At 44.0% G+C, this 144,179-nt stretch overlaps 1 protein-coding gene across 3 annotated transcripts; it reads left to right on the top strand.

Annotated features, from left to right (window-relative positions):
- Window positions 1-30,478: 30,478 nt before the first annotated feature.
- Window positions 30,479-100,093, top strand: LOC128821375 (splicing regulatory glutamine/lysine-rich protein 1-like). Of its 3 annotated transcripts, none has more exons than XM_054002361.1 (12): window positions 30,479-30,746; window positions 41,131-41,264; window positions 48,195-48,310; window positions 56,464-56,628; window positions 57,627-57,805; window positions 58,445-58,575; window positions 60,606-60,720; window positions 71,889-72,008; window positions 76,208-76,714; window positions 97,122-97,208; window positions 97,856-97,985; window positions 99,391-100,093. In XM_054002361.1, the coding sequence occupies exons 1-12, from the start codon at window positions 30,586-30,588 to the stop codon at window positions 99,541-99,543; spliced, it is 1,998 nt and encodes a 665-aa protein (XP_053858336.1). In that variant the 5' UTR covers window positions 30,479-30,585; the 3' UTR covers window positions 99,544-100,093. The 3 variants fall into 3 exon arrangements, with proteins under 3 accessions (XP_053858336.1, XP_053858338.1, XP_053858337.1); XM_054002363.1 differs by lacking the exons at window positions 30,479-30,746; window positions 41,131-41,264 and adding exons at window positions 43,350-46,765; window positions 47,780-47,903; XM_054002362.1 differs by lacking the exons at window positions 30,479-30,746; window positions 41,131-41,264 and adding an exon at window positions 47,400-47,903.
- Window positions 100,094-144,179: the final 44,086 nt, after the last annotated feature.

Genomic DNA, 144,179 nt, shown 5'->3' with positions numbered 1-144,179 from the left:
GATACAGACCTACCCGATTCCACCCCTCCACCCTACATACCTCCTCCCCCTCCACCCCTACCTCCACATTCACCACAACATCCCTCTGCCCCGGTTCGGAGGGGGATGAGGTGAGAATGAGGTGAATGTTGAGCTCCAGGGGAATAACCAGCGGGTAACTAGAAGCCAGACTAGGAAAAGGCGGGAGGACCTCCCCAGCTGATAGCGCGGCTCGGGGAGGGAGAAATCGCGATTTGAGTGTGTTGTGTGTTGTGTCTCAATTGCAGTGTGGTGTGCCCCAGTTTCGGTGTGGTGTGTCTGTTACATCCGGACGTTCGTGCTTGTTTGTGTGTGTGTGTGTGAAGCGCGGTGCGGCGTTACTAAGATACAGAGACGCGGCACGGCGGTGCCGGAGAGCGCATGCGCGGGGCAGTCAGCGACACTACCTGATGGAGCGGGTGGTGCGCATGCGTAGTACGGGCTGTCCCTGGCGAGCGGGGAGCGCGGTGCGGGGCTTAAGTCGGGGCTTGCAAAGGTGCTTTAGGCACAGCCTAGCTGATAGCGCAGCGGGCGCGCAGGCACAAGCCGCGGTTTGAGGAGCTGCTTTGAACGCCGCTAGCTGATAGTGCAGCTAGTGGGAGCGTATTACAAGCTGGGAGTTACAAGCACCGCTTAAAAGCATCGCTGGTTAGTAAAGGGCTTGCAAAAGTAGCCAGCGAACCCGGCTGGGCTAAGAGTTAAGTGTTTGTTATACAATAGCACTGCCCTTTAGTGTTAAAAGCTGTCACTGGGAGATCCTTTGCATTACAAGGCAGAAAAAGGGGGGATGAATGTGTGTAAATGAGAGGCGGGCTGGTTACCCCAGACCTGCTAAGCGAGAGCGGTAGTCTCCCATGCTGCGTTTCCGTCTTTTTCGCGAGAAAAGCGGCCAGTAAAGAGACGAAGCGAGTGATAAAAAGAGTGAGAGAACCCCCCCCGGGTCTGGGTCTCAGAGAAAGAGTGGGACCCCTTGGTGAGGGGGGGGGAATAAAAGGTAATTAATTAGAAAAAAAAAATAATTAAAAGGTAAAAAAGAGGGTTTTCTTGGCATAATATATTGGGGAAAAATAAAAGGAAATATGTGTAGGAGGGGCCCCTAAAAATTCTGCTGGATTGAGGGATAAGAATGCCCAAGAACATCCAGGGTTGATTAAACCTGCTGGATTGAGGGATTAATATTCCAAGAGCATCCAGGGTTGATTAAACCTGCTGGATTGAGGGACTAATATTCCAAGAGCATCCAGGGTTGATTCAAACCTGCTGGGTTGAGGAATCAATGTTCCAAGAGCATCCAGAATTAAGTTTTGCTGGGTTGAGATATTAATATTCGAGAGCACCCAGAAATGAATAAAAATTTTGCCGGTTTGAAGATAAATCTGAGAAGATCTGGAGTTGGGAACAACACAGCTGGATTGAGGGGTATCCAAGAACACTGGGACTGGCCAGGGAAACCTAAAAGTGTAATAAGTGTGTTGAAAAATAAAAGGTACCTTGTTGTTGTAATTGTTTTGTTGTGCGTGAGAGTAAGTGAAAAATAAAGTTAAGTGAATGTGGACGAATGAAAGTATATGTATGCATCCTGCCCTGTTAGGCAGCCTCACTGTACTCCCCTAGTGTGACCCACAGACGCAGGTTATGATCCAATAGACAAAAGGACTACAGCTGACCATTAGAGAGTAACAAGCCAACACAGAATCCTGAAGGTCTCCTTGAAGAAAAACTGACAGACTCAGTGTGGGTAATCCAGATAGACCAAGAAGGGGAACAGAAAAGATACACTTACCCCTTGGCTGATGATTTATAGAGTAGTGTGTAAAGAAATACATTGTGATTGTTATCCTTTTGTGTGCTTTGTTTGTAAAACTTGCCAAGAACGGTGGTGGGTCCATTGCCGCAAAGGAAAGCCACCTACTGGGATTTGCTCCAGCTGCTACAAGCTAGAGCGAGGATTAACAAGAAACATATTAGAGTTAGGGGAATTAGAGAATAAGTGGGTAAGGTTCAAATCAGAAGAGTAGTGGGAGGTTTACAGAAAAGGGGTTAACCCTGAGAATTTTTGTTTCCACCTGAATGAACCTGCCCCCCTTGTTGCCCATATTGTAAACCGGTGTTGTCAGAAAGAACTGAGAGAAGTCCCATGTGACTTATCCCTGGTCAAGGATAAGAACTGGGAGCAGTATAAGGCTAGAAGGGGAAAAGGGAATGGATGCGCTGGAGAGTACTGCTGCTGCCGAGAAGATGGTAATCCCCGCGGCTCAAAGCACCCAAGTCGGCGGGCGAGGCAGAGGGGAAAGAACCAGGCTCTTCCCAATCCCAAGTGGAATAATGCAGAGATACTCCAAATATTACCAACTGGGTATTGATAATCTCCCCAAAGGTACCGACTCAACCACTCCGGGTAGACAAAAAGGGCAACAAGCTAAAAGGGAAATGGTAGGAAATTATAAGTTAAGTGCAAAACCAAGACTCCATCCTCCTTGGCAAGTTATCGTTATTGTAATTCTGATTATGTTATTGCCAGGAAGATATTCTCAATTTTCACATCAACCCTTTAAATAGATATTAACCCGAGTAGATAGGAAGGAAATTCAAACTCAGATATTGTCCAGATCTCCTAGTTTTACATCGTCATTATGCACATTGGCCCCCATCGATGTGTCCAGCATCAAATCCAGGAAAGGGATATTGCAATTACCCCGGGGAATACTTCTGTGGGTATTGGGGCTGTGAAACAATAGCATCAGATTGGTCAGTAGAAGGAGATCAATGGCTTACTGTTTCTTGGGGACCCCACGGCTGTAAAGGTCCACAGAAGGACTGGTCGGGCGGCATAGTCAGTCAGGGGAATTATCAATTTGTGTATCTGAATGTAACTAAACCATCAGATCCAAGATAGACAGTAAGACGAACATGGGGTTTTCAGTACATAGAACCCAGTAAGAAGGAGCCTATCCCACCAGATACCCGGCCTGTAGGCCCTAACCTGGTAATAGCCAAAGATAGAGAGCCAGGTTATGTTGAAATAATCAGTAATCAAAGTAACTCAGGAATAGAAAATTCAACTAGTGATAACCACACAATAATACCCACTAGCGAAGATTCTCGATTTAACACCCTTTAGAAGCTAGTAGAGAGAGCGTACCTAACCCCCAGATTACAGAACATTGTTAGCTTTGTTTTGATATTAAACCCCCATTTTATAACACTGTTAAAATAACTAAATGTCCTGGTTTTGGACAAATTAGGGGAAAACACCTCCAAAGGAGCCCCCTATAGGAAACCAAACCCCCCGCAACCTCCCCCCACCACCGGGTTCGGGAGGAATTCCTTCAGAGGGGAAAGTGGAAAAAACTTGTTTATTAAGGCACAACAAAAAAACACTCCCCAGCACAAGAGAAATAGCCCAAGATGACCACAGATGTTTTCACCAGTCTAAGAGGGTTGAGCTGTATCTCTCTTCGCCGCAGAGGGTACGCAGCTTCTTTCGCAGACCCCGGGGGAGCTCCTGCCCGGAGTAGGTCCGATGTCTTCGGGGGGGGGGGGGGGGGAAGGGAACAACGGAAACCGGGAAAAAGGAAAAAAAAATGGCAAAAAAGCAAGCCAGCGAAAAGCAGAGAAAAAAGAGAGGAAAGCAGAGCCAGCAAAGCATGCAGCCAGCAGCCAGCCAAAGCAGCAAGCAAGCTAAGCAGCAAGCCAGCAGCCAGCCGGGGGGGGGGAAGGAAGACAAAACAAACTGAGGACAGGGAACAGAAACCACGATTGGGATAATGAGCATGAAAATGTCCTGTCCCCACGACACTAAAAAAAAGTTTGATGAACAAAATAAAGAAAAAGAAAAGGGGGGATTGTGATAAGTTAGAGAAGACTCTTTGTTCATCAAGACAGAAAGGAGAAGCCTTGTGTAGATAACAGAAAATCAAAGGAGAAGCCTTGTGTAAGATAACAGAGAGCCAAAGGAGAAGCCTTGTGTAGATAACAGAAAACCGCCAGACAGAAACTAGTTAGTATGTTGATTACTTAAGCTGGGTGTGTAATTAGAACTTAGGTGCATATAACATATAACCTTATATGGAAAAGACCATTACAGGGCCGTGGACTTCCATCAAGGAAGAAGAGAGGAGCCTTCGTCAAACGACCACCAGAGAGTGGAAGACGACCCCCTAGCAACAGAGGGCGCAAGCGCAGAGTACACCCAGAGATACCGCGGCCCCAGAGAAAGAGAGTATAAAAAGACTGCGGAAAGGGGGAAATGGGGTGAGTCGTAGGCGGAGCGGGGACTCCCCGGCTGCACCCAGCGCTGTTTGCTTGCCATCGCTTGCTGTAATCAATAAATTTCTGATTGACTCTTGAAAGGCTGAACAAATTATTCGCCTCAATTTATAACAATTGGGGCAGAAAGAATCTGCCTGTTAAATATTCCAAAAGGTTATAGTTTGAGCAAAAATACTGTAAAAGCAATAAAAGCAAAAGGAGAGAGTTTCACAGTTCCTGTCATTAAAGATGAAGTAATTAAAGGAGAAAACTAAAATTTAGATAGAAGATGTCTTATTGGTTCCTGGGGCACCTAGCAACTTATTAAGAAGAAACTTACAAGTAAAACTAGGAATAGGGGTTATACCAGAAAAAGAGAAAATGACAGCTAAAGTTTTAAAACTTAGCCAAGAAGATGAAAAAAAAAAAAAAAACAACCAACAAAAACCAAAAAAATCTGGGCTGGGGAAAGAAATAGGGGAGGATTAGATATAGACCCTATAAGGGTCACAGTTGAGAGAGAAGATTATGCCATATGTGTCCTATATCCTTTAAAAGGACGGGAAGTTTTGAAGCCAATAATAGAAAAACTAATAAAAGATGAGACATTAGAACCTTGTATGTCTCCTCATAATACCCCTACTCTCCCAGTAAAGAAGCCCAAGGGGAACTATCTATTATCCAAGGAAGCTGAAGTTAAGGTTAGAGATACTATTATAAAACTTTTAAATTTTCTGCAGGAAAAAAGATTAAAGGTATCAAAAGGAAAACCGCAACTTTTAGAACCAGAGGTAAAATATCTTAGACGCTTAATAAGTAAAGATAACTGGAAACTCAACTATTAGAGAATTTCAAGTATTTTATCTCTTCAAAGAGGGAAATCAGAAGACTACTCCGATTATTAAGATTATACAGATTATAGATTAATAAGTACACACAAGCAATAACATTTTTATATAGAAAATGAACAAAAGAAAATAATACTAAAACTAGCCTAAGTACCAGCTTTAAGCTTACCCTCATTAGAAAAACCCTTTGCATTTGCACATAAATGTAGAAAATAGAGTAACTCAGATTTTAATTCGAGTAAAGAAGAGTAAAGAAACCAGTAACTTGTTTTTCAAAGGTGTTAGACCCAATAAGCCACAGCTAGCTAGTATGTATTCAAGTTATAGCAATGTGAAAAACACCAATCACTTGGTTTTTAAAATTTTACAAGTTTAATAACAATAAAATGGTTATAAAAATAGTAATACAATTAGAGTAATAAAAATTTAGAGTTAGGACAATTACAAGACAATAAAAAGCAAATAATTACAGACGTCCAGATGTTTTTGGGCACTAAGCTGCCAAAAACATGCCTTGTGAACAAAGGAATAACCCTTAAAAGCAATAGCCTGTTGCATATTCATATATCTCATACATGATGCATAAATTCCTTGCAAATTAAGAATTTTTCTGGTTTTTGTCAACTTCTTCCCCTTAATCCTGGTGGTTCCATAAAGATGGAGAGAAGGTGGAAGCATGTCTTTTCCGATAAGGAGGCAGTAACTCTTTATGTGCCCTTTTGCTGTTATCTCTGTGCGAAGAATTTCTTGATTATCTCATCTCTTTCTTGAGCTAGTTAAAAAGTATCTTACATCACAGAGTTTCTATTTTAACATTATGTTATAACCTAAAACTATATTTAACACACCACTCAAGAGAATTAATACAGCATAACTTTCTAACATTACACATATAATATTCATTTTAATATTTGCAAAAAGCCAATCATAAAATATGCATTTTTCACAAGCAGCTACTGTGATCCTAGTAAAAAAAGGTCGCAAGCTTACTTTTAGAAGTAAACTAGTTGTGTGTACACCTCATGCGGTCCGAAGTGTGTTGAATCAGAAAAGGGAAAGAAGAAAGAAGTTAAAAAAAGGGGGAGGGGTGATTGGCAAACTCCAAAATGTTAGAATGTGGAGTAATGATGTCTTAACGCTAGAAGAGGACAAGGGTTTAAATGCAGTCTCTTCATAAAGGGCAAAGAAGTGTCTTAACACATGGTTGTTAGAAAGCTGTTCAATGCCGAACTGGGGTCTGGAAAAAGTTTAGCAGAATGGGCCCTCCTTAAAGGGAAAAGAGGCTATGTAGACTAAAGAAAGAGAATGTCAAGAGCACCTGGGGATGACCAAGTTAAAGATTGTCAAAGTTAAGAAGTGTTTAGCTGCTCTCGTGTGAGCAGCAAGGTCTCAGGGGCTGCGGCAGGGACCAATTCATGGGGGCGACCCAGAGAAGCCACTGCCAGTGTTTTCCCACGCAGTAGAAGCAGAACAAGGCATAAGTTGCATGAGGTACAGCTGGGGGTTGGGAGCTGGCTTCGTTGTGCCAGGGTCCCGGAAAGTGCGGTGCGGCGTGGGTTTTCGCTCTCCCCGGCTGCACGTGGCTCTTGGGAGCCCGGCTGTGGCATAGCTTCCACGTGCTGCCGGGGTTTGCTGCCGCGGGTTCCCGGACACGGCTCCGTGTCTCGGGCGCGTGGGCTGGCCAGCCGCTGTTGCCGTGTGCTAGGGATCCGGCAAAGAGGTAAGGAATTTGTCCATTTACTCCGTGCTTGGCAGGAACGGTTTATTGGTCACACATGGCGCGGTTAGATGGAAAGACGCGACCGCTCCCAGCACTCGCATGGGAGAAAATGGCGCCTGGGTGCCGGCGGGATAGGGTTTTATGGAGGGGCGTGGCGAGAGGATCCACGGCCTGCCGGCCAATAGGGGCGGCTGCCGTGGCGGTGATGCCAGCAACAGCGACCAACCAGAGAACCCCGCAGGGGCGGGCACCGAGCCTTGGGCTGAGCGGGATCGTGTGGCTTGAGGTGGCCAGCACGGGGTTTCCCGGGGCCGGACGGCAGGGTGGTTACAGGAGCGGCAGAGGGGTAAGAATCCGGCAGCGGGCAGCATGGGGCCAGAAACCGCGGGGGGGACAACACGGGGGAAACGCAGGATTACAGAACTTGACTTATTTTAACATAAATTAAAAACCCTAATCTAAACCCAAACTCCGGGATGCAACAGTGCGGGGTTGCCAAATGCACTAGCCACCCCGGCGGCAGTGCTAGGTGCAGATCGTGTAAGTTTGCCGCTAAGGAGCGGGCTGACTCCGTAGCAGAACTACGAGGGGTGGTTCCCAGCCTACCAAGGTCCCAAGTCCAGGGGGGTAGCCCCAGCAAGTGAGTAAAAAAAGAGGGAGAGAGGGAGAAGGTGAAAAAGAGACAAAGTATACCCCCAGGGCCCCCATGACCGTCTGTAAGTTCTGTCCCCGCCCTCTCGGCCCCGCTCCTGCTAAGCAAAGTGGCAGCAGCGAGGTAAGGGCGAAAGACAGAGTTAAACGCAAAGCTGTAAAAAAGTGGGAGAGAGGGACGACCGCTAGACATAAGATCAAGGCAGAGATAGCTGACTCTCACAAAATAGTTTATTTTTTTAAGCAAAATTTCTTTTTTCTTTCTGTTTTTATGTTGTTAGGAAGAAAAAGCTTTTGTTCTGAAGAATGGGTCTGTCAAGCTAAAACAGTTAAATGTTGTCCAAAAAGTAAAAAGCAAGAGATGTAATACATCTCGTGTTAAAATTAGCCCAGTCTTTCTTATTTAACTAATTATAGCTCACAAGAAAAAGAATTTGCCCCTGCAGTATTGTAAAATGCAGGCAAACCCAGTGGGAAGAAATGATGATGTTTGACTCCGGTTCAGAAGGCTGAATGATTTCTTTATTATAACTATGCTATAATACATTAATATATTATATAAAGGAAGATACTAAAACTACAAACCTACTTTCTCTAACTACCATATCTAACTACTAACAACTTGTGACCTTCTCTTGATAGTCCAGACACAGGTGGATTTGATTTGCCATCAGGATCAAACAATCCTCACCAGAATCCAATCAAGCAATCACACCAGGTAAACAATTCTCCAAACACATTCCACATAGGAAAAACAAGGAGCAGAAATAGAAATTGTTTTCTCTTTCTTTCTCTCTGTGCACCTCTAAGAAAAATCCTGAGAGAGAAATGTGCTTGCCACATCTGCAGCTATTAACACAGCTAGATCCAAGAAGAAGAAGAAGCTGGCGAATGGGGAGTCTACAACAACAAGTTTCTTCATGTTGTCTTTCAGTTGCATTAGCTGTTTATAAATTGATTGAGAGTGGTCAGATAAATTCATGCAACACATGCCTTCAAATTCTTCACACCCATGTCCTTGCACTAAAAGAAGGAAGTCAATGGTGGCTCTGTTTTGCAGAACCGCATGATGAATGCTATCTACATCTGTGGCAAGCTCACTTAACATTTTAGATGTAATATTAATTTGTTTTCCTGTCCAGCAGGCTAGGGTTTTCAATTGTGTGAGAGCTTGCGCTGAAGCAACTCCTGGGGAGAAGATGGAGGCTAGTATTACAGATGTGCACCCCCATAATGATACTTGGTCTTGACAATTGGGGTCCAGTTGGAGAACACTCCGTTTGGCTCATTGAGGCTTCTGAGGCAATCCTAGAACTTGATGAATGGTGGGAGCAAACTGTTAATTTACTAATGTAACATGGGCCTCCCATAGCTTTCTGAGGCACTGCAGACCAGGCTCGATCCCCACAAATGAGGAAAATTCCTGGTGGCAGTTTTCTTGTGACACTTTTTGATGGTATCATGGATTGTGTCCAATTGTTACAATATTCTGAGTAGTTATAATACAATGAAGATCTGGGAGACAACCAAGTGTTGTCATCAGTTGGCTGTTTTTCTTTTTGTGTTGGTTTAGTAGCATGAGGTCCAAATATCAAACAGTAATTTCCTGGGACAGAACCCAAGAGATCGAATTCTTGAGGTTTAACACTAATAACTTTAAGATTTTGCACAACAGCAACAGCTTGCGCTCACAGAATACTTTTTGGATTTATTTTGGCCTGAGTCCAGGCTTTAAACTCTGCCATGGAACTCAGTGGAACTCCAATTAAACAAGTACGAAAAGGATTGGACGGTGTGGTCAACGACAGGCAGAACGAATCTTGCTTAGTTTGTTTGGCCCAAGTGATCCACGTATTTTGTCTCCTGTCAATGTCAAGAATTCCAAATACTTTAGTTACTAAAACACTACTTAATAAAACCACTTTGACCCACCACATCTTCCTCATGTTCTTGATTGCCCCAAAAAACAAACTTAATTCTAAATACAAACTATAACTTATGATAAGGTTATGCTTATGATTATTTAACTTATTTTCTGCTATTCTACTAAATTCATTTTCATCAGAATTAGATTTGTCATGGGATGTTCCAGGTAAATTGTTGTCGTCAACGTTGTTATCACTGTTGGCGGGTATCTCTGCCTGTGGACACGCACAAGTAAATCTGTTCGGCACCCAAACTGGACCAGTACCTGTTGAAACACACATATAACCTCTACCAGTAAACGACACAGGACTTGGCCCTTGCCATTCACCGGTTTGCATGTCCTTGTGATAAACATAGAGTTCTGGAATTGCTTGTGGTCTTCCTTCTTTCACTGCTTGGTGATGTATTACCACTGCAGGTTCTTCTCTACCTTCTGCCAAACACAAATAATTCAGGGTAAACAGTACTTTTGACAATCGATTAAAAACATCAGTCTCATAATTTTGCTTTTGTTTTGCTAGATATTCTTTCAGGGTACGATTGGCTCTTTCTACAATAGCTTGACCTGTAGATGAGTGAGGCATCCCTGTGGTATGTTTCACCCCCCACTTCTGCATAAATGTAGCAATTTGTTGACCAACATAAGAAGGAGCATTGTCAGTCTTAATTTCTACAGGTACACCCATTACTGCAAAGCAGGCAAATAAATGCCTTTTTACATGCAGAGCCCTTTCTCCTGTCTGTGCTGTTGCCCAAATGAACTTTGAGTAGGTATCTACAGTGACATGGACATATTTCAGCCTACCAAACTCTGGAACATGAGTTACATCCATCTGCCACAACTCTAAAGCCTTCATTCCCCTTGGATTTGTGCCAAGTTGTTGCTGGACAAAGCAGCTGCAATGATGTGTCCTTGTTGTTGCATTGCGTCTTGGATGGCTGCTGTGAATGCTGCAATTTGATTGCTTTGTTCTGCTTGTGTGGCTCTGACAAGCATCTCTTCGACTGGACAGCCTTGAGGAAGGGTGGCTAGAATAGTTCTTGTATGTGAGTTAGCATTTTCAAAGGCAAGTGAGTGAAACAAGTGGTCTTGCACGTCTGCTGGCACATCAGGAGCATCTTTCAAAGTGGCTGACAACCTGTGAATAAATTGTCCATATGGTTCTGTGGTTCCTTGTTTTATGGTTGTATAAGGCCCTGGTTTCTTCTTATCTGGTACTGAAATCAAAGCTTGATGAGCTAACTGTTGCAACAATTGATGTATTTTGATTGGGTGAGTTGTACCCTGGTTGTTGCATAAGGTCCATGCCCAGTCAGCATATCTGGCTGGACTCCATAAAAAGGATCTCCTACTGAAATGAACAGGGCTAATGCCTTTATTAATGTTCAGCTCTTTATTAAAAAGATCAGCTGGGCAGGGGGCTCGACGCAGAGCTCGCCCCCGCAGTCGTAGCTTTCCCAGGCAGCCAGAAGGAAGGCAGCGTGCAGAGTCGGTCACTGGAATCCCGAGCAGCAGCTGTCCTTTCTCCTTTCCTTGTGGCACACCGGTGGCCCGAGGATGAGGAGGCGTGGTGTGCAGAGTCTGTTGCTGAAGTCCAGAACAACAGCTGTCCCCGCCCCTTCCTTGGTGGCAGCACCAGGGCTCTCTGTCTCTCTATCACCCTACTTCTCAGAGCCTAATCTAGTCTGTTCCTTCTTAGGTGATGGCGACAGTTAAAAGTCAATCAGGGGATGTGTTTCCCTCTTCCTCAGCTAGGGCATTTGCCTGGATTTCTCTACTGTGTTCAGTTTCTGATTTATATTCTTTTTTCCCTCCTAAAAATACTCCCATGATCCTAAGGGGTTTCTATTTGCATGTTAGTCTCAGAGTGGCAGCGTGGAGGGGTGGGGGGCCGGTTGTTCCCAGGTAGTTTAAAGAAAACAAACAGAGCAATTAGCTAATTAGCATTTCAATATCGGTCTTTTAGTGTTGCCATGGGAACTAGGAAAGCCCTGACCACGTTTCTGGGGAATACCTGGAAACTGTTCATAACAAATCCCTCCTCTATTTCTTTGATCGGGCTTAAGCCCGCATCAACTTACAGTCTTTGGCTTTTGAGGGCTAACTTCTTTTGACATTTGTATGCTTTCACTCAGGCCTGAGGGTAATTCTATTGTTCTTTAGGAACCAAGTTGTAACTCCTTTTGCTAAAGGACACTTAGTCTTATTAAACAATTACCAAGTACTTAAACCTTTTCTATGGTACTTTAACTCAGAAACAGTTCTTAACACCTTACTGTATATCAGTCTCTAGCAAGTCTTCCTTAAAGTTAATTTTAGGTCCTCTGGTTTCTTAATTACTGTCCATGCACAAGAGGAGGCAGGTGGCACTGTTGGGTCTGGTCCGGCGTCCGGGGGTGGCACTGGTCCTTTGACTCTGGTGACGTGGGTCCAGCCTTTTTCTTGGGTCCGCACTGCAGTGTGTGTGGTGAGTAGTACCTGGAAAGGTCCCTCGAATTTGGGGGTTAATGGAGTAGTAGTGTTCCAGGACTTTATCAACACCCAATCCCCAGGACTGATGTTGTGCGCATTGGTGTCTAGAGGGGAAGTTTGGGGAAGATACCCCTTCTTTCGGAGGCCTTCTAGGGATTTTCCTATGACCTCTAAATATTTCTGGGTTGCTGCCTCCCCTTCCAGATAATCTGCTGTACTGAAAGGGGTGATTAAAAAAGGGAGTCCAAACATCATTTCATATGGAGAGACCCCCATGTCGGACCGAGGTCTGGTTCTGATGCGCAAGAGAGCGAGAGGTAAACACCTGAGCCAATTCATTTTTGTTTCTTCAATTAATTTAGTTAACACATTTTTAAGGGTTCTATTCATCCTTTCTACTCTTCCAGAGCTCTGAGGATGCCATGGGGTGTGTAATCTCCACCTTATCCCCAGGGCTTTTGTTACTTGATGCAAAGTTTGAGCAACAAAATGTGGGCCTCGGTCCGAGTCAATGTTATTGACCAGGCCGTATCGTGGTATGATGTTTTCTAGGATTATTCTTGCCACTTCCTGTGCAGTTTCTTTTCTGGTTGGGAAGGCCTCCACCCAGTGAGTGAGATGATCTACGATCACTAGTAAATGTTTGTACCCCTGCACAGAGGGCATTTCAGTGAAATCTACTTGTATGTTTTGAAAAGGTCTCAAAGCAATTTTTCCTCCCCCATACGCAATTTTTCTCATTACCTTTTGGTCAGTTTTCAGGCAAATCGCACACCCTCTTGTGACTGCTTTCGCCAGATCATAAACTCCAAGGCATAAATTTTCCCGTAAGAAGTGGTCGCACAAACCTTGGATTCCCCAGTGGGTCAATTCGTGTAACTCTACTAGCACTCTTTGAGCTAGGGCTTTATTTAGGAACCTACGCCCATCAGGAGTTAACCATTCTCCTTGTTTCCCTTGATGTAATTCTAGTTCTTCTATTGTTTTTAATTCTTTTTCACTGAACCTCGGCTCTTCCTTTTTTCTTTCTCTACTTGGTCCTACTTCTATTTTAAAAGCTTTTACTGGGTTTCTTGGGTCTAAGGCTGCTTCTTTAGCTATCTGATCTGCTAATCGGTTTCCCTTTTCTTCACGTGTGTGTCCTTTCTGATGTCCCTTTATATGCACCACAGCTATCTCTGCGGGCTTTTGTAAGGATTCTAATACTAGTTTTATCAGTTTCTCATGTACTAGGTTCTTCCCTTTGGAGTTTAAGTAGCCACGTTCCTCCCAAATTTTTCCAAAGGTATGGATGATCCCAAACGCATATTGCGAGTCTGTGTAAATAGTTCCTTGATCTCCCTTTAACAGATCTAATCCTCTTTTCAAAGCATAGACTTCACAACACTGGGCTGACCAGTTCGAGGGCAGTTTCCCTTTTTCCATGACTTTCATGTCTTCCCCATCTATGACAGCATATCCTGAGGCTCTTTTCCCTTCTACTACTCTTGAGGACCCATCTATAAAAAGGGATTTCCCGTATGGCAAGGGTACATCTTCTAAATCCTCTCTCACTTTGGTCTGTAGATTTATGAGTTCAACACAATCATGTTCTAGATCTGCTAGGGGTTCTCCGGTAAGAAATTGTGCAGGGTTTAGACATTTGGAGGTGACTAACTCTAAGTCCCCTGTGTTCATTAAGATGATCTCATACCTCAATATTCTGGAGTCAGTCAACCACTGCTGAGCTTTTTGGCTTAGCACTGTTTTGAGATCGTGGGGGGTGTGGACTTTAATTTTCCCTTGCAGAGTCAATTTTTGGGCTTCTTCTATCAGGATAGCTGCAGCTGCAATTACTTGTAGGCAAGTTGGCCATCCTCTGGCTACTGGGTCTAATAGTTTTGAGAGGTAGGCAATTGGTTTTTTTTGTCTTCCCCATTCCTGGGTTAATACCCCATATGCAATTCCCCCTTCTGTACTCACAAACAGATTAAACTCTTTCTTAAGGTCAGGTAGGCTTAGAACGGGTGCTGAGGATAGTTTATCTTTCAAGCCTCGTAGCTGTTCCTCATCCTCTTCTGTCCACTTTACAGGCTCAGAGTCTACTAATTTATCATAAAGGAACTTCACGCTTTTGGTGTATTGATCTAACCACAGTTTACAATAACCAACCAGGCCTAGTAGCTTCCTTACATCTCTCTTAGTTTTGGGAGCTGGGATAGATAGGATACCTGAGATTCTCTCGGGACTTAGTTTCTTATACCCTCCTCCAATTATGTGACCTAGGTAAGTCACTTCAGATTCTACAAATTGTAGTTTTTCTTGGGATACTTTTAGACCGTTTTCTCCCAGGAAATTTAGGAGTCGAACACTAGTGGTTTTTACCCGGTCTCGCTCATTTCCAGATACTAATAAGTCATCTACATACTGTAAGATCTGAGTGTTTTCTTCAGGGGTGAACTGCCCTAGTAGTTCCTCTAGTGCTTGCCCAAAGAGGTTTGGGGATTCTGTAAACCCCTGTGGGAGGCGTGTCCATCTTAGCTGTTGCTTTCTCCTTCTGTCAGGATCTTCCCACTCAAATGCAAACCAGTCACGACATTCCTCTGCCAGCGGGCATGCCCAGAAGGCATCTTTCAAATCTATAACTGTGAACCAGGCATGTTCCCTTGGAATTTGGCTTAAAAGGGTGTAGGGGTTGGATACTACAGGGTGTCTGGTAATAGTCTTCTTGTTTACTTCCCTTAAGTCTTGAACTAGCCTGTATTTCCCTTCTGCTTTTCTTACGGCTAGTATAGGGGTGTTATGGGGGGACATGCAGGATTCTAGAATACCTTGCTCTAATAGTCGTTCGATCACTGGGGCTAATCCTCTCCTGCCCTCGGGGGATATTGGGTATTGCTTGACTCGGATAGGGGGTGTATCTTTTTGCATTTCTATTTTTATTGGCGTGATGTTCAAGTATCCACACTTACTCTCTTCTGCCCATACTCTGGGGTCTATTTCCTCTATGTCTCTCTGGGTCAGCCTCATGACCTGGACTACCATCCTCCCATCCCTCGGGATGATCCCTACCCCCAGTTGAACTTGCAAGTCTCTTCCCAAGAGGTTACTCCCTAAATTGGGCAGATAGATAAAGTCTGCCAAGCATTGTCTTGAATTCCCCTTGATTTCTATATTCTCAACTATAGATGCTTTAAATGGTCTTCCCTCTGCCCCTAAAACCTCACAGACCTTCTTCCCAATGGTGATTCCTACTGGTAACTTGTTTATACTGGACTTATCTGCCCCTGTGTCAACTAAGAACTCAAATTCTTCATAGTGGGGACCCACCTCAAAGTTTACCAAGGGCTCTTCTTGATGGTTCATTGGGTCCCTTAACTTATAGAGCCCCTGACACCCCTAGTCATCTCCCCTTGAAATCTCTTCTAAGACTTCTTGTTCTCTATGCATTACCTCATCAAACTGAAACTTCTTACAATTCCTTTTAAGGTGTCCTATCTCACCACAGTAATAGCACCTCCTGTTGCTTTGTGAGGCCTCAGGTTTCCTGAACTCATTAAAGTTCTTATTTGTTCCATATGATGGTGTTGGTTGGTCTCTAATTTTTGGTAATGGCCCTGGTCTATTCTCACTTGACTTAGACGGCAGTGCTGGTGATCTGTCTGCTCTTATACTTTCTCGAGCAACTGCAACCATAATTCTAGCCTTAGTTTTGGCCTTCTCCTCTTCCCTCCTTAGATAAACTCTCAGGGCTTCTTTGAGCAGCTCATTCATATTCTTTTCTTGCCAGTCCTCCATCTTTTCTAGCTTCCGTCTAATATCGGGCCAGGATTTGGTGACAAACTGGACCTTCAAGAGGACTTGACCCTCTGGGCTATCTGGGTCTATATTTGAATATAACTGGAAATTTCGTTTTAGTCGGTTAAGCCACATTGCTGGCGTCTCATCCTTCTCCTGCGTACTATCAAAGGCCAATTTCGTGTTGCTTCCCCTAGGGATGGACTCTTTGATCCCTCTTATCATGAGTGACCTATAGTCTCTCATGTTTTGCCTTCCTTCTTCCTGGTTGGGATTCCAGTTGGGGTCTACTAAGGGTATCTTTTGGTCCCCTGGGGGCCCCAATCTATTTTCTCTTTCCCATATCTTCACCCCTGCCGTTCGGATTATCCGGACCTCTTCTGGAGAGAACAGAATGCTTAGAATAGAGTTAAGCTCTCCCCAGGTATAAATATTTGGCCCTAGAAATTGGTCTAACTGGTTAGATATTCCAACGGGGTCTTCTACTAAATTTCCTAGCTCTTTCTTAAATCCCCGGACTTCGGAAGCTGTCAGAGGTGCATCTACAAATCCAACTCCTCCAGCTACTCCACCCATGGGGACTTCCCTAAGGGGAAAGAGCCTTTTTACCTGTGGTGCTTTGGATCGGGTGTTACAATATGGCCCTTCTTCTAAGGCCCCATGTAGGGAGGTAGTAGTTGAGGCAGGCGCACTAGGCAAGGGCGCTCCCGTTGGAGAAGGGGAGGAGGGAACTGGGGAGGTGGTTGGAATAGAGGGGGGAAACCCGGGGAAAGGAATAATAGGAGGGGCCAAAGGATTAACTGGGGAAACTGTTGGGGAAGTAACAGGAGCAGAAGGGGGTAGGTAATCAAGGGGGTCCCATCTTTTTCTTTTTCTAGTCTCTTCTTCTCCATTCTCTTTGTCTTCTTCTCTATTTCTTTGTAACTTGCATATTCTCACAGTCTCATTATTTATAGAATTCTCCAGCCAGCAAGCTGCATAAGATAGTTGTTCTATATCAAGGTCCTCTCGGGTTTTTAGGTGTTGGTTTAGCTGATTACACATCCACTGATCTTGGGTTCCATACCATGGCCATTCTCCCTGTAATTCTAACTTCGGCCATACTTCTATACTGTAATGTATCATCTTACTCTTGTTTAGACCCTTCGTGGCTTCCAGAGAATCCCATTGGTCTAACAATTGCCCTAAGGGGCTGTTAGGGGGAATCCTCTTGGCTTTTTCTTTGGAAGGATCTGCTCCTTTACTATAACCTCTTCCCATTTTCAGGCCTCAGAAAGAAAGGGAAAGAAAATACTTTAAATGGTGTATCTATGTAAAATGGAATATACTAACAGGCAATTACAGCTCCATTCCCACAACTTAGCATTTTGAATCCCTTGCCTGAATTTTAGTCTCTTAACTAAACCACGACTACCTTCTGGACACTTTACATTGTTTCTTGGTTAGGAAAATCATAGTCACATTCACATCTATTGTCCTCTGTTCTCTTGCTCTTCAGCCTAAGTTTTGGACTTCTTGTTGGACTTTCTAGGCTTGTACCCCTGCTAAGCCTCTCCCCCAACTCCTACTTGGTCCGTTGCCTAACATTCTTACTAGTCTTAGGAAGCTTGGTCTCCCTGCCGAGGTAAGGTCGAACGTCCTGCCGAGCCTTACACTCGAACTCCGGCCAAGCCCCCTTGCCTGACTCTCCTACTAGGCTTGGGAAGCTTGGTCTCCCTGCCGAGGTAAGGTCGAACGTCCTGCCGAGCCTTACACTCGAACTCCGGCCAAGCCCCCTTGCCTGACTCTCCTACTAGGCTTGGGAAGCTTGGTCTCCCTGCCGAGGTAAGGTCGAACGTCCTGCCGAGCCTTACACTCGAACTCCGGCCAAGCCCCCTTGCCTGACTCTCCTACTAGGCTTGGGAAGCTTGGTCTCCCTGCCGAGGTAAGGTCGAACGTCCTGCCGAGCCTTACACTCGAACTCCGGCCAAGCCCCCTTGCCTGACTCTCCTACTAGGCTTGGGAAGCTTGGTCTCCCTGCCGAGGTAAGGTCGAACGTCCTGCCGAGCCTTACACTCGAACTCCGGCCAAGCCCCCTTGCCTGACTCTCCTACTAGGCTTGGGAAGCTTGGTCTCCCTGCCGAGGTAAGGTCGAACGTCCTGCCGAGCCTTACACTCGAACTCCGGCCAAGCTCCCTTGCCTGACTCTCCTACTAGGCTTGGGAAGCTTGGTCTCCCTGCCGAGGTAAGGTCGAACGTCCTGCCGAGCCTTACACTCGAACTCCGGCCAAGCCCCCTTGCCTGACTCTCCTACTAGGCTTGGGAAGCTTGGTCTCCCTGCCGAGGTAAGGTCGAACGTCCTGCCGAGCCTTACACTCGAACTCCGGCCAAGCCCCCTTGCCTGACTCTCCTACTAGGCTTGGGAAGCTTGGTCTCCCTGCCGAGGTAAGGTCGAACGTCCTGCCGAGCCTTACACTCGAACTCCGGCCAAGCCCCCTTGCCTGATTCTCCTACTAGGCTTGGGAAGCTTGGTCTCCCTGCCGAGGTAAGGTCGAACGTCCTGCCGAGCCTTACACTCGAACTCCGGCCAAGCCCCCTTGCCTGACTCTCCTACTAGGCTTGGGAAGCTTGGTCTCCCTGCCGAGGTAAGGTCGAACGTCCTGCCGAGCCTTACACTCGAACTCCGGCCAAGCCCCCTTGCCTGATTCTCCTACTAGGCTTGGGAAGCTTGGTCTCCCTGCCGAGGTAAGGTCGAACATCCTGCCGAGCCTTACACTCGAACTCCGGCCAAGCCCCCTTGCCTGACTCTCCTACTAGGCTTGGGAAGCTTGGTCTCCCTGCCGAGGTAAGGTCGAACGTCCTGCCGAGCCTTACACTCGAACTCCGGCCAAGCCCCCTTGCCTGACTCTCCTACTAGGCTTGGGAAGCTTGGTCTCCCTGCCGAGGTCGAACGTCCTGCCGAGCCTTACACTCGAACTCCGGCCAAGCCCCCTTGCCTGACTCTCCTACTAGGCTTGGGAAGCTTGGTCTCCCTGCCGAGGTAAGGTCGAACGTCCTGCCGAGCCTTACACTCGAACTCCGGCCAAGCCCCCCTTGCCTGACTCTCCTACTAGGCTTGGGAAGCTTGGTCTCCCTGCCGAGGTAAGGTCGAACGTCCTGCCGAGCCTTACACTCGAACTCCGGCCAAGCCCCCTTGCCTGACTCTCCTACTAGGCTTGGGAAGCTTGGTCTCCCTGCCGAGGTAAGGTCGAACATCCTGCCGAGCCTTACACTCGAACTCCGGCCAAGCCCCCTTGCCTGACTCTCCTACTAGGCTTGGGAAGCTTGGTCTCCCTGCCAAGGTAAGGTCGAACGTCCTGCCGAGCCTTACACTCGAACTCCGGCCAAGCCCCCTTGCCTGACTCTCCTACTAGGCTTGGGAAGCTTGGTCTCCCTGCCGAGGTAAGGTCGAACATCCTGCCGAGCCTTACACTCGAACTCCGGCCAAGCCCCCTTGCCTGACTCTCCTACTAGGCTTGGGAAGCTTGGTCTCCCTGCCAAGGTAAGGTCGAACGTCCTGCCGAGCCTTACACTCGAACTCCGGCCAAGCCCCCTTGCCTGACTCTCCTACTAGGCTTGGGAAGCTTGGTCTCCCTGCCGAGGTAAGGTCGAACGTCCTGCCGAGCCTTACACTCGAACTCCGGCCAAGCCCCCTTGCCTGACTCTCCTACTAGGCTTGGGAAGCTTGGTCTCCCTGCCGAGGTAAGGTCGAACGTCCTGCCGAGCCTTACACTCGAACTCCGGCCAAGCCCCCTTGCCTGACTCTCCTACTAGGCTTGGGAAGCTTGGTCTCCCTGCCGAGGTAAGGTCGAACGTCCTGCCGAGCCTTACACTCGAACTCCGGCCAAGCCCCCTTGCCTGACCCTACTAGGCTTGGGAAGCTTGGTCTCCCTGCCGAGGTAAGGTCGAACGTCCTGCCGAGCCTTACACTCGAACTCCGGCCAAGCCCCCTTGCCTGACTCTCCTACTAGGCTTGGGAAGCTTGGTCTCCCTGCCGAGGTAAGGTCGAACGTCCTGCCGAGCCTTACACTCGAACTCCGGCCAAGCCCCCTTGCCTGACCTTACTAGGTTTAGCTTGCTTGCCTTCCTGCCTTTCTGCTTACTCGAGTTAGTGCCTGCTCTGACGGGGACATCCTGCCCTGCCTTCCATGGCCATTCCCCTATCTGCTCTGACGGGGACCTCCATCCATGCCTGCCATGGACATCCTACCTGCCCTGTTATCCTCTCCTGCCTGGTGGGGACATGCCTTTTGCCTGTTGGGGATATGCTCTCTGTCTGCCAGGTACATGTCACTCCTGCCTGCTAGGACACCCCGCCCTACCTGCCAGGGACATCCCACCTGCCGTCCTATCCCATCCTGCCGGGGCCGGGGACATGTCCTCTAGGACCTCCACATCCCACCTACCCGTCTGGAGGTATTCCCCTTGCCCTGATTGCCAGGGACTTACTTTGCCCATAGGGCACCTCCACACGCTCGGAGGAGGGCCTGCTTTACTTCTAAGGAGACGCCTCAGTCGCTCCTCTGTTCCACTCGCTTCCCCCCGTTCCCGGCCGGCCCCTTCGCAGGAGTCCGGAAACGCGGTACTAGCGGGTCCCTCTCACTTCGGGGGTCCGAGCTGCCGGCCCCCGTCTCATTCACTCACTCATTCGCTCGTCTCCCGGTTTTTCTTACCAATCCGACGCTCCTCTGTGTTGCTCGTCTCACGCTGATCCCAGGGTCCGAAGGTAGCCAGCAACTCCCGAGGGTCCCTCGAAGCAGGTGGTCCAGCTGTCCAGCTGTCCGGGGGTCCTCTTCGGGCGTGGCTCTCTCGGACGAGCCCCCAAATTGAAATGAACAGGGCTAATGCCTTTATTAATGTTCAGCTCTTTATTAAAAAGATCAGCTGGGCAGGGGGCTCGACGCAGAGCTCGCCCCCGCAGTCGTAGCTTTCCCAGGCAGCCAGAAGGAAGGCAGCGTGCAGAGTCGGTCACTGGAATCCCGAGCAGCAGCTGTCCTTTCTCCTTTCCTTGTGGCACACCGGTGGCCCGAGGATGAGGAGGCGTGGTGTGCAGAGTCTGTTGCTGAAGTCCAGAACAACAGCTGTCCCCGCCCCTTCCTTGGTGGCAGCACCAGGGCTCTCTGTCTCTCTATCACCCTACTTCTCAGAGCCTAATCTAGTCTGTTCCTTCTTAGGTGATGGCGACAGTTAAAAGTCAATCAGGGGATGTGTTTCCCTCTTCCTCAGCTAGGGCATTTGCCTGGATTTCTCTACTGTGTTCAGTTTCTGATTTATATTCTTTTTTCCCTCCTAAAAATACTCCCATGATCCTAAGGGGTTTCTATTTGCATGTTAGTCTCAGAGTGGCAGCGTGGAGGGGTGGGGGGCCGGTTGTTCCCAGGTAGTTTAAAGAAAACAAACAGAGCAATTAGCTAATTAGCATTTCAATATCGGTCTTTTAGTGTTGCCATGGGAACTAGGAAAGCCCTGACCACGTTTCTGGGGAATACCTGGAAACTGTTCATAACACTACCACTGCATGTTTGTTGGCTGCTTCAACTGCAAGACGTCTCCACTCCCTATCAAACATGAGGAACTGTGAAGGTGTCAGCAACAAGGATGCAGTGCTAGATGAATCAGACGGACAAAGCACATCTGCTGTAAATATATACTGAATGATGTTCCTGGCTGCCTCTGATCTGATCCCATAATCTGTGACTGTCCGTTTGGCTGATTGGAGAATTTTCCATTCATGAGGTTCCCAGGCTGCATTATTATTTCTTACGATGACAGGGCAGGCAAAAGATTTGGCAGTTTTCCAGTCCCCATCTAAAATAGCATTCTTCACCACTGAAGCCCACCGGGACTGAATTGGATTTTTTAAAACAACTGGCATTGTCAATTGCTGCTCAGAGGAAGGTTCCTCTAATTGAACCTGTTCATTTGAAAGGTTGGCGAGCTGGGCTATCTGTTGCTGTAAGGTATTTTTTCTTGGTATCTTATTCTGTGATCGCTTCTTTTTGCGATAATTAAAATTGGGAAGATCTGATTCTGATTCATCCGAATCAGAGTTTGATGGAAGGGGACATTGCAGCACTGCAGCGGTGTGACATGAATTGACTGCTGCAGGCTGTATCGCTATTGTCTGTGTTGTCGCTTCTGCCGTTCCGCCACCGCGGCCGTGTTCGACTCAGCCCCCCCATGCATGGGTTTCTGCTGTTGTCTCCGAGCAACGCAGGGTGGCCCCCCCTCGCTCACGTGCAGCCGCCCCTCCACCCCCGGGGAGAGCGGGAGCGGCGGCTGCGCCTCGCTCCCGTCTCCACCTTGGTCCCTGCCCCTGTGTTCAGTCCCCTGAGCCAGCCCTGTTTCATCATCATCCCCGCCTGTCTCCTCGGGTTTCACCCCACCCCAAGAGTCGGGCGGCTGGCCCACTTCCTGATGCCCTTCATTCTGCTTGGCAACCGGCCGAGTCACTTCCGCTGCCTGCACGCGACTTTCAGTGCGGGCTACTACCTCTTGCACTGACGAGCTAACTGAAGTTTTTTGTCCCCGCATCGGATGCGTATTACTAACACCAAAAAACTTTTCAAACCGAGATGGCTCCTGCCCTTCTGTTTTCTCCACCACGGACTTTTCAAACGCCTGAATCGCAGCTTCTGCTGCCTTTTTCTCCGCGGACATACCTTGCAAGGTACGTATAATTTTCTTCCAAACGGCTCCGAATTCTAATATTGTTTTCTTATCTTTCCCGCCTTCAACAGCTGAATCCCAAAGTAACTGCCCTAGTTCTTGCCACTCGGTCTCGCTAAAAATGAGTGAGGGCTTCTGTAATTTGCCCTTATTTTTGGCCCATAGGACCAATTGCTCTAAATCAGATTCTTTTACTTTTTCTCCTCTCTTAGAGAGAATATGCAAAAGGAGCCGCACTGCTGCCTGTAGATCACTATCCATTTTTCTTTCACTCGCTTTGCATGCGGCTTACCTTCCAACCACTGCGAGGCGCCCCGTATCCTCCCACGACACAGCGGCGACACTCGCTCCAGCTCCCTGCTCTGTCTCGTTCACCTCCGCCGCGCTCCCGCCCATGCAGGCAATCCGTGAACCACGGAGTCTTCCTTGTTTCCCATCTAAGGAGGCTTTAACAATACTCTGGCATCCCAATCCCCATCGCCATAAAGCGCCGTGGGATCCCAATTCCTGTCGCTATAAAAGCACGGTGGAATCGAGATCCCTGCCGCGATAAGAATGATTCGGGATCTGAGCCTCTCTTCGCGCCCTCCTTCACGCGCACCAGAGGCCGTCTTCCGCCATCACAGAGGCGGTCTAGAGACTCATTGGAGACTTCTTCGTCCCTTTTCACGGGCACCACATGAACTAGGGATTCATAAATTCCGGGAAGGCTGGACAGGACAAACGCAGATCCAAACCAATGTGGTTAATCATATGTTCTCCGTTTATTGTTTATAAGATGGCAGTTTATATACACTTCAATATAGTTTACAATTGTGAGCACACTCTCATTGGCAAGCAAACATTGTTTGTCTTTGTCTTAAGGTGGTTCACACTGGAAACCTATAGTAATTCACACCCAAGAAAGCCCATTACACTGTGGTTATCTTAACATAATTTCTAACTGCGCCACAGACTAATTTCTCACTGTGTCATAGGCTTCAAGGCCTCACCAAGGCCTGTAGCTGAGGCCTAGGCTGGCGTTGCTCAACCTTCTAAACATGAATCGTGCCCTCTTTCTCTCAGAAATTCTGCTACAAGAAGCAGCTGTAGAAAAAGATTTTTCTTAAACTCAGAAAGTTTTAAAGAATAGTAATGGTAAAAGTTAATGCAGTATTGTCTTTCTTTTAACACTGTGTTATTAAGAAGTCCTTTCCAAGTACTACTAAAGCAGCAATGTGAACCACGGAAAGAGGGTGAATTCATGCCAGCAAAATCAAAGGACTTGTAAAGAAACTTAAAGAATAGACTATCATATTAAAACCGGGTGATACTGTTATGAACAGTTTCCAGGTGTTCCCCAGAGACACGGGCAGGGCTTTCCTAGTTCCCATAGCAACACTAAAAGAAAACTACTAACTCTAGCTAAGTACCGATATTGAAATGCTAATTAGCTAATTGCTCTGTTTGTTTTCTCTAAACTACCTGGCCTCCCACTCCTCCACGCTGCCATTCTGGGACTAACATGCAAATAAAAACCCCTTAGGATCATGGGAGTATTTTTAGGAGATAAAAATGAATATAAATCAAAAACTGAACACAATAGAGGAGTCTAGATAAATGCCCTAGCTGAGGAAGAGGGAAACACATCCCCTGACTGGCTTTTAACCGTCGCCATCACCTAAGAGAGAACAGACTATATTAGGCTCTGAGAAGCAGGGAGATAGAGACAGAGAGCCCTGGTGCTGCCACCACGGAAGGAGCGGGGACAGCTGTTGTTCTGGACTTCAGCAACAGACTCTGCACACCACGCCTCCTCATCCTCGGGCCACCGGTGTGCCACAAGGAAAGGAGAAAGGACAGCTGCTGCTCGGGACTCCAGTGACCGACTCTGCACGCCGCCTTCCTTCTGGCTGCCTGGGAAAGCTACGACTGCGGGGGCGAGCTCTGCGTCGAGCCCCCTGCCCAGCTGATCTTTTTAATAAAGAGCTGAACATTAATAAAGGCATTAGCCCTGTTCATTTCAATACCAAATTAACTTTCAATTGTGACTGGGTGGTAATGGTTTAGGAAAACCCAAATGATCCAAGGAATGTACAAAGAATAACACCTAACTGAGAAATAAGGCAAAGCTTACATCACTAGTTTTAAGCACTGCCTGAATAAGCCCTGAAATGCCTCTGACACCTCCTTGGGAGAGGAATACTGCCACTTCAAACAGGAAGATCAGGACTGTTTTAGTCAAAGAGTTCTTTTATTCTGGCCTTAGCCTGGGACTTGTACAGGGAAGAAGGGAAATTGCGATTAGTACTATACTGTATACTTTATTTGATTCATCCCAATACTAGACACGCTAGCTAGGTTATAAGTAAATGTTTAAATTACGGGAATAATTACTATTGTAGTTCACAAAATCTATGTTTTCGATGCAAAAAAAATATCAAGTACTGGATCTATCCTCTATACAAATAGAACTCAAAACAACTAAAGTAAAAACTTTGTTTTGTGGATGGGAAATATTAGTGCCTGTTGACTGAGAAATACCTGAGGAACGGTGGGAAACCACAGTCAAGGAGTGCCAAAACCAATTTGCCTAGAAAAACAGAAAGTGACAAGGAAATAGAGGGCAAGACCAGACAGGCCTCTGTATTCGCCACCGAGAAGATCAAATACACCTACTGTGAGTCACAACCCCATAGGCATGGGAAGTGAGAGTATAAGCAATACTAGACCTCTGTCATTCCTTCTTCTATCACTCATTTTTTTGTCTGTTCCCTATTGGGATATCAACAAAGCCATGCTACAAGTGTTACCATGTGGTAGATGTCGGCAAACCCAATGGGAAGAATGATGATGTCTAACTCCATTTCAGAAGGCTGAATGATTTCTTTATTATAATTATGTTATAATACATTAATATGCTATATAAAAGAGGATACTAAATACTACATGCTACTTTCTCTAACTATCATATCTCACAACTCGTGACCCTCTTCTCCAGAGTCCAGACACAGGTGGATCCGATTGACCATCAGGCCCAAACAATCCACCATGATCCAACCAAGCTCTCACTCTGGGTAAACAATTCTCCAAACACATTCCACAAGAGAAAAACAAGGAGCAGAAATAGAAATTGTTTTCTCTTTCATTTCTCTCTGTGCACCTCAATAAAAAATCCTGAGAGAGAGAGAAATGTGCTTGCCACATATCATCGTTTTAGTATAAATTAAAAAAAAATAAAATAAAAAAACTGCATCTGCAATTCTTCTGCAGGGTCCTGCAAAAGAGAGCAAACACATCTCAAGAGGTCCCCTTATCAATTTGCTAGTTATCAATCAAAAGCCAAATCAAATGCTGATGTGGAATGTTCAACGAGATCCTTTACCTGCAAACTATCTATCAAATCTCTAAAACAAAACTTACAACATAAAAACCCAAACAACAATTAAAAGAATGCTCAAATTTCAAGTCCAAACAACTCATTCTCGGGAGAAGGTGTCCATTGATTGGAAACGTTGATCTTGACATCCTCAAAAGTCCTTCTCAATGCTGAAACAGAGAACTGCTGAATCCTGAAACAAAACAACTGAAGAAAGTCCAAACAGCAATTAAAAACCCATAAACAAAAACCAAATGTGACATCATATAATTATTTAATACCAAAACACTGAATGTCATCCCAGAGACTGCAACAACTGATAAAACCAACTCTGGGCTGATTGTCAACCATGCAAACATACCTTTCTTGTGCAAAAAACCATCACCAAATTAAAAAAAACTGAAAAAAATCTCTGAAATGCCATGGCCAAAACTCTTAAATCAACCACTTTTTTGCTGGTTTTTTGTCTTTTCAATCACCTCTATTTAATTAATCTTAAATCTAATTTATTGGGGTTTTTTTTGTTGTTGTTTTGGTTTTTTAAATCTCGGAATCAGAATGCCCAGCAAGTAGCAGGCTTTAAGACCCTGCGCAGCTGGCGGCCCCGGTCCATGCGGGCAGAGCCAAGATCCCAAACCCGGCCGTGGAGGGCACACACGGGGCCCTCCGGCCGGGGGCTGGACCAATCGGTCCCAGCCCGACCGGCGGGGCGGGATCTTCATCTTCACAGCCCGCCCCCACCATGCGGCCAGTGTCACGGCAAGTCTTCTAGCATTGTGTTCATCCCGCACCGCGCCTGGCCGTGGCCGCAGCCACAGCCTCTCAGGACGCGGTTGGCCCCGCCCCTCAAACGAGGGCATGACACAAAAACTGCCCCAGGGCTCAGCAGAGAAGGTGTTTTTCCCAGAGAAATGCTGATTCTCAGGACCTGCGGCACGGTTGGGCCGGCACGCAGCTCTCTGACCCCTGGCGGCAGCACCCCCACGCTCTCCGGGCACAAGACCAGCGGCAGCGTTCCCAGAACTCATCCCCCCCGCCCCCCAAACGTGAGCGGGAGGGGCGAGGGGCCTCGAGCTCCGGCGAGAATCCCCCACCCAAGCAAGAATTGGACCAAGAAAAACACTGTTCCCCAGAAAGGCACTAAACTTCATAACTTTCACTTTCGCGGCAGCTGCAAGGAGCTGCCGAGGAGCGCCAGCAGCAGAGAACAGGCTGGGAGGGGACCCCGGGCTGATTTGAGACGGCGGGGTCCGCTCCAACGCGGCCCCGGGCTGCTGCTGCTCGCTGCTGTTGCTGTTGGCAGCGCCTGGCGACCCGGCGAAAGCCGCGGGAGGCGGCGGGGCAGCCGGGACCAGCGGGGCCGGCGCGGGGGCCGGTGCGGGCGGCGAGGCGCGCATCACAGCCGATGTCGGCGGCGGAGCCGGCGCGGGGAGGTCCTCGGCCGGCGCCGCAGGCTGGGGGTCTTCTATATCATCACAGCTCGCATCGGGAACAGGCTCCGAGCCGGCGGGCGGGACCACCGGCGCGGCGGAACCGACTGCTGTGGAGGGATCGGCCGCTGGTGCAGGGGGCGCAGCCGCCGCCGCGGGAGCGATGACGGGCGGTGCCGGAGGCGTGGCTGACAACTCCGAGGCAGGGGCTGGCGCGGGAGCCGGCGCAGGCGGCGTCTCCGCCCCTGCCGAGGTGGCTTCAGGCTGGCTCTCAGCGGCGGGTGTCTCCCAGCTCCGAATGGGCAGGAGGAGGAAGAGGCACGGCTGCAGGCGGGGAAGCCGGCGGGCGGAGCGGCGTCTCCGCCTCCGCCGGGAGTGGCCCCGCACCCTCCGAAGGGACGTGGAGGCGGGGCTCACACGCTCCAGGAGGAGGAGGAGGTGGAGGAGGCTCCCTCTGCGCAGAAGCAGAAGAAAACTTCTGAGCCACGGACAAAAGCTCTGCTCCCCCCCTTTTCGCGGGGGGGGGGGGGGGGGGGGGGGGGGGGCACCTGCAGCAAAGACTGGATTATTGGAAAAGGGGTCCATTTCTGGACTATCGGAAGAAGCTCTAAATAAACTTGCATATATCGAAACGCCCAGAGATCTCGCACGATGCTTTGCCTGATGAGGAAATACAGGGATCTCCAAGCCTCTGTATTCAGGGAAAAAGCCAGATCCCCGAAAAAAACACGACTGTCTGCATATTCAAGAAACTCCAAAAAATCTTCATCAGGGATAGAAATTCCATTGACCCGAGCCAAATCTCTCCAGAGGGCAAGTATAGGGCCATGTACACAAGAAAAACCAATGTCGAAATCTGCAGACATCTCTTCCCAAGGTTAAAGTCCACCCCAGATCAGGGTAGTACTATTATCAGAAAATCAGTACCTTTGAAAGGAAGGCAGAGGCGTCCAGTTACTGCAAACTGCTCGGGGCTGCACCTGGTCCTACAGAGAGGGTTCCCACGGCATCTTACCTCCCCTATCCCTCGCAAGGACGTCGGACATGCCTTTTCAAGAGGGTTCACCTCCTTTCCCGTGTTAAATCACGGATGTGGACCGATCCAGGTCCTGGTTCTTCATCCAACGTTCGGGGTCACCACTTGTTGTAGATGTCAGTGAACCCAATGGGAAGAATGATGATGTCTAACTCCATTTCAGAAGGCTGAATGATTTCTTTATTATAATTATGTTATAATACATTAATATGCTATATAAAAGAGGATACTAAATACTACATGCTACTTTCTCTAACTATCATATCTCCCAACTCACAACTCATGACCCTGTTCGCCGGAGTCCAGACACAGGTGGATCCAATTGGCCATCAGGCCCAAACAATCCACCATGATCCAACCAAGCTCTCACTCTGGGTAAACAATTCTCCAAACACATTCCACAAGAGAAAAACAAGGAGCAGAAATAGAAATTGTTTTCTCTTTCATTTCTCTCTGTGCACCTCAATAAAAAATCCTGAGAGAGAAAGTTCCTTTTTTTGTTACACACACCCATGTCAACAGCCACTGTTGTGACCCATCCAAATTAAGTACCTGCAGGCAAAATAGAGAAAAATATTAGATTACAAAGAACTTAAGAAAAAGAAGCAATAAATAAAGCATTGAATGTCCAAAAGGAGAGACATGGATTTTACATTTAATCTTAGAAATATAGTCCAAAATTCCGTAAAAAGGCAATTAGTAAACAAAAAGGTAAAACCAGCACAACAATCTAACTCTGTATTGACCCCAAATTATATACTGTATCGTATTATAAGACTCCAAGCAGTTTTAGAGAAAATAACAAAAAAAACCTGCTCAGGCATTAAAATTAATGTTGAATCAGCAAAGCCAAACAAAAACTGTAGTGTATGAAAATAAGTTAGCTTTAAACTATTTATTAGCTAAAGAAGGGGGTGTTTGTAAAAACTTTAATATATCAGATTGTTAAAAATAAATAACAAAAAAGAAGTCATCCTAGAAAAAACAAAATATATTAAAAAAAAACCCCAGGTACCAGTCAAAAAAAAAATTAAAAAACAATGTTAAAAACTAACTAGTAATGTATTGAAGATAAGATAATGTTTAATTTAATTACCAACAGAGTCCAAAGAATGCAAGTGGATAAAAAAATATTGCTCAAGCCAAATGATTTATAAAGAATAAGAGGGGGGATTGTGAAAAATGCATATTTTATGATTGGCTCTTCGCAAATATTAAATTGAATAGTATATGTATTATGGAGGGTTATTTTGTAATACTGTATTAATTCTTTTGAAGTAGTGTGTTAAATATTGTTTTAGGTTATAACATAATGTTAAAATAGAAACTCTGCGATGTAAGCTATGTTTTTACTAGCTCAAGAAAAGGGATAAGATAAACAAGAAACTCTTTGCACAGAGATAACAGCGGCGAAACCTGAACAGTTACAGCCTCCTTATCAGAAAAGACAAACATTCTTCCACCTTCTCTCCATCTTTATGGAACCACCAGGATTAAGGGGAAGAAGTTGACAAAAACAGAAAAATTGTTAATTTGCAAGGAATTTATGCATCATGTATGAGATATATGAATATGAAACAGGCTATTGCTTTTAAGGGTTATTCCTTTGTTCACAAGGCATGTTTTTGGCAGCTTAGTGCCCAAAAACATCCAGACGTCCGTAATTCTTTGCTTTTTATTGTCTCGTAGTGTCCTAATCCTTATTGTCCAAATTTTTATTACTCTAATTTTATTACTATTTTTATAACTATTTTATTACTAATAAACTTTTAAGATTTTAAAAAACAAGTAATTAGTGTTTTTCACATTCCAGTTTTAAAATAATAAGCCTTTTGCTTTGCTAAAGGACACGGAAAGCAGTTAACAAGGTAGTCAGGCCCTGTTCGTGCAAGAATTAGTCACGCGCTCGCAGCTGCGCCTTCCCCACGTATGATGGAACTATTTAACCATTCTGCGTGCAGCGTCTGGGCCGTCGTGCTTGCTTCCTCCGTTATGCGATCTCCCCATCGCAGGATCTATGATCCAGTCCCCTGGCAGCCTGGGGCGGGTAGTGCGTGTGAAGGAAGGCCGGGGGAGGAGGTGGACGCGGTCCCGTCCTGGTAGTGGCGGCCTGTGTAGCTCCTTGGGAAACCGGAGGGAAGAGAGGTTTTTTTTCCCCTCCCTTCTTTTGCAGGGGAACTCGGAGTCCCGTCGGCGCGGAGCGAGGGCGCCCGCTCCACCGCGAGCCGCAGCTAGCACGGGAAGAAAGGCTGCCCGCCCAGAAACACCTCCAGGGAGCAGTCGAGTCCGCCGCTAGAGCGCCCGCACGCTAGGACGCTCTGGCAGGCGCCAAGCGCTTCTCTCTGTCGTCCGGCCCGCCTCTCCGACTGTGTGGCACTGTCGCAAGCGGAGCAGTCGTGCAGGCTCCGCCATGATGAGCAGTGGAGGGATCGGGGTGCCGCTAGGCTTCCCCTTGGCCCCCACGTCTGTCATCCAGATCACGAACCTCTCCTCGGCTGTGACCAGTGAGCAGATGTGGACTCTCTTCAGCTTCCTGGGAGATATCGAGGAGCTGCGCCTCTATCCCCCGGAGTAAGCAGGGTCTGCGTCGGCCCTCAGAGCAACAGAGATTTAGGATGAGGAAGAGGCTTAGAGGGGTCTAGGGGATGGAGGGAAAGGAAGAGGCAGAAGGTCCTATGTGCTATCTTGAGTGTGGGCATCAGTCTCCCGCACGTGGGTGTGTGTCTGTCACGTGGTCCCACCCCTTTTTATGGGGCAGGAACGTTAGGAGAAAGGGGCTACGCCTGGACCTAAGATGGTTGCCTCGGTCCGGAGGAGGGGAGCAGTCGCGGTATCTCTGGAGCGGCCTGTAGAAACACGGCGAGTTTTGTGTTCTCGTGGTGGCGGTCAGAGCCGCGGTCACCCGGTGGCGGCTGTCGGCACTGAGTCACGGCCTGACAAGACGCGTGCTCCAAGGTTGCCACGAAGCGCTTCCTAGGTGCAGGTCTCGTTTCCCCTGTTTTCCTGAAAGCCTGTTTTCTGTGCCCCACCTTTCTCTTCGCTCGGATTCATCCCAGGGGGAGGGGGCGAGGGCGGGCGGGAGCGCCCCAGGCCTGACCTCCGCCCGGCTATCTGGTCTCGCCGGCACTCATCGCCCGAGTGGCGCGGCCGGCGAGACCAGCTCTTTTTGTTCGAACGGCTGTTTTATCCCGCGAGAAAGGGTCACTCGAACAGAAGTCAGCGTAGCTGTTAACAGAGGAACGGTGCCTGGCCTGTGCTTAGAAATGTTTCCAATAGGACGTTTGCAGTACGTGAAAGTTAATAACGGACATTACACGTTTCTCTAAATTGTAGCTGTCTTCATTATGTCAACTGCATACAAGGGATCTGCTCTAATGAGAGATAATATTGTTATTTTGCAAACCTCAATGTTTCTTCCAAGCAGATGGAACAGAAGAGGAAAATAAATATTTTTTCTTAACACATCTGTTGTATTAGGAAGTGAATGGCAGACTGGCCCTTTCAAACCAATTTTATATACATATATATATATAAATGAAATAGGAATATCAGGGGCAGGGGGAGTCATTCACATTCAGACTTCAATTTTAATACAAAGAAGACAGGAATAAAATTTCATTATAAAAAAACTAGCAAAAGAAGATGGTTTTTGTACATTTTAATGTGTTACTAGATTATACATAGCTAGGTTTGGATGAGGAATGTTCAGAAAAATGTGAAAAACGCCAATCACTTGGTTTTTAAAATGTTTAAAGTTTAATAATAATAAAATGGTTATAAAAATAGTAATACAATTAGAGTAATAAAAATTTAGAGTTAGGACAATTACAAGACAATAAAAAGCAAAGAGTTACGGACGTCCGGATGCTCTCGGGCACTTAAGCCACGACAAGCATGCCTTGTGAACAAAGGAATAACCTTAAAAGCAATAGCCTGTTGCATATACAAAACACTTCATGACTATGCATATATTTTATTTAAAACAAGAAATTCGTCTGGTACTTGTCAAAAAGTTTCTGTTAATTCCCAGGCGCCTTTGAGTCTAAGTCAGGCTTGAAGAAGTTCGTTTCTGTTGATAAGGAAAGCCATAAATTCCTCTCCTCTGGAAAATTTAGGGGTTTCTGTAATTGTTATCCTTGTGCGAAGAATTCCTTGATTATCTCATCTCTTTCTTGAGATAGTTAAAAAGTATCTTACATAGTATAGTTTCTATTTTAACATTGTGTTATAACCTAAAAATACATTCAACACACTACTTGATAGAATTAATACAGCATAACTTTCCAACATTACACATATAGTATTCATTGTAACTATTGTGTAAAGCCAATAATAAAATATGCATTTTTCACAAAAATTAAATGTGATTTAACATATATAAAGTATGTATAGTAGGCATCCATTCATGTCAAGATAAAACAGCTTTACCTAAGTTTTAAACAGTCTAATAGATTTATTGTGATTTTTGCATGGTTTTCTAGGTTATTATTTTTTTATTGTTCCACAATACACTTAATACACTTATCAGAGAATAGAATCATAGAATGGCTTGGGTTGGAAGGAACCTTAAAGATCATGCAGTTCCAACCCCCCTGCCATGGGCAGGGACACCTTCTGCTAGACCAGGTTGCTCAGGGCCTCATCTGGTTTGCCTTGAACACTTCCAGGGATGGGGCATCTACAACTTCTCTGGGCAACCTGTTTCAGTGCCTCACCATCCTCACAGTAAAGAATGTCTTCCTAATATCTAATCGAAACCTATACTTTTTCAGTTTGAACCTATACCCCCTTGTCCTGTCACTATATGCTCTTATAAAAAGTCCAGCCTTCTTGTAGACCCCCTTTAGGTACTGAAAGGTTGCTATAAGGTCTCCACGATGTCTTCTTTTCTCCAGGCTGAACAGCCCCAGCTCTCTCAGCCTGTCTTCATAAGAGAGGTGTTCCAGCCCTCTGATCACCTTCATGGTCCTCCTCTGGACTCTCTCCAACAGGCCTATGTCCTTCCTGTGCTGGGGACCCCAGAGCTGGATGCAGTGTTCCAAGTGGGGTCTCACAAGAGCAGAGTAGAGGGGGAGAATCACCTCCCTCACCCTGCTGGCCACACTCCTTTTGATGCAGCCCAGGATATAGTTGGCTTTCTGGGCTGCGAGCACTCATTGCCAGGTAAAACAATGTGATGAAACAAAGTTGTATGTTGCATTGTGTAGAATTGTAGCCTGTTTTATCTCTTATTCTGTATTGCAAATATTCAGCATACACACAAAATATTTTTACTTAGTCAAGCATGAGTTTGCAGAGTACAATGAAGTTGTGCTCTCTTCTGTATGCATAATTTTGTTTATTAAAAAAAAGGGCATTCAAGTTTAAAGATTTACTGCAATATTTGTAATCCCATTGCCTTTGCTGGGCATGTTTCTTTCTGATAGATATGAACTTGTAGCTCTGTTGATGTTCAATATTAAACAGAATATATAGACATTATATGTATATGTGTATATACACTTGATAAATCATATAAACTCTCCTTTTTCTAATTCAGCATTATGATCTTTCAAAAAAAAAAAAATTCCTTCACCTCTTCAAAATCAGTCATGTTTGTCAGCCTTCTACTTTTTCCCTTAATCTGCTGAAGTCTAATACATAAAATCTTATATTAAATACTCAGTAGTGTTGTTATTAAGTTGTTTTTTTTTTTTTTTTTTGATTGAAAGGAAATAGATCTCATTCTGGTATTTGTGAATTAACTTGGTCAAGGACATGGACCATTTTGAAGTATTGATCTTGGTAATTTAATTTATTTTTGAAATATTTTTCCCCATTCTTGAAAGATGCAGCATTACATGTTTAACTTTGGATTATCTTTTTCTTCCTAATTCTCTGATATTTTACTCTGTCAGAGCAATCCAAGAGATTTATAGAAGTGGTGAATTTGATCAGGTGATCATTCCAACTTTATAGGAAATTCCTTTCATAACACTGTTCCACTATAGTTAATTGTGCAGCACCCTACTGCTGACTTGAATGAAAAAAAAAAGAGAGAAGATTTATGACTTACTGGGGAGTGAGGATGATGTATCTTGTACCTATAGGCTCTTCAGTGATTCTAGAACAAAGTATAGGGCTGTGCTATGAACTAGCATCATGAGAGAGAAGTTGCTTTTCAGCAATTTTCTACATTTTCCCAGTCTCCTTTTATTGTCTCTAAAAGTGGGATTTGTCATTTGGTGTGCATTAAGACAATCTCACACACAGAGACAAGGTATTTGGTTAGTTCATATTTGCACAAAGGTGGGTGCTGGGTGGTAAATCCACAAAGCTAGCACACAGAGCAGAGAACTTGATCATTATTTATACAATGTTAATCTAATATATTCCACCTATCTACTACATATTCAATGTTTGCTACTCTACTATTGGTTACTCATAAAAGGGCTGATTGCATAAGGTATTTTGTAATTCATTATTCGCTACTGCACATTCTCAGGGCTCTTTCATTTGAATTGAGGGTCGTTTTGTGGTCGTGATCTCCCCCTGAAGAAATTACCTTTTACCCAGTTGGACCTGCTTTCAGTACAGTTGATTAGTTGTCTTTGTTAGTTTCTTCTTATCTTGGGCAAATGTCCTTTTGGTCTGTAAATTCTGCATTCTTCTTGTCCATTATCAGTAACCTCTCCCTAGGTCTGTGGCCCCCAAACCATGTCAAGCCCCAAACCCCAACAAGGCAATTCTATTGACAAGCAACCCATCAAAGACATCACTGACATTAACATATCCCTTGGTTTTATAGGGTGCAACGGAGAATTTATTTTAAAAACTATCAGCTAGTCTAAATTGTTGAATATAATTACTTTAAAGAGAAAATATGAATGTTGGATTAGTTCACTTAAAGTTCTTGTAAGGATGCACAATGCGGAGAAGAGAGAGAAACCACCTCAGTTTTTTAATGCATTAAATAAAAGGCAGGTTCTTTAAGATGACTCTTCAGTATTTCTAGTGAGCTTCCTGCACCCAGTGACTTTTCCTGGCAATTAATATCTTAAGACTGGGGTTTTAAAGTAGCAGTTTCTGACAAAGTCCTATATTTTGTATACTGAAATGATTGGGATGACTTTTATGAATGTTGAGCTAAATCACACTATGCTCTTTGGTAGTTTGTCACTTCATGTTTTATCTTCATTCATCAAAGCCCTTCAGTTTCTTCAGTCACTGTTAATCAGACATCCCATTAAGAAGGATGGATTTCATATCTGTCATTTTCCTGAAAGCCTAGTTCTCTGTGAGGAAGTGTCTCTCTCGTGTATGAGAGGTTTTTGCACTTTAAGCAGTTGCCAGTAAATGCTATTTTATTATTATTGTTATTTTCTGAAGAGGTCTGTGTGAACTGTGAATAAGCTGCTTTCAGATTCAGCATTGAGGGCATAGGAAACTCTTGGTACTGAAGAAGTTTCCATATGGTCATCATTCTGATTTTAGCTACTTGTCAGTGAGACTTCATTGACACTGAAAACAATATTTCTTTTTATTGAAAAGCTATGAATATGTATCATATTTCAGTAGGTCATAATGCTTGGTACTGGTGGCTGTTTGTATTTACCTGTTTTCTTACAAGAAAAATTTAAATTTGACTTGACTACAACTATATACTGTTCTGCTCTCTGGAAGGCTTTCCATTGAAATTTTAATCTAAAAATTGAAAGCACCTATTTGAGGAACATCAGTAAACAAGTTATGTGGAGGTGGGAAGAGGGTTGTTTTTTTTTTTTTTGAAATCTACTCATTTTACTCTTAAGTAATTTGTATTTGATTATCAAATCTCAAAGAGACCAGCTGAGTTTATATTTTATCTTGTTGCAATTGTCTGCTGTATTGCTTTAAAATTGGTGTCATAAACTTGCCCAAGAAACTTTGACTTCATGAGATTTTTAACCATTTCCTCATAAGACCTGTCTCTTATAGACTGCTGTAAGTAGCTTTCAGTGCTCAAAGACCTCTTTTATTCCATTTCATTACTATTGCAAATCATTTTGGTCACCTCTTCTTCCCTGTCCCACAAACAGAGCTTTAGCCTCGAGAAGTATGTTCAGAGAATTTCTGTTTTTTTTTTTTCTTTTCCTAACTGCTCAGAAATGAAAGTAAGGGATGCTTGTAAAATCCTTTCAGAAAATAGGATTTCTATGTTGTTGGCTTTTTTATTTACTTGTACACATTTTTCCCTTTTTCTTACATCTTGAGGAAAATAGGACTTGTATTGCAGGTTTCTAATTTTACCAAATGAGATCTGTTTTTTTTTTCTGAAGATAAAGATTTAAATATCATAAAGAAAAGTTAAAGATGTACATGAAAATCACTTGGAAAATTGTTGTTAGATAGGGTGAAGCAGTTAACAAGAACATAAGATAATATTACAGTCACAGCCTTGGTAAGAGAATTTATGTCCTACGAGTTGTTACTACATCAGGGCCTTGGTGTGGATTTGCCACTTGTGTGTAGAAGAGGGTGGCTTTAGTGGGGCTTCTGTCATCTTCAGTGATGTTTTGTCATCAAAGTCTGAGGAAAAACTCCTGACATTTTGAATATCTGTGTATGGTCCTGATTTAGGTAGAGATCTAAATTCTCATGTTGAGAATGGAGAATTGCTGTCATTGTTTAACAAGTGCTCCTCAGTTTGCCATTTGCAAAACCATGCTTTTGCGTTAGGTTTGTCACCCAGTTGAAATCCATGTTTCAGAGAAGCCTTTAAAATTACATTTGTAGTGATAAACCTTCAAATGTGGCTGTAAGAGGATTTTTGATTAGTTAAGTATTGAAAAGCTTTATGGAAATTGAACTTTTGCAGAATGAATTGTTCGAAAGCAGGGAGGCACAAAATGTCTGCATTAGGTATTGAAAGCCTTGCTATAATACTGTTTGCTTATGGATGTTCTGGAGTTGTCTTGGAAGCTAATACATATGAGTGTTTCTTAGATATTGTTATATCCTGCAGTGGCTGCAGTATAGGTAAGGCCTTTGAGATAAAATACACAGAGCTTTATTTAAATGTGATCTGCACAATTATTCCAGAACATCTTATTTTGACAAGTTATTACTTTCTGTTGTTTTCTCCACCATCAGCACCCTGAGAAAATTTGGACCCATAGAGAGATATTTTGTAGCCTTTTATTTGATTTTTTACTATAGGTTTCTGAATAGGTCATTCTTAAGTTTTTGGTTGGTTTTTGTTCTGTTGGGGGATGGATGTTTTACTGTCTCACTACAAAGGAAAAGAAAAATGGTAGAAACATCTGAATACTATTTATATCTTTATTTCCTTTTTGAGTTTTCTTGCATTTCTAAAGAAACTGGATTATAGTAACCTTAAATCAGAGATGTAGGACTTGCTTTTTTGCAACGATGCTTTGTAACTGTAGGAAGAAGGCTATGAGACTACCTCAATTCAGCCTTGAAAAGGTTTGGCAAAAAAAAAAAAAATCAAAAAAAGGGATTAAGACAGAATAGGATTTTTCTGCTTTAAGAAAGACTTCTTATGATGCCGCGTCTCGTCCCCACTTTGCAAGAGCAGATCTCTTGCCAGCCCCGGCTAGCTCTCCACGGGGCGATAGGGCAGCGAGAGGCACTCTTTGCTGAACCCGGCAGGGCTTCAGAGAGTGCCTCTGTGGGTCCAAGGACACTGCTGATCCCACCGGCAAGGAAGGAGGCGACACTCTTCTGGGGATAGGTCCAAGATTTATTGTGACTCCGAGGAGAGCCCCAGAGCCCAACAGCACTCGAAGAGGTCCCAGAAGAGAGTGAGCTCTGAGCCTCGAACAGGCCCTGATATAGGGAGGGCGGGGAAACCCGATCAGCCAATGGGAGAAGACATGGGAGTGGCCCTCCGAGGGAAGGACAACCGGGGTATCCACTTAGGAGGGAGGAGGGGAGGGACCCCAGGCCATTGTCCAGTCACCCAGAGACCCCGGCAGAAGCCTCCAGACAAAGGGGAAGGATGGACAAGTCACCTGGGAGGCATCAGGGGCATGAGTCAGGGTTTTTGGGATTGATGGACACACAGGTGCTGATGGGAAAACCTGGGATGAACCAAAAGGGCACAAGGGGGGGTACAGAGGGATAAAACATTTTGAACATACATATAGTGGAACCTAAAAACACAACTCCACATTACGAAGACTACCAGGGAAGTTTAGGAGGTCTGCTTTGCAAAAAAAGAGGACTCAATCACTGTGAAACTTTTTAGAATTTCAGAACTTTTGGATCTTAATCATCTCCCTCAATGTAGATGCAGCATTGATGTGTTTTCAGCAGAGGTGGTCTCCTTATTAGAGAATTTTTCCTTTTCATCACTTCTCCAGTGAATCTCATGATTAGCTTAACTTTCAGAAAACACTTTGTAGCAAGGCTTTCTTTTAGAGCCTTGTTGCAGTAGTATTCTTATGTTAATATTTTTAACCTACTTCTCAGATAGCTTTTGTGATTGAAATCCAGGAAATACAGAGAGGGAAATATAGAAATGACACTTGTCATAACTGGCTCTGTAGTTGTTGGAATTTATAAGGTTTATTTATGGAGCCTGTAACTGCCTGGAACAGAATTATGTTTTTGAGTTACCAGTGAAAACAATAAAGAAAAAAAGCTAAGAGATGTTAGAAGTTTGAACCAGAGAATCTTCAATGGAGGCTTCAACCATTTGGGTTGTAACACTGGCATATGTATTTAATAACAAAGAAACCCCAAACAACAAGAAAAAAACCGAAAAGACCCTCCCCCTCAAACTTACCCACACAGGCCTCTGTCCCCCCAACCCAAAACAAACAAAAAATCCTGTGGCCATTAAAAAAAAAATCTTTGCGATGAGCAAAGTCTGTCTTTTCAGAATATGTAATATTCTAAGTTGCATGCAAACATTTCTGCTGAGTACTGAGATAGTCATAGCTCTTTGTCAGCTCTGATGGAAAGTGTCCTGAATCAAGACTTTACAGATGGCTCAAAAGCCATTTTTATACATTTATTTCCTTCCTGAATATGAAAGCTTGAAACTGGGAAAGCATTGTCCACTACAGACAGACTAATGGACAGAAGAAATGTAGTAATCTTGCAATGTTTTTATAAATTGCATAAGGTTGACTTTCATATTTATGTTTCTCCCCTTCTCTGCTTATTTTTCTCCCTCAATGTTTCTGTTTATACAGAATTTTCCATCATAAATGTTTCTGATTGCCATTCTGAAGTTGACCAGCTCTCTAGATATTTTATCTAGATGTTACCTTTCTGGTAATCAGAAACATATCAATCTGCCTGCCTCAGACTAAGTTCTGGGTTCATTTATGCAATTAATATGATGAAATAATGTGCCTAAAACTTGTGAGGTTTTATTTAAATACTAAAGCTTAATTAATTCCATCCAACAACTTTGGGAGTACCTGATTGGAATTTGAGGGACTACAAGATGGATTGGACTAAACTTGAACTCCTGGTACTTCTGAAAGCTGACAAGTGTTATAGTTGAGAGGGTCAAGATTAAACAGTTCAGGCAGTGTATTTTCTATGATTTACTACTTTTCTAGAAGGTAGATTTTTTTTTATGGAACTTGCTGATGATTCAGCAATATCCTTTTGTATTCTATCTTTGAAGGTTTTACCTGTACTTACTTCATATGAAGAAATAAACTAATTGTGTAGAGTATAAATCTTGACTAGGGAATACATCTTTTAAAGCAAACTTTGTTTTTGATCAAGATTACAAAGTTTGCATATTGTGCTTTCTGATCAATCTGTTGGTGTACTTTCTAATGGAAAAGCAAGTTACCCAACATACGTATTTTTCATTTCCTTTCTTTATTCTAGTCTAATAGTAAATTCTTCCTACCTCCTCCAGTGTTATCCTGTACCACACTAGGCCAAACTAAGATAAGATGATAAAAAGGATTTTTGTTACATTAGTGAACTAAGATGTAACAATTGTAAGAATTCTCAAGAATGTGTTTTTATCTTAATATGATTTAACAACATTTCTTTTGTCAAGGCCTAAGAAAGAATATCAGTTAATATGGGATAATATCCAAACGATACACTAAAAATGACTGGGCTTATTATCTTAGAATTATAGAATACCCTGAGTTGGAAGGGACCCACAAGGTTCATCAAAGTCCAACTCCCAGCTCTGCACAGCACCATCCCAAGAATCACACCATGTACCTGGGAGTATTGTTCAAATGCTTCTTGAACTCAGTCAGGCTTGGGGCTGTGACCAATTCCCTGGGGACCCTGTTCCAGTGCCCAACCACCCTCTGGGTGAAGAACCTTCTCTTAATATACAGCCTAAACCTCCCTTGGCACAACTTTAAGCCATTCCCTCAGGTCCTGTCACTGGTCACCACAGAGGAGAGAGCAGTGTCTGCTCCTCCTCCTCACAAGGAAGTTGTAGACTGTGATGAGATCCCCCTCAGTCTTCTTTAGGCTGAACAGACCAAGTGACTTCAGCTGTTCCTTATACGGCTTCCCTTCAAGGCCCTTCACCATCCTCTTGGCTCTCCGTTGGACACTTTGATGTTTTTAAACAAGGTTTATTTGGAGGATAAAAGATAAACTATACATTATTTACTCGACAAAAGTGTCCTGTAAATATGCTATTTACAATAGCAGTGTAATTTTGTTTAGCAAGATTTGTAAAGAAAATCAGCCTTGTTAATTTGGGCTTTTGGCTTCTGTAAGTTTCCATTAAAAAGAAGGAGGGGCTATACTATGAGTTTTTAAGTGACAAGGCAAATTAGTAAATTTGTAAATGCTGTAAAAATTAGTAAATTTTTAAGTAGGCAAATTAGTAAATTTCTATACTTGTCTTTTGGGTAACTTTTCCAGGAAATCTAACTTTTTTTTTTTTAATTAAGAAATAATAGTTGAAAATATATGCATACATTTATTTAATATTTCTAATTGTTGTTTTTTTCCTTTTATCTTGCAGCAACACACCTCTTACTTTTTCCTCCAAAGTATGTTATATTAAGTTTCGTGAAGCATCAAGTGTTGGTGTGGCCCAGCATCTAACTAACACGGTTTTTATTGACAGAGCTTTGATAGTTGTGCCCTGTGCAGAAGGTTGGTATTTTAGACATTCTTCTGTAATGTTGGTCTTTGTCCTGTCTGCTAATTGTTTTAAGCTTTCTATCTAAAGAGGCGGTGCTCTGTTATTTTATTTTATTTCTGTAAAAAAAAGCCTTGAAACAAAATTGAAAATCAAATGAAGAAACCAAATTATCATTATCTAGATTAAAGTGAAATCCAGCATTAGAAAAAAAATAGTTGATTTAAATTAGAATAGTTCAATTTTCCACAGTTATTACATATTTTGTGTGAAAATAATGTAAACTAATACTCTTCATTATGGTTTGTATTGGCAAGCTTATTCCCACACAAAGTTCCCTCTGAAGTCAATGGAGCACTGCAAAGATAAAACAATTTCCTGGCACTGTGATAACACTGCAGTTTGGATCTTAATGTGTTGCCCTTGGTGTGGTGTTTTGGTTTGGGTTTTTTTTTTTAAGATAGTAATTATTTTTCAATTTTTTAGACCAAATTCCAATTTTGTCTTGTAGATGTTATATATGCATTTAACTATTTTAGATTAATCTGACCTTATGTATTTTGCATTTGTGATGATAATTGCTATTTGAATATAAATATTTACTTTCCAATTTAATAAAAAATGTTTCAATTTTTCTTTCTTGTTCCTGTGGAAAATATTACTTTGTGTGCAATAAAAAGGCTTTCTTATGCATACTGGTACTCTTCTTTGATTTTAGATATCTTTAAAAATGCAATCAACTGTACAGAATGCTTCTAGTGTAAAATATTTTTATAACTCTTAGTGCTTGGTGAATGCTAAATTTACAAGTGTTTCTTTAACTAGCTTCGAGATCCTGCTTTTACATGTGTTGAATACAAGGTAGTTCTTATTGTTAGTATACTATCCCAGATTTAAATGCAGTTCTATGAAGCATGACTCTACCTACTGTAGGCAGATCACTGGAGTTAGGCAGAGCCCCATTGACTTCATTGTGATAATTGTGGGAATTGAGCATTTGCCCATTTGGATCTGGATTGCCTCTTTGGAGTGGAGTATTCCAGTTGATGGAGTAAAGATAACTTCACATGATAGCTGTTTTTCCATGAACAAAAATATTTAGAAAGATTGATCCATAAACTGCAGCAAGTTCAGAAATATCTGATATTAACAGGACTTTTCTAACTTCAGTAGTCAGGTTTTGGTTCAAAAAATACTGTTGACTTTTTGGAGTTTGTTAACAGTGGTCCCAGAGTGCCATTTTTTGGCATGTTTGCCAAAGGAGAATAAAATCAAAGTTCTGAGAAATCTTGTTCCAACCCTGTTTGTAGCTGACTTATTAGGCATTTTTCAGAAAATGTGTTACAGAAAAACTGTCACTGTTCCAGACCATTCTGGACCCCACAGAGATTTATATATAATTAGGTGAACAAGTGATTGGGTTGTAAGGTCAATTTCTATTTTCAAGTCAGAATACTGTTTCCATGTAACTTTCTAGCAGAATAACTAATTTTAATTTGCAAAGATGTGAATTCATATAGGTTTAACTTTCTGAGACCATAGTGCAACATTTTTTATTCACTATGCATTATTGTTAATGGAATCAGTAGAGTGTACAATGGGCTTTAAAAATAACAATGGCTATATTCTACTAAAAGGTTAAATTATATCGGTAGCCAACAGTGCCAGCAATAAAATGTTTCATGTGCTGAATCAAACATATAGAAGGGGTAAAATGAAACTCTGAAAACTTGGTTTTAGAAAACAGAATAAAATCTGAAATTTGTAGTGTATTTAAACAGTGGTAAATGAAGAGTATGAGGAAGGAATCACTACACAATGAAAACTGTTCATTTTGTGACATTTAATAAGCAATTTAACAAAAATATAATTTTAAATTAATTAACATTATCAAGTTGTCAAAATATAACTTTCTTTTGTGTGTATCATTAGGTCTTTCTTTAAACATTATAGTTTGAGAACACAAAAGTTGAAAGATAAACAAAGATACCACCCTAATAATTCTAAATTTTATGTCCACATTGTCTAGTAGATGGATTTTGACTATTAATTTGGTTTTGTATGTTTTCTCTGTGTGATATTTGTGCATTATTAGATGACTAGACTGGCCAAGGCAGACCTGTTACACTTGCCTGAGTTAGGCATTGTTTGCCATGCCACTAAACCTGCCGCCAAGTGAAATCTTCATGGGGGAAATGAGATTGAAGTCTGGCCTGCTGAAGATGGACGCCCTGTCTCTGTTTTCATTTTATTTTGCTTTCCTTCCTTTGTTTCTTTTATTTTCACTTTTTAATTTTTTTCCTTTTTGTTTTGTTCTGTTAAATCCCTTACCCTTGTACTTGTGAACTGGTAATTCAGCTCTGAAAAAAATTATGCTTTGTAAAGGATTCATATTGTTTTATTTTGAAGTTGACCTGAAGCTACTTGTGGATGGTATACAGAGAATTTAGGATATGTTTATGCTATGAATTATGGATAAATTTTGTTTGGAATACATTTAAGCATCTAAATTCAACAGATGAACACATTGTGTCAGACTGGAATGGTGAAAACTATAAATTTTAGGATGCATTCTTTCATATGTTATACTTTGTGAGCTTATCTTGAAAGAAAAGTTAAAACTTTCTGGAGAAATTAACTTTACAAAGTAAAATCATTATTTTTCTCTGCTATTTTTCCTTTTCTCAGCAGAGTACTTTTAGGCTGCATGATCTGTTTAAAAGAAGTCTTTCTATTTATATCTAATAAGAAGAGTTTAAAATAATTATTTCTGATATTGAACTTTCATGAGTATTGAATGTCATGAAATATTTGTTTGCTTCTGATGAAACCTTGCTCCGGTGAGGTCAGTAGCAGTAAGATTTCATCCTTTTGTTTTTGTAATTTTTAGAAAAAACTGTTTACCACTCATAAGTACAAATGCAGCCTGAGATTTTTGTTGGAATGTGTTGTGAGGCACATTGTCTTTCAACACTGTTATTCATGGGAAGATTGAAAAATTTTGTGTGCATGTATGTGTGTATGTGTGTATTGCACTTTTACATGCTGCAGTGGTCATTATTTCAAGAAGAGGTTAAAAACAAAGTATCATCTCACAATCTCAGAAGCCCTGGCAGTTCATGCTGGAGTGATTGAGAAAGTTCTTATCCCTAAATGATGTTTGTTCTTGTGAAACAGAAGCCCTAAAACAGAAGTGCTGGACCAGGTAATGTGTCTAGTCCTCAAGCATTACTCTTCCCAGCCAGCTGCATTGGGACCAATTGGCTTGATTCTCATAATGCACCAAGCTGAGAACTGTAGCTGGGAAGAGCTTTGTGATCTCTGTTGGATTTAGCTGTGCCAGTTGAGGTAATTACAAGTAGTTGTGATCTCTTTAATCTCTGCTGCTAAATCCAATAAGAATCATGAACTGAATCACACAGAAATTATTTTATTTGTAAGTGTGCATTTCCCATTGATTTAAAATAGAAAAATAACAATTCCTTTAAAAGTCTTTCAAGTAAATGTAAAAAGAAAGTATTTAAAAAAGAAATGTACTTAGTTATTTTTGAAGCTGTTTTGGGGTGATGGGAGGATTAACCATGTAGTTTCAGTATAAAGAGTAAGAAATTAATTTCTGAGCACATGGACAGTGATAAAAATACTGTGATTAGTACCTGCTTAACACAGATATTTCTGTTCAGCATTTAACAAAATGGATTCTGGTACAGACTAGGTTGACTAGGGCTCTTAAGCGACTAGGGCTCTTAAGCACTTAGGAAAACTGTACATTTCTGAAGAAGCATAAGGTATCTCTAGTTAATACAGAGCTAATCTACATTTGCTTCCAGATTCCTTTGAAAAGTGAAGAATAAATAAATAAATGATCATAGAATCTAATTTACTAAACACTCATGCATTCAAATAAATATTTCTAAGGATGCGGTATAGATGTGGCAAATTTATTTTGCTTGTTTCCCTTATTAGAAAATAAATATATTTGCCTCATTTCCATTCAGCTTTTAAATACCATGAGTTTAAAAACCAAAACAGTTATTCTTAAAGTGTCCTAATTTGTTATGTCATTACTGACATATTTTGTTGTATTTTTGTGGGCTTGTATCCCTTTTTAAAATAAATTAATGGAGGCTGTAACTTCTGAGGTTATTTGGCCTTACATATTAATTTGTTTTTCAAAACTGTCTAAAAACCAGGGAAATAAATTTGCAATATATTTCAGGCTTTTGGGTTTTTTTTTTTACCCTCAGCAGTTTATTTTCTATAGGATTGTTTAAAAGTTTAACCTGATTTTAAAAACTTAAAACCTAGAAGGGGATATCTTTTCAAAAGACAGTATCTGAAAATACAAATTTTCAGGGTTCTGTCTGTAGAGGTAGACCTTTCTTCATTCTTGAATAAAATAAATGAACAGATCTTTGTGGCATGGACCTGATCAACTAGATTTTGTATTTAACTTTAAACGTTATGTTGTTGAGGGACCAAAGTATTCTGGAAATAATGCTGCTAACTTTATATATGTATGTAATTCATTTTTTTGAACTGTAATAGTTTATTTAACTGAAATTGTTCAATTGATTCCTTAAGCAATGTTTGAGCAAATGAATAATTACAATTATTTCAGTAAGGTGAACCATATGCTTAAAGTTTAGAATTGTATTTAAGTACATTTCTGAACTTGACTCCCTGCCAGTTTAGTTATATGCATATGCATAACTCATTTCCTATCTAAAAGGGCTAAATGTCTTAAGCATCTCTTAAGTTTATCTGGTTAAGTGTGTATTGAATTGGCTGTATGTAAGTGCATACTTAAATTAGGCATATACTTATGTATATTATTGACCAAGGATCTAAATTGCAATGCAGATGTACCACTTTAGGAGCCATTAAATTTACTTGAGCCATGTCTGTTGATCCTGTAGAAACCTCTATGAGTATCCAGTTAATTGCAAGATGCTGGCTCAGCAATCATTTGAAAACGCTTAAGTATTTTGTTTTTCAGAAGAACTGGTATATAATTGTACGCCTAATTTGCACACACAGTTGTTGGAACTGTATATTTGGAAGCCTGTTAGCTACATAGTAGGCAGGATGTGAGGCAAGGTACCTGATTCTCATGAGCAGTCTGGCAAATCAAGTACACCTCTCATTGCATGCCTGACTTCAAAATGAGACCTGTTAAGAGTGCTCAGCATTGTGATGATGACTCAGATTTATGCATGTTTTTCTAAAAGCCCTGGAAGACATAATAGCACAGTTAATTCTTAATTGTTAATAATTTTCCTATTTTTCTTCTTTAGATAGCAAAATAAAGTGGTTTGTTACATGTTAAGGAGCAAGGTGCCTCAAAACTTAAATAAAATAACTCTAAATAGAAGGTGTGAGAAAAAAGAAGAGTACTGTTATTTTATCTTTTCCAATCCACTCATGCTATATATAAATTAATTTTCATTTATATTTGTTTTGTCCTTTGTATCTCCAACTCTAACCAAGTCCTTGCTGCAGATCTGTAGAACAGGTTTGCAACTTTTGTCTTTTTATTTTTTTTAAGTAGTATGATTCCTGTGCAGTTTATTTTCACAAATATAGCTAAAATTGCACAGTGTTTTGAAAATAATATAATAATTTGGGTTTTGAAAACAATATTTATAATAATTTTAAAATTCTGAAGTTAATGGCTTTATAGTTAAAACACATAAAGTTTGAACCAAAGCAGTAAAAGCCACTGGCACAGTATTTGTATATACCTTAACTTTTAAAACAATGTTTAAATAAAAGCATTTACATTATTAAAGTGCATGGGATAATGTCAAAGGGCTCAGATGGGTAGCATATATACAGTTACTCCAGTAATTTTGAATAAATCATAGATAACTAATGTAATTAGCATTTCTTTTCTTTATTTTTTCAGTTCAGTGTTTAATATTTGTACCAGTTTAAATGCCTTTGCATTTCAAATTTAAAACATATGTTTAATTACATTCGTAATTAACTATTGCATCTTTTGTTTTTTGAAGATTTTTATGATTTATTTAGCAGTCTAATTTTAACTAACTTTGAATGAAACCTATGTTTAGTTCAGATTAGATATTGCTTAAACTTTTTTCATGACAGGGAAAATATAATATGGTTGAAATAGTAGGAAATACAGGAAAATATAGCTTGCTTAGCTGATCAGTTATGATTCTCTTCAATTTCAGTAAATTTAAAGCTAATTTATCAAAATTTTAGATAAACTGAGGTGACCTAGAATGTAAGACAGTACAAATATGAATTTTTCAGCCCTCCCTCCACTCCCAACTTCATTTGTAGTATGTCTTGTGTGGAGTCACAGTAGGTTGTTTTTTTTTAATTTTATTTATTTTTACATCAAAAATAGATAACACCAGAGAGTGAAAAAGCTCATGAATTTCAGTTAACACATACTTTGTTTCTTTCTTTTTTTAACTGATTTGGTTACTTGCCATTTCTGGGGATTAAACTTTAAAAAAATGTTCTTCTTTTCTGTATCTGATGTTCTGTGTGCTATTAGTGATGCAGCCAACACGAACGGTTGTCATGTGTAAAACAGCTTTCGATCACCGTGAAAACACCGCCCCGGGAAAGCGTCCATGCTTGATATCGTTTGGTTCATGAACATTAAGTTTCCAGTACAGGTGACCCATAGCTCCAAGTGTTAAATAATTGTGTACATTATTCAGTTTTTAAAATAATAATCCATTAATGACATTGCTAGTCTTTGAAGTTCTGCTCACTTTTGTTTTTCCTAGTAGACACAGGGTAAAAGGAAATACTTAAGTTCATATCTCTTTCTTTGTAAGGATCTGGTAAATAGATTCATTCTTATTTATTACTTTTTTAAATGCAGGGGTAATTGTAAAATCATAGAAAGAGTAACATCTGTGTAGTGTTCTAACTCTGTGTAACGCTTTCCTTTGCTTCTTCAGGTAAAATCCCAGATGAAGCCAAAGCCCTTTCTCTACTGGCACCTGCTCCTACTATGACAAGTCTGATGCCCGGTACAGGGTTACTTCCTATACCTACACCAACCCCTTTAACTACAGTAAGTAAAATTCAATCTCTATTTGATTTCTGGTATTCCTTTATACTCAGTAGCCTTTCTCTGTTCAGAGAACAAGAACTATCTGATCTGTGGATGTTGTCTTCTTATATGCTAAATCAGTGAGGATTTAGCTGTGGTGCCAAGAGGGTAGATCACAAGATGTCCATGCACTACCTTTCCTGGGTGTTTCTTTCAGATTCTCGGTTTGCAAAATAGTGGGTAAATACTGGGTTTGGTTGTGTTCATTTTAGTTGTTGTCCCTTCACTATACCCATTAATTTGATCCACTAGCAATGCCATCCACCTCCTAATAAATTATTAAAAGATCATAGTTAAATTGAAAGAGTTCTTCATAATATTAAAATGCTGCAATAGGATACTTTGACCCTGGTGGAAGCTGAGGTGAGCCTGACTGGAAATGAGTGGAAGAAACATTCCATTGTGACTGGCCCAGAGGCCCCATGCATTTTGGGCATAGACTTAATCCAAAGTGGGTATTTCAAAGACCCAGAGGGACTCAGGTGGGCATTTGAGATAGCTGCTGTGGAGACAGAGGGCATTAAGCCATTGAACACCTTGCCTGGACTATCAGAGAACCCATCTACAGTAAGCCTTCTGAAGGGGGAAGAGCAACGAGTACCAATTGCCACCATGACAGTGCACCACCAGCAGTACCGGACAACTCAAGATGCTGTGATTCCCATCCACAAGATGATCCGTGAGCTGGAGAAAAAGGGGTAGTCAGCAAGGCCCACTCACCCTTCAACAGTCCCATTTGGCCTGTACACAAATCTGAAGGAGAATGGAAATTGACTGTGGACTATCGTGCCTTGAATGAAGTGACTCCACCATTGAGCGCTGCTGTGCCAGACGTGTTAGAGCTCCAGTACAAGCTGGAGTCCAAGGCAGTGAAGTGGTATGCCACTATTGACACTGACAATGTGTTTTTCTCCATTCCTCTGGCAGCAGAGTGCAGGCCTCAGTTTGCCTTCACCTGGAGGGCCATGCAATACACCTGGAACCAACTGTCCTAGGAGTGGAAGCACAGTCCAACCATCTGCCATGGACTGATCCAGACTGCACTAGAAAAGGGTGAGGCTCCAGAACATCTGCAGTACATTGATGACATCATTGGGGGAACATGGCAGCAGAAGTGTTTGAGAAAGGAGAGAAAATCATCCGGATTCTCCTGAAAGCCAGTTCTGCCATCAAGAAGAGTTAAAGTTAAGGGACCAGTTCGTGAGATCCAGTTCCTGGGAGTAAAGTGGCAAGATGGATGGCATCAGATTCCCACCAATGTCATCAATAAGATCACAGCAATGTTTCCACTGCCCAACAAGAAGGAAACACAAGCTTTTTAGGTGCCATAGGCTTTTGGAGAATGCATATTCCTGAGTACAGCCAGACTGTGAGCCCTCTCTACCTAGTCACCTGCAAAAAGAACAATTTCCACTGGGGCCCTGAATGGCAACAAGCATTCTCCCAGATCAAGCAGGAAATCGCTCATGCAGTAGCCCTTGGCCCGGTCAGGACAGGACCAGAGGTGAAGAATGTGCTCTACTCCACAGCCGGGAGCCATGGTTTGTCCTGGAGCCTTTGGCAGAAGGTGCCTAGTGAGACTTGGAGTTGACCACTGGGATTCTGGAGCTGAAGTTACAGAGGGTCTGAAGCCAACTACATTCCCACAGAGAAGGAAATCTTGGCCACCTATGAAGGCGTCCAAGCTGCCTCAGAGGTAATAGGCACTGAAGTACAACTCCTCCTAGCACCCCAACTACTGGTGCTGGGGTGGATGTTCAAAGCAAAGATTCCCTCTACTCACCACGCCACCAATGCCACATGGAGCAAGTGGATTGCTCTCATCACACAGTGCACCCGTATCAGAAAACTGAAGCGCCCTGGGATCTTGAAAATAATTACAAATTGGCCTGAAGGTGAAAACTTTGGTCTCACTGATGAAGAGGAGCAAGAACAAGTGACACGTGCTGTGGAAGCTCCACCATACAACCAACTGCCAGCACAAGAAACATGCTACGCTCTTTTCACTGACATTCCTGTCACGTTGTAGGGATGAAACAAAGGTGGAAAGCAGCCGTATGGAGCCCCACACAACAGGTTGAAGAAGTTACTGAAGGAGAAGGTGGATTGAGCCAACTTGCTGGACTCAAAGACGTTCAGCTGGCCCTCAGGCGGGCTTTTGGGATTGCTGTAGAGACAGAATACATTAGACAATTGAACACCTTGCCTGGTCTCTCAGAGGACCCTTCTGTGGTAAGACTCCTGAGCGTTGGGGCAACGCAGCAGAGGAATTTTTTGAGAAAGGGGAGAAAATAATCCAAATCCTCCTGAAGTCCAGTTTTGCCATAAAGCACAGTAAGGTCAAGGGACCTGCCCAGGAAATTAAGTTCCTGGGGGTAAAATGGGAAGACAGGTGCAGACAGATTCCAGCTGAGGTGATCAATAAGATAGCTGCTATGTCTCCACCGACCAGCAAGAAGCAAACATAGGCTTTCCTAGGCATCGTGGGTTCTTGGAGGATGCATGTCCCAGAGTTCAACAAGATTTTAAGCCCTCTCTATCTTGTGACATGAAAGAAAAATTATTTCAGGTGGGACCCTGAACAACAGTAAGCCTTTGAACAAATTGAATAGTAGATTCCTCATGCAGTGGTCTTTGGGCCAATCAGGACAGGACAGGATGTGAAAAATGAGCTCTACACCACAGTCAGGGAGAATGGTCCTTCCTGAAGCCTCTGGCAGAATGTACCTGGAGAGACTTGAGGACGATCTCTCAGGTTCTGGAGTCAGGGATTCAAAGGATCTGAGCCCAGCTACACCCCAATTGAAAAAGAGGTTCTTGTAGCCTATGAAGGGGTTCGAGCTGCCTCAGAAGTGATTGGCACCGAAGCACAGCTTCTGGCACCCCAGCTACCAGTGCTAGGCTGTTTAAAGTGAAATTCCCTGCAAAACATCATGCCACTTATATGACGTGGAGTAAGTGGATTGCTCTCATCCCACAGCAAGCTTGTATAGGAAATCTGAATCGCCCTGGGATCTTGGAAGACATCATGAACTGTCCTACATGTGAGAATTTTGGGTTATCATCTGAAGAGGAAGAAGAGCAGATGACATATGCAGAGGAGGCACCACCATATAACCAACTACTGGAGAGTGAGAGATGATACTCTCTCTTCACTGATGGATCTTGCCATATCATAGGGACCAGTAGGAAATGGAAAGCAGCTGTATGGAGCCCTACGCAGTGAGTCACGGAAGCTACTGAGGTGGATGGCGTCACATTGCAGAGCTGAAAGCTGTCCAGTTGGCTTTGGACATTGCTAAATGAGAGAAGTGTCCAACATTCTACCTCTGTACTGACTTGTGGATGGTAGCAAATACTTTATGGGGGTGGCTGGAAAGATGGAAAAAGGCCAACTGGCAGCACAGAGGGAAAGCCCTTTGTCTGCCAGAGTGTCGCAAGACATTGCTACCCAGGTGACCATGAAAGTCTGTCATGTGGATGCACATGCACCTAAGAGTCAGGCTCATGAGGAGCACCACAACGATGAACAGGTGGATCAGGCTGCCAAAATCAAGGTGTCACAGGTAGATCTGGACTGGCAACATATGGGTGAGTTATTTCTAGCTCAGTGGGTCCATGATGCCTCATGTCATCAGAGAAGAGATGCAACGTACAGGTGGGCTCATGACTGAGGGGTGGATTTAAACACAGACACTATATTCCAGGTTATCCATGATTGTGAAACATGTGCTGTGATCAAGCAGGCCAAGCTGGTAAAGCCCCTGTGGTATTTAGGGCAGTGGTCTAAATAGAAGTATAGGGAGGCCTGGCAGATCAATTACATCACACTGCTGCAAACCCGCCAAGGCAAGAGTTACATGCTTACAGTGGTAGAAGCAACCACTGGATGGCTGGAGACAACCCCATGTCTCACGCCACTGCCCAGAACATTTTTTTGGGCTTTGAAAAGCAAGTCCTGTGGTGACATGGCACCCCTGAAAGAATTGAGGAAGACAGTGTGACTCATTTCACAAATAGCCATATAAACATCTGGGCTAGACAGCACAATATTGAGTGGGTGCATTATATACCGTCATGCACCAGCCACTGGGAATGTCAAATGGTATAATGGACTGATAAAAACAACATTGAAGGCACTGGGTTGTTGAACTTTCAAGCAGTGAGATCTGCACTTAGCAAAGGCTACGTGGCTAGTCAACACCAGATGTTCCACTAACTGAGCTGGCCCTGCACAATCAGGATCCCTGCATACAGCAGATGGAGATAAAGTCCCCGTGGTGCATATGAGAGGCATGTGAGGAAAGACAGTTTGGATTAATCCTGCCTTGAGGAAAGGCAAACCCATCCATGGGATTAATTTTGCTCAAGGACCTGGTTACACTTGGTGGGCAATGCAGAGGGACGGGGAAACACATTGTATACCTCAGGGGGATTTGACTTTGGGTGGGAACAGCCTGTAATGTTGAATTGCATATGTAACACTGGTTGCTGAATGTCATTGTCACTGCATGTCGTAACTACCATGGACAATGAGAATGGACTGCTCCAGTTATATCAGTCATGGATCAAATGAATTCAATCCATATCCTGGAGGATAGTCAGTGGCTACTGAAATAATAATTGTATTTGTAAATATTTATATGTATACATGTGTACAGGTGAGAGGTATTCATTTGGGCAGGAGTAGATGATATGGAATAAGAACTGGATGATGTCCTGGGTAACAAAAAATGTTATTATATTACACATCTATCTGTGCCCAAAATTGTTACTGTCTCTTTAAGACCTGGCAGCTGAAAAATGGAATGGTAGGGCAGGGGCTGGGGGGTGCCCCAGGATTTTTAGAAGTCAGCGGTCTCTCTTGTCTCTTGCCTCTCTTGCCTCTTGGCTTTTGCCATAGAGCTGAGGCAGCATGGGTGGAGGCTCCCCTTTGGGTTTCTTTTGGTCTTTTTTCTTTGAGGGGGGTGCTACGGGTGGTTTTTTTTTTTTTCAAAAGGCTTTGTTTTGCAGTCCTGGACTGCCTCAAGGTAAATTCTGCGAGTGCCTGACTACAGCTGCAGCATCACACCGAGAAGAACATAACAGCCCTGCTCCATATGGTTGCCCCAGCACACCAGCAGTGCCCGGTCAAAATGGGAAGGCATGGAGTCTGAGTTACCCCAGCCGACTGCTTGCCATCTTCTGCCAAGAAGGCAGCAAAGTCCCTTCACAAGTTTTAGACATTGACCAAACTCCAGCCACTGGAGTGTGCCAGCTGCTTTTTGCCAATAGAGCTGCCACTACTGGTAGAGACATAAGAGGGGATGGGCTACTGCCATCTTTGTCTCTCCACATGTGGTCATCTGCAGAGGGCATCATCTTGGGAGGGGGGTGGGGGTGGTGTTACTCCTCCATTTTGAGTTTCTCTTTGTTCCTGGGCAGTCTGTGAGATTTCAGCAAGTTTGTAAGTAGTGACTATTACTGTTATTTTCTGCCTGTTGCTATTTTGGGTTTTTTTAATAAACTGTTATTTTTTCACTTGTATCTACTCATAATCTTTTCTTATTGGTGGAAAGGGATTGGCTAAAACACTTAAGAGGAGGTAACTCATTTTGAAGTGTCCACCTCTTAAATTGTCTTAAATCAAGACATCATACTTAAATGATTCCTCATCTGTCTCCATGACCAGAAACATTATTCCCACTCTCATATTCTTAGCTGATACTGATCATCATCCTAAAAGAAATTCCTTCCTTCCTTCCTGCCTTCCTGCCTTCCGAACTGCCTCCCTTCCTTCCTCCCTTCCTTCCTCCCTCCCTCCCACAGAGATCACTATCCATTGTAAAGGTTGTGGTCCAAGAGCTGTTTTAAAGTGTGCAACTTTTATAATGAAACAGTGTATCCAATGTTGCCAGTCAGAGGTTTAGGCTACTTCTGTTTATGGTTCATAACTGTCATTGTATGAGAGACATTGGATGACTTTGAAAATAATTTTTAGTTCACAAGAATGTTGGCATTTTTTTGTCTTAAAATATGTGAAGTAATAGTTTAGGTATTTCATTAAAAAACTGTGCTTACTCAAGTTTCCACTGCATAATTGTTGGTAATGAACCCTAAATAATAATGGAATAATTTAGGTTAGAAAAGACCTCTAAGATCATCAAGTTCAACTGTAATACTAACACTGCCGAGTCTACCACTAAACCATGTTCCCAAGTGCCATGTTTACACATCTTTTAAATAGCTCCACAGATGGTGACTCAACTGCTTCCCTGGGCAGCCTGTTCCATTGTTTGACAAGCATTTGCTGAATAAATGTTTTGTAATATCCAATCTAAACCTCCCCTGGTACAACTTGAGGCCATTTCCTCTCATCACTTGTTACTTGAGAGAAATGACTGACACCCACTTCACTACAACCTCCCTTCAGGTAGTTGTAGAGAGCGATAAGGGCTCCCCTGAGCCTCCTTTTCTCCTGGCTAAATAAACCCAGTTCCTTCAGCTGCTCCTCATAAAGACTTGTACTCCAGCCCCTTCACCAGCTCTGTTGCTCTTCTTTGGATGTACTCCAGCATCTTGTCATGAGGGTCATGAACCTGAACACAGTATTAGAGGTGTGGCCTCACCAGTGCCGAGTACAGGGGAAGAATCACTTCCTAGTCCTTCTGGTCACACTATTGCTGATACAAGCCAAGATGCCATTGGCTTTCTTGACCACCTGGGCATAGGCTGGCTCATGTTCAGCCAGCTGTTGACCAACATCCCCAGGTCCTTTTTTTGCCAGGCAGCTTTCCAGCCACCCTTCCTCAAGGCAGTAGTGTTTCATGTGGTTGTTGTGACCCAAGTGCAGTACTCAGCACTTCACCTTGATGAATCTCATACAGTTGGCCTTGGCCCATCAATCCAGCCTATCCATATCCCTCTGTAGTACATTCCTACCCTCCAGCAGATCAACACTCCCACCCATCTTGGTGTCGTCAAATTTGCTAAGGATGCACTTGATCCCCTCATCCAGAGCATTGATGAAGATTGATATATTAAACAGGACTGGTGTAATTGTGGTGTTTAGAGACATTTGTTTCTAAACTAACCATCTGTAGTGGTTTTGGAAAACCATGACACTATCTAAGGTAAATTCACTTTGTTTTTAATATGCATATTTAATGAATTATCTGTGAATTTTAGAATATCAAAGAGGAAGTCAAGCTGTATAACTTTAATGGGTTGACCTTGGCCGGGCACCAGGTGCCCACCAAGCTACTCTACCACTCCCCTTCCCAGCTGGACAGGGGAGAGAAAATACGAACTCGTAGGTTTAGATAAGGCAGTTTACTAAAGCAAAAGTGAAAGTTTGCATGTAAACAAGCAAAGAGAAAAAAAAAGTTTATTCTCTACTTCCCATCAGTGAGCGATGTTCAGCTGCTTCCCAGAAAGCAGGGCTCCAGCATGTGTAGTGGTTGCTCTGGAAGGCAAACATTATAAATAATGAATACACCCCCTTCCTCCTCCTTTTCTTAGCTTTATATCTGAGCTGACATCATATGGTATGGAATATCCCTTTGGTTAATTTGGGTCAGCTAGCCTGGTTGTGTCCTCTCACAAGATCTTGCCCACTCCCAGCCCCTTAATGGGGGGAATGTTGAGAGACAGCGTTGATGCTGTGCCAGTGCTGCTCAGCAGTAGCCAAAACACTGGTGTGTTATCAACACCTTTCTAGCTACCAATGCGAAGCACAACACTCTGAGAGCTGCTATGGGAACATGAACTCCAGCTCAGCCACACCCAGTTTAATAATAAAAGGATGATTTCAAATAAAGAGAGTAATTTTGTTACATAACAAACTACTGGTGGCTAGAAACTTCATTTGCTGGAAAGGAAGTTGATTTTTGGATGGAGAAAAAGTTCAAACCAGGAACTCAGCAGACCAATTTAGTAATCATTTTAAAGTGATTTTTTTTTATAACATTCCCCAGGAGAAATTTCAGTTCCCAATTCTGGGACCTTACAGTTTAAAGTCTTACCTATATTAATTCGGTTTATTTTTACAGAAATGCACAAAGAAGGCAAGTATTAAAAGGTGAAGTGTCTCCTGTGCTTGGTTGCGAAGCATATACTATTTTTCTATTTTCCAGCTTGGTGTTTCACTTGGCACTTTGGGGGCTATACCAGCATCAGCATTGGACCCTAACATTACAACACTGGGAGAAATACCACAGCCACCAATTATGGGGAATGTGGACCCATCCAAGATTGATGAAATTAGAAGAACAGTCTATGTTGGAAACTTGAATTCACAGGTAGTTTTTTTTGTTTTTGTCGGTAATAATAATGGAAGATACAGAATTGTTAATTTGTGAATTACAATCTTACATTTTAAGAGTTTTCATTAGGTGATGCCAATAGAAGTTTACTAGAGATATTTCAAATTCTTGAATGCTCTTTTGCCAATCAGATTAGACCAGACTGTTGGAATTCATTCTAGCAGGAAAACAGAGAAATCACACTAACTGCATTCAAGAAACATTTATGATTGTGGGTGTTGATCAGATGTCCAGCTGGATTATATTAGCTGAACAATGCCTCAGAATTTGTGAGAGCATGGTAGCTGTCCCCCACAACACTGTGCAGTTGCATAAGTACAGTAAGAAGAAATTATTGGTCCCAGTAGAAGTTGAAAAATTAGCATAAATATATTTGAGTTGCTCTGACAGAAAAGTTGGGTCTGTCAGAAATTTCTTTTTCAGCAATTGATTGAATTGATTGAATTGATTGAAAAACAATTTGATTTTGACTGATGGAAATATAAGTATTTGATTTTTGTGGTTTTTGACTGCCAAAGTAGCTACTAGAGTATAAAACTATTATTGATCACAATAAAATAAAACAAGCTTGAAACTAGTAGAAAAACAGATAAAAGTGAAGTCTTGTAATACTGCTTGGATTTTTTTTTAGTTGATCAGAACTCACAATCAGTATCTTGGACATAGATGTATCATCAGTTATTTCAAATAAGTTGTCTGAAAACTACAAAATCCTGTACAAGTGCTTTTTTTAACCTAGATGTAGGACTTCAGGGCTCGTGGTTGCACTATTTTAACTTGTAATATATTTTTTAGATTAATGGAAGAAAAAAATACCTTTCTCTCTTAAAGTGTAACATCACCAAATTCATGTCACCTGTGTAATGATGATGAGATGTCTTTCTAAAATCTGTAGCTGTTAGATTATCTGATATGTTGAATAAGTGGTTTTCATTATATATTTTACTTCAGCTGATCTCTTTGACTCTTTCTAGACTACAACAGCAGATCAGCTGCTTGAATTTTTTAAGCAAGTTGGGGAAGTCAAATTTGTACGAATGGCAGGTGATGAGACGCAACCAACACGATTTGCTTTTGTGGAATTTGCAGACCAAAATTCTGTACCTCGAGCTATTGCCTTTAATGGAGTTATGTTTGGAGACAGGCCACTGAAGTAAGAAATTAATTATCCATATGAATATTGAATGAGAGATGTCTTAGTATCCTTATACATTAATGACTCATGTGCAGGAAACTGCTGTGATTAATATTTTATATTTTTATTATATTATTTAAAATATTAATATAGTATCAATGTAAAGACTTATTGTTAGTAAACTGGAATGCTTTTATGAACTCAAATTTCAAGGTTGGACATAACTTTTTTTCCAAGAAGAATATGGTTGGCATTGAATAAGATATTTCTACATCCAATCTTGAATTGGTGAAAGCCATAACAGTGAGAGAATCTGCAAAGTCCTTTGTACTAATTAAACTTTATGTATGATGTGTATGTAATTAGTAGGTACTAATGTAGAAATTTGATCTGAAATAGATTTATAGACTTGTACTAGAAAAAAATTTAACACAGAAATATTGTGCCACAATTGTTTAAAAGCCATAAGATTTGAAAGCAATAAAAACCAGACATTTCATATACTTAGAAAAGATGAGTGTTAGAGGAAAAATTTGTAGTTTTGCTGAACTTTGACCTTTTTAGTCATACATGGAAGTTTAGGTGCTTTCTTTTTTTTTTTCATTTTTCCTTTTCAAGAGTTTGGAAGTTAAAGTTTTTATTTTTGTCTTAATTTAGAATAAATCACTCCAATAATGCAATAGTGAAGCCTCCTGAAATGACACCACAAGCTGCTGCCAAGGAACTGGAAGAAGTGATGAAGAGAGTAAGGGAAGCCCAATCTTTCATATCTGCTGCTATTGAGCCAGGTAGGTATATTATGTTCATTACCTAACAGACGTGTTCTGTGTGTACATTGACGCATGCTTTTAAGAACACTTTCAAACACAGGAAAAGGGTATTCAGAGGTGAGCAACATGTATGTGGGAAAACAAAAGAAAAGAATCAAAATTGTTTTCATGCAACAAAGCAGTGGAATGAAGCGGACTTTATTTCATCATGCCTTATTTTCATATAGATGCTCACTGAATGTTTTCAAAAATGCTAAGTCAGTACTAAATATTTAATGTTGGTGCTTTTAAAGTTCAAAGTACTTACAAACTTAAAAAATGCTTTATATTTTGTTTTCTCTTCTAGCACCCATTAATACCATAGTTTCATGATCAGAGTGAGCTAGTGTGCTGCTGAAAGCAGCAATATTATGCTTTTCTTTGGCAGGTTAATTTTATCACTGTGCTGTGCTCTTTTTCATACTGCCTCAAGACTATATGCATCCTCATAGCAAATGGAATCAGAGAATGAATCTGGGATAAAACTTAACATATTGTAACAGACTTTCATTCAAATTGGTTCCCTGATCCCTGTTAACCCTGAAATGCCAGGTCAAGGAGGAAGGTGTCAGTGGCTCAAGTGGTTAAGCAGACACTTCAGTGCTGATTTATGCTGACTTAAAGTGATTACAACACCTCAATGTAAAGCTTGTTACACTTGCAGTTGAAATCCTCCCTCTTTTTTTATCAGCAAGATTTTGTCTTTCTTCTTACAAAAAGACACAGACATTAGCTTATGTGGGTTAGATAGCTGTTCTGGTTTGAAAGCAAAACCAGTGAGAGACTCCAAGTCAAACATACAATATTTTAGGAAAAGAAAAAAAAAAAACCAAAATACATGCAATAACACAAAAGAAAAACCACTGACAGAGTCAGAATACAACCTGACCCCCTTTTGGTCAGGGTGGTGGTAGCAGTCCAAATTGGAATGGCTGCAGTCCTCCTGGAGTGGCAGATGTGGTTCTGTCAGAGCAGTGATCCTGTAGAAGGGTGTAGTCTTCCTCTGAAGGTCCATTCGAAAGACCCAGCTGTTCCTCTGGGAATCCAGTGGAAAGGCTGAGTCTGGTGCCCCAGAAACTCAGATTATATCCAGTTAGGAATGCTTGGCTCCTCCCTCTGGGCGGAGCATCTCACAAGGGGATGCTGTAACTTTTATCAGTCATGCAGTGACATTCAATAGGCCATTAACAGCAGATGTCTCCCCGGGGGGGAGGATTGGTTTGTGCAAGAGATAAAGAAAACTGTCCAATTAAGAGAAGATAACTGCCACACCTCTAACAGATGGCAAGTAGAATACATCTTGCCTTGCAATCTAGGACAATAGTGGAGGGTCTTGAGGATTTTTTTTTGGGGGGGGGGTGGGGTACTTTCTGTCTTTTTTTAGAGTTGTGAGAAAAATAGTTCTAACATTTCCTCAGTGTTAAGCAGCAGAATGATAATCTTTTAAAGTCTGAACCAAAGTCTGCAGAGGTCACTGATAAGTTTTCTGTTGACTTCCTGGCTTTCGGAACAAACTTTTTACTCCCTTCTCTCCATCCCTTCCTCCCTCAAAACAGTGTTTGAGGAATAGAACTTCAGTATTTGTACAGTGGTTGGAATATTTAAAAGTATAAAAAGTGCTAATTATTATTTTCATTTTATGCTTGTTTTCAAAGCTCTGCCCTCTAAATTTATTCTTCTGAGGTTATTTTAAAAACTTTATTAAATTAAATTATATACCAGAGGAGAACCTGTTGTAATCTTGTGCATTGTGGCAGCAACATAAATCCCATTCCTAACAGAGCTGGCTGTTTATAATTGTTTGGTTTATGTGTACTGTTGCAGGGTGACTGCACTCAATGAGTATATACAATGACTTTATTGGATGTTTCTCAAGGATATTAACAAAGAAGGAAGATGTGCAAAGCATGGGCCCCTTGCAGTATATGTGTGATACATTACACTTGTTCCAGATTAACTGGGATCTTTCAATATCCTGAGCTTACATTGCAGTGTTTTCTTCCTCTCAGAGTCTGGAAAGAGCAGTGAAAGAAAAGGTGGTCGATCTCGTTCCCATTCTCGTTCAGAATCCAGGTCTAGCTCAAAATCCCAATCTAGAAGGAAAAGGTCTCACTCAAAACACAGGTAAATATATTTATTATTTTGGACTAAGAATTCATACTGGGGGTTTTTTGAGTGGTGGTGGTTGCTGAAATTTCTTACTGAGTTGTGAGACAAGTTTCCCTGTAGAGAAAATTAGTAACTTAAACTGACCTAGATAGAGTAACTAGGAAGTTTGTCTCTGAACAAATACTCTTTCCCTCTAAATGCTGCCTGTTTTCTTTATTATTTCCAGGTAAAACACACTAGAAGGTACTTTTTGTGCCATGTAGCATAACCATTTTTATGGTTTCATGGTACATTTTGTGCCATGTAGCATAATTTCATTTTGTAACCTTTGTCTTTTAAAAAGAAATAGTTATCTCTGTTTTGTGGATGGAACATTTAGTTTACTGTTAATGCCTTAAACAGACAGGCTGGATGGTTTTGCTAGTAGAAAATTGCTGTTGTCCTGAACTTCTAAACATCTAGTTAAAAAATGCTGTATTTTTATTAACTGTACTGTAAATGTAAAGTTGTATTTTTTAAGAGCCAGAAGAAAAAAGGCTTTAAGGGTAGTTTTTCATTCTTCAGATTTTTTTTGCTTTGCTAATTTCTTAAGTTGTAAAACAGGCTTTGAAATATAGGACAAATAAAATTACTAGATCGTCCATAAAGTTTACCCATTAAGATTTTTTTTCCATGAATGAGACAGTCTTTCTATGTAAGACTTATGAACACTTCCTGAAATGGTACAATGTCAGGAATGTCTTTTGATCATTTACATAATCAATCTAAAGATATTTGACTCCATTAAGTATAAAAAACCCCAATAAAACCTCAGTGTATTTGATAGCTTGCACTTTAAAAAGGTGAATGTTTTCAGTGTTGCAGCAACATTCTTTCATCCACTGTTTTTTCAACAGGGCAGCTAGAGTTCTTTCACATACAGAAAAGCTGGCCAGAGGGAATATACCACATCAGTTATACTACCAAACAAGCTATAAGTGTGCAGACTTCAGATTTCATAAAATCATAGAATAGTTTGGGTTGGAAGGGACCTTAGAGATCATCCAGTTCCGACTCTCCTGCCATTGGCCGGGACACCTTACATTAGACCAGGTTCCTCAAAGCCCCATCCAACCTGGCCTTGAACACTTCCAGGGATGGGGCATCCACAACTTCTCTGGGCATCCTGTTTCACCCTCACCACCCACACAGTAAAGAATTTCTTCCTAATATCTAATCTAAACCTACCTTCTTTCATTTTAAAGCCATTCCTCCTTGTTCTATCACCACATGCCCTTGTAAAAAATTCCTCCCCAGCTTTCTTGTAGGCCCCCTTTAGGTACCAGAAGGCTGCTATAAGGTCACCCTGTGTATCTGCGCGCTGCGGTCACAGGGAAGATGTTCTCCAGCCAGCTCACTCCCCGAGACCGATGGCCAGTCACGAGAGAGGCCGCCCCCGGATCTCTACTGAGTTCCCCCCGGGTGGCGGCGCTTACAGGGGCTCACAGCTCCCTGCAGCAGGCGGCTGTGGCGGGGGTAACACAGCAGCAACCCAGTATGAGAAACCAAGGCAAAGGAATAGAGAGGGATCACTTGTTTGAGTTCCAAGGAAGTTTTATTCCCCAGAGGATTCAGGGACAAATGACAATAACTGAGGGCAAAAAAACTGCTTTTAAGGAGAGGCGGGAATAAGGGGAGGACACAACCTTTTACCAATAGGAAGGCATTAGGGGAGGAGTGCAGGGTAAGGGCTATCCAATAGAAGCCAGCAAGGGGAAGGAGCAAACCCTGAACACCAATCTTGCTTTGAGGAGGGGATGAAGGACAGGGAACATTCCAGAAGGGAACAAAGGAGGTACAAGGAGACTGACAGGGGGATTGACATACACTTGGCGGGAAAATCCTGGGGTAAACAACTCAGGACTGAACCATTAGGGAAGCCAAATGGGGTACATGGAATGAACCATTACAAACTTATAACAAGGAATATTTAAAACCTACTACAGAAGAGCAAACTGTAAAATAACAGACTACCACAACCCTGGAGACTTCTCTTTTCCAGGCTGAACAGCCCAGCCTCAACTCTTTCAGTCTGTCTTCATAGGAGAGGTGTTCCAGCCCTCTAATCACCTTCATGGTCCTCCTCTGGACTCTCTCCAACAGGCCTATGTCCTTCCTGTGCTGGGGACCCCAGAGCTGGATGCAGTGCTCCAAGTGGGGTCTCACAAGAGCAGAGTAGAGGGGAAGAATTACCTCCCTCGACCTGTTGGCTATGCTCCTTTTGATGCAGCCTTTGATGCAGATTATTTTTGATATGGTTTGCTGTCTGTGCTGCAAGCACACATTGCTGAGACATTGTCATGGTTTGACGCTGGCCCAATGCCAGGCATCCATGTGAGTTGCTCACTCACCCTCCCCTGCCACAGCTGGGTAGAGGGAAAAAAAATTATCTAACTTCATGAGGGAGATAGGGACTGGGAGAAATATTTCAAGGGCAAAACAGGATCAACTTAAGGTTGCAAAGTGAATTTTATTACTAACAGAATCAGAGGAGGATAATGAGAAGTAAAATAAGCCTTTAAAACACCTCTTTGCCCCCCTGCTCCTCCCTCCTTCACACCAACAGCGCAGGGAGACAGGGCATGGGGGTTTTGGTTAGTTCATCACTGAGATTTTCTTCTTCTGCTCTAGGAGAGGAGTCCTTCCCCTGTGAGACCATGGGGTCCCTCCCACGGGAGACAGTTCTTCGTGAACTTCTCCGGCGTGGGTCCACTCTCACAAGCAGCAGCCATACCACACCTGCTGCAACGTGAACTCCCCCCACGGGAACACAGTCCTCCTAAAACTGCTGTGACATGGCTCTCTTTCCATGGGGTGCAGTCCTCCAAGGACAGGCTGCTCCAGCCTGGAAGCAGGGGCCCCCTCTCTCCACCGGGTCTCCCACTGGATCACAGCCTCCAGGCATCTACCTGCTCTGGCACGGGCACCTCCCCCACGGGCTGCGGGTGGATCTCTCTGCATCCCCTGTGGACCCATGGACTGCAGGGGGACAACCTGCTTCACCATGGTCTTCACCACAGCCTGCAGAGGAATCTCATCTCCAGCGCCTGGAGCACCTCCTCCCCCTCCTTCTCCACTGACCTTGGTGTCGCCATGTTGTTTTCCCTCACATATTCTCACCTCCTCCTCTTCTCTAACTGCAAGCAAAAACTTGTGACTTTTGTTTTGATTTTCTTCCTAAATATGTAATCACAGAGGCTTTACCAACCTCTCTCATTGGCCCAGTTTTGGCCAGCAGCATGTCCATCTTCAGAGCCATCAGCCATTGCCTCTGTTGGACATGGTGGGAAGCTTCTAGCAGCTTCTCACAGGAGCCACCTTTGTGGCCCCCCTGCTGCTAAAAACCACGCCATGCTAAACCAATACATACATATCAAGCTTCTTGTCCACCAATACCCCCAAGTCCTTCTCCCCATAGCTGCTCACAATCCGTTCTTCACTCAGCCTTTACTTGTGCTTGGGATTGCCCCGACCCAGGTGCAGGACCTTGCACTTGGCCTTGTTGAACTTCATGAAGTTTTTACAGGCCCACCTCTCAAGCCTGTCAGGGCCCCTTTGGTTGGCATCCGTTCCATCCAATGTGTTGACTGCACCATATAGTTTGATGTCGTCAGCAAACTTGCTAAGAGTGCACTCAATCTCACTGTCCATGTCACCAACAAAGATGTTAAACAGTGCCAGTCCCAATACTGACTCCTGAGGATCACCACTGGTCACTGCTCTCCACTTGGACATTGAGCTGTTGACTGCAACTCTTTGAGTGTGATCATCCAGCCAATTCCTTATCCATCAAATGGTCCATTGTCACATCATAGAATCAGAGAATCAAAGAATCACAGAATCACAGAATATGCTGAGTTGGAAATGACCCACAAGGATCACTGAGTCCAACTCCAGGCCCTGCTCAGCACCATCCCAAAGAACCACACCATGTGCCTGAGAGTATTGTCCAAAAGCTTCTTCTCCAAACTCTGTCAGGCTTGGGGCTGTGACCACTTCCCTGGGGAGCCTGTTCCAGGGTCCAACCACCCTCTAGGTAAAGAACCTTTCTCTAATATCCAACCTAAACCTGCCCTGACAAAACTTCAGGCTATTTCCTCGGGTCCTGTCACTGGTCACCACAGAGAAGTGATCAGTGTCTGTCCCTCCTCTTCCCCTCACAAGGAAGTTGTAGACTGTGATGAGATCTCCCCTCAGTCTCCTCCAGGCTGAACAGACCAAGTGACCTCAGCCACTCCTCACAGAGCTTCCCCTCAAGGCCCTTCACCATTTTTTTTGCCCTCCTTTGGATGCTCTCTAATAGCTTCATATCTTTCTTGTATTGTGGTGCCCAAAGCTGCATACAATATTCAAGATGAGGTCACACCAGTACTAAGCAGAGCGGGACAATCACCTCCCTTGACTGGCTGGTGATGCTTTGCCTGATGCACCCCAGGACACGATTGGCTCTCCTGGCTGGCAGGGCACACTGCTGACTCATATTCAACTTTCTGTTGACCAGAACCCCCAGGTCCCTATCCTTTGCACTGCTTTCCAGCATCTCATTCCCCAGTCTGTACATAAATCCAGGGTTGCCCCATCCCAGGTGCAGAATCTGTCACTTTCCCTTGTTAAACTTCATGCATCTGGTGATTGCCCAGTCCTCTAATTTGTCAAGGTCTCTCTGCAGGGCCTCCCCACCTTTGAGGGAGTCAACGGCTCCTCCCAGTTTTGTATTATCTGCAAACTTGCTTAGTATCCTTTTGAGTCCTGCTTTCAAGTAATTTATGGAGATATTGAAGAGCATAGGGCTAAGATGGAGCCCTGAGGAATCCCACTAGTGACAGGTTGCCAGTCTGATGTCACCCTATTCATTATAACTCTCTGTACTCGACCTGTGAGCCAGTTGCTCACCCATCACACGACGTGTTTATCCAGCTGTGTGCTGGACATTTTGTCCAGAAGGATTCTGTGAGAGACAGTATTAAAAGCTCTACTGAAATCCAAAAAGATGACATCAACTGTCTTCTCTTGATCAATGAGGTGGGTTACCTTGTCAAAAAAGGAAATCAAGTTTGATAAGCAGGACTTTCCTGTCATGAAGCCATGCTGGCTGTGACCGATGACTGCATTGTCTTTTGGGTGTTTTTCAATACCTCCCAGAATAATCTTCATAACTTTACCAGGCACTGAAGTGAGACTAACAGGCCTGTAGTTTTTGTGGTCCTTCTTCCTGCCCTTGATAATCAGGACAATGTTCGGCAGCTTTCAGTCAGCTGAGACCTTTCCAGATTCCCAAGACCACTCAAAAATCATCGAGAGAGTTTTTGTGATGACATCAGCCAGTTCCTTGAGGATTCTTGGATGAATCCCATCAGGCCCCATAGATTTGTAGGGATCTAGCTGGAGCAGCAGATCCCACACAATTTCAGGGTTGACTAGGAGTAGATCATTCTCACAGTCATGGTCCTCCAGCTCAGGACATGGAGACCCCCTTGGTCCATCATCTGTGTTGATGACATAGGCAGAGAATGTGTTAAACACCTCTGCCTTGTCCATGTCCCTGTTTGTGAGGTGACCATCCTCATCCTGTAACAGGCCGATGTTATTTTTACACTGCCTATTGCTATTATTATATTTGAAAAAACTCCTTTTATCATCCCCCACAGTTCTGGCAGCTTCAACTCCAGTTGGGCTTTACCATACAGATTTTCTCCTTACAGTGTTGAGCAGCATCTCTGTATTCTTCCCATGTTACCTGACCTTGCTTCCACCCAGCATACACCTTCCTGTTTTGCCTTATTTTTAAGAGAAGATTCCTGTTCACCCAAGTTGGCCTTCTGCCTGGCCTGATTGACTTCTTACATTTAGGAATTGCCTGCTCCTGGTGACCTTAGGAGGTGATGCTTAAAAAGTGACCAGCACTGATGGACCCCAGCACCTACAAAAACATTTTTTCCAAGGGACCTTTGTACAAGTCCAGGTAGATGACATCAGTCACTCTTCCTTCATCCACCACTGCTGTATCCCCATTGTAGAAGGCCACTAAATTTGTCAGGCACAATCTGCTCTGGCTGTCAGCAATCATCTCCTTATTTTCCAGTGCCTGTGTTTTGTAATAATGTTACACAGTAAGTGTTATATAATGGCATCAAAACACTGGGTACCTTTTTAATGCAAGAACAATAATTTGTTCAATTATTTATTGCTTATCTTCTCTAACTCAGGAGATAACAAAAACAGTCTTTGTTTTGTGTAACTGCAGTAATCAGTGCTATTTTGTACTGACGCAAATCTAACTGATTTTTAGGAGATAAATTTGGATTTATTTGTCTTGCAGAAAATCTGTGGTTTAAACAATTGCTGATAGCTATATATATATATATATTTATTTAAGTGATTTTACCTATATATTTAAGTGATTTTACCACTGTTACTGTCAGTTTTGAGAATGTGCTGTGTTGTGGTTTAACCCCAGGCAGGAACTAAGTACCATGCAACCACTTGTTCACTTCCACCCCTCCTTCCCTGGTGGGATGGGGAGGAGAATCAGAAAAATATAAAATCCATGGCTGAGATAAAAAAAGTAAAATGTAAAAATAATGCTAACAAAACCAACAATAATTTTAAAATGTAATTACAATAAGAGGGAGACAGAGGAATAAAACCCAAGTGAAACAAGTGATGCACGATACAATTGCTCACCATCTGCTGACCCATGCCCAGCCTGTCCCCAAGCACTGACTGGTGGCTTATGGCCAACTCCCCCCAGTTTGTATACTGAACATGATGTTCCATGGTATGGAAAATCCCTTTGGCCAGTTCAGGTCAGCTGTCCTGGCTATGCTCCCTCATGGTTTATTGTGCACCTCTTCACTGGCAGAGCATGAGACACTGAAGAAGCCCTTGTCTTAGAGTAAGCATTACTTAGCAACAACTAAACATCAGTGTGTTATCAACATTATTCTCATACTGAATACAAACCACAGCACTGTACCAGCTACTGAGAAGAAAATGAACTCTGTCTCACCTGAAACCAGAACTGTATACACCCCTTATTCCACACTATGTCATGCCAGGTCCCTGTTACAAATGGAGATGAGAGTTTAGACAAGTCCTGTCTTTGACTCAGATTTCTGGTAGTAGCTCTTTTTGAGGTGGCCTGCACCCCAAATGGTTCTCGCTCCCAAGTTCTTAAGAATGGACAATTAAGTATATTTTTAAATGAATTATTTATTAACAGACATAAGTCTTTAAACAGACTACTTACTACACAGGATAAAACAAAAAGAACTACTAGTAGATAAAATACAGTGCATGATAAAAGGTACCTATATTAAAGCTAGTGAAGAAATAGTATAGGTTAGGAGTCAATGTAGCTTACCACCAAATTGATGATGGAGTACACATAGAATGCTTTCACTCAATTCCTGGGAAAGTAACCACAAAGTTTGCATCCAAACTTCGAAGAGAAGTCCTACATGTTTCCAGGGTGTGTGTAGGAGACTTATGACTTCATGAAAGTTTGTGTAGTTTTTATAGTTTGTAAAGTGAATTGTCTGTCAGTCAGAAATTCCAGCTTATCTCCCTACATCCTGCTCTCAAGGCAAGATGTTTATTGTATCCCATCTGGTGTCAGAGGTAACTCCTTACTGGACAAGCCTTTGTTATCTCACCAATTCATGTGAGGGGGAGAATGCCTGGAGCTATTGCACCAGCTGATGGATAGAACAGATAAGCTCTTCTGTGGTAGGGGGGAAGACTTATGTACATTCAGGTTCCTCAGGTGGTCATGGACTTGATCTTCTCTTACAGTGGGAAGGACTTTGCTCCCCCAGTCCCCATTCTGCTGTCCATCCACTCAAGAGGTGTGGGAAGAGAGGTTGCCATTGAAGACTGAGGCAAAGGAGTTGTCAAGCACCTCAGCCTTCTCTTCATCCATTGTTACCAGTTTACCAGTGTTGTTTATTGGGGGGTTACACATTCTTTGACCTTCCCTTTCTGGTTGACATAACTGTAGAAGCCCTCTCTGTTGTTCTTTGTGTCCTTTGCCAGGTTCAGTTCCAGCTTCACCTTGGTCTTCCTCACCCTATCCCTACACAACTGTACTTTGTCTCTATATTCTTCCCAGGTCACCTGTCCTAACTTCAACTGTCTATGCATTTGCTTATTTCCCTTTAGTTTGACCAACCATGCTGGTCTCTTGCCTTCCTTGCCTGATTTCTTTTTCCCGGGGATCACTAGCTCTTGCACTCTATGGATGGTTTCTTTAAATGTCTGCCAGGTCTGTTCCACTCCCTTGTGCCTGAGGACAGTCTCCCAGGAGATCCCACTGACTCTCTCCCTGAAGAGCTGTAAGTTTGCTTTCCTAAAGTTCAGGGGCCTAACTGCTCCTTACCTAACCCATATCCCTCAGGACTATGAACTCCACCAGAGCATGATCACTGCAGCCCTGGCTACCTCTAATGTTGATGTCCCCAATTAGCTCAGTTACGTTAGTGACCAACAGATCCAGTATTGCATCCCCTCTGGTAGGGCTATTACCTGGCTCAAGAAGTTATCCTCCATGCATTCCAGGAGTCTCTTGGATTGCCTACAGCTTGCTGTGCTACTTTCCCATCAGATATTAGTGTCACAGGTGGAGTGGGAGCTTCAGACAAAGTTTATTAGAGAAGTCTTCCCACTGAGTCACAAGGTGCAGAAACGACTGCCTTGCTTTCTAAACTCCTTCTCAGAGAGGAGCCTGAGTGTGGCTGGATCCAATCTTAGCCCCAGACTTTGTCAACGGTTTAAGTCTAAAAAGTTATAAAGGTGTAATTGAACCTATGTGCAACTTTGTCCTGTGGGATTAAGGATGGCAAACCAGATATATAGATATAGATATATATAAATGAATGATTTATTATGATAAATTATTAGACAAAAAGATCTAAACCAGAATTATTTACTACAGAGTATAGAAGCTAAAACTACTAGTATAATATAGTGTACTATATTGAAGCAATTATATTAAAGCTACCAAACCCACCCAATTTTTAAGTAGAGATTGATGTTACTGACCCATACCAACAACTCTGGGCTCTTTCTTTCAGCCTCAAGGAGTAACCTTGAGGGGAGCCCTCACCCAAGGGAGGAATCTTCATACACTCTCCAAGAAAGGGTGTGTTAGAAGAACCTGCCATTTGAAAGTGGGACTGAACTTTTATAGTATAAAGTGATTGACTGTCAGTTATATGTCTCCAGGTCAACTGTGCCAGCTTAGCATTTTTAGCTAAGGATACTTTACCATATCTGCTACATCTTCACCTCCATATCAGGATGCTTAACTTTGGGATTGATGAGTCAGACTGACTGTAGCATAATTCAACACCAAAAGCAGCATGATATCCCCCTCTTAGTTCACCACTGATAGCTTTGAAAAATAGGGCATTGTTCGAGATGTTTTACCTGCTCATGGCTGTTCTTCAGAGACAGCTCTTCACACTCAATCTGCTTCTTGATGTAGAAGGCAACCCATCTGCCTCTCCTTCCTCCCCCGTTTCTTATGAACAGCTTTTAGCCATAGATAGCCACACTCCAGTCATGGGATTCATCCTACCAAGTTTCAGTAATGGCAACAAGGTCGTAGCTTTCTAGCAGCATGGTGGCTTCTAATGCCTCCTGTTTGTTGCCCATGCTGTGTACATTGGTGTAGAGGCACCTCAGCTGGGCTTTTAGGTGTGTTGCCTTCCTAGAAGAAGACCCCTTAATTCAAGATAATTTTCTGGTGTTTCCCTGTTGGCTTTTATTAGCTTAGGAGTCCATGGCTTGTCCCTGTAAGACTGCAAGTGTGTTCCAGTGTGGCCAGCACACTTCAGAGCCAGCGAGGTCTAGATGCACTACAGCTGGGCTATTGATTTCACCCCCAGCACTGTCATGCTGCCCCTTAACTCATCTCTGCCAAGCCTGGTCTTTTCCCCTCTCTCCTTCAAACCTAGTTTAAAGCCCTCTCAATCAGCCCTGCCAACTCACAGACTAGATTCCTTTTGCCCTTGCTAGACAGGTGAACCCCATCTGTTTCCAGCAGGCCTGGTGTTGTATAAACCACCTCATGATCAAAAAAGACGAAATTCCACTGATGGCACTGATCTTTGAGACACGTGTTGACTAGGTGGGTTCTCCTGTTCTTTTTGGCATTCTTCCCTGCTACTGAAGGAATTGAGGAAAACACCACCTCTGCTCCTGTCCCTTCAACCAGTTGCCCCAATGCTTTGAAGTCCGTTTTGATTGCCCTAGGACTTTTCTCAGCAACCTCGTCACTGCCAACCTGGGCACCCAGCAATGGGGAATAATCAGAGGGCTGAATCAGTCCAAGGAGTCTTCTGGTAATATTCGTTACCCAGGCCCCAGGGAGGCAGCAGACTTCCCTGTGGGATGGGTCCAGTTGGCATACCAGGTCCTCGGTTCCCACTACAATTACCCTTCTTTCTTTCTTAACACCCGTAGTTGGGATCTGTCTGGTTGACTGACTTGTTCTGGTCAGCCCCCTAGATAGATCTTCATCTCCACTATTATCTGCCTGATCCTCGAGTTCTAGAGCTTCATACATATTCTGTAAGGGCACCTGGGAATGCAAGGGAGGCTGGAAGGGGATTCTCCTACCTCCCAAGCAGGGACCTGTTTCCATTCCCCTCCCCCCCATTTTTTAGGTCTCCTTCTGTCTGATGGTGAGAGGGTCAGGGCTTCTCCGACTCTTGCTGAGCTTCCATCCACTGCATTTTTTTCAGGGATGGAAGGGTGTGACTCCACCAATCTATTTCTCTCTCACACTCCCTGATACTCTTCAGCCTCTCCACTTCCTCTTTAAGCTCTGCCACCAGGCAGAGCAGATCATCCACCTGGTCACACAGCACGTAGGTGTTGTCTCTGCTGTCATCCGATGTTACCAGGAGTACATGAGTATTACTTAAATGGTGCATTGTTTCAAAGGAGAGCATATGCACCTGGTGAAGCTTAAAGTATCCATTTTTACAAAAATGTTGATAGGCAGTATATTACTGAGGTGTAACTATATAATTTTATGTAGTGAGGCAAGATTTATATGCATTTTTTTTTCCTTCTTGGTTGACCTAATTTTTATGAAGTTTCAATATTAAAGTATTTTTCTTCTGGTATTATTCATATAGAAGTAGGTCTGGCAACAGATCACTTTCAAGACAAAAGGACAGACGAAGATCCAGAAGTCCCCTGAAAAAACGGTCTAGATCTAGGGAAAGGTGGAGATCAAGAAGTCGCTCTCATTCTCGGTGAGTTCCATTCCTTAGAAATTATACTGTTCATCTTAGCACATAGTACAAAGTTTTTGAAAACAATCTAACAAACCTTTTAGGTGATGGCAAATGAAGGAATCGCTAAATGCTTTAGCCTGTCCTAAGGCTTTGTTTGTGGAACAAAAGAATAGAAAGAAAGGGTTTTTTGTGCTCAGTGTACAGGTTTTGTCTGTGATATAGTTAATTTTTTTCATAGTAGTTCATGTGGTGCCTTCAGGGGTTAAACCACAACCCTGAGGTACCTAAACTTTGATACCAGTCTAGTCTGCATTTATACCAACATCAAGCTGATTGAAAGTAGGTAACTTAATTGTCAGACTTTAACCAATGAATTAGGTATGTTCTGTGTAGCCTGTGATACAAAAATGTGGATGATGCTTCTTCAGCCTTGTCAGCAGTTATACTTTGGATTCAAGCTGAACTTGATCCTGCATTCTGAGAACATGTATAAAGCTTTTGTGCACGAGATTGTCATGCTGGCACATGTGACCCCGGGACCGGGTCAGCCGGGAGCGTGGCAATAAATAAAAGGACGGGTGCAATGGATTTGCCTGGAAAATAAGAACCTTTAATAATGCACGTAAATAACAAACATGGAGAAGCCATGCACAGTACAAGAGGCAGGATCCAAAGACCTAACAATGGGGCGCACAGAACCTTATATAACTTTATCTGAGGGGCAGGGCTGAGGGGACAGGATCCAACCAGGGTAGAGAACAAAACATGACTAAATAAGGAAACTGTAGTAAACCAATCAGAGGGTAGGGTTCAGGACATGGCCTTATATGGAATGGCTTACTTTGCATAAGTATTCCCATCATTCCATGCTCATTCCATGCTACTCACCCTAACTTAACAAGATGTTTTCCATGGCCTAAGGTTAATGCTTTCTGAGTAAGCCAGTGGGGCCATTCTGCTGTTCATCCCAACCAGACCCACTCCAACACGAGATTATTTTTTTGGTCTTTGGCTATTTCATATTGGCCATACACTACTGTAAGCACAAATGTATATGTCTATTATGTAACATATTTACATTTCAGCATCTAATACACCTATATTTTGCCTAGTCCATTAATTTTTAAGTCTGATTATCTAATTATTGAACTGTGAAATTCCAACAAAATAATTCCTTTATCTCCTTGGATGATAATGTAACTTTCTGAGGGGTAAAATAGTGAATATTCACAAAAGTGACTGTAAAAGTAGCTTAATGAATAGAACCCTTGGTACTTTTCTTTCTGTTTCATCTCTTTAATCCCCCTGACTCATTTAAAGGGAGCTTCATACTTAGGTTGTCCAGTTGTTTTCTGAGGAAAAAAGTTTTGTGGTAAATAGAACTGCAGATCTGTGGACCTCAGTGGGAACAGTTAGGAGGTAGGCTACATAGCTGGGCTTCATTGATGGATCCTTTTGACTCTGTTGCTGTCTGGAGCTTCTTGAGATATCTGCTCACTGGAAGGGCCAAATCCAATCTCTGTGATAAATTGCTAGAAGGTGCTTCTTGGGTCATTGTGAGACCCCTTGCTATTGCTGGGACTGTGTGCTGTTTCATCTTAATGATCTTACAATTCGTATGTGAGACATCCAAAGAGGTATTTGCCAAAACCTGATGGGAACCAAAGTCTTCAGGTCACAGACTGTGAAACAAGCCTACTATTTATTAGTAGCTAAACACTTGTTCCAATGAAAAAAGGTGGGGGTTGTGTTTATAAATATCCTAGAGGCAGGTCTAGGAGTCATGTGTCTCCTTTGTTAGAAAGATGGTTTGGGGTCTCATGCTTCCAAATAATCCTTTACCAAAATGTAATCTTTCAGTGTCTTGGTTTGAAAGACAGGTGTCTGCCAAGGAGGGTGGGAAGCTCCCTTGGAATGGAAAAGTTGACCCCCTTCCCTCCAAATTATTATAACTTTGAAATTAAGGGGCTTTCAGGCAAAGATATGGGAAAAGGAATAACAGTTCTTTACTAGTATGTATATGTATAACAAGGCAAACAAACAACAATAACTATGGCAGCAACAACAAACAAAACCAGAAACCCAGTAACAGCCTTCTTTCAGCTGTCAAGCACTTTCCCCTTTGGTGTAGTTATGGTCACAGCCAGCAGGGATGCTGTTGGCTCCCGGCTGGGCAGGGCAGGTGCGAGGATTCCCTCACAGTTGCAGGGGGGCGCTGTGGCATGAGTTCAGCTGCATCTCTCATGTGGTGATGGCAGGCGTGCAGATGGTGAAATGGACTGTAGTAGGAACCTCAGAGCAGTGGCTGGGACGGCAGGGCCTGCCTCACTTGGGGGTAGCAAGCAAAATGTAGCAGACACTCCGGGGCCGTGCCCAAAACTGTGGGGTGTTCAGGTGTTGGGTTACAGTGTAGCAAGAAGTCCTGAAGCAGCAGCAGAGAGCAGCAGGGCTGGGTGAGGGATTGCTCCCTGTGGTAGCTCACTGGCCATGGCTGGTCCCTGGGTCAGGCTGCGTGGGGCAGGGGGCAGCCCCCGGAGGGGAACGGGGTGGTCCCGGGTCCCAGCATGGCACACACTGGCTCTGGGCTCCCAAACAGCAGAGAAGCAGAGAAGCAAGCCAGTAAGCTCCAGTCACAGTGCCAAAGGGAAAGGGAAAAAAAAAAAATGGGCAAAAGCCAAACGGCAACTGTATCTCTCAGAGAGATCCCACCACGTGGCAGTGGAGACCAAATTGCCCCACCAGAAGAGGAAGCAACCACTCCTTGCCCCCCAACTCTCACAGGAAATCTTGGGCTGGCTCCCACCCATCGCGATACTCCCAGAGCTGAGGGGAGGGGGTGGGGGAGTCAGTGACCACCCCGGGATGCAAAACAAAAAAACAAAACCAAAAGAACCATCCCCGAGACATCCAGCCAAAGCTGTGATCTAACTGTGTGCACTTCTGGGCTCCATAATGTAAAAAAGATATAAACCTATTGGAGAACATCCAAAGGAGGGCTATGAAGATGATGAAGGCTCTAGAGGGGAAGCCATACAAGGAGCAGCTGAGGTCACTTGGCTTGTTCAGCCAGGAGAAGAGGAGACTGAGGGAAGACTTCATCATCATCTACGGTTTGCTCACAAAGCAGAGGGGCAGGCACTGATCTTTTCTGTCTGGTGGCCAGTGACAGGACCCAAGGGAACATCATGAAGCGGTGTCAGGGGAGGTTTAGGTTAGATATTAGAAAAAGGTTCTTCACCCAGAGGGTGGTTGGGCACTGGAACAGGGTTCCCAGGGAAGTGGTCACAGCACTAAGCCTGTCAGAGTTCAAGCATTTGGACAATGCTCTCAGGCACATGGTGTGATTCTTGGGGATGGTGCTGTGCAGGGCCAGGAGCTGGATTTTGATAATCCTTGAGGATCTCTTCCAACTCAGCATATTCTATAATTTTATGATTAATTAATTTTTATTTGGCTTGTCTACTAGAACATCCAGTGGATTTTTTTCTCACTGTTTTTATGAACATGTATCATTCTCCCTATCACAAAGAAGCTGACTTGTTCTCTTACCTTGCTTCTGCTTTTATGGTCTTACTTATTTTTCAATAATTTTCTAATTCATAATGGCATTACAGATAGTTGAATTGTCTTGGTTGAGTTTTTGCCTTACATTTACCTTTTGAGGGAATGTGGTGAAATTTTATCCCAGTTTTTTTGTTTCTGTGTATTAAATGATGTTGGATTTCCAAGCAGTTAAAATATATTTATGTGAGACAACACCGTAGATAAAGACTTCAGTCCAGTCAGCGGTCATTATTCACATGGAGGTGGTTAATCTGCAGTCCATTTTACATGTACACCTATTTAGTAAAGAATGGATTTACAAATTGTAGAGTTTGTCTCACTCCTGATAAAATGTAGAAAATTTATGTATGTATGGTAACGTAGCTGTGAGGTGAAAAGACATTCTTTCAAAGTGTAATGATGTCACTTTGACAATCACAGTTTAATTTGATTTTTGCCCCCTCTTCCTCAATTTGGTTTCCAATTTTTTCCTATCTATATAGCTTCTCCCACATGGTGAACAGGGGTGACAAATGAAAATTTTGAATCATTCCTATTTTTCAACAGAAACATATATTTTATCTTGAACAATTAATGTATGCTAAAGAGTTAGTTGTAATTTTTATTGGAAAGATCAAATATTAATTAATGGATTTGTGTTTGGCTTTTCACAGGGACAAAAAAAGAGACAAAGAAAAGGTCAAGGAAAAAGAAAAGGCCAAAGAAAAGGAGAGAGACCAAGACAAAGAGAAGGAGAGAAACTGGGACAAAGAAAAGGAAAGAGAGCAAGATAAAGAGAGACACAGGGATAAGGACAAGGAGAAGGACCAGGAGAAAGAACAGCATAAAGATCGAGAAAGAGTTAGAGACAAGGATAGGGATAGAGACAGGGACAAGGACAGGGAAAAAAACAAGGAGAAGGAAAAAGACAGAGAAGAGGTAGACCAGAACAAGGAAAAATATGATGTTACGAAAGAGGGGGAAAAGGATAGAGAGAAGATTAAGGACAAGGAGGGAGATAAGGACAGAAGGGAAAAAGGAGACAAAGAAAAGGAGAAAGATGAGAAGAAAGAGAAGGAGCAAGAAAGAGAAAAAGAGAGACATGATAAAAAAAAGAAAGAGAAGAGATCCAGAACACCCCCAAGAATCTATAGCTCTTCAAGATCTCATAGCTCCAGCAGGTTTGTTTAGAATTTTTTTATGCTTTTTTGAACTTGTCAGTACAGTGATGCACCATGTAAAATGCACATCCTAATTTTTATGTATTGGTATCACCATTCCACTTACTAATTCAATTTGTATTCTTGTGTTTTTTAGATTTCCCCATTAAATAAAATCCATTCCAAAGAGCTCTATATGATGCTTGATAGAAAAGAGTTTATTGTTGGGCAACTGATACTTGCCTTTCACATTACTGCATAGTATAGTCCTTGAGGACAGTAAGTAGATGGTTCTTATGCCATTTCACTGTGTTGGAGCCATCCAAAACTTATGGTAGAGGGACATTAAACACCATCTTTGTCCTAATGAAAGTTTGAGTCACTGGTACATAGTTTCTTCATTACTTACATACTGTACAATGTTGGTCTGTAACAGAATTTGTTGGGCTTATGAACAGTTGGGTGGTATTATTTGCCACTTGGCAACCTTAAGGATGGCGAGCAATACATTTTCTTGGCTGGATGGCTGAAGAGCAGGAAGCAAGCATGTTATTTGGCTGACTAACCATTCAGAAAGGGAATGTATGTATCTCAGTTGAAAAATAAGGATGTGTTCTGGTTTGAAAGCAAAACCAGTGAGTAACTCCAAGTCAGAAATACAATTTATTAGGAAAAGGGAAAAAAAAAAAACCAACAACAAAATGCATGCAATAATACAAAAGAAAAACCACTGACAGAGTCAGAATACAACCTGGCACCCTGCTAGTTAGGGTGGTGGTAGCAGTCCAGATGAAATGGTCTTGTTGAAGTGGTGGTTCTGTGGAAACAATCTGGTAGCTCTTGTCCTCTGGAAACCAGTGGGTAAGGGTTGCCATTCCTACGGGAATCCAGTGGAAAGAACTGACTGCTCTGTCCCAAAACCCAGATTATATCTAGGTGGGGATGCTTAGCTCCTTCCCCCTGGGTGGAGCATCTCACAATGGACTGATGTCATTCTGAGTCATGCGCTGGGTCCTTGATTACCCGTTAAACAGAAATGGCTCCCGGAGAGAGTTATCACTGAGTCATGTGGCAAGACATTGATGGGCCCATTAACAGGAGATAAAGGAAAAAAACAATGCCCCTCCTGGTTTCAACAGCTCTTAAGGATGGGAATAGAATGCATTTTTATATTGTAACCTAGGACAGGATGCCTTGATTAGTTGATTAAATGTCCAAATACAAGTAAAAATTTACACTTCTTAACCATGTTGATAGTAAACAGGAAAGCAGTCAAGGTTAATTAGCTGTTGTTTTTGCCTGTGAGGGAGGGTAAACTGGGTGGAAGTCTGGGTAAATTCAATCTAGCAAAAGGAGACTGTGAGATTGATTTTAAGCTCTGTAACTGGACTAACTCAAGCATATTCAAAAGCATAGCAGCTAACACTAAGTTCAGAAGCTTTCAAAATACTTCAGCAATTATGGAGTTCAATAACATCATGTGACAAATTTAGATAGAAAATTTTATGTTACCTTGAGAGAATGAAATGCTGCATGAATTGGAAGAAGTTCTACATATAATAATCACTTCCCTGGACAAAAGCAAAATTTTCATAGCCCTCAAAATTCAGGAGTTTATGGTTCATATAATGCAGAAAAAGCTGTAATGGCTTCTGAACATTCTGTTTGGGTTATATGAAATGTCCATGCCTTTCTGGAGGTTTATGGGCAAAATATTGTGGCTTCTTTAAACATATACAGCTTCCTATTTTAATGCATTTTTAACATTATTTCATGGGTTGACTACTTGCACAGAGTAGAGGTAGTTCTGTTAGCTTCAAAAACAACGATTTCTGCATGTATGTATCAGGAGTCTTGAATTAGATAATTAATTGTGCTAGACTGACCTAGGTTGAATGCCAGGTGCTCACTAAGCAACTCTATTGCTCCTTCTCCTCAACCGGATCAGGAATGGCATGGCCAGCAGGAGCAGGGAGGTCATTCTCCCCCTGTACTCGGCACTGGTGAGGCCGCACCTTGAGTACTGTGTCCAGTTCTGGGCCCCTCAGTTTAGGAAGGATGTTGAGATGCTTGAGCGTGTCCAGAGGAGGGCAACAAGGTTGGTGAGGGGCTTGGAAGACAAGCCCTATGAGGAACGGCTGAGAGAGCTGGGGTTGTTTAGCCTGGAGAAAAGGAGACTCAGAAGCGACCTTATCACTCTCTACAGCCTCCTGAAGGGTGGTTGTAGTCAGGTGGGGATTGGTCTCTTTCACCAGGCAGCAACTGACAGAACAAGAGGTCACAGTCTCAAGCTGCGCCAATGAAAATATAGGTTAGATATTAGGAAAAAGTTTTTCACGTAAAGGGTGATAAAGTACTGGAATGGTCTGCCCAGGGAGGTGGTGGAGTCACCATCTCTGGATGTGTTTAAAAAAAGACTGGATGTGGCATTCGGTGCCATGGTTTAGTTGAAGTGTCAGGAAACGGGTTGGACTTGATGATCTTGAAGGTCTCTTCCAACCTTGTGGTTCTGTGATTCTGTGATTCTGGATGGGGGAGAAAAATACCATGAGTTGAGATAAGAAAGGGGAGAGATCACTCACCAATTACCATTATGGGTGTGGTGGGCTGACCTTGGCTGGATGCCATGTGCCCACCAAGGTACTCTGTCACTCCTCTTTCTCAGCTGGATAGGGAGAGAGAATAAGATGGAAAACAGCTGATAGGTTGAGACAAGGCAGTTTACTAAAGCAAAAGTGAAAGTTGGTGTGTGCACAAGCAAAGAGAAAAAAAAAATCTCTATTTCCCATCCAGCCACTTCCTGGGAAGCAGGGTGTCCTGGTTTAGGGCAAATTTGGGAGAAAACCTCCAGAAGGAGCACCCCCCAGAAAGCAAACCCCCCCACAGCCCCTCCCCCCACCTGGTTCGGGAAGAATTTCCTTGGAGAGAAGTGGAAAAAAACCTGTTTATTTAACAGGCAAAGCACTCCCCAGCACAAAAAAAATTAACAACACCAGATGACAAAACTCTTTCATCACTCTGAAGAGATGACAAATTCAGAAAGTCTCTCCTGGGAGTGATCGCTCTGTTATCGGTCTTTCCGGCGCTGGGAATGTCTGCTGCAGGCCACAAAGTGCAAACTCTTGGTGTTTTCCCAGGTCCCAGTCCGGAGCAGGTTCGAATGGTTCCAAGAAAAGGGAAAGAAAAACAGTCCAGGGAAAATTCGGACTGCTAACTAACAAGCAAAAGCAAGAGCAAAAGAAGTAGCAAGAGCACAAGCAAAAGCAAAAGCAAAAGCAGCACTATGTACTGCACCGTCTGTGTCCAGCAGACCGTGGGGGAGTGAGCAGGCTGATAACAAAACAAAACTTCACTTTTCAGAGCCAGTCTTGAAGGCACAGAACATAATATCCAACATAAACAGAACAGACGACTGGGGATACAAGCATCATAATGTCACCCTAGGACATTCCACCCTTTATCCCCATATCATCAACATACTACCAAACATCATGCATTTTATTCATGTAAAAACTTCCATCCACTCTCCCCAAAAAATAACAATCAATGCCCATCATGCCCCTGTCACATCCACACACCAAACCACTGAATCCAGGCCCCAGACTCCAGAGCTGCAGGATTCCCCACTTTCATTTTACTCATTCAAAAATCCATCTTTCACTTACTCAAACTTTCTACACACATTTTCTTCTATCTCATGTCTGTGTGGTTTAATGTACAGACAATGGCAGTAACATCCAGCAAACAGTGATATCTACATATGAATCTCACCCCACAATCAGATCTCCCTGAGGTACACATCGTGTTCTTCCATCTCTCTGCATTACCCACCATGTGCAACCTGGTCCCTCAGCAAAGACAACCCCACGAATGGGTTTGTCTGTACTTGAGGCAGAATTGATCCACACTATCTTCCCTAACAAACCTCTGACATGTACCATTGGGACTTTGTCTACTATATTCAGGGGCTCAGATTGGGCAGGACCTGCTCTATTGGTGGAACCTCAGGTGTTAACTAACCAGGTGGCCTTTGCTAAGTACTGCTCCCAGTTTTTGAAAGATCTCCCACCCAATGCTTTCAAGGTGGTTTTTAATAGTCCATTGTACCTCTCCACTTTGCCTGCAGCTGGTGCATGGTAGGGGATATGGTACACCCACTCGATGGCATGTTCCCTAGGCCAGGTGTTGATAAGGCTGTTCTTGAAATGAGTCCCATTGTCTGACTCAATCGTCTCAGGCATGCCATGTCTCCACAGGACTTGCTTTGTCAGGCCCAAGATGGTGTTCCAGGCAGTAGCATGAGGCACAGGGTAGGTCTCCAACCATCCAGTGGTGGCTTCTACCATGGTCATCACATAGTGCTTGCCTTGGCATGTCTGGGGCAGTGTGATGTAGTCAATCTGCCAGGCCTCCCCATTCTTATATTTGGACCACTGCCCACCAGACCATAGGGGCTTCACTCGCTTGGCCTGCTTGATGGCAGCACACATCTCACAGTCATGGATAACCTGAGAAATACTGTCCATGGTTAAATCCACCCCTCGGTCTCATGCCCGCTTATAGGTGGCATCTCTGCACTGATGGCCTGAGGCATCATGGGCCCATCAAGCTAGGAAAAACTCCCCCTTGTGTTCCGAATCTAGGTCTATCTTTGACACCCCTATCTATGCAGCCTGGTCTACCTGCTTATTGTTTTGGTGCTCCTCATTAGTTCGACTCTTGGGGACATAGGCATCTACGTGGTGGATTTTCACAAGTAGCCTCCCTACCCTGGTAGCGATGTCTTTCCACTCTTCAGCAGCCCAAATTGGTTTTCCACTACACTGCCAGTTAGCCTCTTTCCACCTCTCCAGCCATCCCCACAGAGCATTGGCTACCATCCATGAATTAGTGTAGAGGTAGAGCTTTGGCCACTTCTCTCTTTCTGCAATGTCCAGGGCCAGTTGAACAGCTTTGAGTTCCGCAAGTTGGCTTGATCCACCTTCTCCTTCAGTGGCCTCTGACCTGTCATGTGGGGCTCTATACGGCTGCTTTCCACTTCCGATTCATCCCTACGATGCGACAGGAACCGTCAGTGAAAAGAGAGTAGTGTGTTTCCTCTGCTGGCAGCTGGTTGTATGGTGGAGCTTCTTCAGCCCGTGTCACTGGTTCTTGTTCTTCATCTGTGACATCAAAACTTTCACCTTCAGGCCAATTTGTAATTACTTCCAAAATCCCAGGGCGATTCAGTTTACCAATACAGGCGTGCTGCGTGATGAGAGCAATCCACTTGCTCCATGTAGCATTGGTGGCATGGTGGGTGGTGGGAACCTTGCCTTCGAACATGCACCCCAGCACTGGTAGTTGGGGTGCTAGGAGGAGTTGTGCTTCTGTACCAATCTGAGGTGGCTTGGACTCCTTCATAGGCAGCCAAGATTTCCTTCTCTGTTGGGGTGTAGTTGACTTCAGACCCTTTGTAGCTTTGACTCCAAAATCCTAATGGTCAACCCTGGGTCTCCCCAGGCACCTTCTGCCAAAGGATCCAGGACAAACCATGTCTCCCAGCTGCAGAGTAGAGCATGTTCACATCTGGTCCTGCCTTGACTGGGCCAAGGGCAACTGCATGAGTGATTTCCTGCTTAATCTGGGCGAATGCTTGTTGCTGCTCAGGGCCCCAATGGAAATAGTTCTTCTTGCAGGTGACCAGGTAAATAGGGCTCACAATCGGGCTGTACTCAGGAATATGCATTTTCCAAAAGCCTATGGCACCTAAGAAAGCTTGTATTTCCTTCTTATTGCTTGGTGGAGACATAGCTGTGATATTGTCGATGACATCCGTAGGAATCTGACACTGTCCATCTTGCCACTTTACTCCCAGGAACTGGATCTCACAAACTGGTCCCTTAACTTTACTCTTCTTGATGGCAAAACCAGCTTCCAGGAGGATTCGGATTATTTCCTCTCCTTTCTCAAACACTTCTGCTGCTGTATTGCACCACACAATGATGTCATCAATATACTGTAGATGTTCTGGAGCCTCACCCTTTTTCTAGTGCAGTCTGGATCAGTCCATGGCAGATGGTGGGACTGTGCTTCCACCCCTGGGGCAGTCAGTTCCAGGTATAATGCACTCCCCTCCACGTAAAGGCAAACTGAGGCCTGCATTCTGCTGCCAGAGGAATGGAGAAAAATGCATTGGCAATATTGATAGTGGCATACCACTTTGCTGCCTTGGACTCAAGTTAGTACTGGAGTTCTAACATGTCTGGCACAGCAGCGCTCAATGGTGGAGTCACTTCGTTCAATGCACGGTAGTCCACTATCAATTTCCATTCTCCTTCAGATTTATGCACAGGCCAAATGGGGCTGTTGAAGGGTGAGTGGGTTTTGCTGACCACCCCTTGGCTTTCCAGCTCTCGCATCATCTTATGGATGGGAACCACAGCATCTCGAGTTGTTCTATACTGTCGGCGATGCACTGTTGAATTGGCAATTGGTACCTGTTGCTCTTCTCCCTTCAGGACTCCTACTGTAGTTGGATTGTCAGACAGTCCAGGCAAGGTGTTCAATTGCTGGATGCCCTCTGTCACTACAGCTGCTATCCCAAATGCCTACCTGAGTCCTTTTGGGTCTTTGAAATACCCACTTTGGAGGTAATCTATGCCCAAAATGCATGGGGCCTCTGGGCCAGTCGCAATAGAGTGTTTCTTCCACTCATTTCCAGTCAGACTTACATCAGCTTCGACTAAGGTAAAGTCCTGTGATCCCCCTGTCACACCAGCAATAGAAACAGATTCTGCCCCCACATGTCTTAATGGGATTAATGTGCACTGCTCACCAGTATCGACTAAAGCTTTATATTCTTGTGGTTCTGATGTGCCAGGCCAATGAATCCACACAGCCCAGAAAACACGGTTTTCCCTAGCCTCTACCTGGCTAGAGGCAGGGCCCCTCTAAGCCTGGTTATCCTTCTTTCCTTGGGCATATGTCTTGGAGGTTCCTTCAAGGGGATCGGACATGTCATCATCATCATCATACCCGGCAGTTCGGCTGTGGGCAACTGGAACTGCTTTCCTTTTGGTGGAACTTCCTCTCTGAGTCTTGCCTTCCTTCAAGTCACGCACCCGTTGTGCCAGAGCAGCAGTAGATTTTCCATCCCATCTCGTCATGTTTTCTCCACAATCGCACAGGAAGAACCACAGCTCATGGGGTGTACCTTCTCTCCCCATCTGGGGAACATCTGCGTTGGATATCAGAACTTCTGATCTGTACTGCTGAGATTTGGAGAAGGTCCTCTTTAATCTCCTCCCTGAGTTTCTTATGATTCTCCTCTATCTTGTCTTCCAATGTCTGCAGATGTGTTTCCACCGCTGTGATTTTGGCATGTGTTGGGCTATGTACAGCATCTGCATATGATCGGAGCTTCTTTGCCATTTCAAGCACGGCCTCATCCCTGTCATCCCGCTTCATTATTGCTAAAGCAGAAGCGTATTCCTGTGGCCCAAGTCATACAAGTTTTCGCCACATCACAGATGTACATGGTACCATGTCTGGATTCCTAGTTGTTATGTCATCTGAGAAGATAATCTCTGCCACTGCCATTTCTCTCTGGCATTGAATGCCTTGTTCTGTAGTCTTCCACTGAGTTTGCTGCATATAGAGATTATCTGCACACAGGTATCTTTGTGCTACACTTTCCAGGACCCGTGCCCAGAGGCTGTGAGGGTTTTCCCCCCCTCATCATTCCTTGGTCGATGACGGGATCATGTGACAGGGATCCCAAATGCCTCGCTTCAGTGCCATCCAGAATTGTAGCCTCGCCTGCAGCATCCCAAAGACAGACAAACCAACTAATTATAGATTCATCAGATCATCGAGTGTAATCCTTCCTTCGGCCACGAAGGTCCTTCAGGGAAAATGACTCAATATTAGCTTCTGATCTTTTGCCTGTTGCTTTGACTCCTGATTTTATGCCAGGAGGTGTTGAGGGTCCTTCTCCTGCGTCATAATCATCATCGTCATCCCCTGATCGATCAGTCTTGTCTGTGTACTTTCCACTTCTCGTGCTAGAAGCAACAGCCATTGGTTGAGGCTTACTGTCTGGTTTTGAGCCTGGGGTGTTGGCTGCAGCCTGAGTGACTGGGATAGCTGTTGATTTATCTCCCTGCCCCTCTTCCTCTGTCTGCTGCCCTACAGTATCTAGCAGTGTGTGATAAGCATATGCCAGGGCCCAGATCACTGCAATGATCTTTTTCTCCTTAGGGTCATCATGGCACTTCTCTTTCAGGTATTTCCCCACCTCAGCTGGGTTCTGAATTTGTTCATGTGGAAAGTCCCAGACTATAGGGTCAGAAAATTCCTTTAAGATTTGACCCATACCCTCCCATTTCCCACACCACTCAGGATTTTCCTCACCTGGATCTACTCCTGGGTCAGGGGTCTCATCAGCCCCTCTAGAAATCTCAGCCCTCATTCTAGAGAAACTGCAGACTGTATAGAGGAAGCTTACCACATTAAATACCAGAAAGATGGTCTCTTTAACATTCAGGGGGAACTGAACATTCTCCAATAGGGATGTAACAGATTCAGAGGAGAAGAAGGAAAGCAAAGGCTGAAAAGCCTCATCCCCTTCTTCTCCTCTAACAAATAGGGTGCATAACCATACCCATGAACCATACATTCCTGGAACAGACTCCAGTACCTTTATAAACTTCCTACAAGCCATTACAACCAAGCCCTTCCTGATGGATATTCTGGTCAGTGCCCCTCTACTGCAAAAACTACATATTAGGGACAATACCGGAGCCATTCCTGGATAAGAAAATAAACCTAGGGACCATAGAGGTATTAAGACCTCAAAAAACCATAGGGACCAGAAAAACATGCAAGCCTCCATCCCAAGAGACATTATGAATTCAAACAACATGGCTACGAACTGCTCTATACCAACACAGAGTAATTGCAACCAAAATACGATTAGAACAGGGTTTTTTCCACTCTCTCGAGCCACACGTTGAGTGCCAAAATACTTGCACTCATTTAGGGCAGATTTGGGAGAAAACCTCCAGAAGGAGCCCCCCAGAAAGCAAACCCCGCCACGGCCTCTCCCACCACCTGGTTCGGGAAGAATTTCCTTGGAGAGAAGTGGAAAAAAACCTGTTTATTTAACAGGCAAAGCACTCCCCAGCACAAAAAATGAACAACACCAGATGACAAAACTCTTTCACTGCTCTGAAGAGATGACAAATTCAGAAAGTCTCTCCTGGGAGTGGTCGCTCTGTTATCGGTCTTTCCGGCGCTGGGAATGTCTGCTGCAGGCCACAAAGTGCAAACTCTTGGTGTTTTCCCAGGTCCCAGTCCGGAGCAGGTTCGAATGGTTCCAAGAAAAGGGAAAGAAAAACAGTCCAGGGAAAATTTGGACTGCCTAGCTAAACTAACAAGCAAAAAGCAAAAGCAAGAGCAAAATCAGGAGCAAGAGCAAAGACAAAAACAAGAGCAAAAGCAAAAGCAGCACTATATACTGCCGTCTGTGTCCAGCAGACCGTGGGGGAGTGAGCAGGCTGATAACAAAACAAAACTTCACTTTTCAGAGCCAGTCTTGAAGGCACAGAACATAATATCCAACATAAACAGAACAGACGACTGGGGATACAAGCATCATAATGTCACCCTAGGACACACACCAACAGCATAAGGGAGACCCCTCAGCAAGTCTTCCCCTTTATTTATGTTACCCACTGTCAGTGCCCGTGAAAGACTCGCACTAACAGTTTATGGAATAACACTATTAATATAAAATTGTGACAGGTTAAGGTTCAAGGACTGTCAGTGATAGTATCTGACTGCAAAAACATATTCAAAGCAATACACATACAAGCTCTTATCCCCATTAAAAGTATTCAACATGCAGAGTACGGTTCTTACCCAATAAGCATCCCTATGGGGAAAAAGACAGGTTCAGCCTGTTGACTGATCCCAACAGTTATAATGGAGTCTTCCCTAACTTTTCTCCCATTCTCCATTTACTTTTATATTATTTCTTTATGTTTCGGTGGAGCTTGAGTGACTCTAGTCATACATACCTTTGTTACTGATTGGTGTAAAATTCTGTCCTTTGCTTTTAAAGATACAGTAAAAAAAATATAGAGCACATACCCAGTGAGCTGTGGTCGCACCTTGGAGGTGGGTAGCTGTGGGATGGTGGTATGCATTAATATTATAATTAAGCTATAATGAAGCAAGTTCACCTGAGGAGGGCAATTTCAACACAGTTGATGGCTCAGCAGCAGGACATCTTTTCCTAGCTCCCCTGGTTGACAGGTGCTACTTGGTTTATCAGCTAAAAAGTACCATTGAGTTCCCCTCCCTGTAAGGATTTCAACAGAGCCTGGCTGCAGTGTCTCCACTCGGTTCCACCCTCCCGTTCCATCCCCTTTAGCAGGTGCTATGGTTGCAGATTGTGGGTGTGGGGAATTATCATAGACTAGGTCTTGATCATGCCAACCACATTCTATCCAGGGAGTGGCAACTGTATTTTAGCCTATAATTTCCATACTGTTTATAACTTCTGTCAGGATGTGAATATAACTTCTCCGTTTCCTCTAATTTTATCCCCAGCCATCTTTCCACAAAGGCAAACATTGTAAATAAGGAATGTTCCCCCTTCTTCCCCATTTTCTTAGCTTTTCTATCTGAGCTGACATCATATGATATGGAATATCCCTTTGGTCAATTCAGGTCAGCTGTCCTAGTTGTGTCCCCTCTGTCATGGTTTAGGAATGGTATTTCCCAATTTAGTGTTTCCACTGAAACATTCCAAATCACATGCCGCTTCCTCACTCCCCCTCCTCCTCCCTCCTGCAGCAAGCTGAGAGGAGAACTGAGGGCACAAAAGTCAAAGATCATGCATGGAGATAAGAACAGTTTACTGGAAACATCAATGAGATAAGAAAACTAACAGTAACAGCAACAGTACAATGTACAAGAAAGAGGCAAACCATTCACTGAATCACTTCCCATTACTCACCATGGAACCCAGTAATAGGGGAACCTCCACCATGATACCCCCAAAAGAGACCTCCTTCTCCCACCCCTGGCAATGAGGTGGTATAAACTAACCTCCCCTCCTGGCTACTGCAGAAATTAACCCTATCCTGGCTGGAACCAGGACATTATCCACCCCTTAATCTATACCATATACTCATACCCAAATCCTACACCTTCTAACTATATACATACATATATATAATATATAATACATAATATATAATACATAATACATAATATATAATATACAATATATAATATATAATATATAATAGACATTATATATAATATATTATATATTATATATACACAAGCACGAATATAATTTCCATAGTCAATGGCTGTCCCTCCAAGATGTCTGTTGAGTTAATTTAGTCCGTGACTGTGGGTTCTATCCATCCTAGATGTCTTCTAGGGCAGGAGGGCTAGTGTGCTGTTGGCTGATTGCAAGTTGCATCAGGAACTCATGACTGGTGTATCTGGAGCAGTCCATCCTCATTGTCCATGGTAGTTATGGCATACAGTAGAAGTGTCATTCAGCAACCATTATTATACAATTCAACATTACTGACTTTTGTCATCCAAAAATCAAATCCCCTTGAGGTACACATCCTGTTTCTCCATCCTTCTGCATTACCCACAAGGTACACCCAGATCCTTGAGCAAAAACAATCCCATGGATGGGTTTGCCTTTGCTTGAGGCAGGACTAATCCAAACTGTCTTCTCTAACATATTCCTCATATGCACCACAGGAACTTTAACCCCTTCTACAGTATGTGGAGGTTTTGATTGGGCTGGGCCAGCTTGATTGGTAGAGCCTTGGGTGTTAACTAACCAGGTGGCCTTCACTAGATGTAGATCCCAATGTTTGAAGGTTCCACCACCCATTGCTTTCAATGTGTTTTTTAACAGTCCATTGTACCGTTCAATTTTCCCAGAAGCTGGTGCATGATAGGGAATATGATACAACCACTCAATACCATACTCTCTGGCCAAGGTGTCTATGAGGCTATTTTTGAAATGAGTCCCATCATCTGACTCACTTATATCTGAGGTGCCATGTCACCACAGGACTTGCTTTTCAAGGTCCAAGATGGTGTTCCAGGCAGTGGCGTAAGGCACAGAGTACATCTCCAGACATCCAATGACTGTTTCCACCATTGTAAGCACGTAGTGCTTGCCTTGATGGGTCTGTAGGATTGTGATGTAATCAATCTGCCAGGCCTCCCCATATTTATATTTTGACCATTGTCCAGCAGGGGCTTTACCTGCTTGGCCTGCTTGATCACAGGTCATGTTTCACAGTTATGGATAACCTGGGAGATAGTGTCCATGGTTAAGTTCACCCCTCGGTCACAAGCTCATCTGTATGTTGCATCTCTTCCCTGATGACCTGAGGTGTCATGGACCCACCAAGCCAGAAATAATTCACCCTTATGCTGCCAGTCCAGATCCACTTGAGATACTTTAATCTTAGCAGCCCGATCTACCTGTCCATTGTTGCAATGTTCTTCTGTAGCCTTACTCTTGGGTACGTGTGCATCTATATCATGTACATTTACTGCTCTATCCAGGCAGCAGTGTCTTACCACAATTCTGCAGCCCAGATGGGTTTACCTCTCCGCTGACAATTGGTCTTTTTCCATTGATCCAGCCACCCCCACAGAACATTCCCTACCATCCACAAGTCAGTGCAGAGGTAGAATGCTGGCCATTTCTCTTATTCAGTGATAGCTAAAGCCAGCTGGACATTTTTCACATTTGCAACCTAACTTGATCCACCTTGTCCCTCAATAGCTTCCACGACTCAATGCATAGGACTCCATATGGCAGCTTTCCATTTTCAGTGTATCCCTGCAATATGGCAGGAACCATCATTAAAGAGAGTGTATTGATTTTCATTTTCTGGCAGCTGATTATATGGTGGGGCCTCCTCTGCACATTTTACCTTCTCCTCCTTTTCTGATGATAGTCTGAAATGTTCACCTTTGGGCCAGTTCATGATGACTTCCAAGATCCCTGGGTGATTAGGGTTTCCTATTCGAGCTCACTGTGTGATCAAAGCAATCCACTTACTCCAGGTAGCATCAGTGGCATGATGTGTTGCAGTGACTTTCCCTTTGAGCATCCAGCCTAGCACTGGCAGTCAGGGTGCCAGGAGGAGCTGTGCTTCAGTGTCAATCACTTCTAAAGCAGCTCCAACCCCTTTATAAGCTGCCAGTATCACTTTTTCAGTTGAGGTGTAACAGGCCTTGGATCCTTTGTATCCTTGACTCCAGAACCCTAGGAGTCATCCTCGAGTCTTCTCAGGTACTTTTTGCTAGAGGCTCCAGGAAAGACCAATCTCCCCAGATGCAGTGTAGAGCACATTTTTCACAACTTGTCCTGTCCTGACTGGCCCAAGGGCTACTGCATAAACAATCTTCTGTTTAATTTGTTCAAAAGCTTCTTGTTGTTCAGCACCCAACTTATCAGAAGGTAGAGAGGACTTACAGTCTGACCGTATTCTGGAATATGCATCCTCCAAAAACCCACAGTGCCTAGGAAAGCTTGAGTTTCCTTCTTGCTGGTTGGTGGGAACATAGCTGCTATTTTGTTGACCACATCCATTGGAGTCTGATGATGTCCATCTTGCCATTTTATTCCTTAAAACTGAATTTCCTGAGCAGGTCCCTCTAACTCTCTCGAGTCTTTCAAATCTGTCTGCTGTCTTGGACAGTCTTTCCACAGCCGAGGTACCACAACCAAGTGAACAGACCAAGCAACATTGTGACCAGTGGCTCCGTACCTAATATAACAAATGCTTGTGGATGCCCTGCTTGACTCCCTACACAAAATCACAGACTCGTTAGGGTTGGAAGGGATCTCTGGAGATCATCTACTCCAACCCTTCTGCCAAAGCAGGTTGTATTGGATCTGACTGAGTTCATTTTTCCTTAGCAGCCCTCACAGTGATGTGCTTAGCATTGGTAGCTAGAAGTGTATTGATAACACACCAGTGTTTTGGCTACTGCTGAGCAGTGCTGTCCCTCTAACATTCCTTCCCCCCATCAACGGGCTGGGAGTGGGCAAGATCCTGGGAGGGGACACAACCAGGCCAGCTGACCCAAATTAACCAAAGGGATATTACATACCATATTACATCAGTTCAGATATAAAAGCTAAGGGAGAGAGGAGGAACAGGAGGCATTCGTTATTCTACGTTTGCCTTCCAGAGCAACCACTACTCGTGCTGAAGCCCTGCTTCCCGGGAAGTGTCTGAACATCACTCGCTGATGAGAAGTAGAGATTAACTTTCCCCTTTCCTTATGCATGCACAAACTTTTGCTTGTTTTTTTCCTTTGCTTTAGTAAACTGCCTTATCTTAACCTACTAGTTGTTTTCCATCTTATTCTCTGCCCTGTCACACTGGGGAGTGATAGAACAGCTTACTGGACACCTGGCACCCAGCCAAGGTCAAACCACTACAGTCCTTTTGGCGCCCAAATGTGGGATAAGATAAAGGCAGTTATACATATATATATTGCATGCTATAGTAAATGGTAAATAGTAGTTATCAAGTAGTAAGCTCCTATGCGGGACACAGTGTTTGTCAGCTGCGCTGCTTATCACTCTGTTTTGCTGAGTTTGGGAACATGTTAAGACAATGATGAGTGAATACAGCTCCTTCTCCCTGCCCAGGGTGGATGTGAATGATTTTGTACTGCAGACTTCCATGGTCTTTGCTCATACTTATGTAAGCTGTTTAATACTGTTAATAATATTAGCTAATACTGTTGGTACGCTATGGAATTCATGCAATCTGTCATCATCCTGGTGTAAGAGAAAACAACCTTTATGTTAAGAGCTATTGAAAATCTGCCCTGTGGAAGAATTTGGTCAGGTTCCTAGGGTAGTTATCACCTCCCATTGTCTGGGACTTTACACCCAAACAGGTAAACAACCCTAATAAACTGACCTGTCAACTGATAGAAGGGTGCCTTATTTACCCCCATGAAAACCAGCAGCTTCTTGCCCTGTACTAGAGCCTGGCCTGTGCCTACCGAGCCATTGTTCAATACTCTCACAAGACTATAGTTGAGGCAGGAATCCAAACTGCATTTGAGGACACTATGGCTGAGACAGGGACTCAAACTACAGCAACTACAGTAATTGCCCCTGTAGTGAAAACAAAAAAATGGACAAGGCAAGTTGCAAGCCCATACTGCCAATTAGTAAGGGAGGAAGAAGAGGAGGAAGTAACAGTAGGAAAGGAGGGATTAGATCAAGAAGCAGTACCTTCAACAAAGAAATTGAAAGGAGTGAGGCAAATCAAATGGGAAACTGAAGTTACTTGGTCCCTGACCTCATGAGAACTTTGAGACTTGCAAAAAGATTACAGCCACCAGCAAGGTGATCAGATTTCTGCCTGGCTGCTTTGGTGCTGGGATAATGGGGCCAACAGTCAGTAGTTAAAAGGTCATGAAGCCAAACAGCTGGGATCCGTTCCTAAGGATCAGGAAATTGAAAGAGGAATTGGAAAGGAAGGAGCAATTTGCAGACTCTGGAAATGGCTTCTCTCAAGCGTGAGGGCAAGACATCCATTTAAGGGAGATCTTGTGAGCTCGCCAGCGAAGTGGACCACTACAGACAAAGGTATCCAGTACTTAAGAGAAGTAGCAGTGCTGGAAATCGTCTATAGTGATCTAAAAAGTGACAGAGTCCCTAAAGATCCAGAGGATGTCCTTTGCACAATGGCCATGTGGAGGAAGGTAGTTCAAAGCGCCCCTGCATTATATTCCAGCAGCTTGGTATCATTGGTATCATTATCCACAAATGGATACACCAACTGTAGAGATGGCATCCTTCTGGATCTGAAATGTAGAAGAAACACTGGGTACTTCCTCATCCCTACAAGCCAGCACCCCAGCTTTTAGGGGCAGCCCAAGAGATCGGTCCTCTCCTGCTCTGGTCAGAGGAAAGTCCCAAGCTCAGGTGATGTGGCGAACTCTGGTTCTTTCTGTGTGACCAGAGGGAGGGCATGAGGAAGTGGGATGGTTAACCCACCTTTAAGCTGGAAGGCCATGTCTGTGAACTGAGAGGGAAGAGAGCTGTTAAGAAAGGGTCATCCAAAATGACTCCATGTCGTTGCTGCAGAGAGACAAGACGGCAATCAGTGATCTCCCAGACATAAAAGAACTGAAATCACTTCCGTTAACCCTGGTGAGGACACTTCTGATCTGGCATCCCAAAGGTCAGACAGTGAATACTCTGACCAGGAACAGAGGGTCCCTGCCTTCAGCCAGGAGGAGGAAAGGGATGACCGGGTATACTGGACTGTGTGTATTCAATGGCCTGGCACATCAGATCCACAGAAGTATAAAGCTTTAGTAGATACCAGTGCACAGTGCACACTGATGCCATCAAGGCACGGAAGTGCGGAATCCATCTGCATCTCTGGAGTGACAGGGGGAGGCCAGGAGTTGTCTGTATTAGAGGTTGAGGTGAGTTTAACAGGGGACAAATGGGAAAAGCATGCCATTGTGACTGGCCCTGAGGCGCCTTGTATCTTTGGCGTCGACTACCTCAGGAGAGGGTACTTCAAGGATCCAAAAGGTATCGATGGGCTTTTGGTGTAGCTGTGAATAGAGAAAAATCAAACAGTTATCCACCCTGCCTGGCCTCTCCAAAGATCCCTTCATCATGAGATTGCTGCAGGTTGAAGACCAGCAAATACCAATTGCTACCAGGACAGCACATCGGCGACAATATTGCACCAACTGAGACTCTTAAACTCCCATCCATGAACTAATTTGTTGACTGGAGAGCCAAGGAGTGATCAGCAGGACCCACTCACCCGTTAACAGCCCCATATGGCCAGTGTGAAAATCTAATGGGGAATGGAGGCTGATAGTAGAGTATCGTGGCCTGAATGAAGTCACACCACCTCTGAGTGCTGCCGTTCCAGACATGTTGGAACTTCAATATTAGCTGGAATCAAAAGCAGCCAAATGGTACCACAACTGATATCACTAATGCATTTTTCTCAATCCCTTTGGCGGCAGAGTGCAGGCCACAGTTTGCTTTCACTTGGAGGGGAATCCAATATACCTGGAACCAACTGCCCCAGGGGTGGAAACACAGCCCCACAATCTGCTGTGAATTGATCTAGACTGCGCTGGAACACAGTGTCACCTAGAGCAGGTTACACAGAAATGTGTCCAGGTGAGTTTTGAATGTCTCCTGAGAGGGAGAATCCACAACCTCCCTGGGCAACCTGTTCCAGTGCTCTGCCACCCACAATATAAATAAGTTTTTCCTCATGTTGAGATGGAACTACTTGTGTTTTAGTTTATGGCCATTGCTCCTGGTTCTGTCACTGGGCACCACTGAAAAGAGTCTGGCACCATTCGCTTGGCACCCACCTTTGAGATATTTATATGTAGTGATGATATCCTCTCTGAGTCTTCTCTTCTCTAGACTAAAGAGGCCCATCTCCCATGGTGTTTCCTCATAAGAGAGATGCTCCAGACCCCCCCATCATCTTAGTGTCCCTCCACTGAACCCTCTCCAGTAACTCCTTGTCTTTCTTGTACTGAGGAGCCCAGAACTGGACACAACTCCAGATGTGGCCTCAGTAGGGCCAAATAGAGGGGGAGGATCACCTCCCTTGACCTGCTGACCACACTCTTCCCAATGCACCCCAGCATACTATTGGCCCTCCTGGCCACAAGGGCACACTGCTGGCTCATGGTCAACTTGTCATCCACCAAGACTTCCAGGTCCTTCTCCACAGAGCTGCTCTCTAGTAGGTCAGCCCCAGCCTATACTGGTCCTTGGGTTTATTCCTCCCCAGGTGCAGGACCCTACACTTACCCTTGTTGAACCTCATTAGGTTTCTGTCTGCCCAACTCTCCAGCCTATCAAGGTCCTGATGAATGGCAACACAGCCTTCAGGTGTATCAGCCACTCCCCCCAGTTTAATATTATCAGCAAACTTACTGAGGGTACATTCTATCCCTTTGTCCAGGTTGTTGATAAGCAAGTTTATTGTGTTTTTTACACGCCCCACTCTCATACAATTTTGTTACCGGCTCAACCCCAGGTTTCCCATAGCAGTCTCAGACATCTGATTCCTTAAAACAATTTATTCATGGCGCAGTAACACAGAAACAGCTCAAGCTGGTGCCTTCAAGGAGGAACCCTGAACAACCGAATCCTGGGCTTTTATATCCTTCCAGTCTATCTGCACAATAGTCTGGGGTCTTCCTGCTGAGTCTTCAGCTCCTGCTGTGTCTCTGAGTGTCTGATCACCTGGCTGGTGCTACAGGTCCCTGTGCCCTTTGTTGTGCAAAAGGTCAGTGCCAGTTCACAGCCTCTTCCTGGGGCTCCCGCTACTTCCCACCACCCAGAGTTTAATCTGCAGCTCACACTGCAGCTGCACACTGAGCTACCTGCGCAGAATGTATTACTCAACACTCACAAGAGTGGAGTAAAGGGGGACTTATTCCACACTACCACCATTCTTCCAAGTACTACTAGTTGGAGACAGGTGTTGTGAAATGTCTCTGCCTCAAAGCTTCTGTCTGTCTCAGAATTCAAAAAATTCTAGCACCACTAGGCCTGATGTTGGTCTAAGGCAAATCTTGGAGTGATTTCTAGTGAACTTTATTTAAATCAACAAGAAGTTGGCTCCTGTCATTACCCTGTGGAATTTTTCCTTTGAGACAAGAGTGTTAATTCTGTGTATGATTTAGAGTCACAAAATCAGTATCAAATTTTTCAAACTATTTTTCCTTAAATTTTGCTGTATTAGTGTTCCTTAAGACTGTGAATAAAAACAGGCACACAAAAAACTTTTTATAGACAAATGTAACATAGAGGTAGGAATGGTGTCAGACACAGCTGTAGTTCTTCAACTTGAAATATGAAAAGCAGAAACTGAAAATTAGATTTAATGCATAAACAGTTTCTAGTTGGAACATAATTACTAGGGCGCTTACTTGGTTGCTCACAGATATGTATGCAGGAAAACAAAATAAAGGGGATGTACTCAATGTAGACCAAGTGGGAACAATGTTACAACAATATATTAATTTCCAATGTCCCCATTTGAAAAAAGGTGATGATAAGTGTAAGGATGTTCAAAATGAGGTACATGTTAACCAATGAACAGCTGATCAATGATTGTGGAGGTTCTTTCCATGATTTTGAGGCCACTTTATATCTTTGTTTGCCAAAAATTTAATCAAACTTAAGAACTTGCTGAAAAAAAAATAGTTATGAACTTTTGTCCTGTGCAGCATCAGGAGATCAAGCTAGATGATACTGTCAGAGTATGAATCCAAATAGTGATACTAGGTATATCTTAATTTATACTTTTGTAATTTATCTAATAACTGTTGTTTTCTTGGCCTTCCTAAATATTAAAGAAAATCAGTGGGAATTGCAAAAGCTGGTATGCATAAGTGTAGCTTTTGTGTTGTGTCTTAAAATGCCCTGACAATTAGTTTTTAACTTCCCTTTGTCTTTGTTGGTTCTTCCTGTCTGCTTTTCCTGCCCTATGAAGAGATGATAGGAAAGAGTCATCTTTGACAGATAGGTAGTATGTTTATGTTGAATGAAGCTTTTACTTGCTCAATTTTTAGTTTATTTTAATATGTGTCTCGGTATGTTTGCAACCAGTTATTTAATGTTCTGTTCTATTTGAGATCAAACTCCATAACAGCAACTTCATCAAATTTCATACATCTGTATAAAACAGCTGTTTTGTGAAATACTAAGAGCTCTTCAGTGTGTTATAGAATAATGCATAGGTTTGCTGAGCATGGACTGCTAGGAAAACAATAGATATTAACATTTTCATTTTGATTTTGACAACAGCTTGAGATTAATTTTGCACTGCTTGCTACTAAACCGATATGAATGCTAGCTTATGTATTCAGGAATTAAATTTCAGTCATGCTGAACTGGAATTCCAGTGATCTTAAGCTTGCAATGTTAATTTTTGAAGTTTGTATTGCTCAAGTTTATGACTTTTGTCTTAATGTGTCTTTTCTTTCAATTGTATTATTTTCCTGACTGAAGAAACTTAGTACAGGATTAGTGAATTCAGTGTGTTTCCATTGTTATCACATACAAGTACAAGCATGTGAGGATAAGCATAAAACTAAAATCTGAAAGGAAGGGCACAACTTTTTTTTCCTACTTCTCACTTCCATTCTGTCCTTTCCCATCAAACTGAAACATATGGATTTTTTGTTTTGTTTTGTTTATATGGTTCATCTATTATTGGTCATAGATAATGTTATCTTCAGGAATATTTATTTAGTTCTGTCAGATCATTTTAAGAGCTTTCTGGTTTTATCCAGTTGCTGAGTTTATTTTTCTTCTTTGGTGATCTTGAATTTCTTGGTCCTCCAGAGAAAGATGTAAAAGGAAGAGTAGAAGTCTCTCCAAGTCTCCTAAAACGGCCAAAAAAAAGTCTTCACAAACTCCTTCTCCGAGAAGGTCAGTTTGCTGTAAATATAAAAGTTAATGAGCGGTAAAGGAGGAAAAAGTTGTAGTATTTTTTTTTAACTGAAATGTTATATTGAGATCACTGTTATGAAATAAGCTAACTCAATTTGTGTTTCTTCTGGTTTTTGGTTTTTTACTTTGGAAAAAGCTCTTTAGTAATTTTCATTTCTAAGGAAAAGGTCTATTTTTCAATAAGCAGAACACTCGAAAGTGGATGGAGATACATATATTTAAAACAATTTGGGAAGTATTTTCATTGATTTACTGCCTTTTCATTAGTTATCTCACATAATTTCAATTGGTCAGTATGATTCAGTTCTAAGTTAAAGCAGACCAAAAAGCCCTTTATGGATTTGATCTTTGGTATGCTTTCAACTGGAGAGTTTTTAACCTGTTAGCTCTTTGCAAATAGCATGTATACTGAACACATGCATTCTTAAGCTCTCTTCCCTTGTCTTTGTGAAGGGATTTTTGTTATGTATGAAAGTGACTGAACCTTTCTGAAAGACAGCAAACCAGGATATCAACATTCATAGTTATTGTACAATTTACTGTACAGTACAGTCAGAGTATGCATTGGTAGTAGATTTGTTGCTGTGGGATCAAATTCTGATTTGAGTAAAAATTTTCTTAAACAGAAACAAGAAAGAGAAAAAAAGAGAAAGAGATAAAAATAATGAAAGAAGAGAAAGGGAATACTTCAAGAAAAAAATTAGTAAAGTAAAAGAGGGAAAGGAGAAATCTGACAAAAGCACCTCTACTTTGAAGGTAAGCTGTGTGACCAGGTGATAAACGGTGGAGTGCTACAAGTGGAACAATTATTGGAATTTCCTCCCTTCTTCATCTTTCTTTCCCTCACCCTTCTTTTCCCCACCTTTCTTTTCCCCTGTTTTCTTTATCAAAATATTGCCACTTGATGGAGCTTGTGTAAATAGGTTACTGAAACACTTTGTTTTGGTTTCTCTCTCTTTTCTGTTCTGTGCCATATGTTAGGAGTTGACTGGCTGCCTATCTGTATGGGGAGGCATAAAGGAGATTGTGTAACTAAGCAGCAGGGTTCAGGGTTAGTTTGCCTGTTGTGGTTTAACCCTGACCAACAACTAAGCACCACACAGCTGCTCTCTCACCCACTCCTCCCTGATGGGATGAGGGAGAAAATCAGAAGACTAAAAGGGAGACAACTCGTGGGTTGAGATGAAGGCAGTTTAATAGGGAAAGCAAATGCTGCACACACAAGCAAAGCAAAACAAGGAATTAATTCACCCCTTCCCATGGGCAGGCAGATATTCAGCCATCTCCAGGAGAGCAGGGCTCCATCATGTGTAGCAGTTACTTGGGAAGATAAACACCATTGCTCAGAATGCCCCCCCCCGCTCCTCCTTCCCCCATTTTTTAATTCCTATGAAGAAAATTAGCTCTATCCCAGCCAAAACCAGCACATGCTTTTGATCTGAAAAGATTTTTAATAAACTTTCATTCTGCAGTTCAGCCTCTCCCTGGTTGCTTTGGTCCTGGACTGCATATTTGACTCTGCAGGAATAAAGCTGAAGATTTGAGGAAAGAGTAGTATGGGATTTTTCCCTTGCAAAATAGAAAGTGGTGTGATTAAGAAAAGAAACATCTTCAAATATTTAATCTTATAATTTAAACCCCAGCATGCTTCTAAAGAGTAGTTTGTGGTACTCAGAATTATTCAACTGTTATAAAACAGCTGATTTAGGTGACTCTGTCCACATGCTTAAGTAATTGTCTTACCCAAGAACTCTCTTAAAATGTATCAGTTACCTGACAAAAAATAGAAAAGAAAAATTACAATTCTGTTTTACTTTTAAAATATGTTGAAATCCTGATTTCTGGAGCTTTTTCTCATAGGTGCCACAATACTGTTTGTTCTGTATTACCCGAATATTGATCATAAAGACAGATCACTTTATGGCAATGATTTCTTGGGTGACAGGTTATTATGAGTACCTAACTTCAGCCAATTAAAAAAAAAAAAGACTTAAAAAAAATTTTAATTTAAAAATTTTTAAAACCCCCAATACCTCTATTCTGAAAATTGCTGAAACAAGGCGTGTAAAAATTGAGGCAATCAAAATATCAGTAATTGGTTGGATGTCATATCTTGTAATGCTAAGAGAATTTTTTTTTTTAATAATTTTATCTTTGGTAGGACAAAGATCACACTGAAGAGGATCAGAATTCAGAAACTGACAAGGAAGTAGGCAATAGAGATACAGAAAGGATTGGTGAAGTCAAACTACAACAGAATGGGACCTGTCAACCAAATGACGAAAACCATTCAATTAAAATGGAAGAGGTTTAAAGCAAAAAATGGACCTCTGACTGAACTAAGGGATGAAATCTGAAACTTATTTTTTCCCAGAACAAGGAAGAAAATATCAAGGTAATCAACATGAACATGGTGATTGTACTAGTAGCTCTTCCAATTCTAGTAACAGCTTTGTCAATTTCTTGCTGTAAAGCAAGAGAGTACAGACCAGTAGTTATACCCTGAAAAGGCAGATGACATCAAAACTATTCATGTCTGAAAATCCATGGATCTTCATAATGGCTGTACTTACTTGTAAAATTATTTAAGTTTTGCCATTTTCTGTTATGAATAAGTAGAAACTGAAAGATGTAAACCTGTACAATCAAAACATGCTGAATATAAGCATCGAAGATTGTTTAAAGTTCTGCTTGTTCATGAATTTTGTATTGGTTTACTTTTCAGGTTAAAAATCCACAAAACCTTCAATGTGTACTGTTTGATGTGCTTCAAAATGGTGCATAAATGTACACATTTTCTTCTGTTATAAATGAAAATTATTTGTAAACATAAACACACTTTTATGGTTCTTTTGTTAAATGCCCACTGACTAGTTTGTTTTTCATTTTCTTACTTCTTGAGATTCTTGGATTTTATTTAAAACAATTTCTTACTGTTATGCTTAAAATAATTATTTCTTTTAAAGTACTTGAACAATGCATGATACTTTTCTGTTCCAAAAAGGAACATGGCTATGTTATAGATAATAGGTTAGCTTACTGGGTTATTTTGGGGTTGTTTTGGGTTTTTTGTTTATTTTTGTCCTTCCAGAAGTAAGCACATTTATATGATATTATGATAACTTACAGCTTTGTTTTGAGTTGTACTGCAGTGTGTCTGTTAAGCTGCAAATAGTACAGGTGCCATTATGAAATTTTTTTTCTTACTTGTTTAAAAAGCTATGGGAGCACGAGCAGAAGCTTTAGTGCCTTCTTAAAATAATGTGATATTTTCCAGAAATGTTTGTGCGATTACTTATTTTCATCTAAATCTTACATTATTTCTATTGCTATTTGCCACCAAAATACTGTAGACAAGAAAGCAAGTTATTTCTCAGAAGGATTTTTTTATTCACTTGTTAAAATACTAAAACTCCATTTTTACTTTTTTTTATTACTAGAAGAAATTTATAGCTGAAAGCAAAGATGCATTACAAGTACCACCACTGTACAAAAGCAGTAGCTGAATACAAAGCATTTTCTGATCACCTGCATCAAAGACAGCCCTTTAGACATTTAATCTACATTTGGATGGCCTTAATTGTTACCTCTCCATAGTCATCTCTGATACCTGTTGGGTGATATGCAAGGAATCATATGTAAAGCTGAGGGGATAAATAATTTTGGAAAATGTTCTAATTTACACAGGAGTTATATAGTAGAGATTCTTTCTTTCATTCTTTAAAGAAAAAGCATGTAAGAAGAGAATGACAAACCAAATATTTTTGTCAAGCTAAAACACTGAGTACTTGAGTACCTCGAGTACTGTGTCCAGTTCTGAGCCCCTCAGTTTAGGAAGGATGCTGAGACACTTGAACGCGTCCAGAGGAGGGCAACGAGGCTGGTGGAGGGCTTGGAACACAAGCCCTATGAAGAATGGCTAAGGGAGCTGGGGTTGTTTAGCCTGGAAAAAAAGGAAGCTCAGGGGAGACCTTATCACTCTCTACAACTACTTGAAAGGTGGTTGTAGTCAGGTGGGGGTCAGTCTCTTCTCCCAGGCAACCACTGACAGAAAAAGAGGACACAGTCTTAAGCTGTGCCAAGGGAAGTTTAAGTTAGACATTAGAAAAAAAATTCTTCACGGAAAGAGTGCTTGCGCACTGGAGTCGTCTGCCCGGGGAGGTGGTGGAGTCACTGTCCCTGGATGTGTTTAAAAAAAAGCCAGGATGGGGCACTCAGTGTCATGGTTTAGTTGATGAGGAGGTGTTAGGTTAGGTTATAGGTTGGACTTGATGATCTCAAAGGTCTTTTCCAACCTAGTGCATTCTGTGATTCTGTGATTCTGTAACATGGCTTGTACCCTCTGAACTAATTTAATCAGTTTCATCATTGTGAGATTTCTTAAGAGTCATACCTTTAAAATTTATACATAAAATCAAGTAGATTATTTTTAAAACAACTTAATACAATCAAATTACTTGCCTTACTTCGTGGGAAGTTGTTTCTTTCAATTAAAACAAAATAATACCATATTGACTATTTGCTTTCAATTTGTTTTCATTTTCCTTTGCATAAGTTATTCTTACCACAAAAGCAAAAAAGAAAAGCATATTACAGGGAATGTAAAATAACCCAGTTTGATTGTAAGATGCTTAATCACTTTTTAAATAGGATTTTATGTTCTTGAGACTGTGTACATTTAAGACTATAGAAAATGCTTTACCATGTAAAGTATAGACACTCATTTTTGTGATGTTTAAGCCACATGCTGTTGATTGGTAAGCAGCTTATTTTGAACAAAGAATGACAAATCTGTATGCTTATAGAAAGACTGTGAAGGACTGTGTCTTACAACAACTGTCTTATTTATGCTGTGTAAGTAGCATAGAGCAAAGAAATTCTTTGCATACTTGTCCTTGCTACCATTTCACTAATAAAATTAAGTATTTTAGAGGGAAGTTTTTGCTTTTACATGCTTTCAGTTGATCTGATACTGGCTGGATGCCAGGCATCCACCTCTCTATGCCTCCCCTCCACAGCTGGACAGGGGAGAGAAAATATAACGAAGGGTTCATGGGTTGAGATGAGGACCAGGAGAGATCACTCATCAAATGCCATCATGGGCAAAACAGGCTCAAATTAGAGATATTAATTGAATTTATTGCTAACAAAATCAGAGAAGGATAATGAGAAGTAAAATAAAACCTTAAAAACACCTTCTCCCCACCTCTCCCTCATTCCAGCTCTACCTCCTACCACAGTGGTGCAGAGAGACAGGGAATGGGGGTTATGGTCAGTCCATCACACATTGTTTCTCCCACTGCTCAGGGAGAAGAGTCCTTCCCCTACTCCAGCATGGGGTCCTTCCAATGGGAGACAGTTCTCCATTAATTTCTCCAACATAAGTCCATCTCACAAGCAATAGATCTCTGTGAACCACTGCAAAGTGAGTCCGTTCCATGGGCAATGGTCCTCCCCAAACTGCTGCAATGTCAGTCACTTTTCCACTAGGTGCAGTCCTTCAAGAACAGGCTTCTCAGGTGTGGGGTCCTCTCTCCACAGGCCTCCTGCAGGGTCACAGCCTCCTCCCAGGCATCCACCTGCTCCAGTGTGGGTCTCCTCCACAGGCTGCAGGTAGATCTAGGCATCTCCATGGATCTCCATGGGCTGCAGGGGAACAGCCTGCTTCACCATGGTCTTCACCACAGGCTGCAGAGTCTCAGCTCTGGTGCCTGGAGCACTTCCTCCCTGTCCTTCTCCACTGACCTTGGTGTCTGCAGAGTTGTTCCTTTCACATATTCTCACCCTACTCTTCTCTAGCCACAATTACAACCGCACCACAATGTTTTGGTTTTTTTCTTCTTTTTAAATATGTTATCACGGAGGCGTTACCACCATTTCTAATTGGCCCAGCCTTGGCCAGTGTCATGTCTGTCTTCGGAGCTACCAAGGATTGGCTCTGTTTGACATGGAGGAAGCTTCTGGCAGCTTCTCACAGAAACCACCTGTCACCCTCACGCTACCAAATCTTGGCCATGCAAATCCACTACATTCAGGCAGCTTCTCTGATTTGAAATGGGGATACAAATGAAAATAATACCTTTGAAAAGCTAAGTTTCTCCTTTGGGAGAAATTAGAATTCTTGCAGTGCATCACATTTCAGCTGAGATTAGTTGGATTTCCTGAGTTTTGTTATCCTGAAATGGCATATCTCTATTATATAGCAGTTACAAAATATGCAAAGGATTGTGTACAGTTAGCAAAGAAACATGCCTTTAAAAATTAACAGTTGAGGATAGAAGCCTTACTGTCGCTGTCGAGCAGGACGGGAACAGAGAACTCCAGATCAGAAGGCAAAGAAAATGAGCTCTGATTTATTTCAAATATACCGCTCTATATATAGAGGACATCGTGCAGACTAATTTCATTGGTCTTAGAGTAAAAACATGTCACACCATTGGTGTACAGTGAATGACGCACAGTGGCAGAGCATATCTATAAACAACGTGAATAACAAGATAGATTAGAGAATTATTTACATTCTTTCCCAACTGTTTCCCAGGCTCTTGCCTGGTTAGAAAACCTTTCTCTTTCTCTCTGACTGAGCTGAGAATATCCACATTTCCCCCTTTTTGTTTAAAGAAGGAGGCAGTGCCCGTCATCTTCCTGCGAGGCCCCTTGCAGGAAAGAGGACAAACACAGCTCCGAGGTTTATCAGTTGACAATCGAAACCCCCATCAAACATCAGCTCAGTTCAGTCAAAGAGATTTCCACTTATTCTTATATTATAACTTGCTATCAATTTAACTACTAATTTCAAGAAACCCATCACCAACTCCAAAGCATTGTTAGTCTGCGTGTTACACAGGCAGCCTAACTTGTCAACAGTCTGTTTCCGGAAACTAAACAAATGTTCACTCTCCGCTTGTGGAGGGACCAGCTGGCTGATGGTCGATGTCTTGGTCTTCGTCTGAAGATTGTGACGGGTGGTCAGCGCCATGGTCACTGTCTGAAGACCGTCTCCTGACCACCTTCTGTTTCTGCTGTCGCAGGTCAGGGCGCACACACTTCGCAGGTATCCATCGTACCCCGGTACCTGTGGAGACACATGCATACCCGCGGCCCCAAGTGATGAGGTCGCACGGGCCTTCCCACTTGTTTGTGGCAAGGTCCCGCACCCAGACCTTTGCTCGGGGCAAATGCGCCTCACCCGCTGGATGCAATGAAAGAAAATGATTCAGGATAACAGGAATCTCTGAATTTTTCGGCACTGTCAAATGGTTGATTGTATATAAAGCTTTCTCTAACCTACTGTGTGGGGTCTCTCCGGGCATTCCCCCTTTTTGTTTTTCCAGAACGCGCTTTAGAGTACCATGAGCGCGTTCAACGATGGCTTGACCAGTTGATGAATGTGGAATGCCAAACTTGTGAGAGATTCCCCACAAGCGTAAAAACTGACGCGTCTTCTGTGAGACATAGGCAAGGCCATTGTCAGTCTTCACACTTGAAGGTATTCCCAAAACTGCAAAAGCCATTCTCCAATGGGCAATCACATCACGACCCTTCTCCCCGGTGTGAGCAGATGCCCACATGGCGGAGGAGAAGGTATTAACAAATGTGCACATACCCAAATCAGCCAAATTTGGAATTTGGCAAGATGAGTAACATCTGTTTGCCACAGCTGCAATGCCCTTAGGCCTCTGAGATCCCAGCCAGTAAGGTGCAGCAGGTCAAGCCTTGGTTGGCATTCATCAAATTGCTTTTGCAAGGTGTGTGCACTTGATAGAAGAATCATGCAAGGCTTTTGGCCCATGCAGTCATGTCCTCAATGAGCCACTTGAGTGACATATGAAATGCCATGAAATCTCTGAAATGCCATGGCCACAGCCTTTAATTCAATCACTTGGGCTGAGGCTGTTGTGGCTTTCCAGTACTTTGAGCTGTTAGCTCTTTCCCCTTTTCTTTTTTTTTTTTTTTTTTAAAAACAGCAGCACCTGCAGGGGCACGGAGAGCCCAGGCTCTCTGCCGAGCCAAGATCCACGCGGCTCGGTCCCTCCCCCCAGCTTCTCATAGGTATCACTTGGGGACCCTGAATCTGGGGTCCCTGGGACACTCCATGGCCACCCACAGATGGACGACCTATTCTAACTTTATATTTCGGTGCACGCCTCCACCAGGCTGCAAGAATCCCGGCAATTCCTCCGGCTTTTCGCCCTCCCCCCACCCCCCCTGGCCATGGATCAAGCCACAGCTTCACGGGACCCCGCTTCTCCCGCTCTGCGAACAGGAGCAGAACGCGCGGGGCGCGGGCAGGGGAGGTTTTCCCGGGAATATAAAATTCCACCCTGGTTTTGGGGATCTTGGCACCACTCATGCCTGCCCAGTACAAGGGGTTGCTCCTCGCTCTCAGTGTGTCCGTCCTGCCGCGGGATACAGTGGACTGAATTACGGCTCCACCCCCATCCCCAGCCACGGTATCAGCAGCAGTGGCGCTGCTGCGGACCAAGCCGGTGTTCGCTCCCGCTGCCTCTGCCTCAGTGGGACAGAGCTCGGGGCAGTCTGGGGGAAGCGGAGGGAGTGGTGGGCTGGATGCAGGCTCTGAAACAAACAGACTGGATGTGTTGTCCAGCACAAGGCTGCCTGCTTCTGCCGGCGGTGGTGAATCACAGAGCGAAGTCGCTGCTGAGTCGGCTTCAGGCAGCGCGGCGATGGGAGCCGCTGTGCCCTGCGGGCGCTCCCCGCCCGCAGCGAGCGGCGCGGGGGGTGCAGTTTCCCCCGCGGCGTGGCACGCCGGCAGCCCAAGCGGAGCGGGCGGCGCGGCTTCGGCAGCGTCTTTCGGCGCTGGCGGTCCCGGGGTCGGCGACGATGTCGGTCCCGGGGTGGGGGGCCACGGCGGCGGCTCTCTCAAGAGTGGCGCTGGCAGTCGCGGCGGGCTCGCTCCAGGCGGAGCGGTGGGCGGAGCGGCAGGCGGGGCGGCGAACCCCGCTGCCGGCAGGTGTGGCGCCATGGCCGGCGCTGGTATCTCAAAGGATATCAAATCTGTCGGTCCGCTCGGTGCGCAGGGAGGCGGACCGGGAGGCAATTGCTCCTGTCCCGTTGGCAAAGCCGAGGCCCCCGCGTGCGGCGGGGGGCGTGCCAGGGGATGGATCAGAGGCTCCATTGCCGGTCCTGGCAGTACCAGAGGGTGGGACCGGTACATCTGCGCAGGCTCCATCAGCGAAGGAGTCGTGGGGGCTCCAGCCCCCACCGCGTCGTGGACTGCGGGCGGCGCCGGCCCCCCCGCGAATGCGCTCTGGAAAGGGGGGGGCTGCGGAGCCGCGGACTGTGGCGGCACGGCGTGCCGCGCAATCAGTGGCCGATCTGTCGGCAAAGAATATCTCGGCTGAACATAGTCACAGGGACGGGAATACTCGGGCTTAGCAGGAGTTCCCGGCGACATGTAAAGTCCGCGGGGCGTCCCAGCGTCTCTCGCAGAACCACTCTGCGCCGTGGCGGGCCTGGGCACCGCCCCGCCCGCCTGCCGCCCACTGATTCCCGAGACACCGCTGCATATCGAAACGGTATCTTCAGTTCCCGAGAACCCCCAGTCAGAGTCACTGCTCCTGAGGGACTTACGAGGCAAGGCCGTATAAATGCATCCCCAGACTGCAAACAGAGCAGATGCTGTGCCGTCCCTCTTCCTCACTTGCTTCAGGAGGCACCGGCCCAACTTATTCCAGACCTTACGATCAAAGGCGAAACTAAGGTCTGCAGGGAATCCATGGTCCCGAGCCCAACTCAGGAGCCTGATGAAGTCATCATCTGAGACATGGATACCCAATTGTGGGGCCCAGCCTTGCCAAGCGGTCAAGACCATCCGTTCAGCTGTAGATGGCTGGTTCCCCATTGTTAGGAAACCCTCCCTTAGCAGACGTCCACTTCAAGAGACAGACAGTCCACTAGTTCAGGGAAAACCGTCCCACTCAGTTCTCGGCTTCTAAGAGCCGACTCGCGGTCCAGACAGGACCAAGCCTTCTCCGGAAGGCCCACGGTTTCAGCGTTACCTCTCTCAGGAGGCCAAAGGTGTCCGGCCAGAGCCTCCAGGCTACTGGCGTGGAGCTGCGCAGCAAAGCCCCCCCGGCAAGACGCTGTGGTTCGGGGCTTCGGCCGACGCTGCAATTCCACGAGGGGTCACCAGATGTCGCTGTCGAGCAGGACGGGAACAGAGAACTCCAGATCAGAAGGCAAAGAAAATGAGCTCTGATTTATTTCAAATATACCGCTCTATATATAGAGGACATCGTGCAGACTAATTTCATTGGTCTTAGAGTAAAAACATGTCACACCATTGGTGTACAGTGAATGACGCACAGTGGCAGAGCATATCTATAAACAATGTGAATAACAAGATAGATTAGAGAATTATTTACATTCTTTCCCAACTGTTTCCCAGGCTCTTGCCTGGTTAGAAAACCTTTCTCTTTCTCTCTGACTGAGCTGAGAATATCCACACCTTACTAGCTAATGCATCACATGTGTAAGTCAATATGTAGCACATCATTATATCATATGTGAATTAATGGTTCCCCTAGAAAAGTTTTGGGGTTTTTTTTTAATAAAAAAGGCAAACAAACAAAAACAAATCCACCAAGCACATAAATTCCCTCACCACCCCAGGTCATATTTTACAAATTCTATTTTTTTTATTTTGCTTTGTAAATACAAATACTGTGAAGTAATTAAGTTATATCTATTCCTATTAGGTGATTTTTGGTTCCCCTCTTCCTAAAAAGCCACCACTAGAGGGCTATGCTGTAAAATGCCTGTCTCTGCAGAAGGTAGTTAATTTTTAAACCAGTAGATAACACAGTAATGAAGTTCCTGCTTGCTCCACCAGGATTGTGTGCTGTCACAGTGCAGCTAGTCTGAAGCTTCCCCCCTAAACTCAACCAACCTAGAAACAAAACTAGGTCCCCAGATAAGGCGGGGATAGGTTGGATTCAAACTCAGAGACATCAGCCAACCCTGTTCAAGACTAGATGCAGACACACCACTGGTCAGAGATTTGGGAAGTGAGAAATCCCAACCAATTGGCTATCTGAACCCGAGAAATTCAAGCCCCCTATTGTTATGGTTTGACACTGGCGTAATGCCAGCGCCCCCATGAAAATACACCTTTTCAAATAATTGCTGTGAGATGTTATTAGGAACAGAGCAGAGCAGGCTTAAGCTTAATAACAAAGGAAAAAAAAAAACTTTACTAAACTACTACTATTATAAAAGACACACACACTAAATTCAGGATGAAGACCCTCTAAAACACTCCTCCTCCCACCTAATTTCTAAAACAACTACTATGAAACATTAGTTGGGATTCTTGATCAAGTTGCTACCCTTCAGATAATTAATACTTAGTCTATTAAGGGAGAGAGGAGTCTCTCTTGCACTATAGACCCCCCAGGAAACACAGTTGCCACTTCTTGTGTTTCCATGTCACACATGGTAATTGCTTGGAGAAATTTGCCAGTGTGACACTCTCTTTTTTATGTCACAGTGCTCTCACTACTGTGCATGGACAGACTGCCCAGAGGGCTCTTTTAAGGATGCTTTTCTATAGACTTAAAGAGATAACAGTTCAGCTTCTCATCTTGGGACTACAGCCCCCCCCCCCCCCCCCATTTTCCCCTGGGGCTGAGGGTTTAAGAGCAGAGATTATCTTCTTCTTGAAGACAGAGGGCATCACCATTCCCTCCTCAGTTTTTTTCTCTTCTTGCTATTTTAGTGCTGGTAGTTGCTGAAGCAGGTTTCTGTGGTTCACCATTGCATCCCCTTAAAAATGCAGTCTCTATTACAGGAGAATTTGGTTTAGTTTATGGCTAACAAGAAAAGTCCAGCCAAAAGCTACTTCATCATCTCTTTTCACTTAAAAATTTCTTCTTTTAACATTTCAGGTCTTGGATTGTCTCTCTTTTACTTGAAATTGAGGAGGAGTAATATTTTACAAAGCCTTTATTTCTCAGAAAAGGGTTAAAAGTCTCGGACTCCCTGGACGGCTGAATTTTCTGCTCAGAACTCTTAACTCTCACACTGGGCATCTTCCCCCCCTTTGTCCTTTCTTCTGCTGGCAAATTTCCAAGTGCTGTCAAACTTTATGTCTCTTTCCCTCTGGGTGGGGGGGGGGCAGGGGAAACAAAGGCATCTCTGTTTCTCTCTACCTTTCAGTCTGCAGGAGCTAGCTTGGTTCTAGACTTTCATCCCCCTTGGCCTACCTTGACCAGGCCGCATGGCTTCCCCTCCCCCGCCCAGCCGTGGCTGGGCGGGGGAGAGTCTGCACTCTCCGACGACCGGAACTAAAGAGACAGTTCCCCAGGGAGTTCTTGCTTTTAACCCCCTGTGTTCTCAGAGGCGTGTCTATGCCTTCAGTGGTCACTCCAGGTGCCAATATTCAAACCTGACCACTGATTGGTTTGAATCAACTTCCTGAAAAAATTCACTTCCATGTCAAACCACAACACTTATAAAAGAGGCAGCCATAATAAACTCAGGGCTGTTTGTTGAGGACCCTCAGTGAGTTCGTGTCGTCTCTGTCTCCAACCAACAACCCCCAGTGTAATATCTGATGATTCCTGACATGAAGACAGCAGCCATCTTGTGAGTAGAACAGGGGGAGAAAGACAAAGCGTGTGTAACGAGCCACAAACCAGCAAAAAGCTGAAAAAAATCAAAGCAAGCGTGGAGAGCCTCCAAACCAGCATCAAAAAGCTGCAACAATACAGCATGGAGAGCTGTTTGCAGTGGAAAGCTGCCCAAATCCGGGTTCCTTTGTAAATACCCCATGTAAATAGAAGAAAAACCCTGCCGGAAACATGTCAAGATGGATTTCAGCAGAGAAAAACCCAGTCATTAAGGTATGAACTGTGTAAAACGCCAATCACTTGTGTTAAAATTTTAGAATTTTAATAGTTATAAAATAATAATAAAAATTAGGACAATAAGAATTTGGACAATCAAAGTTAGGGCAATAAAAGACAATAAAAAGCAAAGAATTAGGGATGTCCAGATGCTTTTGTCATCTGCCACAAAATCATACCTTGCTAAGAAAGGATTACCCCTTAAAAGCAATAGCCGATTGCATATTCATATATCACATACATGATTCAAACATTCCTATTCAAACTAAGGGTATTTCTGCTAAATTTCAACTCCCTCCCTCATCTTGTAAATCAGTCGTGTTGGTCCCTCAAAGTCTGGGTCTTCCCGATAAAGAGGCAATAATTCTTCTCTTGAGATCTTAGTGTCTTGATGCTGTTATCTCTATGCGAAGAAATTTTTAATTATCTTATCCATTCCTTGAGCTAGTTACAAAAAGTATCTTACATCACATAGTTTCTATTTTAATATTATGCTATAGCCTAAAAACTATATTTACCACACTACTTAAAAGAGATTAATACAGCATAACTTTCCAACATAACAAATATAGTATTCATTTTAATATTTGTGAAGAGCCAATCATATAATATGCATTTTTCACATGAACCTTTTTACTTCAATGGGAGATAAAGTATAAGTAACAGACTCCTGAAGCCACTATGGACATTATAAAACCCTGGAGGCTTGTAAAGCAGGCTTTAGACGCCGCCATGGACGCTGTGAACGTTATAGAGCCCTGGAATCTAGTCTCAAACTGCGATGGTTGAAAGCCGAGCAGGACACAGGGACAACAGTAAAGATGCCATGAGCACCGCCCACTGGAACACCCAGCAAGCACAGAAAGCAGGGAAGAGCCACCGGGGGAGCAGATGCTATTTCAGGCCCGCAGGTGAAGAAGACAGGTGAGAAACCAAGGGGGGGGGGGGGGGGCGGGCAGCCGTTACGTTATGTGAAAAATGGCAATACAATATTGGCTTTGGCATTCATGTACTAGCTTTTGCATGTTGTTTATTAATCACAAGTATTTTTGATATGGTACAATTTATACTTACATTTTAACTGCTTTTGGGTATAGTATAATCTGTTAGTTTATGTATGCACCATATAGTTTATATAAATAGTAGCGTGACAAAAATACTATATTCTAAACTTTAGCAAAGTGTTAAAATAGAGACTATGTAATGTTAAAAATTCTTTTATATAATGAACTCAAAGAATGGTGTAAAACAATTATGCTGTTTCTCACATCCGCAGAACGACCTCTCCAAGAGATAAGATAATGGTGAGAGAAACTAGAGCCCTAGAGAGGATTTATTATCTACTTGTTATCAGGGAGTGTGAAACAACAGGATGGAACTTCAGGAAGAAATAAAATATATGGACCTAATCTACAGAATGTTATGCAGACAAGTCAGAGGTTGAAAACAAACAAAAGAGTTCTTAGAACATCAAAAACTCAAAGGAATGTTTGAATAATGTATAAACTAATGAATATCTATGTAACCCCAGCAATGTAACTGTATATAGAGAACATGATTTTAAGCTACCAGTGTGCTCTTTGGCCATTCGCCAAAAGCACCCCAGCGCTGGATAATTTTCCCTTCTTTTATCCTTTATTAAACTTTTAAAAATTCTAAAGAGTGAACTCAGTTTTTCACAAATTTGGAGGTCCCACCGAGATCAGGACCTCTAGTCTCTGTGGTTCCAGGGGGTCCCGGGTGGGAGGCGCCCCACTTAATTACAGCAGCTTGCCTGGGCTTTCTCTGCTGCTACGAGAGACGGCAGGTTTAACCCTCGATCAGTAGGATAAAAAGGGACAAAAAGAGAAAGGGAAGTAAAACTCCTAAATCTGTGCACGAAAAACCTAGACAAGTGAGTATATAGTGAAAAATCCAGGAGTGCATGTGTGAGACACGGACGGGACAGTCCCTGATCTGCGAGGTGATTGTGGGGTCCTAATAAGCCGCGTTTTCATCTCCCCGCGAGGGGAACGGCCAGTGAAGGGACAAAGCAAATGCTGGAAACTGAGTAAGAGCCTGGAATGGGGGAGGATTAGCTACTTTAGGGTTAAAACGCGGAATTAAGAAAACAAAGAGGAGAGGAATTGCCTGTAATTTCTACTACAGAAATCTTGATTCCGAGGTAGTTTGACCCATATATCTGACTGCCTATAAGAATCTTGGCTATATTGAGGGTTGGGACAGTTAAAAGTTGGTGCAGAGTCTGCAAAAGGTGAGATGTGGAGAATCTGAAACCCCATATATACCCTTGAGGCATGAATGGTTAGGCTGATGGAGGTGTTAAGCTGCTGAGCTGAAAACACCTCCTGAGAGATCTGAGGAAACTGATTAGGTCTGCTTGATAACAGGGCAAAAAGTAAAAGCCTTGTAGTAGGGCCTTTGAAGTTCATTTATGTGTTATATGGCTGGGGTTTTATAAGTATGGGAAATCTCAGAGGGGTTTAGCGTCGTAGTTGAGACGCTCACAATACAAAGCAACACACTCCATTTTCAGAAGGCTTCAAACCCTGTTTTTATTATAGCATGCATGCTTTTTATACATTCTTACAAAACTCATAAGTTTGCACTTTACTCATTGGTCATGAGAGACAAGCTTATTGGAATAGGCAGTTGCAGGTTTCTCTTATTTATCCTTCTTTCTTTCTTGGTTTCTATGTCAATGACCTTGGTAGAAAATTCTTTCAGGGGTAAACATGTATCCTCTTATCAAACTTCTCTCTGGCTCACAGAAGTTGCTGTAAAACCTCTTCCACAGTTTAGGACTATTTTGGGGAGGTAGGTCACTGTGTAACTAATAAGCATCTGTAAAGGAATATTAATACCTAACTCAACAAAAAGGGTACCTTATTATTGTGTAAATGTGTGTGAGATGTATGTGTACGTCTCTCGGTCTCTCGTCTCATCTCGTCTCGTGTGACTGACAACTGTAACTGAAATAGAGATCTTTGGACTTCACTTGAGTTAACAAAATGAATTTAGCATTTAAATTTTAGCTTGTAAAATTATGTGTTGAATTTTAACCTTTTATGTTAAAAAACCTCTGCCATGGTACAAAGGGCATAGGCAAATGCAAATTTCTGAAGCTTCTTGCATTAAGAACAATACCAAGGGATGCAAAGAACCCAGATAAAGAAGCTCCTCTGTCTCCAAGCCTATCAAGACTAACAGACATACTCAGATAAGCACCAAAAGACCAAAAGCGCATGTGCAAAGGAGAAAAGTTCAAAAGTTCAGTCATGCGGAAGACCACAATCTTCAGCCTCAGACACCCCTGAGAGACCCCCGTATGACCACCACAGCAAACCACGACCACCACAGCAAACCACGAATGCCCAGAAGGGCGTGGACCTATTTAGCATGAGAGGCGAGGACAGGCGGGGCCAGGGGTTGAATATGCATGGAAAAGTTGTGTAATGTATTGCATATGGAACATCTTTGAGAATAAAGATGTGGGTCAGACTGAGGCTCGGGGCAACGACCGCCCTTAGATATAACCATCCATAAGATCAAACCTGGGGATAAGGTATTAATTAAAACCTGGAAAGAGGCATCTTTAACACCTCGTTGGCAAGGACCCTATGTCGTTTTTCTCACTACAGAAACAGCCATAAGAACTGCTGAAAAGGGATGGACACACGCTAGTCAAGTGAAGGGGCCTATCACAACAGAAGTCGAGAAACTCTGGAAGGTGACCAGCCCGCCTGGAGACTTAAGGGTTACCCTTAAGAAAACTTGATGGACTCAGTGCAAGTGATCCAAGAAACCTAAGGACTCTAAGTGGAATCCTGTAGCAGAATTTCTGAGAGAAAAAGGGCATGATTTATATTTAGAAGATACGGGGCGCCTCGCAGTGGTTGGAAGGTAAGCTGCAGGCAAAGAGAGTGAACGAAAAATGGATGGTGATTTACAGACAGCTACGCGGCTCCTTTTGTATATTCTCTCTAAGAGAGGGGAAAAAATAAAAGAATCTGATTTAGAACAATTAGTCCTGTGGGCCAGAAATAAAGGCAAGTTACAAAAGCCCTCACTCATCTTCAGCGAGACCAAGTGGCAAGATCTGGGGCAGTTGCTTTGGAAATCAGCTGTGGAATGCGGAAAAGATAAGAAAAGGATATTAGAATTTGGAGCGATTTGGAAGAAAGTTATGAGTACATTGCAAAGTATGTCTGCAGAGAGGAAAGCAGCAGAGGCTGCGATTCAAGCGTTTGAACAGTCGGGGGTGGAAAAGACAGAAGGGCAGGAGCCATCTCGGTTTGAAAGGTTTTTTGGTGTTGGTAATATGCCTCCGGTGTGGGGACAAAAAGCTTCAGTCAGCTCGTCAGTGCAGGAGGTTGTAGCCTGCATTGAAAGTCATGCGCACGCGGCGGAAGTGCCTCTTTCAGTTCCCCAGCAGAATGAGAGGCAACAGAAAGGGAGCCAGCCGCCCCACTCTGGGGGCGGGGTGAAACCCGAGGAGACAGGCGGAGATGATGACGAAAGGGGGCTGGCTCAGGGGACGGAAGACGGGGGCGGAGATCTAGGCGGAGATCAAGGCAGGGACGAGAGCGAGGCGGTGCCACCCCCCCCAACCCCCACAGTGAGTGGCGACAGCAGCTGCAGGTGCGCGAAGGGCCACCCTGCGTTGCCCGGAGACGACAGCAGAGACCCATGCGGGGGGGGGACACGGCAGAGGCCACAACACAGACTATGGCTCTGCAGTCCGCAGCAGTCCATCCACGTCACACTGCTGCACATCAATGTCCCCTTCCCTCAAACTCTGATTCGGATGAATCAGAATCTGATCTTTCGGATTCCAATGATCGCAAAAAGAAGCGATCACGGAACAAGATAATGAAGACAAATACGTTACAGCACAGAATAGCCAAACTCGCTGACCTTTCCAATCCACAGGCTCAATTAGAAGAATCTGATCAGCAACTGACAATGCCAGTGGTTTTAAGAACTTCAGTCCCGGTGGGCTTCAGTGGTGAAGGATGCTATTTTAGATGGGGACTGGGAAGCTGCCAGATCTTTTGCCTGCCCTGTCATCATAAGAAATGCAGTCTGGGAACCTCATGAATGGAAAATTCTCCAATCAGCCAAACGGACAGTCACAGATTATGGGATCAGATCAGAGGCAGCCAGGAACATTATTCAGTATATATTTACAGCTGATGTGTGTTGTCCCTCTGATTCATCTAGCATTGCATCCTTGTTGCTGACACCTTCACAGTATCTTATGTTTGAAAGGGAATGGAGGGGTCTCGCAGTTGGAGAAGCCAACAAACATGCAGTGGTGGGGGATCCTTTTTATGGTGTCCAGCCAGATATGCTGACTGGGCATGGACCTTATGCAACAACCAGAGTGCAACTCACCTACCCAATTGAAATACATCAATTGTCTCAGCAGTTGGCTCATCAGGCTTTGATTTCAGTACCAGATAAGAAGAAAACAGCACCTTATACAACCATAAAACAGGGATCTACAGAACCTTATGGACAGTTCATTGACAGGTTGTCAGCTGCTCTGAAAGATGCTCCGGATGTGCCAGCAGATGTGCAGGAACACTTGCTTTGTTCTCTTGCTTTTGAAAATGCTAATTCACACAAAAGAACTATCCTGGCCACTCTTCCTCAAGGCTGTCCAGTTGACGAGATGCTTGTCCGAGCCACACGAGCAGAGCAGAGCAGAGCAGAGCAGAGCAATCAAACTGCAGCATTCACAGCAGCCATCCAGGACGCAATCCAACAACAGGGACACATCATTGCAGCTGCTTTGTCAGGCAACAGCGTCAATAACCCTGTCCGATGCCAACAACCCTCAAGTTTGGACCCTTGAGCAACAAAGAGTTCTGATTCAAGTTTTGGAAAAAAAAAAAAAAGAGAGAGAAACATATAACAACAGGGTTGGAGTGTTCGTCGCATGGAACATGTGCCGTTGTCACTGTTCCTTTCCAACGCTGATGCCTGTCCACTCGCCATTGCCTTTCAATGGCAAAAGAAAAAGGGGGAGTCCCAACCTGGTTCAGCAGTGATTCTGCTTGAATGAGCGTTTTTATTTTAATTTTTAAATGTAGAAATTAAGACTGACAATGCTCCTTCTTATGTTGGTCAACAAAATGCTACATTTATGCAGAAGTGGGGGGTGAAACATACCACAGGGATTCCTCACTCATCTACAGGCCAAGCCATTGTAGACCCAATCATACCTTGAAAGAATATCTAGCCAAACAAAAGCAAAATGATGAGACTGATGTTTTTAATTGATTGTCAAAAGTACTGTTCGCCCTAGTGTCGTGGTTTGACATGGAAGTGAATTTTTTTCCAGGAAGTTGGGTCAAACCAATCAGTGGTCAGGTTTGTATATTGGCACCTGGAGTGACCACTGAAAGTATGGACACGCCTCTGAGAACACAGGGGGTTAAAAGCAAGGACTCCCAGGAGAACTGTCTCTTTGGTTCCGGTCGTCAGAGAGTGCACTCTCCCCTGCCCAGCCATGGGCTGGGTGGGGGAGGGGAAGCCACGCGGCCTTGTCCAGGTAGGCCGAGGGGCTGAAGGTCTGGAATCGAGCCAGCTCCTGCGGACGGAAGGGTGGAGAGAAGCGGAGATGCCTTTGTTCCCCCGCCACCCAGAGGGAAAGAGACAGGGAGCCTGACGGCACCTGGAAATTTGCCGGCAGAGGAGAAGGAGAAAGGGGGGGGGATGATGCCCAGCGTGGGAGACGGGACGCTGGACAGAGATTTCAGCCATCCAGGGAGTCTGAACTTTTAACCCTTTCCAGGAAATGAAGGCTTTGTAAAATATTACTCCTCCTCAATTTGTAGTGGAAGAGAGACAGTCCGGGACCTGAGATGTTAGAAGAAGAAATATTTAGGTGGGAGGAGATGATGAAGTAGCTTTTGGCTGGACTTTTCTTGTTAGCCATGGACTGAACCAAATTCTCCTGCAATAGAGACTGCATTTTAGGGGGATGCAGTGGTGACCCAAGGAGACCTGCTTCAGCAACCACCAGCGAAGGAATGTCAAGAACAGAGGAAAGCTGAGGAGGGAATGGTGATGCCCTCTGTCTTCAGAAAGAAGATGATCTCTGTTCTTGGACCCTTGGCCCCAGGGGAAAATGGGGGGGACTGTAGTCCCAGGATGAGAAGCTGAACTGTTGTATCTTTTGGTCTGTGGCAAAGCATCCTTAAAGGAGCCCTATGAGCAGTCTGTCCATGCATGGTGGTGAGAGCACTGTGACATGGAAAGGAGAGTGTCACACTGGCAGATTTTCTCTGGGCGGTTGCCATGTGTGGCAGGGAAACAGAGGAGGTGGCAACTGTGTTTCTTGGGGGGTCTGTGGTGCAAGAGAGACTTCTCTCTCCCTTGATAATTTGAGTATTGATTATCTGAAGGGTGGTAATTTGATCAGGAATCCCGGGTGATGTTTCATGGTGGGTGTTTTGGAAACTGGGAGGAGGAGGGGTGTGTGTTTTAGAAGGTCTTCATCCTGGATTTAGTCCATGTGTTTTGTGTAGTAGTAGTTTAATAAAGTTTTTTTTCCCTTTGTTATTAAGCTTGGGCCTGCTGTGCTCTGTTCCTGATAACATCTCACAGCATTTATTTGGGGAAGGTGTATTTTCATGGGGGCGCTGGCATTGCGCCAGTGTCAAACCATGACACCTGAATTATTTGTGTTTAGCAGAAGGTAGAGAAGAACCTGCAGTTGTGATTCATCACCAAGAGGTGAAAGAGGGAAGACCACAAGCGATTCCAGGACTCTATGTTTATCACAAGGACATGCGAACCCGTGAATGGCAAGGGCCAAGTCCTGTTTTGTTTACTGGTAGAGGTTATATGTGTGTTTCAACAGGTACTGGCCCAGTTTGGGTGCCAACCAGATTTACGCATGCATGTCCACAGGCAGAGATACCCGCCAACCATGACAACAGCACTGACAACGACAATTTACCTGGAACCTCCTGTGACAAATCTAATTCTGATGAAAATTAATTTAGTAGAATAGCAGAAAATAAGTTAAATAATCATAAGCATAACCTTAAGTTTACCATAAGTTATAGTTTGTATTTAGAATTAAGTTTGTTTTTTAGGGCAATCAAGAACATGGGAAAGATGTGGTGGGTCAAAGTGTTTTTATTAAGTAGTGTTCTAGTAACCAAAGTATCTGGAATCCTTGACATTGATAAAAGACAAAATATGTGGGTCACTTGGGCCCAACAAACTAAGCAGGATTTATTCTGCTTGTCATTGACCACACTGTCTAATCCTTTTTGTACTTGTTTAATTTGAGTTCCACTGAGTTCCATGGCCGAGTTCAAGGCCTGGAATCTGGTCAAAATAAATCCAAAAAGTGGTCTGGGAGCACAAGCTGTTGCTGTTGTGCAAAATATTATATTTATTAATGTTAAACCTCAAGAATTCAATCTTTTGGGTTCTGTTCCAGGAAATTACTGTTTGATATTTGGACCTCATGCTACTAAACTGAACCAACACAAAAAGGAAAACAGCCAACAGATGACAACACTTGGTTGTCTCCCAGATCTCTATTGTATTATAATTATTCAGAATATTGTAACAATTGGACCCAATCCGTGATACCACCGAAAAGTGCTGCAAGAAAACTGCTGCCAGGAATTTTCCTCATTTGTGGGGATCGAGCCTGGTCTGCAGTGCCTCAAAAAGCTATGGGAGGCCCATCTTATGTCGGTAAATTAACCCTGTTTGCTCCCACCATTCATCAGGTTCTAGGGTTGCCTCAGAAGCCTTGACGAGCCAGACGGAGTGCTCTCCAATTAGACCCCAATTGCCCAGACGAAGCATCATTTTGGGGGTGCACATCTCTAATACTAGCCTCAATCTTCTCCCCAGGAGTCGCTTCAGTGCAAGCTCTCACACAATTGAAAACCCTGGCCTGCTGGACAGGAAAACAAATTAATATAACATCTAAAATGTTAAGTGAGCTTGCCACAGACGTAGATAGCATTCGTCATGCAGTTCTGCAGAACAGGGCCGCCATTGACTTCCGTCTTTTAGCACAAGGACATGGGTGTGAAGAATTTGAAGGCATGTGTTGCATGAATTTATCAGACCATCCTCAATCAATTTATAAACAGTTAATGCAATTGAAAGGCAACATGAAGAAACTTGTTGTGGTAGACTCTCCGTTTGCCAACTGGCTCAATTCTCTAGGTTTTACTGGTTGGATCAAAGATTTAGTTCGTTTTGGTATTGTAGTTTTTCTTATTATTATACTTATCCTAATTTTTATACCTTGTTTGCTACGGTGCATGCAGAAAATTACTAACCACGCCTTCAAATCAATCTGGGTAGCTCAAAAAGAAAAAGGGGGAATTGTAGCAGAATTTCTGAGAGAAAGAGGGCAGGATTTATATTTAGAAGGTTGACCTACCCCAGCCTAGGCCTCAGCTACAGGCCTTGGTGAGGCCTTGAAGCCTCTGACGCAGTCAGAAATTCAGTCCATGGCGCAGTTAGAAATTCAGTCTGTGGCGCAGTTAGAAATTATGTTAAGGTAATCACAGTATAATTGAGCTTTCTGGGTGTGAAGTAGTATAGGTCTGCAGTGTGAAACTTTAACCACTTTAAGACAAAGACAAACAATGTTTGCTTGGCAATGAGGTTGTACTCACAATTGTAAACTATATTGAAGTGTATATAAACTGCCATCTTACAAACAATAAAGGGAGAACGCACGTTTCACCACATTGGTGCGGATCTGCGTTTGTCCTGTCCAGCCTACCCGAATTTATGAGTCCCTGATTCAGAATCCAGTGTAATTCACCACTGGTGAAAGATAAGAACTGGGAGTCATTTAAGAGAAGGGAAAAGGGAGAGTGATGGCAGGCCTCCTGAAGAATACCCCTGCTGCCGAGAAGATGGAACACCTTGCGGCTTGAAGCAACCGAGTCGGTGAGCGAGGCAGAGAGGTAAGAAACTGTGGAGGAGAGAGCCAAGCAACTGGGACAATGCAAAAATGTCCCAAGAAATGCCTTATGGATACTGACTCCCTTAAGAAGGCTGAATTAGACCAAACAAGAGTCCTAAAAGGCAGATACCAGACAAATGGGGAACAACTTAGAACTAGAGGTATAGTAAACAGGCTGGGACTCCATCCTTACTGGCAGACTATCTTTATCTTGGCTATGTTCTGTAAACTATCACAAGGAGAAAATATTCACCAGCCATTTAATTGGACCCTGACCAGAATAGACAAAGGGAAGGTTGTTAAGTATAATGCTACAACTGGAGCTCCCACCTTTTTTGTTATTAATGAGAAGTTGGTAAACTCTTTGGAGGGATGGAGTAAACCTGACCACCTCGCCACCTACTGGTGTCCTAGTTCCAATCCTGGGAGGGGATATTGTAATTATCCTGGGGAGTATTTTTGTGGGTATTGGGGCTGTGAAACCATAGCAACTGCCTGGACTGTCACCCATCCAGATAAAACTTTAAGGGTCTCATGGAACCCGGAAGGGTGCAAAAGTCCACGGTATGGCACTCAAGGAGAAATCTTGTATAAGGGGGACTGTAAGTCCCTGAGAATACAAGTGCTTAACCCCCTGGACCCGGGATGGCTGACAGGAAAAACTTGGGGAGTAATATGTTGGGAACCAGGTAGGGATCGGGGGGGGGGGGGGATCTTCAAATAAGAAAGGAACCCCTACCCCACGACCCTCAGGCAATCGGACCCAATCCTGCAGTTGCTGAAATGAAATTATTGAAGGAAGGAGAAGCTCCCCTCGAGACTATTGATACCTTAGCCCCTGGAAATGGGACTTTCACTTTCCCAGCCGTTGGCCCTCAATCAAGTACCCTTTGGAAACTAATGCAGGTGGCTTATCAAGTCCTCAATGTAACGAACCCTAAATTTACAGAAAATTGTTGTCTCTGTTTTGATATCAGGCCCCCTTTTTATGAGGCCATTGGACTAGCCGAGAAATTTAGATGAGTTAATGGGAGCAACCCCCCTCAATGCAGTTGGAAGGATACCCAAACTCAGGGAATAACCCTGGCAGCAATAACAGGAAAAGGCTGGTGTGTTGGAAACGTCCCGAAGCATAAGGAACATCTGTGCGGGACAATAGTTAAGGCTAAACGAGAGGACAATCCAGCGAAATGGTTAATCCCTGCCAAAAATACTAAGTGGATATGTTCTAGGGGGGGACTCACTCCATGCATTGCCCTTGATTTGTTCAATGAAACCTCTGATTTTTGCATACAGGTACTGATAGTCCCTAAAATTGTTTACCACTCTGAGGAATACGTATACAGCACTCAGACTACTTTGACACATCACCTACTAAAAAGAGAGCCCTTCACAACCTTAACAGTAGCTGCCTTAATGATTCTAGGAGGAATGGGGGTGGGCACAGGAGTGGCGTCCCTAGTGAAACAGAATCAGGAATTTAATACCTTAAGGGTGGCTGTAGATGAAGACTTAGCTTGTATTGAGCAATCCATATCAGCTCTTGAGAAATCTCTGAGGTCTTTATCAGAAGTAGTCTTGCAGAACCAGAGATGATTAGACTTAATATTTTTACAGCAAGGAGGACTATGTGCTACCCTTAAGGAAGAATGTTGTGTATATGCCGACCACACAGGAATAGTAAGGGATACAATGACCAAATTAAGAGAGGGACTAGAGCAAAGAAAAAGGGAAAGAGAAGCACAGCAAAGCTGGTATGAAACCTGGTTTAATAGCTCCCCCTGGCTTACCACACTCCTGTCTACCATCGCAGGCCCTGTAATCTTGTTAGTATTAGGATTGACCTTTGGACCATGTATTTTTAATAAAGTTATAGACATAGTAAAAGGAAGATTAGAAGCAGCCCACCTGATGCTTATTAGAGCTAAGTATGATGCATTACCTGATGACCCGGAAGTAGGTGAAACTCTTGCTTTGAGCCATCGGGAATTACAACGTTTTGATGAACAAAATGGAAAAAAGAGAAAAGGAGGGTTTGTGGTATATTAATTTGTTCATCTACTGGAAAAACAAAAAAAGGAAAAAAAAGGGGAGGAAAAGAGTACAAAGGGTACAGAAGATTCCCAGGCAGACAGGAAACCGGAGGCATCCGGCCTAACAAGGCCAGTTGCAGAACTACGCCGATATCGCTTGCTTACGCAGATTTGTGTGACCATATATGTAGAGTTACTTCTCAGGGCACCCGCAGAATCCGAGGAAGAGGAGGTACCTTTGTCCCAGCGACCACCGGAGAGCAGAATGACGACCCCCTAGCAACAGACTGTGCAGACGCAGAGCAACTCAGAGCCGACACGTCCACTGGAAACAGAGAAGCAATAAAAACCTAAGGATTGTAAAGAAGAAATGCGGACCATTGGCGAGTAATAACTCCCTGGCCGTCCAGTGCTGTTTTGCCCACTGTCGCTTGATTTTAATAAATTAATCTGATCCAATTGTCACTGTGATCCATTATTGTCGCTCCAAACTTATAACATTGAGGAACGAGAGATGATAAGGCAAGCTGGCATACAGGAATGAGAGCACCAAAATCCACAAGATCTACCCAGAAATCAAGTAGCCAAACCAAAGACCTGGGTAGAATGCTCAAACAGAAGAGAGTCGGGGAAATGTAGTCAGTTTAAAGAACCTTATAATATAAGGAATTCGAGAAGCAGTGCCCCAAGGGCAAAACATTAGCAAAGTTTTTAGAAAGGGCTATAGGAGATAGGAATCTCCGACAGAGTAGTCAGATTAAGAAAGGGTTTGCAAATGTATTCAGGAGTTGATCCAAATTCATCTGTAGGAGAAGTATTACTAAAACCACAATTTGCAGTGAAATCTTGGGGAGATATACGGAAGAATCTTGAGAAACTAGAAAACTGGCAGGAGAGGGGATTGCAGGAATTATTGAGAGAAGCACAAAAGGTTTATATGAGGAGAGATGAAGAAAAACAGAAAGTAGATGCACGGGTGTTAGTAGCAGCAGTAAGACAAGTGCAGAAGCAGGAGCAGCATCCCCAAGGCCACGTGAGGCCAGCACAAAAAGGGCAGCCTGTCCCACGAAAAGGCACACGTGAGAACACAAAGAACAAATGCCCCAAGTGTTACTGCTGCAAGCAGGAATTATTGCATTACCTCCTCCACAATCAAAAAAAAAAAAAGGAGGTTAGGCAGCTATTGTGACTTTTCGAGTAATGCAGACAGTGGATTGAAGGGTATAGTGAGAAGGTGAAATTTCTATATTAAAGTGTAATCATAATTGTGCAGAAATGGTGGAATTACAGACAAAGATAAGACAGGACTTGGAAGAAGAAGAGTTAAAGGATGGGGAAAAATGGTTTGTAGATGGATCAGCGAGGGTTATAGAAGGAAAAAGGAAGTCAGGATATGCAATAGTGGATGGGAAGTCAGGAAAAGTAGTAGAGTCAGGACCTCTAGGTGCCAGTTATTCGGCACAGGCTTGCAAACTGTATGCAGTCTTACAAGCACTCAAAAGGTTAAAAAGGAGGAGAGGGGTGGAAATAGAGATTTTTGGAGTTCACTTGAGTTAAAAAAATGAATTTAGTATTTAAATTCTAGCTTGTAGAATTATGTGTTGAATTTTAACCTTTTACTTAAAAATCCTCTGCCATGGTAAAAAGGGCATAGGCAAATGCAAATTTCTGAAGCTTCTCGCATTAAGAACAATACCAAGGGATGCAAAGAACCCAGATAAAGAAGCTCCTCTGTCTCCAAGCCTATCAAGACATACTCAGATAAGCACCAAAAGACCAAAAGCGCATGCGCAAAGGAGAAAAGCTCAAAGGTTCAGTCATGAGGAAGACCACAATCTTCAACCTCAGAGACCACCGAGAGATTCCCATGCAACCACCACAGCAAACCACGCATGCCCAGAAGGGCGTGGGCCTATTTAGCATGAGAGGTGAGGACAGGCAGGGCCAGGGGTTGAATATGCATGGAAAAGTTGTGTAATGTATTGCATATGGAACACCTTGTGAATAAAGATGTGGGTCAGACTGAAGCTCGGGGCAGAAGTTTTTGGAGAGATATCTCACTTGTGCCAGGCACTGACATACATACCCACCTCATAACTACACCAGGTTGTAGAGTCTATTTATTTATTCCGCATATCGCTTCAGGATGATTTGTACTAATTCCAAATACGCCTTTGGGGTAGTCCACACCTTTAAAAAAAAAATTTTGAGAAGAAAGAGGTTTGATCAGCACTCGTAGAAAAGAGTTGGTTCATGAAGAATTAATAAGACAAATCCTAGAGGCTATTAGAGGACCAGAAGCAATTTCTGTAGTACGTGTTAAGGGACACCAGCTGGGGATGCAATTTCAGACTCGGGAAAACAATCTGGCAAACAGGGAAGCTACAAAGCAGCATTATTAATAATGAATATTCCAGAAGTTAGAAGGGATAAAACCCAAGACTATTCCTCCTGTTCCTCCTTCAAAGGAAATGGAATGGTATGAGAAAATAGGAGGCAAGTGAAAAGAAAGTAAATGGAAACTGCCTAATAAAAGAGAATTATTATCCAAAGAGTATGCAAGGAAAATTCTAAATAGGCTTCACCAGCAGACCCACTGGGGGGGCACAAGCACTTGCAGAACAATTTTTTAAATTCTTTGGGTGCAGAGAGATTTATGAATTAGCTAAACAAGAGGTACAAGCATGCATGACCTGTCAAAAGATAAATAAGGCCAGATGCGGGGACTGCTGGGCTCCAGGACGGTTTGGATGGGTGGTGATGAAGGATCTCTGAAGTCAGGTCTTTAGAAAATGTAGTTTATTATAAAGGGTGAAGGGCCCTGCTTGGAGTTGCTTAGCCGCAACTCGTGGCAGGCCCAGGGAGGGGGGGGAAAGAGAGGGTTCCAGGTGAGTGTCCCAAGAGGAAGGTCCAAGAGGGCGTCCGGTCCCTCGGCCACACCTTATCAGGGGGCTTCAAGGTGGGCTGGAACAGGACTTGGGCCAATGGGGTTACAGATACCTGATACTTTAGGGGAGGGTTACAGGTGTGGGATGAACCATACATTGGGGGGTGAGACAGAACATTCCATGTGACCTTTGGGTTTATCTGTAGGTAAAGGGCATTGTTTAATCAGAAGGGGGTATTGCTTTCAACTTGGCTGTATTATTGTTTTCGAGTTGCTCAGTAATTAAGGTTTGATATTTCAAATCTTGTTCTTATCTCAATATCTGTATTTTCTAACTCTTTTGCCAGGCCATCATATTTATAGGGCTTTCCTATTTCATCTTCCCCAACAGCCAGGTCACGGCAAATTCGATTCGGAGGCCAGCCATTGGCATATCACCCATTTGAAAAGATTCAGGTAGATTTCACTGAACTACCAAAAGTGGGAAGGTAAAAATACCTGTTGGTAATGGTAGATCAACTAACACATTGGGTAGAGGCCTTTCCAAGTACCAAGGCTACAGCTCAGACAGTGTCTAGGAGATTGTTAGAAGATATTACACCTCAATATAGTATAGTAGATTCTATAGATTCAGATTAGAGAATGCATTTTACATCAAAAATTATCAAGCAGTTGGCAGAAGCTCTAGGAATCCGCTGGGAATATCATACTCCATGGCACCCTCAGAGTTCAGGGTGAGTAGAAAGGATAAATCAGACGCTAAAAACCCAGTTGTCAAAATTGATGTTGGAAACTAAAATATCATGGATCAAGTGCCTTCCTTTAGCCCTACTAAATATAAGAACTATGCCTTACTCAAAAAGTGGACTATCACCCTTTGAAATGCTTTATGGAATGCCATAGGAACATGGGATGCCAGTTGGACACCCCAAGCTGGAGGACAGTCAAATTCAGCCATATTTAATAGCAATAAATAAGAATCTGCAAGAGCTAAGAAAAAGGGGATTAATAATGCAAAGCACCCCTTTGGCGTTTGCCGTACATAAAATACAACCAGGAGATGAGGTATTGATTAAAGCTTGGAAAGAAATCTCCCTAACTCCTCATTGGGAGGGTCCTTTCATTGTGCTTCTAACCACAGACACAGCAATACGAGAGGCTGAGAAGGGTTGGACGCACGCTTCCCGAGTAAAAAGGATCGAACATCAGGAGAGGACACCGGAATAGAAAGTGACTTCTCCTCTAAGAGATTTGAAGATAAAATTGCACCCGCATACTAATGACTGAAGGGGATAAGATTTTTTTGTTACATGGGTGTGAATGTTATCCATTCATTTATTTTAAATGTTATTATTGTCAAGAAATTTGAGTTGCACATTGTAGGACAGGATATAATCTTCACAGACTTTGTCCACCGTGCTGGGAGGAGGAACACGCTATAACCACCCTTGCCTTAGTGGTTGCCAGTAATGCAGGCATATTGGACTCTATAGAGTGGTACAAGTTGTTCCAGGAGGGAGTGAGAGGTAAATTGAACTCCAGAGCACAAGCCATTACAATTGAGTGTCGCAGGTTAAACAAAGTACCTTGTAGTGCCCATGCAGTCAAACTGTCAAGGTGGGACACCTTTAAGAGAAGGTGGGCAGCTCATTCCATTTATGAGTCCCTTGAAGAATACCCCTGCTGCCATGAAGATGGATTACCTCGCCACTGGTGGCAACCCAGTGGGCGTAGGCAGAGGGGTACACCTGTGGGGAACTCTGATGGTTCTGAGCCTAATGATGGGCAGGACGGTCAGCCTGATCATTGAGAAACACCTCAATGTTGAGAGGCAAAGTCCAGCCCAAGACTGTGAGCAATGCCTTAAGACCACCCTAAAAGGACAGGTAGTTACAAAAATCATGGCACACCGGACTAACTTTGACTGCAAGAATAGCAACGAAAGGGGAAGCTGCATGTGTAATGGCACTCGATATAATGTATGTCAATCAGAAGGAGGAATAATTTGTCATGACCCCAAAGCGACACCTAAGGATTGGTGGTTAGCAGCGCGACCTATGAAAGAGAATATGAAAATATTAACATGTATTACATAAGAGGGCTGCTGGGTTAAAACCTAATAAACCCATCTGTGATCAGTGTAACCATACAGTATGGATTGGGGAAAGGATGGAATCTACCTTTATGGCACATGCTCAGGCTAGTCCAACGTGCGGATCCCAGCAAAATTGAAATGTGTAATAGAGGGGGAAAGACATACTGGGTAGGAGAAAATACAAAATACGGGAAAATAACTTCTCTTAATAAGGATCCTGTGTTACTTAATTTTCTAAAAGAGAATGATGATCGAATTTGTTTATGGTACGATAAGATTTTTGTTTCGCTTAAGATGGAAAAGGTGCAGATCCTGACAGTAGAATGAAACAAATAACTCAAGAGTTAAAGAAACAGGAGTCAGAAGTAAAAAAAAAAAGAAAAAAAAAAGGAGGGGTTTGTGGAAAATTTAATAAGTCTAAATGCTGTGTAGAAATTAATGACTACGGAGAGACTATAAAAAATCTTGCGGCAGAGATTAAGAAAGTAGCACATGTACCAGTCCAAAAGTGGAATTCCATCCTCCAAGCATCGTGGTAAGATCAATTGTTAGGAACAGCAGCTTGGTAGAAGAAGATAGGGTTTTTTAATACTATGTTCAATAGCTGGATTACTGTTTTTACCCTAATACCATGTTTCATCCAGTTAATCCACTCTGTTGTCCAAAGTATGAAAATAGCAGCATGTGTAAAGCACATGTATCATGAAATAGCTACAAAGATGAAGTGTAGCAGACATAGAAAGCGTGCAGAGTTTTTTTACCAGTATCTTGCATATTAAGAAGCCATTGCAAACCTTATGCTACCTTGTAACAAAATTAGGATTCTAAGATACACACCGTAGTAGATATTTAAAATTATGCAAATTAGAATAATCTGTTACATAAAATATTTGTTAATTCCAAGAAATGTAGTTGCTAGATTTTACAAATGTTAGAAATGAAACTGGAAATGTGTAATGAACGAACTAGGTGAAACTTGTCATAACAAGCACGAATTAATAAATTAATATAAAAGGGGAGGGATTGTAATATGTAATATACGTTATAAAATAATTCGTGCTAAATGAAATTAAAAACCACAGCATCTTGTGTACTAAAACCAGTGTTGGGCAACAGGCAAGCTAAGTGATAGAAATCCAAAAAGACATTGTCTCCAGAAATGTATATTCCAAGGGATTTCTCATCTGACAAGACCCCAGCTGGAGACATTTCTGGTAGGCATCATCAGAAGCTTATCCCGGAGATTTTCACCTGACAGGATTCCAGCAATTTTCCACCGGTTCTGGGAAAAGCACGATAATATGCTAAAGAAGACCCCCTTCCAAAGCCCGAGAGACTGTATAAAAATGGACCCCTTAGAAATGAGCTTTGGAGACCTACGGGGACTTTGGTGCGATAGATGTCAAGTCCTAAGTCTCCCCGACACTGATCGTCTGGCTCAGTGTCGAACCACTTGTGGCTTTCTTTTTTTTCCAAATTTATACTTTGATCATTTAATAAATTTCTTTAATTATTAAAAGAGAGCATTCATTTATAACAAGGGATTCTTGCTACATTTTAACCCTACCCCTGGGCACCCTGCGGCTTCTGGCACAGCCCCGGAGTTTCTGCTAAATTTTGTTTTCCACCCCCAGGTATGCCCGCCTCTGCCATTCCAGCTTGCTGCTTCCAAGGTTCCTGCTACAGCCTATTTTGCCATTTGGAGGAGCACCAGGACTGGCTGCCCCTGTGGGTTTGTAAAGGAAGCCCCTTTTCTATCTCTTCCACTGGCTCACATGCCATTACCAGCGTGCAAAGAGGCGGTGTCAGCCTCTGGCTCGTCATGTGCCAGTGATGTTGTCCTGCTGCTTCTTTCTGTCACCCGCCAAACTCCACTGGTGTCACTGCTGCTGTTTCTGAGCCGTTGGTATGTTGGGGGGGAGAAAAAGTCTCCCCAGTTACCAAAAATGGCACCCCCTTGCTCCCACTGTCTCTGGCCCCCGTGCTGCCAACTGGTGTTGCAAAATGCACCCTGAAACTGTTTCTCAAGTTGCTACTGTTGAGACCCCAGAAATCAACCCGAAACAAGCCCCTCTGGAGGCCAGAGAGAAAGAAAAAAACAAAACAAAACCATGAAGGGGAGCCTGTACTGCCTCAGCTCTACTGGAGAGAGACAGGGAGAAACAAAATTCAAGAGAGAAACAACAAAAAAAAACCCAGGAAGCAGTCTGCCTTGAGCAAATGCCACAAGGCAAGAGTGGGTCAGCCTGAGACACTGTTATAAATACATATTATATTGTTGGCTTTTTGCAATTATTAAGATGAATGCTATATGTATAATGTTAAAATAACTTTGCTTTTATTTCTGCTATTAAAAACTTAGCCATAGTAGTAGTGGTAGCTGATACAGTTATGAGTGAACTGTCTGGTCAGGATAACATCCATTGAACATGTAATGAGGACCCTGCTATTGGTATGCCAACTATCAGCATCTGCTGTCTGAAGAAAGTATGGACCAAGGCCCAAACTGGAAGTGATAAAGAGAACGGACCAAAACCACAGCCAAGAAGCATGCAGGCTCTAAAAAGGCAGACCCAATGAGGGGCCATGCAAAATAGTTCCTGGAATATGTAAACTAGTTTATAGAAAAATATGAATATGCATAAGGGTCTATGAATATGCCACAGGCTGATGGAATGGAAAAAGTATTTAAGGGATATCTCCAAAGATAACAGTGTGCTCTTGGCTGAATGCCAAGCACCCAGCTGTTTTTAACCCTTTGCTTTATTTCTGTCTCTTACTGTCTTTTTACTAAACTTTTTAAATTTTACCAGGAAAGTGAACCTTGTTTTTCACAATTGGGGGCTTCATCTGGGATCAACACCTCGTCTCCGAGACCCCAGGGGATGCAGAGTGGGGGGCTAGCCCCTCCCAAGTTCTGCGGCCTCGCTCCAGTTCTTCTGGCGTGGATTGGAGGTTGCAGGTAGAACACCCCGTGGACAAGAAGGACACTAATAAAGCAAAGGAAAAGGGAAAAGGGTCCCTAAGAAACCACAGTGGTTAGCCCCACAATTCTTGTGCATGAAGACCCAAAAAAGAAAAAAAGGATTACAAGTATTTTTCGGGGGGGCGGGTACAGGGGGTTGTGAGATGTATGTTTGAGACGCAGGCTGGCTACCCCCAGAGCTGCAAAGCGAGAGTGGGGAGTCTCCCAAGCTGCGTTTCTGTTCTTTCACGAGAAAACCAGACAGTAAAGAGACAAAGCAAAAGATAAAAGGAGTGAGAGAGACCCCCAGGGGTAACTGGGACGGGGTCCCAGGGAGGGGTTTGGACCCCTTGGAGGAAGGGAGCCAAGGGTGTTCCTGGCACAATCCACTGGGAAAAGCAGGATAAAAAGTAGGGGGGAGGCCCTAAAATTTTGCCAGGTTGAGGGTCAAAACCACACAAGACGGGAAGTGTAGAACTTGAGAGCATCTGGGTTTAAAAGCTGCCAGGTTGAGAGTAGAAAACACTAGAGGCTTGGAAGCATGGGATCCAAGAGCACCTGGGAGTGGCCAACAACATTTGAGATTTTACAATACCTATGAGTGGATATTAACAAGTGACTTGAGAGTAAAGGTACCTTATTTTTGTGTTGACCTGTTGTGAGTGGGGGTCAGTGAGACAGACATAATAAAGAAATAAAAGTGAGTGAGTGTAAATGGATGAAAGTATATGTAATGCAGATTGTTGATTTTAACTTTATTTTCTGGAGGGAGGTGTCTTGTATTGTGTAGTTGAGAGAAAGGGGTTTCTGTGTTGTGGGGAGTGGGTGGTATTCAAGTTGTTGGGAAAGTGGAAAACACAGGCCAGGGATGAAGAGATAAAATCCTAAGAAATGGGACAAAAAAACAGTAAGTCGAGCTTAGGGAGAGAAGGGAGTAAAAGGGTGCCAGCAGATATATCCCAAGATAGTCCCCTGGGAATGATGTTAGCTAACTGGGATATTGATCCTTGTGCAAGAGAAAAAGATAAAGTAAAAATGATTCAGTATTGTATGACAGAATGGACAAAAAAGGAAATAAGACCCGACTATGTCTATTGGCCTGGATATGGCTCTTTTGAAGTTTGGATTTGTCAGGCCTTAAACATATTTGTAAATTCCAAAGAACCATTTAATCCAGAAGAATAAGAATATGCTGCGTGCTGGACAGGAGACACGGAACTCTTGGGGATAAAAGTTTTTAAAATATCAGAAACCCCAGAGACAGAGCAAGAAAGGAAAAAGAAAGAAAAGGGCTGGGACCCCTTGGAAATGTTGCCTCCCCCACTCCCGCTTGTTCCCCTGCCAGCTCTGGCTTTTCCACTCGCTCTAGCCCCGTCTGCACCAGGGCTCCTGCCTGCTCCAGCCCCTGGCTCTGCTTGTGGCAGCTTCGCCCACCCCAGCCCCCGCTGCCCCGGCAACCCAGGTTGCTCCGGTTCCTCCAGCCCCCCAGCCACTCCGCCTATGGCGGCCCCGGTTGTGCTGCTTCTTCCAGCGGCCCAGGCCACCCCAGTTTTTCCAGCCCGCCTGGCCGCGCTAGCATTCCCACCTGCACCGGCCCCAACTGCTTCGGCCGTCCCACACCCGGCCACTTCTCTTGCAGCTGGTCTGGCCATCCCAACCACGGCCACTCCATCCACGCCAACACCAGCCACATTGGGCATCGCTGCTCTGGCTGCCATGGACATCGTGCAAACTGTCCGCGCCCTGGTTTGGTTTCTGCCGGAAGGCTGCACCCCTTTGGCAGTTCCGGCAATGGTCTCCGCCTCCCCCGCACCACACCCCTCCTTTTGGAGGACTCGGCCTCAGTGCTGACTCCCGCTGCCACCCCCCTTTCTCCGGCAGCCCCATCAACCCCTGCCCTGCCCACCGTTCCCTTGGCAACGACGGCTCCTGCTGTTCAAGGGAACTTTCTCCTTAAAAGAAGAACACCATACGAAAATACAAGAAGCTCAGTTAGAAAGCAGCTTAATAATGTCTCCCCTGACACTTCCCCGAAACAAGGGAAAAAGGTTATAAAGAACGAAGAACAGAAATGTTGAGATCAAGATGTTAGTTTATTCCCATTATGAGAAGTACCAATGGGCAGAGTCCAAAGAGGGACAGGGTTTGGAAACACTGCCCTGACTACTTCAGAAGTCAGAAATTTTAAAAGAGAGATTAAAAGATTATTGTGTTATAAATTGAGGCGAATAATTTGTTCAGCCTTTCGAGAGTCAATCAGAAATTTATTGATTACAGCAAGCAATGGCAAGCAAACAGCGCTGGGTGCAGCCGGGGAGTCAGTGCTCCGCCAATGGCTCACATTGTTTCCCCCTTCCCACAGTCTTTTTATACTCTCTTTCTTCCATGTCCGCGGTATCTCTGGGTGTACTCTGCGCTTGCACCCTCTGTTGCTAGGGGGTCTTCTTCTACTCTCTGGTGGTCGTTTGAGGAAGGCTCCTCTCTTCTTCTTCGGTGAAAGTCCACGGCCCTGTAATGGTCTTTTCCATATAAGGTTATATGTTATATGCGCCTAAGTTCTAGTTACACAATCAGCTTAAGTAATCAACATACTAGCTAGTTTCTGTCTTGCGGTTTTCTGTTATCTACACAAGGCTTCTCCTTTGATTTTCTGTTATCTACACAAGGCTTCTCCTTTCTGTCTTGATGAACAAAGAGTCCTTTCTAACTTATCACAATTGGAAGATCCCATAAGTACAACTGAACAATTAGATCAATTCTTAGGTCCCAACATTTTTACATGGGAGGAAATGCAGTCAATAATGAAAGTAATATTTTCCCAAGAGGAGAGGCAGATGATTAGAGCTGCTGGAATGAGAATTTGGGAAAGAGAGAATCAACAAGGTCCACCAGGGGACCAGAAAATGCCAATAGCATTTCCTAACTGGAACCAAAATGAAGAGGCAGGGCGAGGACACATGAATGATTATTGTAATCTGATAATCAAAGGAATAAAAGACCCAGCACCCTGAGGGCAAAAGGTTAGAAAAGCCTTTGAGGGACAACAGGGAAAAGAAAAGACCCCAACTGAGTGGTTAGAGAGGCTCCGAAAGAATATGAAACAATGCTCTGTAATCAATCCTGAGACCATAGCAGGGCTGATGCCTCAGGTTTTAGCTTTTATATTTTTCAGATTCTATTCTGCTTTAGTGTATAAGTCTAGGCTTCATATTAGGGAATAGTAAACTCTCTCCACAGAATAGGCAGACAAAACAATTCCTTCTCTAGCTGGGGACCCAAGGACAGCCGATCCAAATCTCAGGCCCAAGAGCATAAACAACGGTGGACCGAAGAGAGAAAACAAGAAGGATGGGACTTCATGGGCTAAAGCTGTAATTGGACAATTAGCTCCAATATGCTAATGGACCAAAACTTATAAAAGTGTGAGACCCTGTGACCTGTCGTCCATTTTTTAAGCCATTTTGGGTTGTGCTGCTCAAGGTGGATCTATTTGACACCTCTTAATAAATACCTACTTTAGTCTTTAGCTCTGTCTAGTCTCTGTTCTAGGTCAGCCTTCACAAAGCATCAGGGCAAGTCCTATTGCAAGTTAATTTTATCACTCAGGCCTGGCCAAATATTAGAAAAAAGCTGGAAAAAAATGGAGGACTAGCATGATAAACACTTAAATGACCTGTTAAAAGAAGCACAAAGGGTTTATGTATGGAGAGATAAAAAAAAAGCCAAAGTGGATGCAAAGATTATGATAGCCTCTATGAGACAGAGTAACTTCCAGAGAAATCTAAAGCCCCCAGGTACCACTCCCAAGCATTTGGGTTTTAGAGAAAGGGAAAAGGGAAGAAATAGAATCCCAGCACAATCAAAATCTCAGGAGCAATCTAAAAATGCCTGTTTCTGTTGTGGGGAAGAAGGACACTATAAGAGGCAATGTCCTCACCTAAAAAAGAACCTGAAAGTATTCCAAGAGATGCACCCAGAAGAGCAATAGGGAGGTCATGGGATGTCGCTATTGTATTAGGGACAGCTGAATAAAGCGACACACACTCCAAGGTCTTCTCAGAAGGCAGTAGTGAAGTTTATTAGTCATCACATTTGTCGTGGTTTGACATGGAAGTGAATTTTTTCAGGAAGTTGAGTCAAACCAATCAGTGGTCAGGTTTGGATATTGGCACCTGGAGTGACCACCGAAGGCATGGACATGCCTCTGAGAACACAGGGGGTTAAAAGCAAGAACTCCCACAGGAACTGTCTCTTTTTGGTTCCGGTCATCAGAGAGTGCAGACTTTCCCCTATAGGCTACCCCGGACCGAGTCCCGCAGGGTAACCCTCAGTTAGCTGGTCAACGGGTGCCTGGATAGCGTAATTAAAATCCCCACCAGGAAGACGGAAGGACTCTTGAGCTGCTGGAATCCGAGCGGGTTTATTCAGGGTTGATCGAAGGAGTAGGGAGGCAGAAATAGGAGCAGGGGGACAACCACACTCAGGGGAGGCAGACTCCGAGAGAGCCCCGGGCGAGGAGGGGCCAGAGTATATAACTGGGGAGGGAAGGAGTAACTAGGGTACAAATGATCCAATGGGAAGAGGGTGTAAGGGATGGGGTAACACAAACTGGTCCAATGAGGGAAAAGGGAAGGAGTGGTTTACAGAGGGAACCATTAGAAACAACGAGAACGGGGAACTTTCCAGAATTGGGGAGATGATAACCACAAACTGACAGGTGATGGGCATGTGCTCATTTGCATCGGAGGGCAGAGGACTCTGGGGAAATGCCTTATGCTAAATGACTGTAGTTTCCCATGGCATTCCCACACTGTCCTCCCCATGGGCACATCCCACACTCCCCCGCCCAACCATGGGCTGGGTGGGGGAGGGGAAGCCATGGGGCCTGGTCAAGGTAGGCCGAGGGGGCTGAAGGACTGGAACCGAGCCAGCTCCTGCAGACGGAAGGGTGGAGAAAAACAGAGATGCCTTTGTTCCCCCTCCGCAGAGGGAAAGAGACAGAGAGTGTGACGGTATCTGAACTTTGCCGGCAGAGGAGAAGGAGAAGGGGGGGAAATGCCCAGCGTGGGAGTTGGAGTTACTTCTGGGCAGAGATATCAGCCATCCGGGGAGTCTGAACTTTTAACCCTATCCTGGGAAATGAAGGCTCTGTAAAATATTACTCCTCCTCAACTTATAGTGGAAGAGAGACAGTCCGGGACCTGAGATGTTAGAAAAAGAAATTTTTAGGTGGGATGAGATGATAGAGTAGCTTTTTGCTGGACTTTTCTTGTTAGCCATAGACTGAACCAAATTCTCCTGCAATAGAGACTGCATTTTAGGGGGATGCAGTGGTGACCCAAGGAGACCTGCTTCAGCAACCACCAGCGAAGGAATGTCAAGAACAGAGGAAAGCTGAGGAGGGAATGGTGATGCCCTCTGTCTTCAGAAAGAAGATGATCTCTGTTCTTGGACCCTTGGCCCCAGGGGAAAATGGGGGGGGCTGTATTCCCAGGATGAGAAGCTAAACTGTTGTCTCTTTTGGTCTGTGACAAAGCATCCTTAAAGGAGCCCTATAGGTAGTCTGTCCATGCATGGTGGTGAGAGCACTGTGACATGGAAAGGAGAGTGTCACACTGGCAGATTTTCTCTGGGCGGTTGCCATGTGTGACATGGAAACACAGGAGGTGGCAACTGTTTCCTGGGGGGTCTATGGTGCAAGAGAGACTTCTCTCTCCCTTGATGGACTGAGTATTGATTATCTGAAGGGTGGCAACTTGATCAGGAATCCCGGGTGATGTCTCACTGTGGTTGTTTTGGAAATTGGGTGGGACGAGGAGTGTTTTGGAGGGTCTTCATCCTGGATTTAGTGTGTGTCTTTTACAGTAGTAGTAGTAGTTTAATAAAGTTTTTTCCTTTCTTATTAAACTTGGGCCTGCTCTGCTCTGTTCCTGATAACATCTCACAGCATTTATGTTGGGAAGGTGTATTTTCATGGGGGCGCTGGCATTGTGCCAGTGTCAAACCGTGACAGCATTCTTTTATAGACTTTTCTGAGGAAGCTGGACCTGATTGGTCCTCAATCAACACCCCTCACATCATTGGCTAATCAGGAACAACACCCTTCTTGTAAACATCTTACAAGTAAACAACAAGATCAAAACACCAGCTGCAAAGATTAAAGATTATTTTAATTCTTTCTCTGAGCTTTCTCAAAGCTCCCCCAGAGCAATGCCTGCAAATGTTTATCTGACTTTCTTTCTGACCAGACTGTCAGCATCCACAATGGTCTCTTTTTGTTTTAAAGCAGAAGGTGGTATTTGTAAACTCCTGCAGGGCCCTTCACAGGAAGGAGAACAAACACAGCTCAAGAGGTCCCTTTAGTAATTTTCAGGTTACTAAACAGAACCTCAGTCAGACTCTGTCTTAGAATGCTCAGGGAGATTCTCTAGCACATGCCATCAAATTCTTCACAATCACATCCATGCACCAACATCAAGTCTTGTTGTTCATTCTTGTAAGAAGTCAGTTACTAGTTCTAGTACAGTAAACAAAACATTGTTAATCTGCTCAAAGAACTGGCAGTCTAACTTATCAACACTCACTACTCCAGAACCAAAGGAAAAGATAGAATGCTCGTTCTCTACTTATAGAAGGACCATCCAGTTGATGATCAGCATCCTGATCATCACTCGAAGGTTGCCTGTTGGCCACATTCTGCTGTTGGTGTAGCAAGTCAGGGCGAACACACCTTGCAGGTATCCACCGTACCCCAGTATCTGTGGAAATGCATGCATACCCACGACCCCAAGTTACACACGGGCCCTCCCACTTATTAGTGGTTAGATCCCATACCCAGACTTTTGCTTGAGGCAGATGTGTCTCGCCTGAAGACTGCAATGAAAGAAAGTGATTTAAAATGACAGGATTGTTTGAATTTTGTGGCACTGTAAGGTAATTAATTGCATATAGAGCCTTTTCCAATCAACTGTGAGGGATTTCTCCAGGCATTCCCCCTTTTTGTTTTTCCAGAACACGCTTTAAAGTGCCATGAGCGCGTTTAACAATAGCTTGACCAGTTGGAGAATGCGGAATACCAAATTCATGCGACACTCCCCATAAACGTAAAAACTGCTGCATCTTCTGCAAGATGTAGGTGGGACCATTCTCAGTTTTCACAGAAGAAGATATACCTAAGATTGCAAAAGCCATCCTTCAGTGGGCAATAACATCGCGACCCTTTTCTCCAGTTTGAGCAGATGCCCACATAGTGGAGGAGAAGGTGTCAATAGACACGTGCACATACTTAAGTCGGCCAAATTTGGCAATATGAGTGACGTCCGTTTGCCAAAGTTGCAAGGCCTTTAGGCCTCTGGGGTTTACCCCCACTGGTAAAGGTGCAGCAAGTCCATGACAGTCAGTGCAAGAACTGACAATGTCACAAGCCTCAGCTGGCGTTAACTGAAACTGTTTCTGCAGAGTATGTGCACTTTGATGGAAAAAATAATGCGATGCTTTGGCTTGTGCAATCTTGTCAGGCTGAGGCACTACCCAGGCAGGGTTAGCTAACCTGTCAGCCCTGGCATCACCTTCTGTTCTGAAACCTGGTAAACTGGTGTGACTCCGAATGTGCAGGATGCAATATGGATGAACTCGGGCCTGAATTGCACACCACAAAGTTTTCAATAACTGAAACAAAGCTGCATTATTGACTTCTTTCAGAAGTGAACAATCCAAACATTTGGTTATGTCTGGTACATAAGCAGAATCAGTGACCAGATTCAGAGGTACCTGAGAAAATAGTTGGAATGCTATGGCAACAGCCTTCAATTCTATCAACTGGGCTGAGCCTGACTCGTGGCCTTCTAGCACCTGCCATTCAGTTTCATCCTTCCAAGTAACAATGGCTTTCCCTGCTTTTCCTGAGTCGTCAGTGAAGATGGTGGGTCCTTACACCGGTACATGACTATTTTTTGGCTGCTAAGACAAATTGGTTGATTCTGCCAACTGCAATAACTTATGACTGGGCAGATGATGGGCAATCTGCCCTGAAAAGTTTTTCAGTGCACTTTGCAAAGGAGCACTGTTTACAATGCTCCAGTCAAAGTCTTCCCTCTCTACAGGAAGAATAATTTTTGCAGGATCAGCTGCCATTAACTGCAAACACTGTTGACTGCATTTGATTATCAAATGAGCAATCAATTCAAACAACGTGGGTGCTGTCTTTTTCAGTTGATGGGGCAAGAAGACCCATTCCAAAATGTGCAAAGGATCAGACCATTTTTCACTCCATTGGCCAATGATACCTGTAGGATGAAAATCTGGATCAGTAATGAAAACAGTAATATCAATGGAGGGACCTACTCGATAAACCTGACAAGCAGAAATAGCTTGTTGAATTTCCTCCAGTGCTCGACGCACCTCAGGAGTCAATTTCTGAGGTGAATTCAGATCAGGCTCCCCCTTTAAAATGTTAAACAGCACGGACAATTGTGTCGTGGTTAGCCCCAAATAAGGATGTAACCAACTGATGGTGCCCAGAAATTTCTGGGCATCATTCAGAGTCTTAATAGAATCTGTGAATTGCACCTCTTGATGTTGAATGGTTTGATCCAAAATTTTGACTCCTAAATATTTCCAAAGAGCATGCTGTTGAACCTTCTCTGGAGCCATTTGCAGCCCATAAGAATGCAGAGCAGCGAACAGCTGAGGCTGTATCCTCAGCAGCTCATCCTGGGTGGATGCCACCACCAGGATATTGTCTATATAGTGATAGCAGTATGCTTCAGGAAATTGTTCGTGGACTCCGGACAAGGCCTGAGCCACATACCATTGACAGATAGTGTGACTGTTCTTACAGCCCTGTGGCAAAACCTTCCACTGATACCTCTGCACAGGTTCAGCATTATTAATTGCAGGTACCATAAAGGCAAATTTTGGCTTGTCATCAGAATGCAAAGGAATTGTGAAAAAACAATCCTTTAAATCAATGAGCAAAATTTTCCACCCCATAGGGAGCACAGATAGTAAAAGGTTTCTAAAATCATGGGAATTTGGGGAGTTGAGCTTTGTAGGACCTGGAAAAATGTTACGGGTAGGCCCTGGGAAAATGTTAGGCCTTGTCTTTGTTAGATCATGTGAAACTGCACTCCACCTGTGTAATTATTATATGATAAATGATATGATTGTTAGATGTAATGCTTGCTTAGTAATTAGATATAATTCTTATTTGATCGTAACAAGAATCATGAGAACTATGTTTGGGGGGAATCATGAGAAATCCATGCTTGGATGAAATCAATGTATACAATACCACAATATAAGTTTAATAATTAATATGCAGTTCTATAATGATAGAATATAAAACATGTTCAGCTCAAAACCATGTCAGAGTCAGATTTGGGTCTGAAACCCCTGACTTCCAGAGCTCTTCAAATAAAAGCACCTGCATATAATCATATTCAGTGATTATGTGTTCCTGAACACTAACAGCATGGTGGGTGAGGACATACCAGGCTGAAATGTCCCCATGCTTTCCATCACTGCACTGATTTTCTGGACGTCCTGTAACAGCCTCCATTTCCCAGATTTTTTTCTTAATTACAAAGACAGGAGTATTCCAGGGACTAGTAGAAGACTCAATGTGTCCCTGTTGCAATTGTTCCTGAACCACTTTCCATGCTATGACATCATGTCTGTCGACTTATCACATATTTGGAACAGCCTTAATTACAGGAAAGGCTTGGACACCCCCTTGTGGGGCTACACTGCCTCCCTGATCCACCTGCATACCTTCTTCAGATGCTGGAACAGCTACTTAACTTTCTCCTGTGTCTCCCCCCCCTGCATCTATGGTCTTGATAATTCCACTCTCAGGTATCCTCATCTTCTCTAGCAAGTCCCAGTTCCCCATTTCCAGAGCTTGCAATTTGACCAGTTCCTAAAAACATCCAGGGTGCTTTGGTCGCACAGTCACTGGACATGGTGGCAGTGTCCACAGGTGGCTCTGGGGCGATCTCACAGCACGTTGGTGCCAGCGCTCAGCTGCCGGGCCACTCCCCCGCTGCGGGACAAACTGACGGTCTTCATCAGTGTCCTGGGTTGGCGGACAATCAGTGTCACTGTCCGCATCCTGGGGCAATGGCACGCGGGACAGACTGAAGGAAGCGGAGGAGGGCAGGCTGGCTGGAAAGGCCGGGGGGGGGGGGGCAGCCATGGCGGGCACTGCAGGTGGTAGTACTGAAATAGCAGAAGGCATGGTGCCTGCAGTTCCTCATGCGGCAGGGGGAGGAGGTGGTGCAGACGCCTGGGCTGACCCCGCAGATGGGAACAGAGGGGCTGAAAGGACAGTGGCTCTGGCCACATAACCTGTCTGCAGTGAAGGCACTCCCCCTGCTACTTGCGATGGAGGGGCTGAGGGGGCGAACGGAGCTGGCTGCAGTGAAGGCTCTCCCATGGCCATGTGTGGTGCAGAGAAAGCAGGGGCCGGGGGGGCAAATGGAGGTGGCTGCAGTAAAGGCTTCCCTGCTGCCACTTGAGACACAGAGAGAGGAGGAGCCGAGGGGGTGAACGGAGGAGGATGCTCGGCAATTTCCAGCTGGGGCTCAGCTAACAAAGCCTTCGCGAGCTGCGTCATGGGTGAAGGGTAGTTTGGCATTACAAAGTCACAAGGAGAGGGATAATTCAGCGGAACGTAATCTCACGGTGAGGGACAGTGCGGCGTGGGTTTTCGCTCTCCCCGGCTGCACGCGGCTCTTGGGAGCCCGGCTGTGGCGTAGCTTCCACGTGCTGCCGGGGTTTGCTGCTGCGGGTTCCCGGACACGGCTCCGTGTCTCGGGCGCGTGGGCTGGCCAGCCGCTGTTACCGTGCGCTAGGGACCCGGCAAAGAGGAAGGAATTTGTCCATTTACTCTGTGCTTGGCAGGAACGGTTTATTGGTCACGCGGCACGGTTCGATGGAAAGACGCGACCGCTCCTGGCACTCGCATGGGAGAAAATGGCGTCTGACTGCCGGCGGGATAGGGCTTTATGGAGGGGCGGGGCGAGAGGATCCACGGCCTGCCGGCCAATAGGGGCGGCTGCCGTGGCAGTGACGCCAGCAACAGCGACCAACCAGAGAACCCCGCAGGGGCGGGCACCGAGCCAGAGCGGGCTGAGTGGGATCGTGTGGCTTGGGGTGGCCAGCACAGGGTTTCCTGGGGCCGGATGGCAGGGTGGTTACAGGAGCGGCACAGGGGTAAGATCCGGCAGCAGGGGGCCAGAAACCGTGGGGGGGGGGGAACAACGCGGGGGAAACGCGGGATTACAGAACTTATTTTAACATAAATTAAAAACCCTAATCTAAACCCAAACTCCGGGATGCAACATCTCCCCGCTTAATAAAATATAAAAAGAAAGCAGTGGTGTTGATTCAGTCTCTCAAGCGGTGGCCTCTTCTCCCAGCTTCTGCTGCTGCAACTGCAGCGACTGCTACGCAGGTGGAGAGGGCCTGGAGATGCTGCTGGGGCTGGTTCTTCTCAGGGTGTTTAGGGATAGGGAAACTGGGACAACTTTATTACAAACATGGGGATTTGGGACACACACAGACTGGGGCTTTGGGGAAAAACATTTTTTTTAAGGAGATTGTAGGGTCCTTTTTCTTTTGCGTCGCCTGCGGTTTGATGCAACCCCCCGATTGGTGGGGTCATCTGCCACGCTCAAAGGCACCCTGATGTTCTGAACTACCACCTGCACAATTTCTTGATAACTCACAGCTCCCCTTAAGGTGCTGTGGCCTGCCTTACTTTTATCTTCACACGAGGCAGGTGCGCGTTGTTTCTTCAGTTTTTTGGGGGAATGGGATCTCCCTCCCCCCCTCTCCCCCTTCCCACTTTCCCTGGGGGTGCCCTGCCCAGAAACGGACATTGAACCACAAAATGTCCTCTCTGATTGCAGTGGAAGCACTGGCGTCTTGCTGGAGGCTGCTTCGGACCAGCGTTCTTTGGAGGCACGGCATCCAAGGCAGCAGTGTTCATGGATGCCGCTTCCAGGACAGACTTGTCCTGAACCTCCGATCCCTCTACATGCCTCTCATCTGTCGGCTCGACCCGTTCCACGGAATCTGGAAAATGCTCAGAAACCCACATCCCCCTGCTTCCCTCCCTCCCGGGTCTCCAGGAACCCTGGGACTGCAAAGGCAGGGGCTCCGATTCCCCCCCCTCTCCTTTTCCCTCCCGCCCAGACGTCTGGGGCCCATGGGAACTTGGAGGTAGGGGTTCCCGTCCCCGCCCCTCTCCTCTTCCCTCCCGCCCGGATCTCCAGGACCCATGGGAAGATGGGGACAGGGTGAGGGCAACAGGACGGGGGCTGCCTCCCTCAGGCAGCGGGGTGGAGATGGCAGAGCTCTCCCCGGTGGGGGAGGGTGGAGTCAATGACTCAGCAGGGACGACATGCAAAGGACTCGAGGGAACGCCCACACGAGGGGGAACAATGGGTGAGGGGGTGACCTGACCTCCCGAGGGGGCGGCGCCCACGCCCACAGGGAGGCAGGTGGGGGTTGGGTCAAAGGCGGGGACACCAGGAACAAAGAACAGAAAGGGGTTGTGGGAAGAAGAGACCCTGCCATGTGGCCGCCCTCCATCTTGGGAAGACAAAGGGATCAACCACGTGGCCTCGGCCTCCTCAGAGGAACAAAGAAAGGGGTTTAAAGAAACAGAACTGCGCGGGGGTAGCGCCGAAATGGAGATTTTCAACTGGGAAAAAGGGATTGGAAAAGGGGTTTAGGGTCGTGGCCTCAGCGAATCGACCGATCTCGCTAAGGCGGGGACGCCGGGGTGGCTTGGGGGAGCCAGGCGCACGGTCCACGTTTGTGGAGCTGCCCTGCGTCTCAGATCGACGGGGTGCCCCCCCTTGCCCACCCGGGTTAGGGGAAGAAGGGGTAGGAGAAGGGGATGGGGAAACAGATTCAGAGGGAGTAACAGATTTTCCGGATGGTTCTTTCCTTTCCCCAACCGAGTTTCACGCGGGGTCTGATTTTACTACATCTGTGATCAACAAATGGAATTTAGGGAAGCAGTCATCTATGGAGGGATCCCTACCGATCCCCTCTGCTAGTCTTTTTCCCACTTGCTCCCAAAATTCTGTTTTGCGCGCGTCCTCGGTAGACAGACGGGGGAAAGCAAAGAACAACCACCGAACAAATTTCTTAACTAAATTTTTTGGGTATCGGCCCTTCACCAAAAGGATTTCTTTAACTTGGGAATAAAATTCCTTTTGTTGGGCAGATAGCACGGTCCCCATGCTTCTTCCACCCAAACCACCTCACCCCTGGGGCAGTAAAAAGGAGAAAGAAAAGCAAAAAAACGCAGGTGACTCCAGCGGCTGCCGTTCGTGCTGCGCGCCGCACGTCCCAACCTCGGGAACACGGCCAGCCCTCCCCGTATTAGCTGGACACGTTTCCACGACTAATACTTACCAGACTGAAGTCTCTGCAAAGAAAAGCTGCCACCAGGGTCCGGGAGTCCCGGGAAGTGTTCTTTCTTCTGCCCTCCTGGCTGCGAAAGTTTGCACTTCCTGTCCCACGCAGGACACACTGTCTGGTCCCTCGTGGGCGACGGAGACTTCACTGACGTACTTTGGAGAGCCCCTGCTCTTGGTTTCCATCCGGCACGGAGCTGTGGTCCGGCGTGGATCGCTGCCCGCTCTGGCTTGGCAGCGGCGCTCCCCCCTTGGCGGCGGCGTGGCCCCTGGCCAGCAGCGGCGGCTCCCGGCGCTGTTCCTGAAGCTCCGCGGTGAACCTCCGTCCACGCGATCAGCTGAGCGCTGGCCTCGGCCCCATGTTGGGGCGCCAATTGCGGCACGGGTTTTCGCTCTCCTCGGCTGCACGCGGCTCTTGGGAGCCCGGCTGTGGCGTAGCTTCCACGTGCTGCCGGGGTTTGCTGCCGCAGGTTCCCGGACACGGCTCCGTGTCTCGGGCGCGTGGGCTGGCCAGCCGCTGTTACCGTGCGCTAGGGACCCGGCAAAGAGGAAGGAATTTGTCCATTTACTCCGTGCTTGGCAGGAACGGTTTATTGGTCACGCGGCGCGGTTCGATGGAAAGACGCGACCGCTCCCGGCACTCGCATGGGAGAAAATGGCGTCTGACTGCCGGCGGGATAGGGCTTTATGGAGGGGCGGGGCGA

The sequence above is a fragment of the Vidua macroura genome, chromosome W, assembly GCF_024509145.1.
Source record: "Vidua macroura isolate BioBank_ID:100142 chromosome W, ASM2450914v1, whole genome shotgun sequence".
In the NCBI taxonomy this organism is placed as follows: Eukaryota; Metazoa; Chordata; class Aves; order Passeriformes; family Viduidae; genus Vidua; species Vidua macroura.
The sequence above is the reverse complement of the archived record's forward strand: the minus strand, read 5'-3'. Positions and strand labels throughout refer to the sequence as shown.

What these genes read in the sequence shown, in the direction of transcription:
- LOC128821375 (XM_054002361.1), top strand. Translation starts at nt 30,586, where the DNA reads ATGATGAGCAGTGGAGGGATCGGGGTGCCGCTAGGCTTCCCCTTGGCC. An exon ending in ATCTGCTGCTATTGAGCCAG is followed by an intron (nt 58,576 to 60,605) that starts GTAGGTATATTA and finishes TCTTCCTCTCAG; the next exon opens with AGTCTGGAAAGAGCAGTGAA. An exon ending in AGGTCTCACTCAAAACACAG is followed by an intron (nt 60,721 to 71,888) that starts GTAAATATATTT and finishes TTATTCATATAG; the next exon opens with AAGTAGGTCTGGCAACAGAT.